At 41.5% G+C, this 124,347-nt stretch overlaps 1 protein-coding gene across 8 annotated transcripts; it reads left to right on the plus strand.

The window, feature by feature from the left end:
* Positions 1-13,766: 13,766 nt before the first annotated feature.
* Positions 13,767-90,367, plus strand: SAP130 (Sin3A associated protein 130). 8 transcript variants are annotated; one of them, XM_055571872.1, is made up of 21 exons: positions 13,767-13,974; positions 15,605-15,722; positions 24,818-25,053; positions 25,767-25,925; positions 27,113-27,224; positions 28,227-28,351; positions 30,024-30,148; positions 38,134-38,293; positions 38,448-38,538; positions 38,743-38,847; positions 43,274-43,415; positions 45,575-45,696; positions 50,718-51,020; positions 51,828-52,005; positions 58,701-58,805; positions 70,819-71,177; positions 77,554-77,802; positions 77,986-78,111; positions 87,907-88,010; positions 89,092-89,205; positions 89,432-90,367. In XM_055571872.1, the coding sequence occupies exons 2-21, from the start codon at positions 15,611-15,613 to the stop codon at positions 89,588-89,590; spliced, it is 3,186 nt and encodes a 1,061-aa protein (XP_055427847.1). In that variant the 5' UTR covers positions 13,767-13,974; positions 15,605-15,610; the 3' UTR covers positions 89,591-90,367. The 8 variants fall into 8 exon arrangements, with proteins under 8 accessions (XP_055427847.1, XP_055427852.1, XP_055427849.1 ...); XM_055571874.1 differs by having other exon boundaries at positions 13,768-13,974; positions 51,831-52,005; XM_055571875.1 differs by having other exon boundaries at positions 13,772-13,974; positions 38,134-38,281.
* The last annotated feature ends 33,980 nt before the right edge of the window (positions 90,368-124,347 follow it).

Raw genomic sequence — 124,347 nt, forward strand, 5'->3', positions numbered from 1 at the left:
TCAGGACAGAGCCAATGCCCTTGAGCTGCAGAGCAGTAAGCAAAGAGGCAGCCTTTGGGAAGATGTCAGGTCAAAGTTAGAATCAAAGAAGTCCTCAGTTAAAAGAAACTAGTCACAATGAGAGTCTGAGTCATAACCAAAAGGATGGAAGTGGAAAGAAACAGGTAAGAAAGGCCTCAGATGAAATGTAGCAAAGGCAGGACCTGAGTCTATTAAAAAGTAGAGATTTTCTTAACCAGTTATCTGCCACAGACCACCTGTGGCAGTCTTATGAAACCTATGGACTCTTCTCAGAAAAATGTTCTTAAACACATAAGATAAAGTACCTAGGGTCTCAGGGGAAACAGATTATATACAAACATGATTATTATCAAAAAAATTTTTTTTATTTCTACCTACTTTATTTTTTTTAATTTATTTATTTTAATTGGAGGCTAATTACTTTACAATATTGTATTGGTTTTGCTATACATCAACATGAATCTGCCACGGGTGTACACGTGTTCCCAATCCTGAACCCCCCTCCCACCTCCCTCCCCATACCATCCCTCTGGGTCATCCCAGTGCACCAGCTCCAAGCATCCTGTATCCTGCATCGAACCTGGACTGGTGATTCATTTTCTTATATGATATTATACATGTTTCAATGCCATTCTCCCATATCATCCAACCCTCTCCCTCTCCCACGGAGTCCAAAAGACTGTTCTATACATCTGTGTCTTTTTTGCTGTCTTGCATACAGTTATCGTTACCATCTTTCTAAATTCCATATATATGCGTTAGTATACTGTATTGGTGTTTTTCTTTCTGGCTTACTTTACTCTGTATAATCGGCTCCAGTTGCATCCACCTTATTAGAACTGATTCAAATGTATTCTTTTTAATGGCTGAGTAATACTCCATTGTGTATATGTACCACAGCTTTCTTATCCATTCGTCTGCTGATGGACATCTAGGTTGCTTCCATGTCCTGGCTATTATAAACAGTGCTGCGATGAACACTGGGGTACACGTGTCTCTTTCAATTCTGGCTTCCTCGGTGTGTATGCCCAGCAGTGGGATTGCTGTGTCATAAGGCAGTTCTATTTCCAGTTTTTAAGGAATCTCCACACTGTTCTCCATAGTGGCTGTACTAGTTTGCATTCCCACCAACAGTGTAAGAGGGTTCCCTTTTCAAAATATATTTTAAAAAACAGATTTGTGCATTATAATACATGAGCTCCTTTATTAATATATTAAATAACAAGCTCTGTCAATAAATTAATAACCAATATACTTTCAGTACAGGAATGATTGCAATTTGTATTTTAAAGTAGAGTTTGTGTAATGTGATATGAAAATATACATAATTTCACTTGGTGACAGAGTTATAAGTACTACCAATGTTACTAAAATTTATCACTTCTTACAGTGAAAGGAAGCAGTTGCTTTCAGGTGCACATCAGTGAGAATAAACATGTACCTTTTCTCTGTCCAAGTTCACAGACCCTGCAAATTCTGTCCCCAGACTCCACTCCAGAACACTGTTCTAGAGTTATTTTCATGAGGAACCCAAAGTCCTAGAACCCAAAGTCCTAGAGGCCGTTTCTTTTCCTTAGAGCCTTCCTAGGAAAAGCGGAGCTAGGATTTCTCTAGATTTGCCTCGTAGAAAGTTTTAGTTCAATTGGCTTATTTCAGAACTGGGATGCAAAATCCTTCATTTCCTTCACCTCAGTGTTTTTCAAACATTTTGGCCTACAGCCCATAATAAGAAATGCATTTTGCAATGAGACCCAATGCACATACACACAACTGCAACTAAAACTTCACAAAACAATACCTGACTATACATAGTATATGTACAGTACACAGTTTGCTAAGGTTGCCATAGAAAAATATGACAGACCATAGAGTTTAAACACAGAAATTTATTTCCTTTCAATTCTGAAGGCTGGAAGTCCAAGATCAAAGTGTCAGCAGATTTCTCCTGAGGGCTCGCTCCTTGGCTTATAGATGGTTACCATCTCACCGTGCAAGCATATCCCTGGTCCTGCTGCTGCTGCTCAGTCGCTGTCAGTTGTGTCCGACTCTGTGTGACCCCATAGACGGCAGCCCATCAGGTCCTAATCTCCTTTTATTGTAAAAACACCAATCAGTTTGAATTGGGAGCTATCCTAATGGCCTCATTTTAACTTAATCTCTTCTTTAAAGGCCCTACTTCCAAATATAGTCACATTCCAAGGTACTGACAGTTTTAGGATTTCAGAGTATGAATTTAGGAAAGGGAAGACACAATTCAGCTCATGACATATAGTAAAAACATACCTATATTTATATTAAATGTTATTTACTAATGATTAAATATAATAGGTAAATTCTCCCCCTAAAAACAAATTAAGAAGATGTGATGTATATCACAGTGGATATGCTTGCTTGCTGGTGAGTTCAGTACGGCCTGAAACTCTTGGGACAGTGTGACATGCACAGCTGATGCACTGTGAAGTCTATCTTCTGATTTTTATCAGGTCAGGGTTGAAAATCGTCATTCATGCTAATAGGTCCCCGAGAACAGTGATTATGGTAATAATATGTTCTTTTGCACTTGATAATTGAATTTTTTTCATCTTAATGTCTTAGCATCATCCTTCGGTGTAAATTAACTCAATTATCAGCAAATGGATAGATTATCTAAATAGTTTACATTAACATTTCAGATTTTTCTTTTGAAAAGTAATGAACAGAAGTTTGAGACATATGATGTGAGATGTAACAATTTCTCTAACTGTTCACACTATCTTCTTTGTAACATTTTCTTACTATTGTAGCTAGGGCAATCACTTTTTTTTTTTTTTTAACTTGTAACAAGTTTTAAAAACTTAGCACCTTAAACATCCTGAATTTGTTGAAATCATGTTTCTCTGTGGTTTCAAATTTAGTTTAAAAGAATGGAAAAATTAAATATTCCAATTTTGTTGCCCAAATATCATCTTTTGAAAAAATTGGCTTGGTTTTTAAATTTTATTTATTTATTTTTGGCTGTGCTGGGTGTTTGTTGCTGTGCAAGGGCTTTCTTTAGTTGCCATGCGCAGGCTTCTCGTTTCAGCGGCTCCTTTTGTTTCAGAGAACAGCCTCTGGGTGCACCGGCTCTTTAGTTTCAGCTCACAGGCTCTAGCGCCTGGACTCGGTAGTTGTGGCACATGGGCTTAGACGCTCTGTGACATGTGGAATATTCCCAGGCCAGGGATTGAACCAATGTCCCCACCATCAGCTGGTGGATTTCTACCCACTGTACAAACAGGGAAGTCCCCAAATATCATCTTTATAATATCTGTCTAAAGAGATTGATTTTCAACTAGAAAATGTGTTTCGCCCTCTAGCACTCATAGCCAATGCTTAGAACTGTTTCTAACAATGACTTGACTAGGATATAATGAGTGGGTCTGATTTGCCCCAGCTTCTGATGAGAATGTGTCTTAAATTTGGCTACTCAGAAACCTTACTTTAATAAAATTAACAATGCCACATCATTAGTCAGTACATCCAGGGATTTGGCAAAATTCCATTGGATACCAGAGTTTTATGATGCGTAATATAGTGATTCCAATCAGCATTGGTATTGGCAGCATCAGTTCAGTTCAGTTCAGTTCAGTCGCTCAGTCGTGTCCAACTCTTTGCGACCCCATGAATCGCAGCACGCCAGGCCTCCCTGTCCATCACCATCTCCCGGAGTTCACTCAAACTCATGCCCATTGAGTCAGTGATGCCATCCAGCTATCTCATCCTCTGTCGTCCCCTTCTCCTCCTGCCCCCAACCCCTCCCAGCATCAGAGTCTTTTCCAATGAGTCAATTCTTCACATGAGGTGGCCAAAGTACTGGAGTTTCAGCTTTAGCATTATTCCTTCCAAAGAACATCCAGGGTTGATCTCCTTTAGAATGGACTGGTTGGATCTCCTTGCAGTCCAAGGGACTTTCAAGAGTCTTCTCCAACACCACAGGTCAAAAGCATAGATATTAGTTATCTACACTTTGTTCTTTCATAACATTTGCCACTCCATAGCTTCTCATTCTTTTCTTAAATCTTTATTTTATATTGGAGTATAGTTGATTAACAAGGTTGTATTAGTTCCAAGTGTACATAACTTCTCATTCTTTTATTACATTTTAAATTTAATGTGTATTATTCAACATTGTACTTTTCCAATTCTATAAATTTCCATTTGTACTTAAGGTTAATTTTCTACCTTTTTACTGTGTTTATTGATTTTATCTTAGGGCAAATATAAGAGATAAAATTCAAGATGCTGTGGTTAGAGCAACAATAAAGATAAAATCATAAAGGAGAATGTTTGGGTTGGCTTTGAAGAAAGGATTAGGCGGCCCATGGGGTGGTTTCTAATATACTCTCTATCATAAGCATCTAGTATTTTTTTATTAAAAAAAAATTTTTTTAATCTTGGAGTATAGTTGATTTACAATGTTGTGAGGGTAACTGTAGATAGTACTAACTAATAAGCACCATAAGAAGAGGGCTGCTTTGTTCACTGCTATATCCCCAGCACTTGGAGTAATGCCTGGCTCACACTAGGCACACAATATGTGATAAATATACAAATAAATACTCCATACAACAGCTTTGCCACACATATCAGATACTAACTTGAAAGAGTTGTACAAATTACGCCCTCATTGTTCTCATAGAGTTGGACTGAAAATTCTATATGTATTCTTTTAAATATTTATCAGTGGCACAGATAAGATAAAATAGTCCATTGTCACTTAAAGATATCTTCAAAGGTATTACATTGTTTATAAAAGGTCAAATGTCTTATATCCATGCATGATGGGAGAGTAGTTCTTTATATTCTCTCTTCTTTGCCACAGAATATGTCTTTAAATGTGACATTTAAAGGGTATTTTCACTAATATTTATATAACAGATAAGAAATTGGGATGGTAATTTTATTTTTTTCTTTCTTTTAACATATTGATATTTAAAGGGCTTATCCATTTGTTCAACAGGAGTTAATTATATATATGCTGTGGTAGAAGTCAAGATTCATTTTTCTTTCCATACAAACATTCAATTGTTCCAGCAATTGTTATTGAAAAGATTATTATTGGGTTGGCCAAAAGGTTCGTTCATTTTTTTTTCTGTAAGATGATTCTAGTACCACTTAGTTGTCTTTGACCTCATTTGACACTATTGTGACAGCTGTCTTATCAGCATGCAATTTTTAAAAAGTTACCAAAATTGGTGAATTGTTGTGTCACCATTTTAATATTGAAAATAGAAGAAATAAGCAACATTTGCAGCATCCTATGCTTTATTATTTCAAGAAAGGTAAAAACACAACTGAAATGTAAAAAATGTTTTTTTGCAGTGCATGGAGAAGGTGCTATGAATAATTGAACACATCAACAGTGGTTTGTGAAGTTTCATGTTGTAGATTTCTCACTGGACAATGCTCCATGGGTGGGATAAGCTAGTTGACGTTGATGGCGATCAAATTGAGACAGTACTCGAAAACAATCAATGTTATACCATGAGGGAGACAGTTGACATACTCAAAATATCGGCATCAAGCATTGGAAATCATTTGTGCCAGCTTGGTTATGTTAATTGCTTTGATGTTTGTATTCCACAGAAGTTAAGTGAAAAAAAACCTTCTTAATTGTATTCCTGCCAATGATTCTCTACTTAAATGTAAAAATTCCACTTTAAAAACAAATTGTGCAGGGTGATTAAAAGTGGATATTGTACAATACTGTGGAATGGAAGAGATTGTGCAGCCAGTGAAATGAACTACCACAATCATACCAAAGGTCAGTCTCTATCCAAAAAAGGTGATGTCATGTATATGGTGGGATTGGAAGAGAGTCCTTTGTTATGAGTTTCTTCCAGAAAAACCAAATAATTTGTTCCAGCACCGCTCCCAATTAGATCAATTGAAGGCAGCACTCTACTACAAGCGTCCAGAATTAGTCAACAAAAAATGCATCATTTTCCATCAGGATCCCGCAAGACCATATGTTTCTTTGATGACCATGCAAAAACTGTTGCAGTGTGGCTGGGAAATTCTGATTCATTCATCATATTCACCAGACATTGCACCTTCAGATGTCCAGTTATTTTTGGTCTTTACAAAATTCTCTACATGGAAAACATTTCAATTCCCTGGAAGACTATAAAAGGCACTTGGAACAGTTCTTTGCTCAAAAGATAAAAAGTTTGGGGAAGAGGGAATTATGAAATTGCCTGCAAAATGGCATAAGATAGTGGAACAAAATGGTAAATATGTAGTTTAAAAAAGTTGTTGGTGAAAATGAAAAATGTGTCTTTTTTTTATTTAAAAAAACCAAGGGAACTTTTTGGCCAACCAAATATATCCCCATTGAATAATCTTTGCACCATTCTGAAATGCAATTAAACATATACTAGAGGGAGTTATTTCTAGACTCTATTCTGTTCCACAAATGGCACATTTAAACTTGCATACTTGATCCATTGATCAGTCACGTCTGACTTTTTGTGACTCCATGGACTGTAGCCTGCCAGTCTCCTCTGTCCATGGAATTTTCCAGGCAATAATTCTGGAGTGGGTTGCCATTTCCTGCTCCAGGGAATCTTCCCAACCCAAGGACTGAACCCTCATCTCCTGTGTCTCCTGCATTGGTAAGCAGATTCTTTATCACTGCACCACCTGGGAAGCCCCCACATCTATCCTTACTGAAATAAAATACCATATGGTACTGATTGGGCTTCCCTGGTGGCTCAGTGATAAAGAATCTGCCAGCAATGCAGGAGACCAGTCTTCGATCCCTGAGTCGGAAAGATCCCCTGGAGAAGGGAATGGCAACCTACTGCAGTATTCTTGCCTAGAGAAATCTCAAGGACAGAAGAGTCTGGCAGGCTACAGTCCATAGGGTTGCACAGAGTCAGGCACAACTGAAGCGCCTAAGCAGCAGCAGCTGCATGGGCCTGGTTATGGTAGCTTTATAGTAAGGTCTTGAAAGGCATGGTATCAGGTAGTACGTGTCCTAGGGATCAAGGACATGGATTCTCCTCTAGATTCTGCAGAAGAGAAAGCTGCCTGACTGGTACCTCCTGAATCATCTGCAGAACAATGAGATAGTAAATGTGGGGTTTTGTTTTAACAGCAGTAGAAAACTAGATGCATACTAGAGAACACACAACCAAAGGAAGAGCTGAAGGCATGGATGGGGCGGGTGGGTGGGGGTGGGAGCAGGAGCCCAGGTGCCCCGGCTTTCTGTGTACCCCTGAGGGGTTGCCATGGGTGACTGGGCTCCATACAAGTCTCCAGTTCATGAGAGACGATTCACTCTTCCAGTGCAGCCCACACTCCTCCTTGTGGTCAGGGCCCAGGGCCAAGTGATGGTCAGAATTACACTCAAGGGTTGTGAAGATGAATAGTTTCTAACAGGAAGGAATATGGATCAGTCTGAAACCCCAGTTGCTCACTGCCACATTCAACCATGCTTCTTAACTGAGATTTCCAAGTCCACACAGGCCTGGGAATAAAAGTATTGTTATAGTAATGGTCATGAAATTATTAGTTCTTATAGTCTGGCTTCACCTCTTTGTAGGGCAGGTTTTTGTACGTATGTAATGGTTCCTAAGGGTGGCAATGGGCCTGTTTTGTTGGGCTCTGCACACCTAGCCTCTGTGGAATCCCTGCTGCTCAGTCTATTGGTACAGTGAGTGGGTGATTCTTCCTGTCTGCTCCATGGGGCATGTGCCATTGTCTTCACCTCTGGCTACTAGGATAATCTTTCTTGTCCCTGCTCATACCACAGGCAATAACCAAGGCTTTGATGTGGGTACACTCGGCTCTGATCTGGCAGCCATTCTTGGGAATGGGGCCCAGGACACTGCTCCAGGACACAATGCTCCCATGTAGTGGTTCCTTGAGATCTCAACTTCCCACAAAGTCAAAGAACTCTCTACCTTTTGTGTTTATTCTATCCTTTGGGTAAGGTCTGGACTTCCCTGGTGCCTCAGACAGTAAAGCATCTGCCTACAATGGAGGAGACCCTGGGTTCAATCCCTGGGTTGGGAAGATCTCCTGGAGAAAGAAATGGCAACTCACCCCAGTATTCTTGCCTGCAAAATCCCATGGACAGAGGAGCCTGATGGGCTACAGTCCATGGGGTTGCAAAGAGTCCAACATGACTGAGCGACTTCACATTCACTTTAGGTAAGGTCTATGCAAATACTACTGGTTGCCTGCTGCTGCTACTGCTGCTAAGTCACTTCAGTCGTGTCCGACTCCGTGTAACCCCATAGATGGCAAACCACCAGGCTCCCCCGTCCCTGGGATTCTCCAGGCAAGAACATTGGAGTGGGTTGCCATTTCCTTCTCCAATGCATGAAAGTGAAAAGTGAAAGTGAAGTCGCTCAGCCGTGTCCGACCCTCAGCAACCCCATGGACTGCAGCCCACCAGGCTCCTCCGTCCATTGGATTTTCCAGGCAAGAGTATTGGAGTGGGGTGCCATTGCCTTCTCCGACTGGTTGCATACTCAATAGCAAATCTTTCCTCCTTTCTCAAAAATAATATCTTCACAAATGAACATATTTACAAAACAGAAGCAGACCCACAGACTTCAAGTATGAATTTATGGTTACCCGGGGCTGGGGGTAGGATCAGGGGAAGGGATTGTTAGGGAGTTCAGAATCAACATGTACACACTGCTATATTTAAAATGGACAACCCATAATGGCCCATTGTATAGCACAGGGAGCTCTGCTCCATGTTATATGGCGGCCTGGATGGGAGGGGAGTCTAGAGGAGAATCGAAACGTGTATACGTATGGCTGAGGCCCTTTGCTGTGCACCAGAGCCTATCACAACATTGTTGATTGGCTATTCTTGCAGGTTCACTTGCTCAGTCATATCTGACTCTTTGCAACCCTATGGACTGTAGCCTGCCAGGCCATTCTGTCCATGGAATTTTCCAGGCAAGCATACTGGAGTGGGTTGCCATTTCTTCCTCCAGGGAATCTTCCTGTCCCAGGGATTAAATCTGCGTCTCCTGCACTGGCAAGCAGATTTTTTACCATGGAGCCATCCAGGAAGCCCCAGTCAGTCCTTACTATTTATCTCCTTTATGTATAGTACCTGGATACCTTTAGAATGAGGGGTAGGGACTTTCAGCTGCCCAGCCTTCAGGGAAGAAACGACAGCTGGAGATTGAGTTCAGTCACATAGCCAATAACTTAATTCATCATGCCTAAAGTGAAATTCCAGTAGAGACTCTATAAGTTCAGAGGAATTTCTGGAATGGTGAAAACACTGATGTGCTGGGAGCACGATACACCCAGTTCTATGAGGAGAAAGCATGGAAGTTCTATGCTCCCTCTCAGACCTCACCCTATGCGTATCCTTTATAATAAAACTGTAATAGTAAGTACAGTGCTTCCCTGAGTTCTGTGAGTCATTCAAGTGAACTATTGGACAAATTCATGGCTGCAGCCAGTGAGCCAGAAGTATAGGTGGCCTGGGGAGCCCCTGAGACTTGTGGCTGACACCTGAAGTGAAGGGAACCCTGTGGAGAACTCTGTTCTCAATCTTTGGGCATTTGCTAACTCTGGGTGGTTAGTATCAGGACTGAACTACAGTCCACTCAGCATTAGACCATTTGGAGTGGAAGCAGAATAGATGGCTGGAGCTGGTGCTGCCGACTTGGGTGATGAGGCAGTAGGTGAGATTTGGCAGAGCAGAAGATAGTAATCCCATTCTGGAGAGAATTGAGAAGGTTGGTTAATTGCATCCTTTCTAGTTTGGACAGAACTTTCCTTCCAGACAGCCTGTAGTAAGAACAGCTGCCCTAGGATCAAATGCCATCCTACTCTGGGTGTATTAGTTAGCTATTGCTGCATAACAAATCACTACAAACTTAGCACTAAGAACAACACACACTGATTATCTCACAGTTTCTGTATGTCAGGAGTCCAGGCATGCTTTAGGTCAGTCCTCTGATCAGGCCTCACACGCTACAATTAAGGTATCATATGGACTAGGTTCTTATCTGGAAGCTCAATGAAGAAAGAATCAGTTTCCAAGTTCACTCAGGTCATTGGCAGAACTCATTTCCTTGATGTGTGGGACTGAGGGTCCAGCTTCTTGCAGGTGTTTGGGTGGAAGCCACCCTCAACCGCTAGAGATTGCTTGCAGTCCTTACAGGCCACCCACAGTTCCTTGCCATGTGAGCTGCACAGCTGCCTCCTCAGGCCAGGTATGAGGACCCCTAGACTGTCTTGCAGCAAGAGAAAGTTTTCTACAATGTAACACGGTCAAGGAAGTGACCTTTGCCATATTCTATTTATTAGAAGAGTCACAGGTCCTGCCACATACAATGGAAAGAGATTACAAAAGGACATGAACACCAACAGTGGGATCATTAGAGATCGTTCTAGAGTCTGTCTGGGTTTCCCTTGTGGCTCAGCTAGTAAAGAATCTACCTGTAGTGCAGGAGACCTGGGTTCCACTCCAGTATTCTGGCCTAGAGAATTCCATGGACTGTATAGTCCATGGGGTCACAAAGAGTCGGACATGACTGAGCAACTTTCACTTCACTTTTAGCATCTGTCCACCATGCTTTGGAGGAGACAGAGTCTGAGTTTGGCCTGGGTAACAAACCAGATGAAGGTAATAAAAACAATGGTTGGGAGTAAGCTCATATCCTTCACGTCCTTTATGTGTGTAGCCTGAAGGGTTACAGTCCATGGGATCGCAGAGAGTTGGATACGACTTAGTGATCAAATAACAAAAAACAACAACGATACTCATTTTTCAGATGAGTTAACTGGACGGAACTATACTTTATTGGCTGGGGGGTTGGACCAAAGAGAGTATCTAGACCTACAGGAACCAAAGAGTCATATCATCAGATCCCACAGGGTGGACTGAGAGCCAGTGGGGTTCAGCAGCAGAGGCCAAAGACAGCTTCACTGGTACCTGCAGACCAGAGGGTGCAGATCACCCAGATCACCCACTGACACTTGACTGACCACTACAGAACATTTGCACTGAGAATCTTCCTTCTTTGTTACCAGAGAACCACCCAGCAGATGTGATGCCTAATGGTGTCTCTGTTCAATCCATCCAAACTACTTTCTTCAAGAACCCAAGATACTAATAAGCCCCTGCAACTGGCAGGGGGTGCTTGAAGACCTGCAAAGTGAGGAAGGTTCAACCTGGATGTGCTACACAGAGGCTGTTTTCAGCACACCAAGTTCACTGAATGGGAATACTAAACCCTAGCAACTCAACCAGGGGTGAAACATCTATTTTCCTTCAAGTATCCATTATGTGAAGGACTAGAGACATAAATGAATAAAGCAGTAACTAATGAAAATCTGGATTTCATTCATGTACTATGGATGTGTTTGGGATTATACTTAGCAAGTATTTATTGAATCCTTCCTGTTGATGGGAGATACAAAGAGGAATAATTTATCTCTCTGCCTAATCCAGGAAGAAGACAGGGTAGATATATTAGTGCTATAATAGTGGTACTGAAGAAATATCTAAGGAAGTATCCCGTAGTCTATGGGAAAGAGAGGAATTCAAGGAAGATTTCTTGGAGAAGATAAATCCTTTTTTTTTCCACTCAGGCACTGTAAAATCGGCAGCACTCTGCTATATGCCGCCTGAAAGGTGGGGCCTGCAGAAGGCAAAGCTTGAGCAAAAGCTTGGAAGCCAAGCTGTGTGGAGAACAGGTGGAAATTATGGTTGAGACAGTACTCAACCATACGTGAGAGGCAGGAGGGACTAAACCCAGCCTTTGAACTGGGTTTAGGGATTTGGAATATTAATAGATTCTGAAGTCACTGGAACATCATGGATAGAAATAACAGATTCAGAAGAATGCTTTAGAAAAAGAACTCTATGGAGGACAGGTTGGGGGTAGGAAGAGATCTAAGTGGAGGCAACACTAGTAAAGTCCAGACAGGAATTAATGAAATGTTGAGCCAAGTCTATGAAAGCAACAGGAAAGGAAGTACAGAAATCCACAGGCTGACTCTGGAAGATGGAAGAGTGGGAACCAACAAGAATAAAAGCAAAGGCAGAAAGGATGGGTGGTGATGCCATTGCCATTAACCAAACCCAGAAATCAGGAGGAGGAGTACAGAGGTGAGGCAAATCAATGAAAGTGTCCAATATGTTAAGTCTCAGGGGTTTGTAAGACATATTTATGTAACTGTAGGTGTACAAATCATGAGAGAGGTCACCAGGCCAATGAAACTGAGTCATTTTTGCAAATGATATTTGAAACTGTGAGGGTGCATTAAACTAGTAAGGAAGATGGCATAGCATTGAGAGAGGGCTGGAGCCTTGGAGAATGCTGTACATGTGAGAAAGACAAGGCATAAAGGGGCTTAACAGAGACAGAAGTAGCATCAGGAAAGAGTGTGTTTCTGGAGACCAAAGGAGTTTGTAGTTGATTTACAATGCTGTCAGATTTTTTTTTTTTTGAAGTATAGTTGATTTACAATGTTGTGTTAGTCTCAGGTGAACAGCAAGATGATTCAATTACACATATACATGTATCTATTCTTCAGGATTCTTTCCCCATAGGGAAGAATATTTTGAGGAACTGCTGTTGGTAAACTGCTGCTAAGTCACTTCAGTCGTGTCCGACTCTGTGCAACCCCATAGACGGCAGCCCACCAGGCTCCCCCGTCCCTGGGATTCTCCAGGCAATAACACTGGAGTGGGTTGCCATAACTAGAAAAGCTGAAAACTAAGCAAGGACTACTGGGTGAGGTGAGAGGGTCACTGGCAACTTAGGGGGAGCAGTTTGAGAAGCAGTGGCAGAAGCAGAATCAACTGCCTAAGGAGAGGAGGCTAAGGTATATCACATCAGTTACTTTTAGAAGAAATTTGAGAAGGGAAGAGAGTGAGAAACGAAAGTGGCTTGAGGAAGGAGAGGGGTATTTTAGGTTCATTCTTGTAGCCACAAACTGCGCTCTTCATAGCAAGAACATAGCTGTGCATGAAAGGAAGAAGGATGTGAGCCTTTTTTATTTAACACAAAACTCCAGACCTAAATTACCATCTGGGAAGGAAGGAGGGAGACATAATCTCTATTTATCAGACTCAGATTTTGCTTCGGCAGTTTTGACTAAGTCTTGCACAGCCGTATAAACGCCATCCCTCCACTCTAAATAAAACAACAAACCACCACCACTCCCTCCGCTTCTACGTAATCTGGAAAAACCAAGCAGGTACAACTTGTCCGAGTCCTTCGCCTCTCCGAGCCGGCTTTAAACCTGAGAGTGCCCAGCTCAGCTCTCTGGTGGGTCCGGCCCGATGAGCAGCTCCTGACGCGGAGTCCAGCGTAAACCCAACAGAGTCGCTCCAGTTTCGTGCATCTGATCCTCCCACGACGCTAAGGCTTCGCGGGCCACGGCCTCCGTGCGAACATCAAGTACAGTTAGAAACCCCCTCGGCCCTGCCTGCAGCTCCTTCGGCCCACTGTAGTCGGCCTCCATTACTCTTTTCCCGAGAGGCACCTCCCTCGAGAAAATGAAACCTGGTGCCATCAGCTGAAGCAAAAGGGTGGGACCTTTTTACTAGGCACACGGAAAAGGCAGAATCGACTTCAGACAGCAAAGGGGTGTGCTGCCCGGCCTGGTCACCAGGACGCCCCGCCCAGGCCCGCCCTCTAGGCATCAGGGACTACATTTCCCAGAGGCCTCAGCGGCCCCGAGGGGCTGGCCGGTCCGCTCTCCGCTCACACTGCGCGGTGACTGGCTTCCTCGGAGGAGGGCGGGGCCTAGTCCAGCCAATGGGTGAGGGGCTCGTTACGGCGGCGGAAGCAGCGGCGCTGGGTTGAGGGGTGGGGGGCAGAGTGCTAGCGCCTCGGCGGTGGCGGCGGGTCCCGGAGCCCGAGGACGTCGGCTCCACAGGCGGAGAGCGCACGGAAGCAAGCTCAAAGTGGCGCGGCGGCCACTTGGCGCAGCACTCAAGTAATGGCGGGACGGGCGCCCAGGAGCCAAGGGGAGGGGAGGAGACGAGGGGGCGGGGCGGCCGAGCCGGGCTGCAGCGTCCGTCCCGCTGCGCGTCCCCGGGGAAGGGCAGCGGTGCCTCGTCTCCTGCGGCGTAGACCTGGGCTCTTTCGCGAGCTGAGCATGGCAGTTGGCCCGGCGGCAAAGGCCCGGTGTCCTGCGGCAAGGAAAGGAGAGGCGTCGGGAGGGCTGGGCTGATCCGGGTGTGGGGGCGTGGCGGGCGTGGGCCTTGGCGGGGAAGCTGAGAGGCCGGGGGAGCGCGGGCGGGCGGGCGGCCCAAGGAGTTTGGCTCCTGGAGCAGTTTAAAGTGACTCTCCACATCCGGGCCCTGCGCCCGCCGCTTTCAGACCCCGACCGAGGCGGGGCCTCCTAGCTCCCCGCCCCTTTCGCCGGCAGCGCTTGTCTTTCTCTGCTATTGGCTCAGCCTCGAGGGCCTTGGGCTGCCCCGGCGAGGCTCGCGCCTGATTGGCTGGCAGTCGGCGGGAGGGTGGGGCGGGATCAGAGCTGGCAGACCGTGGTGGATTGGTCTGGGCACTGGAGTGACGCGCCCGGCGTGGGGCCAATGGGCAGACTAGGGAGGTAGGGGCAGGTTTGGGGGAAGAGGACTGGAGCGGAGCGGTGGCCGGGTGGCCCGGGTGAGCGGAGCCAGAGGAGCTGGACAGCAGCGGGCTCGAGGCGCGCTGCGGCGCGAGCCTTCCCGGCGGCCTCGGACCCCAGCGCTGCCACCGAGATGGGTCCTCCGCGGCCCTCTCAGCCAGGCGAGGTGGAATCGGGAGGGACGGGCGGCGGGCGGCGGCTGCAGGTAAAGAGGCATACTGGTCCTGAGCTCTTCAGAATGCCTAACCCCTCTCCGGAGAAGTCTTAGAGATCCCATGTGTCTGGAGACCCATGTTCTCCGATCTTAGCTGAGGGCTTCTGGGTGGGGGTAGGATTGCGGGTGTATCGAGGATATCGGCAGAGCTTGGCTCCTGAGAGGAAAGTGAGGGTCGATTTTAGGGAAGGTGGTGAAGGTCTCCGTTCCCTTTGGCTCGATGGCCGTCTGTGAAAGGGGTGGGATGAAATCCGTCACTGAAGGCCTGTGCAGAAAAACATGAGAATTCCTTTTGAATCCGGTCTTGATGTAAGGTTTCTGGTCCTTTCTTAGGACAGGGCATCTGCCTCCGATTTCTCCTTTGACACACTGATGACAGTTTTGTACACCTTGGTGTGAGGCTTGGCTTTCAAAGGCACAAGCCATTTGTCATGAAACTTTACAGAGAAATATATGTATTGTGTTAATACATGTCGTGTGGCTGTTGCACACGATGTAGTGTCGACTTTTCCGTTTGGCAATTCACAAGTATTTGGGGGGGAGTCATAATATCCCTCAGTATCATATAAGTGATTTTACCATTAATTGAACCTATGTACATGGAAAACTTAAACAATTTAGACCATTTCTGCACTGTATATTGAACACAAGTATTATTTTCAATCAATGATGCTGCATTTGCTTTCCTAAAAGAAGGTATAGGTACTAAAAATGCTTTAATTTCTCATTATTGGTTCTAATCTCAGAATCCAGTAATAACCATGTGACTATGCACTGCAGGTGGAAATGAGTTCTCAACAGTTTCCTCGGTTAGGAACCCCTTCCACTGGGCTAAGCCAGGCTCCTTCACAGATAGCCAACAGTGGTTCTGCAGGATTGATAAACCCGGCTGCAACAGGTGAGATGTGTGATATTTTTCTGCATTGCTTTCTGCTTTTAAAATATTGCAGGTTTTCCAACTTAAAAATTAGCAAATTCTTGGTGGGGTTTTAGTAAATACTAGGTTATTGAATTTGAAGAAAGAATATATTACAATTCTAATGTACATAAGGCTTTTTTTCCATCCTGTTTTAATCACTTGATTCACATGTGCCAGAGTATAGGTGAAACTTAAAGCATGCTTATAAGATACATTTTTTAAATGTATTAATGTGTTGTTATTTAACTAAGGCCCAGAAGTATAATAATAGTGCCATGAGGGTGGGCAGAGGCATAGGAACTTATAGGAACTTACCTTTTAGAAACTTGCCTTTTAGGAACTTACTGTTTAGGAAAAGAGATTTTTCTAAAATGTGTATGCACACATATATGCAGCTTGGGTTTTAACTGTATGCTCTGAGTGCTGTAGATCAGTGAGTGGCCTCAGCTGGTAATGATTCGGCTGGCCAGGGAATGTTTGGCAATGTCTGGATACAGTTTTAGTTGTCACAGGTAGGGGTGCTTCTGGCATGTGATATTTATTTAGAGTCCCTGGATGATGCTGTTGAATATCCTACATTATGCAGGACAGCCCTCCCCACCCCCAACAAAGTATCCAGTCTAATCAGCAGTGCTGAAGTTGAGTTACTCCTTCAAATAATCTGTATATTATATATATCAAGTAAAAAGTATTATTACTTCTGTGTTGGCAAAGTGAAATAAAGTACTCCCTTTTTCTATTCCTTTCTTTAGTGCCTGATTTCTGTGCTCCTTATCATGGTATTCCTCCTACTTAACAGTAGCTGCTGACATTTTCTGAATAAGCGATAAGTTCCCAATTTTCTTGACCTTGGAACTTTACATAGTCTGGTTTTTGTGCTTTTTGTTTTTTGTGGTTTTTTTTTTTTTTTTTTTTTTTTGGCTACAGTCTTACTTTTTCCTCTCCACACTTACTTATCTGGATATTCTTTGTTCTTTCCTGAGGTTTCATCTCAGATATCACTCTTCTTTGGGAAGTCTTTACTGACTTCATCATCCACAGCAGTTCAGGGTAGGACCTTCTCCTAGAAAAAAAGCCAGGACTTATCTGTCCATATTCCTTTGCATGTGCTATTCTTGCTACAGTGTAGACATCAACAAATTATTATAAAGCTGCCTCAAGTTCTTTACTCTTTAACAAATATTTTGACAGTGTTTTCTCTGGTATAAATTCACAGCGGAATTTTTTTTTTTGCCAAGCTGTGTGGCTTGCGTGATCTTAGTTCCCCAACCAGCAATTTAACCTGGGTCATGGCAGTGAATACACTAAGTCCTAATCACTGGACTGCCAGGGAATTCCCGCACCAGAATAATTTAAAGAAGCATAGTGAAGAGAATAGTTTTGAACATCAATTTGTAAGAATTATACTGCTCGTTAAGAAGGATATCAATTAGCAATAATTGCCTTCAGATTTTCTTGAGAAGGAAATCATTGACTTAGGCCGAAATTGTCTGTAATTTTACTTCTGAAACGTGTATCTTTTTTCCTTCAATTGGTCTAAGAAAGAAAACAAAAGTTTTCCTTATGTGGTTAGATATCTTTCTGTAGTTCCTGTTGCATTTATTGAAAGAAGTAATTTGGGATCCTAAGCATGTCAGGATTTTAAGTACATGTTCACAGTTCAAAAAGTATAGATTACAATCAGTTGTCTTAACTACTGCTTGAAGATTTTTTTTTTCTTTCTGATAAAAATAACTCCAAATGCCTGGAAGGAAACAATAAATGGTTTCAAAAAGAGCTTAATGGAAAATGATCAGTGCATTATAACTTAATGAAAGTGTTAAAAATCAAAGTCTTCCTGGACAAATAGGTTTGGAAGAAAGTTATGAAATTGTCCATTTTCTTTAAAATTTTACTTAGAGGAAAATCTGGGTAGTCAGGAAGGTTAAAAATCAATTGAAAATGGAAAGACAGAAGTAAAGTGGTCTTTATTCACAGTCATCGTATATACAGAAAATACTAAAGAATGTTTTAAAAAGGTGTTAGAACTAATAAGTGAAATTAGTAAAGTTGCAAGATAAAAGTTCAGTGTACAGAAATCGTTATATTTTTAAATACTAGTAATGAACAGTGAAATTTTTAAAATGTCATTTACAGTGGCATTGCTGCTGCTGCTGCTGCTAAGTCGCTTCAGTCGTGTCCGACTCTGTGCGACCCCATAGACAGCAGCCCACCAGGCTCCCCTGTCCCTGGGATTCTCCAGGCAAGAACACTGGAGTGGGTTGCCATTTCCTTCTCCAATGCGTGAAAGTGAAGTCGCTCAGTGGTGACCGACTCCTAGCGACCTCATGGACTGCAGCCTACCAGGCTCCTCCGTCCATGGGATTTGCCAGGCAAGAGTACTGGAGTGGGGTGCCATTGCCTTCTCCGACAGTGGCATTAAAAAAAACCTAAAAAATACTTAGGAATAAATTAACAAAATATGTGTATTACCTGGGGTTAGAAAACTATGTGAAACATTGCTGAGAGAAATTAAAGATCTAGGTAAAGAAAAGATCTGTCACTTTTATAGATTGGAAAACTCAGTATTTTCTTTTACCCAGAGAGACCTGTAGATTCATATAAATCCTAATCAAATTCACATCAGGTACTTTTCCAAAAACTGACAGCTGAATCTAAAATTTATGTAGAAACCAAAGGATCTAGAATAGCCAAAGCAATTTGGACAAAAAAGAAGAAAGTTGCCTTTTCTCTGCTGCCTTACTTTAAGACTTGGTATAAAGCTACACTAATGAAGATATTGTTAAATTGGCATAAATCACTGGATCATTGGAACTAACTAGAGGATCCAGAAATAAACCACAATGGTTTATTAACCACATAATGGTTAATTGATTTTTGATAAAAGTACATACAGAATTCAATAGGGTATTGACAAAATAGTATTAGAACACTAGAATATTCATATGAAAAGAAAATGAACCTTGACCTCTATGTCCACCATGCATATAAATTAACTCAATGTGTAATTGTGAACCTAAATATAAAATTTAAAATTTATAAAAGAAAACATAGAAGAAACTACTTGTTACTTTGGAGTAAGTAAAAATGGCTTAGGACACAAAAAATGCTTATTATAAAGGAGACAACTAGTATGTTGTACTAAAATGACTGCTCTGCAAAAGACATCATTAAGTAAAATAAAAGGGCAAGCCACCAAATGAGAGAGAACATTTGTGATAAACATATCAACAAAGAACTTACATCCCAAATATGTTAAAAACTCTTGTAACACAAAAGCAAAAAGACAAACAGCCGGTTTGGTTTTTTTTTTTTAATGGGCAAAATATTTGAATAGACACTTCATCAAAGATGCTGTATAAAAAGCCAAATAAACACATTAAAAAATTAAACTATTAATCCCAGGGCAATGCAAATTAAAAACAATAGAAACCACTGTACACCCACCAGAATGACTAAAAAAGACTGACAATACCAAGTTTTGACATGTTTGTGGAGCAAGTAGAACCCATATATTGGTGGGAATGCAAAATAATTTAGCCACTTTGGAAAACAGTTTGATACAGTGTCTTAAAAAATTAAACAGGAGCTTACCATACAACCCAGCAATCTCATTTCTAGGTATTTACCCAAGATAAATGAAAATATGTATCACACATACAGTGATTTCCTCAGTGGTTCCTAGAAGCCTTATTCATGATAGCCAAACACTGGAAAGAACCCAAATTTTATCAACTGGTGACTGGATGAGCAAAGTTTGGTTTGATCCATACAGTGGAATTCTACTCAGTAATAAAAAGAAGCAAACTAGCATTACATGTAATAAAATGGAGGAGCGTCAGAAGCATTTTATTGAGAGAAAGAAGCCAGACCCAAAGGACCACTTATTGTGTGGTTCTATTTATGTGAAATTCCAGAAAAGACCAAATAATAGTGATAGAATGCAGATCAGTGGTTTCTAAGGAGTAGGGATGGGCGGGGAGGGAATTAACTGCAGAGGGGCATGAATGAACTTGTTAGAGTAATAGGCATTGTTCTATGTCGCGATTGTGTTGTGATTACAGTACTGAATACGTTTGTGTGCATTTAATTTTATAGAACAAATTAGTAGATTTTATATGTAAATTATACCTCAGTAAGGCCGAATAATTAAAAAAGATCTAGAGATATGAACATATATTTCCCTTTGTGACCTGTGATCATATAAAAAGAACTTCAACATGGAAATGTTCATTAAAACCACAATAAGATACCCAGTACACACCCACTAGAATGTCTGCATATCAAGAATTGGTGAGGATGAGGAGCAACTGGACTACTAATATGCTGCTGGTGGAAACTTCAGATAAGTCAACCACTTTGGAAAGTAATTTGACAGTTTCGTATAAAGTTTACTATTTGACCTAACCAATCTGCTAATTTGTTGGTGAACGCATGCTAAATCGCTTCAGTTGTGTTTGAGTCTTTGCGACCCTATGGACTGTAGCCTGCCAGGCTCCTCTGCCCGTAGGATTCCCCAGGCATGAATACTAGAGTGGGTTGCTATGCCTTTCTCCAGAGGATCTTCTGACCCAGGGATCAAACCCGTTTCTCTTACATCTCCTGCATTGGCGGTTGGGTTCTTTACCACTAGTGCCACCAGATGTTGGTGAGAATGTTAAAAAAAAAAACGCTGAACTCTTAGAATAGCTGTTTTATTGTATGCAAATTATACCCCAATAAAGTGCTTAAAAAAAATTTTTTTAATCAAAATTTTAAAAAATTTTTTTAAATCTAGGAGAAAAATCAATATATAACAAAATATAAAATATACTTTAATCTTTTCTCCCAGCAATTTTGATTCCAGCTTGTGTTTCTTCCAGTCCAGTGTTTCTCATGATGTACTCGGCATATAAGTTAAATAAGCAGGGTGACAATATACAGCCTTGACGTACTCTTTTTCCTATTTGGAACCAGTCTGTTGTTCAATGTCCACTTCTAACTGTTGCTTCCTGACCTGCATACAGGTTTCTCAAGAGGCAGGTCAGGTGGTCTGGTATTCCCATCTCTTTCAGAATTTTCCACAGTTTATTGTGATCCACACAGTCAAAGGCTTTGGCATAGTCAATAAGCAGAAATAGATGTTTTTCTGGAACTCTCTTGCTTTTTCCATGATCCAGTGGATGTTGGCAATTTGATCTCTGGTTCCTCTGCCTTTTCTAAAACCTGCTAGAACATCAGGAAGTCCACGGTTCACGTACTGCTGAAGCCTGGCTTGGAGAATGTTGAGCATTACTTCACTAGCGTGTGAGATGAGTACAATTGTGTGGTAGTTTGAGCATTCTTTGGCATTGCCTTTCTTTGGGATTGGAATGAAAACTGACCTTTTCCAGTTCTGTGGCCACTGCTGAGTTTTCCAGATTTGCTGGCATATTGAGTGCAGCACTTTCACAGCATCATCTTTCAGGATTTGAAATAGCTCCACTGGAATTCCATCACCTCCACTAGCTTTGTTCGTAGTGATGCTTTCTAAGGCCCACTTGACTTCACATTCCAGGATGTCTGGCTCTAAGTGAGTGATCACACCATCATGATTATCTGGGTCATGAAGATCTTTTTTGTACAGTTCTTCTGTGTATTCTTGCTACCTGTTCTTAATATCTTCTGCTTCTGTTAGGTCCATACCATTTCTGTCCTTTATCAAGCCCATCTTTGCATGAAATGTTCCCTTGGTATCTCTAATTTTCTTGAAGAGATCTCTAGTCTTTCCCATTCTGTTGTTTTCCTCTATTTCTTTGCATTGATTGCTGAGGAAGGCTTTCTTATCTCTTCTTGCTATTCTTTGGAACTCTGCATTCAGATGCTTGTATCTTTCCTTTTTCCTTTGCTTTTCACTTCTCTTCTTTTCACAGCTATTTGCAAGGCCTCCCCAGACAGCCATTTTGCTTTTTTGCATTTCTTTTCCATGGCGATGGTCTTGATCCCTGTCTCCTGTACAATGTCATGAACCTCATTCCATAGTTCATCAGGCACTCTTATCTAACAGATCTAGGCCCTTAAATCACAAGCTGGAATCAAGATTGCCGGGAGAAATAACAATAACCTCAGATATGCAGATGATACCACCCTTATGGCAGAAAGTGAAGAGGAACTCAAAAGCTTCTTGATGAAAGTGAAAGTGGAGAGTGAAAAATTTGGCTTAAAGCTCAACATTCAGAAAACGAAGATCATGGCATCCGGTCCCATCACTTCATGGGAAATAGATGGGGAAACAGTGGAAACAGTGTCAGACTATTTTTTGGGGCTCCAAAATCACTGCAGATGGTGACTGCAGCCATGAAATTAAAAGAGCTTACTCCTTGGAAGGAAAGCTACGACCAACCTAGATAGCATATTGAAAAGCAGAGACATTACTTTGCCAACAAAGGTCCATCTCGTCAAGGCTATGGTTTTTCCAGTGGTCATGTATGGGTGTGAGAGTTGAACTGTGAAGAAGGCTGAGCGCCGAAGAATTGATGCTTTTGAACTGTGGTGTTGGAGAAGACTCCTGAGAGTCCCTTGGACTGGAAGGAGATCCAACCAGTCCATTCTGAAGGAGATCAGCCCTGGGATTTCTTTGGAAGGAATGATGCTAAAGCTGAAACTCCAGTACTTTGGCCACCTCATGCGAAGAGTTGACTCATTGGAAAAGACTCTGATGCTGGGATGGATTGGGGGCAGGAGGAGAAGGGGACAACAGAGGATGAGATGGCTGGATGGGATCACTGACTCGATGGACGTGAGTGTGGGTGAACTCCGGGAGTTGGTGATGGACAGGGAGGCCTGGCGTGCTGCGATTCATGGGGTCGCAAAGAGTCAGACACGACTGAGCAACTGAACTGAACTGAATCTTTTCTCCTAGCACATTTTTCCTACAAGAAAAGAATTTCTAATTTTTTCCTGAGCAGGTCATCGAATAAGGACTCAGAGTGCCTGTAGTTATTTATTCCATAGTCACTGATAATAGCAGAAATTTGGAAATAACCTAAAAGCTCATCCATGATATAATGGTTTAAAAAACTATAGTACAACTATGCAGTGGGCATTTAGCCCTTTTAAAATGATACAGTCTATATCTATTACTCAGTGATTTCTCTCTTAGGTATATACATGTATTTAATAGAAATGATATGAATGTTCACCAAAAGACGTACATGAATATTCCTAGCACTCCTATTCATCGATAGTGAAAGAACTGAAAACTAACTGCCTGCTGGCAGTAAAATGGATAATTTGTGATTTATTCAAGAATTGGCATACTGTACTGAGAAAGATCTACAGCTACATGGAGTAACATGGATGAAGTCTCATACCTATAAGTGAAAGAGGCAGGACACAACCATTTAGTATAAGTGTATTTATATAGAGCTCAGAAATAAGATAGCAGTAACCTGTAGTGTTAGAAGTCAGCATAGTAAGTATCATTGGGAGGAGCAGTGACTGGAATCAGGCTGAACAGGGGGTTTCTGGGGAACCAGTAGGATTCTGCTGGTTGATCTAGGTGCTGGTAACTCAAGTGTGTTCAATTTGTGAAAGTTCACTAAGCTATAACATTAGTATTTGTGCACTTGTTTTATGAAGGTTGTAGTTAAATAAGGACTTCCTTGGCAGCACAGTGCCTAAGATCTGTTTTCCACTTCAGGGTTCACGGGTTCAGTTACTGCTTAGGGAACTAATATCCCACATGCAGTGTGGCACACCAAAAATAAATAAAAACTGACCTAAAATTAAAGAGCCGAGGAGTGTCTGAGGTTTTACCAAAATAGTAACTTGGAGCTTTTAGGGGATAGACTTTGGGAGCAGTTTTACTTTCTGTATAGTTTTCCAAATAATTAAAAAAAAATTTTTAAGTGTAATCTTTATATTCAGAAAAATAGCATTATTTTAGAAAAATGTTAGTGCAAATTAATATCTTCACAGTCTCTCCTCTTTCATTTACATTAGTTCCTTGATTTTTTTTTAACTTTTAAATATGTTACAAGTTCTCATGGTCCAAAATTCCAAAAGAAAGAGTATACACTAAAGAGTATCTCTTCTCCCTGTCCCCCACTCACCGGTTGCTTTCCCTTCAGACAGCCAAGGTGATTTGGAGATACATTATCACTGTTCAAATATAAATGTGTTTATGTTTGTGTGTATTTTATTTTTTCTCTGTGCTGTACCTGGCTATTTTCATGTATCTTTTTCATAATAGATATTACACATTTTTTCCATAAGAGTACCTAAAAAGTTTTCCTGCTTTGTTTTTATATTTGCATGCTAGTGTAGTGTGTGAATATGCCATAGTTTACATAACCAGATCACTGTTGATGGACATGTAGGTTTTTTCAATTCCTCCTGGTATAAAAATGTTGAAACAAATAACTTGTACCCGGCAACCCACTCCAGTACTGTTGCCTGGAAAATCCCATGGGCGGAGGAGCCTGGTGGGCTGCAGTCCATGGGGTCGCTAAGAGTTGGACACGACTGTGCACTTCTCACTTTCATGCATTGGATGAAGGAAATGGCATACCACTCAATGTTCTTGCCTGGAGAATCCCAGGGACAGGGGAGCCTGGTGGGCTGCCGTCTATGGGGTTGCACAGAGTCAGACACGACTGAAGCGACTTAGCAGCAGCAGCAGCAACTCATTTTATATATATGTTCTATATCTATAAGATACCTTTGTTTCATGGTATGCACACTCAAAATGATAGCTATGTAAATTAATAAATATGTTAACTAACTTCACTGTAGTAATTATTTCAGAATATACCATATATTAAATATTCATGCCCTCTAGCAAAAAGAAAAAAAAAAAGATACATCCCTACAAGTGGAAATGTTGAATCGCAAAGAGTGCATGCATTATAGTAACAGTAGAGCTTAACTTGTTCACTCTGTAGGGAAATTTGTTTTTAAATATTGTATGTTCTTAGACTTAAGAACTAAAGTAATCTTTTTAATATTAAGTTTTTACAACTTTTTAAATAAATATTTTAAATGAAATTGTCTTACGTCTCCTATTAGAATTTGAGCTTCTTGAGCTCATTCTTTCTCCTTCATGTCTTCACTAGTCAACGATGAATCTAGCCGAGACGCTGAAGTGGCTGCCAGGGAGCACATGGGTTCCAGCAGCTCCTTACAGGCCCGTGAAGAGAAGCAGGAGCCTGTTGTGGTAAGGCCCTACCCGCAGGTGCAGATGCTGTCTACACACCACGCTGTCGCCTCGGGCACGCCTGTCACGGTGGCAGCCCCACCAGCGCACCTGACGCCAGCACTGCCACTCTCATTTTCCGAGGGACTTATGAAGGTAATGGAGAGGCTTCAAATTTCACACTGAGCCGCAGCCAAAGACTGGCTGGTATTTCTGACAATGCTCACCAAGTCTTAGGCTAGAGCCTAGGATTGTAGCTTTTTCTTGTTGACCCATCAGTCCAGCTCCTGCCTGTAACTCAGAGTTTCGCTGTTCTGCAGTGCCTAGTCCCGTGCTGCAGGGCAGTTGGCATCACAGGATCGTTTCTAGTATCCATATTGATATAGATTTTATTCAAAAGTTAATGGGCATACTAGTGTAGCTTTTATCTTGGAGTGGCATTCTTTTCCAAGATTTTATTTGCTAATTTGGGGATATCTGAGAACATCGCCTTGTGTGTATTACCTTGTGGATATGTTTTAGTTACTGGGAGTTTTGTTTATTTCCACCCAGACTTGAGGAGGCAGCACAGTATAGAAGAAAGAATGTGGGCTATGAGCCATACAGATCTGGGCTTCATTCCCATTTCTCGTTTTTACTGTCTGTGTGGCTTTGAGCAAGGAACTTAGCCTTGCTTTGTATGTTTGCACATCTGTAAAATGGAAACAGTAGTACTTCAGTGGAAAGGCTGTGATGCTAAGAGATAAAATATACAAGGCTTCTAGCATGTTTCCTGGCATTCTCCAGGTTTGATTTGTGTGCGTATATAGAATGAAACGCATGACTAGTAAAAAGCTATTGATATGTTTCGTGTGGTTTTCTGTTTGCAGCCGCCCCCGAAGCCCACCATGCCTAGCCGTCCCATTGCTCCTGCTCCACCTTCTGCCTTGTCACTTCCCCCCAAGGTTCCAGGACAGGTTACCGTTACCATGGAGAGTAGCATCCCTCAAGCTTCAGCCATTCCTGTGGCAACAATCAGTGGACAACAGGTTTTCTTCCTTTTAATTTGATGATTTTCAAACTGAGATGCCAGAGTGTTGATCATTATTTATTGAATGCCAGCCGTACATTAGGCACTGGACTAAGTTAAAAAATTAACTAGTCACAGTATTTGCAAGGGGACGAGAGTAGAGTTGACAGAGAGGGATGGCATAGGGAGTAAGACCAACACCACAGTGGTCTTGTCATTTAGCCCATATGTATTGAGTATCTGCTCTGTGCAAGGTTCCATCCACAGTGTGAGAAACAAACCTAGATAAGACAGCCCATGACTTTGAGCTCAGAGTCCAGTTGTGCTTGGTTTACAGGTACAGAACTGTAGTGGGTTAAGAGCAGCCTCACAGTAGCAGTGCTTTTCTAGGTTATTCTCTGGGGAGCGTAATGTGTATCTTTTGGGGAACTGACAGGTTCCCTCAGCAGCCTACCAGTCGTGAACATTTATTTTAAAGTCTCATATTTAGCTTCATTTTTTAAATTATAATCCTCCTCCATAATATGCATTTTATTTCTTTAAATATTTTAAATTACTTACCAATGAAAACTGAATCTCAGAACTTCTCCTTAAAGTTTACAAGAAAAAAATTGGTGTTCCAAAAAGATGCACTGTGGCTTTTTCATTTTGTCATACTGCTGAATAGTCCCAGAAGTGTTGAAACGTCCACCTGAGAAGCGCCGGCATCAGGGTTGGGCGAGTGTGAGGAAGGGACACTGAGGGGTGAGCTGAAGAACTCGCAGGGGAATGCCCATTGGATATTGACTCAATTTACTTAGAAATCCTGGCTGGCATAAAGAATGCGTGAAGTGGCATGCAGAGGAGATAGTGAGAGTAAGAAGAAGTAAGCTATTGGCCAAGATAGAGAAAACAAGGGTGAAAGACTACCGCTGGCAATGCGGCTGTCTGCAGGGATTCGCTCAGATGTGTCATCAGTGACAGGGATGTAACAGCAGCGAGACCCGAGGCAGCCGATGGGTCCCCCGTCACCACGTGCCTGCTGGCCCAGGCCATCGTGCGGTGTGCTGCGTAAAGAAAGCTAACGTCCTGTCCCTCGGGTGCTCACTATCTACAAGGAGCAACCCAGCCCACATTTAGAGGCAGCTGGCTTCCCAGAAGCAATGCCTGAGCACTCATGGCTAAGACCAGACACCTGGAAATAACATCCCATCCTGTTCTTTGAAGGGACACCCCAGTAACCTGCATCACATCATGACCACAAATGTACAGATGTCTATCATCCGCAGCAATGCTCCTGGGCCCCCTCTTCACATTGGAGCTTCTCATTTACCTCGAGGTAAGGCTGCATGTTTTGTTGAAACTCTTGAAAGGCAATGACAGGTATACATTTGTTAAAAGATACGGTAACACAAAGCATATCCAGAATAAGCTTTTTGAAGCTGCAGGACAGGAAAAATAAACTTAGATAAATGTACATTTTTAGCATGGTCTAATAGTTGCTTATTATAGTTGTGATAACAAGTATGTGTCTGTGTGTAAACTTAAAGCAATTCAGATTTTTAGTCTGGTCTAAAAATTGTCCTTTAGTAATGAGGAGCTCCTAAAAGCTATGGTAATCTAAATATGGTCTTAATTTTTAATAAATAACTCACAAATGTTAATACTGAGCATTTTTGAAGTTTAGTGAAAATGGTTACTCAAATCTCTTTGTTCATCTGGCAGTAAGCTGAATTCGTTCTTACAATTACATTCTAATAGTTTGTACAATATTAAGTTTAGTGAGAGTTTTCAACTACTTGGTCAGAAATTGTCACCTCCTATGAGAGAGGATAAAATTATTTTGGCAAAAGCATGCTAGTGGATGCTGTCTCTTAACATACCTTAGTGGTTCTCAGGACGAGGTTCAGATACTGCAGGGGAGGTTGGTGAGGTCAAAACTAATACATGTGCCCTTCTCTCCGTGCTGACGTGGGCACTGATGGTGCGGGGCAGTGGTGGTTCACGCGGACGCAGCTGCCCGGTGCTTTCCCTGCCGGAGCCTCGGCCTGAGCCAGGGCAGCAGCACTGTGCTGTGCTGCACGGCCGAACACCTGTAGTTAGACCAAAAAGCCAGTTTCACTAAAGAACATCCTCGAAGAAGCAATACAGATTGTTAACCTCAACTTCAGCCCTTGAGTGCACATTTTCTTAATTTCTTAATTTCCTATGTGATGAAATGGGAAATACACATAAAACACTCAAGCTAAATACTGACATACTGAGCTTCTGGGGGATATAATTGCAGCTGTTTAATTGTGAGCCCAGAAGCCATACTAATGAAAAACTGCTCTTTCTCCAGGTGCAGCTGCTGCTGCAGTGATGTCCAGTTCTAAAGTGACCACGGTCCTGAGACCCACTTCACAGCTGCCAAACGCTGCTGCAGCTCAGCCAGCAGTTCAGCACATCATCCACCAGCCCATCCAGGCACGCCGGGGCTGCGGGGAGTCAGCCAGCAAGTGTTACGGGCCTGCTCTGAGCTATTCGCTCTGCTGGGCACTGCATGAGTCCTTAAACTTTAAGTGACTTTCAATCTAGTTGCCAGGATGTAGAGCAGGCTGAATTATATACAGTGTCATGTGGTCTGCTGTGAGAATTGAGGAGAGAGGTAGGGAGGCCAGGCTTTCTGTTGGGATGGGTGTGGCAGTGGGGATTCAGAGAAGTGAAGAGGGAGTGAAGGGAGCAGTGTTCTGAACAAGGCAAGAAAGCTGGCGGTTGGTTGTACACAGTGTGGAGTAAACACTAGTTAGAACTAAGTAATTCTAATTTGGATAGGGATATGTGAACCTGTAAACATTTTAAGCACATTTTTATGCACATACGTATCTGTTTTGAAGAAGACAGTCCATGCCTTTCCACTTTTTTCAAGGAAATCTGTGGCCTCAGTACTACTGAAATATACTGTGTGGTACCATGTCTCTAAATTTGAGACTCATAAGAGTATAAACTTGGTTTTTTACACGGTAGAGAGCTACTTCATTTTTTAAATACAGTGATATATGATCAAAGAAATATCTCTGAAAGTTTAATCTGGCTGAACTGTATACAGAACATGGAAGTTCAGTGCCTTTAGGGGCAAGGCTGGCAGCATGTGTGAAACAGCTTTAAGATAGTACAGGAAAAGTGATTAGAAGGCGGGGTACGCGATATCTAGCCTAGAGCTTTCACATTAAAACAAAAGGTCTTGCTGGCTAATGAAAAACATTTGGAGACTAGACTAGGGCCCCAGAAGTATATGTTAGGAAGGATTGGAAAAAGAAGAGAACCAAGGTAAGGCGCTTGCTAGTGAGGAAGACGGTGCAGCAGACCCAGTGTGAGACGACAGACCATAAGAGCAGTGCAGTGGGCGCAGGCCTGCAGGTGAGGAGCAGAGCAGGAGTGAGAAGACAGTGCAGCAGACCCAGTGTGAGACGACAGACCATAAGAGCAGTGCAGTGGGCAGAGGTCTGCAGGTGAGGAGCAGAGCAGGAGTGGACAGAGCCTGCCTGGCTGCCTGCACGTGTCAGGATCAGGAAAGAGGGACTGCTCTAGAGCTCAGCTGATGGAGCTGACAGACAAGCAAGGGCAGTCCAGCGTGGAATTAGTTTGCAGGTGAAGATTTGACACTCGGACGTAGGAGTGAGGGAAGTATATCCGCATGAGAGCATCTGGGACCTGCATCTTCCGCAGGTAAAGAAGGCTGTTTCCAGGTACTCACTTTTAGCGTGCGAGCCAGCAGTTCCAACTAGTTCTGTGAAGGATTGCATAGTCATGAAAAGTGTCTACTCTCGGACCAGCACCAGATCTGTGGTAACCAGAGCTGAAGGGTTAGCTTCCAGTTTGTACTAATAGTAGGACAGAATTTTGAATCTGGTCATATTGGAAAAGGAGGGACTTGTGTACTGTCCAGTCAGAATTGGGTTTTTTGGACAATTCTGACTCTTCGCCTTCTAACAGCCTATCTCTTAAAAAGAGTTCCTTAATGAGAATGATTAGAGTTTACTTTCATTTGCATATAAACACACTTATTAGAGGCCCAGGGTTCACATTATACTTGTAGTGTTTGGCATACTTTATTTCGCTTTTTAAGTGAAGTATTTTTTTTCTCTTCTCTTGGTAGTCTCGTCCACCTGTGACCACCTCTAATACCATCCCTCCTGCTGTGGTAGCAACCGTGTCAGCCACCAGAGCTCAGTCTCCAGTCATTACTACGACAGCAGCCCATGCCACTGATTCCACACTTAGGTATATTTGGGGATCTGAAGATCAGCCATCTTGTCATCTTCCCTTCTTATCTCCTCTTTTCTCTTCCTTCTTTCATTCCTTCATTCTACTCAATATTTATTGAGTGCTTTTTTTTTAATGAGCCATGGTAGTGTTCTCCATACTGAGGTTAAAGCCATGAACAAATAAAAAGAAATTCCTGCCCTTATAGAGTTTCTCTTTTTGAAACTGTGACTGGAGACATGCAATTGAAAAATATGTTTTTTCAGGTGGCAGAGAGTGCTTTGGGGAAAAATTAGGTAAGGCAAATGGGATTTGGAGTGACAGGTAGGCAGTGCAAAGGGGCTTACTATTTCATATAAGGTGATCAGGGAGGGCTTTGTTGATAGGGATACAATTGAACAGAAAATGGAAAGATACGGTAAATGAGCCCTCTGGATGTCTGGGATAAGAGTGTTCTAGGCAGTGGGAACAGTAAAAGCAAAGGCCCTGAGACAGGACAGGGACGCCTTAGCAGAGTTTGGAGCAAAGCATCCCCATAATCTGAATTAGTTGGATCAGCCTGGTTGCTGGAGAGAGTGGGCTGCAAGGAGGCCAAGTTAGAAACATTGTTTAGAAGGGGATGGCAGGAATCCAGAGAGATGATCGTTGGAGGTGAGAAGACATAGTTAGATTCTGAATAGAATTCTGCAGGTAGTCAAGAGGGTTTCTGAGGAATTACGTATGGGGTTATGGGAGAATGAGAACAGTCAGGATTATGGCAGCACTGGTTGGCTCTACAGCTGGGAGAGTGGAGTTGCCTTAACCTGAGATGAAAAGCAATGTGAGGAGCAGGTTTGGGGCAGGAATTCCAGACTTTGATTGGGGCATTTTATGGTTGTGCTGACTTCTGAGCCCCCCAAGTGGAGATGTTGAGAAAAGTTAACATATGAATCTGGGGTCCATGGAAGTGTTCTGGACGATATAATTTAGGAAGAAAGCATGGATAAGGAAGAAGTTTTTGAGAGAGAAAATGGCTTCCAGTTGAGAGGTCTGTTGAGGGAGGCGGTGTTCTCAAGGGAAAACCAAGATTCATTAGGGCAGGAAGATAGTGGATATATTCACAGAAGAGGTTGAGGATATAGGGGATTTCGCTAAAGACCAATTGTGAGTCCAGAGGGTATAGTGGAAAGATTGAATGTTTGAAAAATGAAGACAGTACAATTGATTTACAGACCATACAGGGAAAGAGTCTGGTCAGTGAGGGATGCCCACCAGTGTTTTTTGTGAATGACTCAGTAGGGATAAGACACGATGTTATTTGTCCTCACAGCCTTCACCATTAATATGCTTGGCGGGCCATGGGGGAAGGCAGTGGGGTGAGTCTTCCCGGGAGCATGCAAAATTTTAGTGGTCTGTCTTGATTCTTGCCATTGCTTACGTGGGTGCCAGGGAAGGGGCTTTTGGCCGTGTAAACAAGAAGTGATTCGCTGAGCAAAAGAAGGGTAGTGGACGTGTAGAGCAGAGCTGTCAAGGGCTAGAGGCCATCTGTAAGACTTGCCTATCAGCTGGAAACAGTCTGAGGTGCTTTCTTGCTTTCTTCCTCGTTTGACCAAGTAAATGAAAAGGAGGCAAGGGAAAGAAAGCAGATTTTAGAGAGAAGGTTGAGTTTTGGGATACTGAGTTTATCTGTGAAATGATTAATCAAGTGGCTATGGCAACAGGTTACTGAAGAAATGCCTTTGCCTGAGATACAGGATTTTGACGTCATTAACACAGGCTGTAGTTGAAGCTTTAGGTAACTGAGTCTATCCAGGGGGAATAAATACAATGAGAAGAGGGCCTGGAACAGAACTCTGAAGAAAGTGACACCTAAATGCAGGAAAGTGCCTAGGACTTAACTTTAACCACTAGCTCTGTCATTTGCTACTTGTGTCATTTACTGGTGACTTCTGTGTTGGTCACTTAGTCGTGTCTGACTCTTTGTGACCCCATGGACCGTAGCCCACCAGGCTCCTCTGTCCATGGGATTCTCCAGGCAAGAACACTGGAGCGGATTGCCATTTCCTTCTCCATGTGTAACCTTCAGCAAGTTTTAAAGTTAATCTAATCCTTAGTCTCCTTTTCAATAAAGTGAAGACACTTTACTTTTTGGTAATAGACTATATTGTCTGAGGTACAAAGAGATATAATTGCCCACTATAAAATAGACTATGTGTTATTCATGTTAACTTTATAGCACCTTTAAAAAATTAATACATTCAGATGGTGTGATGAAATTCAGGGTTAGATTTTTTCTTTAAACTATGTTTAATTATCTGTCTTTTCCAGTCTATTGTGTTTTTACTAAAAAAATGGATGTTGAACTTTGTCAGATATATTTTCAGCATATAACACTATCTCTTCACTCATAAAACAAATATGTGTTGTATACCCCCTCTGAGCCAGTCACTACTCTAGGCATTAGAAATGCACTAGGGAGTTAAACAGACATAAACTGTAATGATCAAATGATTTTTTTCTGTTTAAATGATCCATAACTATGATAAATTTCAAATTTATCAGTTCAGTTCAATCACTGAGTCATGTCCGACTCTTTGCGACCCCATGAACTGCAGCATGCCAGGCTTCCCTATCCATCACCAACTCCTGGAGTCCACCCAAACCCGTGTCCATTGAGTCAGTGATGCTATCCAACCATCTCATCCTCTGTCGTCCCCTTCTCCTCCTGCCCTCAATCTTTCCCAGCATCAGGGTCTTTTCTAATGAGTCAGCTCTTTGCATCAGGTGGCCTAAGTATTGGAGTTTCAGCTTCAACATCAGTCCCTCCAATGAACACCCAGGACTTATCTCCTTTAGGATGGACTGGTTGGATCTCCTTGCAATCCAAGGGACTCTAAAGAGTCTTCTCCAACACCACAGTTCAAAAGCATCAGTTCTTTGGCACTCAGCTTTCTTCACAGTCTAACTCTCACATCCATACATGACCACTGGAAAAACCATAGCCTTGGCTAGACGGACCTTTGTTGGCAAAGTAATGTCTCTGCTTTTTCTTATGTCTAGGTTGGTCATCACTTTCCTTCCAAGGAGTAAGCATCTTTTAATTTCATGGCTGCAGTCACCATCTGCAGTGATTTTGGAGCCCCAAAAATAAAGTCTGACACTGTTTCCACTGTTTCCCCATCTATTTGCCGTGAAGTGATGGGACCAGATGCCATGATCTTAGTTTTCTGAATGTTGAGCTTTAAGCCAACTTTCTCACTCTCCTCTTTCACTTTCATCAAGAGGCTTTTGAGTTCCTCTTCACTTTCTGCCATAAGGGTGGTGTCATCTGCATATCTGAGGTTATTGATATTTCTCCTGGCAATCTTGATTCCAGCTTGTGCTTCTTCCAGCCCAGTGTTTTTCATGATGTACTCTGCATATAAGTTAAATAAGCAGGGTGACATATACAGCCTTGACGTACTCCTTTTCCTATTTGGAACCAGTCTGTTGTTCCATGTCCAGTTCTAACTGTTGCTTCCTGACCAGCATACAGATTTCTCAAGAGGCAGGTCAGGTGGTCTGGTATTCCCATCTTTTTCAGAATTTTCCACAGTTTATTGTGATCCATACAGTCCGAGGCTTTGGCATAGTCAATAAAGCAGAAATAGATGTTTTTCTGGAACTCTCTTGCTTTTTCCATGATCCAACGGATATTGGCAATTTGATCTCTGGTTCCTCTGCCTTTTGTAAAACCAATTCGTCTAATTCCCTTTAAATTCTAGAGATAGATGGTGGACTTCCCTGGTGGTCCAGTGTTAAAAAACTCATCTTCCATGCAGGGGATGCATGTTTGAGCCCTGGTCAGGGACCTAGAAGCCTATATGCTTCAGAGCAGCTAAGCCTGCACACCACACCTGTTGAGTCTGTGTGCCATAACTAGGCAATGAAAGATCCACATGATGCAATGAAGGGCCCACGTGCCCCAGCTAAGACCCGACTCAGCCAAATAAACTTAACTTCTAGAGACAGAAAGTTTAAACAGACCGATTTCCATAGAAAAACATAGAAAATTTCAAAGCACTATCTCCCAGAAAATCACCTGGCCCAGATGATTTCATTGAACTCTACCGCACTCTAAAAGATCCAATAAACAGAAGATAATTAAATTAGTTCAAGAACTGGAAAAAGAAAGGAAATTTCCAAAGAAATTTAAGTGGTGTGTCTTCATCTGTTAAATAAATTCAGTCCTGTCTGCCAGTTCTTTTATCATTTTTTTGTTGTTCTTCATCACTTACTGGAACAAAATTTATTCTTTTGCCAAGGGCCGAAAGAATATTGTATCTGTAGATCCAATATTTTGAATTTTCACAGGCTCTAAATTGTTTCCCAGATGAATATCCTTACACTTAAAAAATAGTTTGGCTGATAAAGAACTTTTTTGGTTCCTGTGTTATTTTTTCTTTTAAATTTTATTTATTTGTTTATTCATTTTGGCTGTACTGGGTCTTCATTGTTACACATGGACTTTGTCTAGTTGGGGCTAACAGAGGCTACTCGCTAGTTGGGGTGCGCAGGCTTCCCGTTGCTGTGGGTTTCTTGTTGTAGAGCACAGGCTTTGGAACGTGCTGGCTGCAGTAGTTAGGCTCTTGGGCTCCAGAGTGTGAGCTCAATAGTTGTGGCAGATGCGCTTGGGTGCCCTGCAGCATGTACAGTCTTCCCAAAGCGGAGGTTGAACCTGTTTCTCCTGCCGTGGCAGGCAGATTCTTAACCACTGGACCACCAGGGAAGTCCTGGTTTCCGTATTTTTTTCCATGAGTATTTTCATGAGATATTTTCTCTGCTTTCTAGAGCTGAGTAGTCTATAGCCTGACTTTTTTTTAACCTTGTTTGTCTTTGAATTTCAAGAACATTTTTAGGACGTGTTTCACCATTACCATTATGTATTGGTTTGTTCTGGAATATGATGTGCCTTTTTAATCTGCACCATAACACTGTATTTATGAAAGTTTTTGTGAATTGTATCTTTTTATATTTATTCAATTTTGTTCTATTTTTTGGGGTGGGGAGGAACATCTGATGATGTGCTTGTTGGATCTTTTTGCATGACTTCCTTGTCTAACCCTTTTAAACTATTTTTTTCCTCTCTTGACTCTGCTTACTTTTCTCATGGTTTTTCTGCCCCTTACCAAACCCTCAGCACTGTGTCTCAAGCTCTACTGCTAATTCTGCCTTCATTCCTGACACAGCTGAATGTTTTTTTTTCTGGTTCTGTCTCGAGTGCTCCCCTTTTATTTTGTCTTCTGTTGTCTCATCGTCACTTCCAGTGAGCTCCTAGGTCTCTGCTTTGCATTTTCATTCCATAGAAGCAGGTATGTCATTCAGTTCCTTAATTCATGGCACAGTTTCCGTCTGCCTGGTGAGAACATTTACAGTGGACACCCTCACTTCTGTCCACCTTTTTTCTTGCACCATCTTTAATTAGATACCGTTCTGGTTCTTTTCTGAATCCTAATCTTTGAATGAACTTACTCTGGACCAACCAACCATCTGTAGTTGGTTCTTATAGGCTGAGCTCTGTACTGGGTTAGAAGTTTTCCTGAAGACTCGGGATGCTGTTTTGAGGGGTTTTGGCCATTACTTCTCTCTTGCCAATGAAAATGCACTGCTGAAAATGGCAGTTTCTCTTTCTGAGTTTCACCACACGGTTTCCCTGTGGAGCTTATCTGTATCTGTGCAAGTCCTAGTTCATGCCTTGCCTCTTGGATCTTGAAACTGGTCAGGGTCCAGGTTCTGCTTTAATGTCATCTCCCACTGTTATAGACCATTTTGGTTTACTGGGTCAGAGTATGCTCCTCACTTTGAAGAACTATACTGGATCTTATCTCTTAAATTCAGTTTGTAAACCCATTCACTAATATCCCACCAGGTCTGATTTTAAAGCATTTTGAGAGAGGATCCCTATGGTGAAACCATTGCTTAGTTTGGATACATGAGATCCCAGTCACATCACCTTTACAGCTTAAATTTTCATGTTTTCTTCCTCCTAATTTATATTCACATGGTTCCAAAAGCATAAAAAGGTGTGCAGTAAGGAGTATCACTCCTCCATCCCCCATCTGCTAGGTTTCTGTGATCCTTTCCCTTTGCCTTTTGTAAGGTAACATGTTAATAGCTTTTGGGGTATCCTTCCAGTGTTTCATAACTGCAATTGAACTCAAATGCAGTTCTTAACTTTTATCCTTTTACCCCCAAAATTGTATAATTCATGGATTCCTAAGCTGCTCTGTTACTGCAGCTGGCTGCATGTGAGTCTCATAATTCATATATTCCTCTTTGGGTTGGTTTATATATATATGTTTATGGCAACATATATTGAAAGTTTTCCTTTTCAGTATGTGGAATTTCATTGTTCTTTTAGGACCAATATGATGATCCATTGTATAAAAGGATTTGAGGTTTGTTTCCTGTCCTGTACTATCATAAATAATATTACAGTGAATAACTTTATACTTAGGTCCTAATGCATGTGTGCAAGAAATCTGTAGGATAAATTCCTAAAAGTGATCACAAGGTGAATGTGATTGTAATTTTGATACCTGTGTCTTAATTGCCTTCCTTAGGGTTTGTACCAATTTACACTGCCTGCAGAATATTTAAAATTTCCTGTTCCCTTACAGCTTAAACAACAGAGTACACTGTGAGTTTTGAGGAATTTTGCCAATCTGATAGGTGAATGATGCTATATCAGTGTCTTTTAAATTACATTTCTCTTCCTCTGATTAAGACTTAGAGTCTTTGCACTTTGTTAAGGGGCCATTTTTTTTCTTTTTAGCAAACTGCCTATTCATATCCTTGGCCTCTTTTTTTATTGGACTGTTATTTTTCTCATGGATTTCTAGGAGTTGTTAGTGTATTAAGATTACACTTTCATCTATGAGTCTTTATGATACTTTGCTTGTAGTGAGTTTTAGGAGGTTTGCTTATTTGTTTAGAGTTAAGTTTATTGATCTTTTATAGCTTTTGGATTTTGAGACCAAAAATCTCAAATTTTTGTTAGATTGTTAGAAAGCTCTCCCCCACTCCAAGGCTATAAAAAAAATTCTATCTTTTTTTCATGTGTGTGTTTTTTTTCCACTAAACCTTTCATTATTTTCGTATTTATCCTGGTGTATTGTGTGAAGGTAGGGATTCAGTCTTATTTTTTTCAAATGACTACATAGTCTTCCCAGCATCATTTATTAAATAGCCCACTCTCCCTCTCTCTGATTGGAATTCAGCTTCAATTATCTTACCATTTTTGTAATTTCAGTAGCTTGCTGCCAGTTAATTTGACATGCTGTCTGTGTTGATATCCTTTTCAATTAGGCATTCATAACTGTAACTTTATCATGTGGTAAGGGATGATATAAAACTGGGGGAAGAAAGAAGTGCTTCAGGGATCAAGGTTAAACTTTTAATCAGGGTTTTCTGTAATCTTCCCTCATAACAATTAGAACCTTATCTTCACTTTGTTCACAGAGTGAAGTGTGTTTATTATAATAATACTTGCTCGAGATTGTCAGAGAGTGTTGATTATTAATGTTGAAGATACTCAGATGATTAAGGATTAATTTATTTGGTTCGTGGGCTTCCCAGGCGGCGGTAGTGGTAAAGAACCCACCTGCCAGTGTAGGAGACATAAAAGACATGGGTTTGGTCACTGGGAGGGGGAAGATCCCCTGGAGGGAGGGCATGGTAACTGACTGCAGTATTCTAGCCTGGAGAATCCCATGGACAGAGGAGCCTGGCGGGCTACAGTCTATAGCATTGCAAAAAGTCGGACACGACTGAAGCGACTTAGATCGCACACATCTTGATGCCTTTCCAGATGAAAGGTTATGGCAGTTTAAAGAGAGAAAATCGATGGACAGTTAAGTTTATTGGTTCACCTGTGGACTTCATAGACATGTAAAAAAGTAAAACTCTGACTGATCTTGCACAAGACTGCCTGCATTATGTCTGGAGAAACGTCATAGATTGTCATGTCTTTTCTGTCTTCCCAGTCGGCCAACTCTGTCTCTCCAGCATCCACCGTCTGCAGCAATTAGTATTCAGCGTCCTGCCCAGTCACGGGATGTGACAACAAGAATCACACTGCCATCTCACCCTGCGCTGGGAACACCAAAACAGCAGCTGCATACCATGGCGCAGGTAAAACCAGAGGTGAAGAGCCATCTGTATACTCTGTGGGTTAAAACCAGAATTGTGCAAGTCTGGCTTAAAGCCTGGCAATATTGAAGGGAATGGTTGCTTTTAAAGGAGACTGAGTGGGAGAAGTTCTTGTTTGTAATTGTGTTGTGGGCTGTTCCGCGCACAGAAAACGATCTTCAGTACTGGCACACCAGTGGCTGCAGCAACAGTGGCTCCTATTTTGGCAACCAACACCATTCCTTCTGCAACCACGGCCGGTAAGTCAGCAGCCCTGCTCTTTCTGCCAGGTGAGGAGGAGGCATAAGTTGTGGGTTCCATTTTTACTTCTCAGTTTCAGGCAGAGAATGAGAATTAGGCTAGAAAAATTCTCTTAACTTTTCCCAAAATCTTGGGATTTTGAGAGTATGTAATAAATGCAGAGAGGCCATTGTTGAAGAATTTCCCTTTCTGTCTTGTTCCAGGATCAGTATCACACACACAAGCTCCAACAAGTACAATTGTTACCATGACAATGCCTTCACATTCGTCACATGCTACTGCCGTGACCACCTCAAACATACCAGTTGGTAAGTGTCATGCAACGTGCAGACAGAAGCTTACAAGGAATTTTTCAGCCCATCTGACTGGGTCTTCATATAGATGGTTAGTGTTGACTTTTTTTTGTTGTTGTTAATTTTCAAAGCAACGCTGACTTTTAACTTTGAATATTATTTGACATACAGATTTCGCATTTTGATGGTAGAGCAAGAAAAGGTAACAGTCTTTGAGAGCTCAAACTATTTTAACTCCACTTTGGACTTACTCATCAAACTTTGCCTCTTCTATGTGTACTTTTTAAAAAAATAAATTAACTTCACTGGTAAAAGTTTGAGAGGAAAAATAGGAAAAGCAAGAAAGAAGCAAAAATCAGGAATGGAAGGAACTTGTACACTAATAGGTTGTTTGGGAAAAATCTCTGGGTGATGCAACAGTGGGAAGAATGCTAAACCTCAAGTCACTTCCCCAAGGTTCTTGTCTTGAGTGACACCCAGAGTACTTCATGACCACCCTAAAATTCCTTCCAGGCTTTGTTTACTCCCCCTTTAAATATGTGTATATTTTCATTATTAAAAAATATTTGAGGGATTTCCCTAGTGGTCTCGTAGTTAGGACTCAGCACTTTCACTGTCAGGGCTTGGGTTGGATCCCTGGTCAGGAAATAAAGATCCTGTAAGCCATTTAGTGTGGCCAGGAAAAACATCTGTTAAGGTTTTGGCAGCCAGACTTGAGTGATGGAGAGAAGAGATTGGCAGGCTTTTTCCATAGGGCCAGATCATAAATGCCTCAGGTTCTGCAGGCCTCATAGGTGTATACAGCCACTTAGGTATGGACAAGTGAAAGTGAAGTCGCTCAGTCGTATCCGATTCTTTGCCACCCCATGGACTGTAGCCTATCAGGCTCCTCTGTCCATGGGGTTTTCCAGGCAAGAGTGCTGGAGTGGATTGCCATTTCCTTCTCCAGGGGATCTTCCTGACCCAGGAATCAAACCCGCGTCTCCCACATTGCAGGCAGATGCTTTACCGTCTGAGCCACCTATGTAAACAAAAGAGTGTGGTTGTGTTTCAGTAAGACGTTTAATGGGCATGGAAATTTGAATATCATATCATTTTCACATGTCACAAAATATTTTTCTGTTTAATTTTCCCCCAACCGTTTAAAAATGTAGACCCATTGTTCGCTCATGGGCCAAAACAGGCATCAGCAAGGTTTGGCCCGCGAGTTGCCAACACCGGTCCTCAGAGCTGGTAGCTCACTTCAGAGCTTCCAAAGCAGAAACTGTGGTGTGTGCGGCAGAACACGCCCCTCTTTAACCCACAAGTCACAGGTTTCAGGTTGGTAGTGTTGACTGTGCCCTGGTTCTGTAACAGTGAGTGTGCCGTCTTACTTTCCTTCACTCCTAAAGATACGAGACAGCTGCTGTATTTATAACATGCTGTGCTTTTCAAAGTAGAGACCTGGTGACCAGACACACAAGTGTGACTCCCTAGCCTGCTGCGTCCCAGCTCTGAGGTGGGCCCTCCCTCCCCACATCCTTCCTTTGTGCATGTGACAGACTAGAGCTTCCACAGCCCTCGTAGCAAACTTTGAGGGCACATTTCCAGAATATCGGTAGGACCCAGGAAACTTGCTCCGTTTTCAGAGAAGCCCGAGTGCCAGCCTCTAAACTGGTGCTCAGCCCCACAGCACGCTCTTAGCGAGAGGATACTGTGGTCTTGCTCACGCTCCTGCTCACTGTTGCTTGGCATTAGAGAGCCCAAACTTCTTTCCCACCCCTCTGAATTTAACATCACTTCTGTGAAGTTTGGGGTTGGCGTATCTAGCATTAAAACACTTATGTTGAAGAAGATCGCTGACTGCTCCGTGTTGCCATTTCAGATTATTTTCTGGCTGTACCTAACAGTGTCATCAGTCATCCTCAGCACTGTATAAAGTCAGAGCCAAGCCCTTTCTTTTCATTTTATAGTCGAGAGTCTCACTAGGGAATGTGTAGCTATGAAGAAAATCAGACCAGTAAAGAGGAGCTGTGTACCCCAGAGGGGCTCTCTGGTTGTGTCTTGAACCCTCTCTGTGAAGAATCATTTAGAGATCAGTTTTTATTAATGTCACTCTATCTTCCTAAGAGTAATACTGTGGAAGTAAACTCACCAAAAGTACTAGGAGACAAATAATGTTCATTCATTTGGCTGAACCTACCAATTCTGCCTCTCCTGAGTATTTGCAGTTACATTCTCTAACTGTAGTCTGTGGTTATATTCTCTAGCTCATTTATCTTCGATGTTTTACCATTTACTAAATTCTAGATATGAAAATCATTCGACAGATGTGTCCAAACAGATTTAAACATCTGCCACTTAATGTGATTTTGTCTAAGTTCCATCAGGATTTTTGCTCTAGTTTTGTTTTCCTCTTGTGTAATAATCCAAATATTTGTTACATCATAATAGGATCCCTGTATAGAAGTGCCTCGATTCAGAAGGGATACCTGATAAGAACCCTCGGAGTATTGATTTTCAAGTTAGGGGCATAAGAGGTGTATTGAAGCCACCTGAGTGGCTTTTTGTGTCACTTGCTTTCTCCAGGTGAGATTAAGTATTGGATTCAGCCATTGTTATTACTAGGAAAGTATTGGGTCAGGGGAAAAAGTCTGATTAACTGTAAGCATAGGGTTCCTTCCTGCCATAAATGCCTGTTTCCAGGAGAATGACATCCTTATTTTTCTCCACACATGATAGTGGTCTCAGATTAGGTGATCATGGTGTTCAGAAAACAGGAATCATCTTTGAAAATAGCCCCAGTTTATGATTTCTGCATTGTGATTTTCCTGAAGGGTTTTTCTTTTCTTTTTTTTTTTTTTAAATAATTGAAGACATTTTTAATTAGGAAAAAGTAAAAATATTTTTCATGTATGTGTTTGTGGTAACCAACCTCTGCTTAGCTACTCTACCAAATGACAGGTACTTCCCTATTGGAAGCATTATTTTTTCTCCTCCCTTTTATGGGCATACTGACAAAACAAGGCTTAGTTGCTTTTTACTCAGCACAGTCTCTACTTACTACTGATGAAAAGCGCATCGTGCTGACTTCTGTCTGCATTAGACATCGGGGCCATCCTCAGTGGTGAACTTGGGCATCCCACCATCTTCCTACAGAGACTCCCCAGCTGCCTTCCTCGGAAGCTAGTTGGGCATGGGGGTGGGGGCGGGGAGCTGGTGCTCAGTGTGCCGTTCTTTGGGTGATGTGCTGACGCCAGCCCAGTCTCTGCTGTTTATGTGCCTGTCGTTGCTGTGGTTGGGTCTTTATACAGGTGGAATTAAATTTGAAAACTATTATTTTTATTTTTGCCATAAAATATGCAGAATCTCAGGACACTCAAGAGACTTTAAAAATAAAGTAGTCATCTAAAGAAGACTTCCTCATAGATGAGAAAACTGAGCTTGAAATGATCTCATTACTAATTAGCTACATTTATTACTAATTGGTTAAGGGCCCTGGAGAAGAATCAAAAGTATTTGCCATTTCTGTATTCACTTTTTGTTTTTTTAAGTCTTCTCCTTTAAAAAAAAAAAGTCTCCAGGAAGCCAAGTCAGGGGGAAAGGGCCCACTTGCTGATGTTTGTAATAAAGTATTAATATTTCTGGGCTCCAAAATCACTACAGATGGTGACTGCAGCCATGAAATTAAAAGACGCTTACTCCTTGGAAGGAAAGTTATGACCAACCAGATAGCATATTCAAAAGCAGAGACATTACTTTGCCAACAAAGGTCCGTCTGGTCAAGGCTATGGTTTTTCCTGTGGTCATGTATGGATGTGAGAGTTGGACTGTGAAGAAGGCTGAGTGCCAAAGAATTGATGCTTTTGAACTGTGGTGTTGGAGAAGAGTCTTGAGAGTCCCTTGGACTGCAAGGAGATCCAACCAGTCCATTCTGAAGATCAACCCTGGGATTTCTTTGGAAGGAATGATGCTAAAGCTGAAACTCCAGTACTTTGGCCACCTCATGTGAAGAGTTGACTCATTGGAAAAGACTCTGATGCTGGGAGGGATTGGGGGCAGGAGGAGAAGGGAACTACAGAGGATGAGATGGCTGGATGGCATCAGTGACTCGATGGACATGAGTCTGAGTGAACTTCGGGAGTTGGTGATGGACAGGGAGGCCTGGCATGCTGTGATTCATGGGGTCGCAAAGAGTCGGACACGACTGAGCAACTGATCTGATCTGATTAATATTGAACCCTGCTTTGACAAGTAACAGTTGTGAATGTATCAGTGTATTGTCAGATTGAAATAATTCAGTTGAACCCATAGGTACTCATGTTTTCATTTTTTATTTTGATTAAATATCTAGGCTTCTTATTAACATTTGCATTCTTAAGATTGTTCCTGACCGAGAATGTTTCAGCATGCCAGTAGAAGCATTTGAGCAGTAATGTAATTGGATGATACTTTTTTGTAGCTAAGGTGGTGCCTCAGCAAATCACACACACGTCGCCTCGGATCCAGCCTGACTACCCTGCAGAGAGGAGTAGCCTGATTCCCATTTCAGGACATCGAGCCTCTCCAAATCCTGTGGCCATGGAAACCCGCAGTGATAATAGGTAGGAGGAATGTACCCCATCATGTCACCAATTGTTTTGATTTTTCAGTAAAACAAATTATCCCACAAATATGGCATATATTTCCTTATTTTCAAATTTACCCCTGAAAATCCAATACATTGTATGATTTCTTTAATTTTATGAATGAAGCTGTGCTGTATTTACTCATTCTCCTTCTGATGAATGTTCTAGTATCGTTTTTTTTTTTTTTGCCTTGTGTATTTCTTGGTTTAATTTATTTTGAGCCATTTTGAATGTAAGGGTGACAGCATCATGACCCTTTTATACCTAAGTGTAATTTCCCATTTTCCTCCAGAGAACAAAACTGTTCTCATTTAACCACAGTATGGGCATCGGAAATGATCCTTTAGCATTCCACTCTCTTTCATACATTGACATTTTAGAAGAGTATGGATTGGCTAGTTGTTTTTGCAGAACATTCTTCAGTTTGCGCTTGTTGGATTGTTCCGCATAGTTAGATTCAGCCTGTGCGTTTGGGGGCTGAATGCCGTTAGGGGATAAGCTCTTCTCGTTGCTGTATACCACAGAGCTCATGCTCTCCTGTTCTCCCGTTATTGGTTGTGTCAACATTGCTTCATGAAGTTGATGTTTGTCAGATTTTCTACTGTAAAGCTATATCTTTCTTCTTTGTAAATAACTAATCTGTGTGGAAATACCTTGAGACTATAGATATCCTACTCCCCAATAAACTTTTACTCAGTAGTCTTTGCTTCTGTTGATTATTGGCTGGATGTGTTGATGCTTGCAATATGATGGTTGCAAGATAGTGATTTTTTTTTTCTCTCATTTCCTTTATGTTTATCGATTGGCATCCTCACGTAGAGAAATTTTATCAATCCTCATTTATTTCTTTTGTTGTGTATTTTATTTTTTAAAAATCCACATGGGCTCATGGACTTGGTTTTGTTTATTCATAATTGTAATCCATTACTGTCACCTGTTTTAATGCTCACATTGTCTCCAGGTTGGTCCTTGGGAGCCCCTTCGGACTAGTTCCTGTGGGTTTTACTGTCCTGGTCATTCTAGCCCTTCCTTACTTCTCACCACAACAAAATACTTGAAGCTCCTCTTGAACTTGATCTCTCTGAGCCCTGGTTCCTTTTCATCATTTAGAACCAAGATCTAGGCATTAGATCTGTTTATCTTGACTGTACTGTCATTTCTTCTAGGCCCTTTAGCAGGAGAGGTAGGAAGTAGATAGCATTTTTAACACAAGTGCATCCGGGTGCCTCTGGTTCAAGCCCACTGCCTCCCACGTTCTGTATTTGTGGTTCACGTCTCCTGCCTCACAGTGAAAACCAGGAAGAGTGTGTATGCAGTGATTTCATGATTGGATCCTTTTTAAATACTCGTGTTTGATTATTACGGTGTATAGAAATGCTTATTTTTTTATAATTAAATTTTTGTATTTTTAGTTGAAGGATAATTGCTTTACAATATTGTGTTGGTTTCCAGCAAACATCAGCATGTATCAGCCATAGGCATACATATGTCCCCTCCCTCTTGAACCTCCCTCCCACCTCCCTCCCCATCCCACCCCTAGAAACGCTCATCAGCTTGGGGATATTTTGTTTGTTTTTATCAAGGTATGGTTGATTTACGGTGTTGTGTTAGTTTCTGGTATATAGCAAAGTGATTCAGCTATATGTGTATGTATACATTTTTTCCCATATTTTCCATTATGGTTTATTATAGAATACTGAATATGTTTCCCTACACTACATAGTAGGGCCATGTTGTTTATTTTGTATATAGTAGTTGGTATCTGCTAATGCCAAACTCCCAGTTTACATCTCCTCACCCCTTGCCCCTTTTGTAACCACAGGTTTGTTTTCTGCCTCTGTGAGCCTGTTTCTGTTTTGCTCCTTTGGATCATATTTTAGATCCCAAATATCGATGATATATGACAGTGGTCTTCTCTGACTTGCTTCACTTAATATTGATAATCTTTAGGTCCATCAAGGTTAAAATACTACTTTCTCTAGGTCTGTGTCCTTTGATATAATTGTTTGGGACACAACTTGAGAAATGTTGGTAAGGCAGTTAAAAGTATGAAGAGTTTGTAGGCGATAGGACCATTTGAAGGGAAAGAAGGAAATAGACCATTTTGGTTCATATTATCTGTGTTCCATCTGTAGACCATCTGTTCCTGTTCAGTTCCAGTACTTTCTCCCAACGTACCCACCTTCTGCATACCCACTGGCTGCTCACACCTACACCCCAATCACCAGCTCTGTGTCCACCATTCGACAGTATCCAGGTATGAACCCCACTGTTACGGTGACTTAACATTTTAGTTTTTGCAAGCAATGAGATAGAAATTGATCAGTGGGTATTACTACTATGAATTTAATGATTCTAGCTTCAATTTTCAGAATCAGATAAGGCTGAAATCTAAAGCTTTACGGTTGTAAATCACCATTTCTATGACTGTAAAAGGTTGTTACTTATTAGTGATATTAGCATGATTTTATCCCACCCTGAGGATAATTACGATAAGTTTTGTTATCCCTTAAAATGGTAGTGCAGTTAAAAATGAATAAAGCTGTACTCTTATGGGGCGTCTGTTTCATGGGTTATTTGTTGTGTTTTTAATGTTAGCCCAGTTATGCTCAACATTCACCATCCAGTCTTGTTAATAGTGTTCTTTTTGCCAATCCAAAGTAAACAATACTTAAACTGCAAGGTTTGTATAATCTTTTGCCGTGAGACCCTCCATTCACTTCAGGCCTGAGAAAGCCAGGTTATCAGACTGTGGCCGTTGTCCTTCTCATGTGCCTCCGGGGCTGCAGCCAGGGCCGCCTGTGGCCACTGGGCATTTGAAGCCAACCTGGCACAAACGAAGAACTGAATTTTTTGTTTTAAATTAAAATGAGAGAAATTTCAAATATGTTTGGAACAACTTAGCAGTATGAAACTACTTTTTGCAAAATTGTTGATTTTATGAAATCAAAATAGAAATCAAGTATTTCTGATAAAAATTCAGTCTCTGAATTGAAATGTGATTTGAGAGTAAAATATGCCCTGAATTTTGAAGACATAATATGGAAAAGAGAATTTACAACATGTTACTAATAACTCTTATTATTATTTTAAAATTATCATTTTTTGGATATATTGAGTTAAACGAGATGTGTCATAAAAATTAATTTGGCCTGTATTTTATTAACATGGCTACTGGAAAATCTAAAATTGCATGTATTACTTATATTTTTGTTGGACAGCGCTAATCTAAAGCTTTCAAACACTGGGATGTTTAAACAGCTTTGAAAACAGGTTCCTCCACCTCTACATTTTTTGTGTGTGTGCTTTGATGTTTTTTTTTTTTTTTGCTGAGGGTCAGGGAAGAAATGTTTGTTTTTAAAAACTTTCTTTTTAAAAGGAATTCATAACTGTTCTTTATTAGCAATCTTATAAAGTAAAATCTTGTTTAATTGATTGTTGCCACAAGTGGGATGCTAAAAGTATTGTAGAAGCATGTCTGTGTGTTACACTGATTGCTGAAAACTTTGAGTCTCTTAATCAGTAATAGCACTTGCCTTCAGGTTCCTTCCTTCATCCACTAGCTCAGCCCATTGATACTTCCCTAACAGTGCAGTTGTTTTGCCTTTCTGGAGAAGGCATCAATCATTCATGACCACTATGTATTTCTCTGAACGCTAAGCAACTGAAAAGAGCATGCAGACTCTCTTGAGCTAGAGCTGACTATGCAGACACTATCACTTATGTATAAACTTTTATTGTAAAAATCCTTCATAAGAACACTGTCTGAAGTATTGGGGAACGTGCCAGTCACCTGTGTCTACATTATTCTTTTTTCACCTCTGCAGTAGCCCTGATGGACACTAACACAGAAAAATAAATAGCAAAATCAGTACTTTATTTCTTCCAGTATCAAACCGTCCTTGTTGGTGCAGATGTGAGGTAGTGTAGTATTTGTCTGCACATGGATGGACACAGATGAATAAGTCATTTAGAAACCAGCTAACAGTATCCTGTTTTCAAGTATCATGAATTTATTAGCTTGTTTTAAAACAGATATTTTTAAGTCAAGAACAGAACAGGAAAATTTGTATATAATAGGCTCTGATCTTGCCAAATATGGATCACTTTACTATATAGTTTATGGTAATTAGAACAGTTGTTTATGGTCTTGGTTGCTTTTACAGATGAGATCTTTTTGGTCTATTATAAGTTAGGTGGAGAGATGAATATATAAGTCTAGATATATAACTATAGGGCTTCCCCAGTGGCTCAGTGGTGAAGAATCTGCCTGCAATGCCAGAGATTCAGGTTCAGTCCCTGGGCTGGGAAGATCCCCTGGAGGAGGGTATGGCAACCCACCCAGTATTTCTACCTGGAGAATCCCATGGATTGAGGAGCCTGGAGGGCTACAGTGCATAGGGTTGCAAAGATTAGGACATGATTGAAGTGACGGCACATATATGTAACTGTATATATATGTGTGTGACTATAGGTATATAATCTATATATTTTGCAAGGAATTGATGCCTCTCATATTGTTACTGAAAATTCACTTGTTGCGGAGGTGTTTTCCGTTTCATTCATTGGTTTATTCATTCATTCATTTATTAATTCCACAAATATTTATTGAAATTCTATGTAAGATCCTATGCTAGCTCTGTTTTAAAATTGACTTATAAACAGATGTTACTTTCAACAAGTTGAGAGTCTAGTAAGGAGATGAGATGTGAAAAGATACTGTAATATGCTCAAGCTCACAAGAGAGACTTGAGCAAAGCCACGCTGTTTCTGAGGTAAGAGGTTACTTCTACTTGAGAAGGTCGGGTTGGAGGTCAGGAATGATTTCCTAAAAGAAATGACATTTGGGAAGCATCTTTCAGAATGGATGGGGCAGAGCCATGGTAGGACTGGAGAAAAGCACATTTCTGTCTGTGAATAAAGTATTAACTAAAATATGTGCTTGAAAAACCAGAGTGGTTTTGTTTTGGTGGAAGCATAGTGTGAGTAAGAATGCAAAGTGTGGAATAAGATTAAATCTTGCTCAGTACTGAAGAACCTTAATGCCCATGCAGGAGACACAGGATCAATCCCTGAGTTGGGAAGATCCCCTGGAGGAGGAAAAATGGCAGCCCACTCCAGTATTCTTTTCCTGGAGAAACCCATGATTAGAGGAGCCTGACAGGCTATAGCCCATAGGGTCACAGAGAGTCGAACATGACTGAGCACGCACACACACATGGTGTGGGTGAGAATATAAAGTGTGAAATAAGATTGGGTCTTAAAAAGGCTTGTAGTAGTAACTAGACTACAGGTTCTACAGCAGGCAAATGACCAAAAAACTGTTGTGTAACAGAAATAACATGGGTACACTTCTCAGGAAGAAACTGTAATGCTCTGGAAATTGTGTATGTGTGTATTCTACAAAGGAAGAATTGTACTATAACAGTGACTTTTAAGTTTCCATGTTCTATCACTTCATTATTCTTAATGCATAATAATAATTTACCTTTTTGTTTGTCATTTATAAAACATTTTTAATTATATTATTAAAATTGGAGTATTTGTTTTTCAGTCACTAAATCGTGTCTGACACTTGGCCACCCCATGGACTGCCATGCCGTGCTTCCCTGGCCTTCACTGTTGCCCAGAATTTGCTCAAATTCATGTCCATTGAGCCATCCAGCCATCTCATCCTCTATCATCCCCTTCTCTGCCTTCCCTCAATCTTTCCTAATATCAGGGTCTTTTCCAGTGAGTCAGCTCTTCACATCAGGAGGCCAGAGTATTAGAACTTCAGCATCAGTCCTTCCAGTGAATATTCAGGATTGATTTCCATTAGGATGGACTGGTTTGATCTCCTTGCTGTCAAAGGGACTCTCAAGAGTCTTTTCCAACACCAGTTTCAAAGCATCCATTCTTCAGAACTCAGCCTTCTTTATGGTCCAACTCTCACATCTGTACATGTCTACTGGAAAAATCACAGCTTTGACTAGATGGACCTTTGTCAGCAAAGTGTTGTTTCTGCTTTCTAATATGCTGTCTAGATTTGTCGTAGCTTTTCTGCCAAGAAATTCTAAAATTCCAAAAATGAGATATAATTGACATACCTTAGTTTCACATGTACAGCATAATGATTCATTATTTACCTATATTGCAGAATAATCACCACAGGTCTAGCTGGCATCTGTCACTATACAGTTCCAGATTGGTTTTTTCTTGTGATGAGAACTTTTTAAGATCTACTCTTAGGAACTTCCAGATTTACAATACTGTATATTTAACTATAACCATTATGCTGTGCATAATGTCCCCATAACTTAATGTCTTTAACTGGAAATTCGTTCCTTCTCACTACTTTAGCCTGTCTCACCCGCCCTCTGCCCTTGCCTCTGGCACCACTGGTCTGTTTTCCCTATCCAGGGGCTCAGTTTGTGATTTTCTGCATTTTAGATTCCATATGTATGTGAGATCAGATGATGTTTGTCATTCTCTGTGTGACTGACTTCACTAAGCATAATACCCTTGCGATTCATTCATATTGTCACAAATGGCAGTGTTTCAGATTTTTTTCCTTTTTAATAGCTGATAATATTCTTTGGTGTGTGTATATACCATATCTTCTTGATCTACTCATCCACTAGTGGACATGGCTTGTTTCCATATCTTGGCTATTGTGAGTAACGCTGCAGGGAACATGGAAGATACATATATCTTTTTCCAGATTTGTTTTCTGAGAAGAAAAGTCTTTTGTTTGTTTTCTTTCCACAAATAGTGAGAAATCTCTTCTTTTTTTGTTTCTTCCTGGGAATGTTTGTGTTTTCAGTTTTGTTGTTGAGTCAGTTTTTAATGTACACAGTAGATGATTGAAAAAGGACAGGTTGATTGTTCTCTTAAGTGCATATTTTAGAATTTAAAATTAATAACTACTGTATTTCAGAAATTCCTCTGATAGTGGTTCTTCTATCAATTAAAGCAAAGATTCTTGACTGGGAGGCATGGATAGATCGCAAAAGTTTGTATTAATTATTTACATAGTTGCCTGGCTCACATTTGGCTTTTAATAAATGATTGCTTTTTTCTCATTTTAATGCTGTTTCTACAGAAAGATCATCTCAAATTAATAGAAAGTAAGGTGGAGAAAACGTCAATGTTTAGAGATTTATATAGCACTTTTTTTTTAATTGAGAGTTTAGATCTTGAACGTGGAAAAATTGTTTTGATTTGAGTGTTTTCCTCTTTAGGTCGACTATATCTAATCAGAGCTAACATTCTTGTCACTTTCTGCATCATTTGTAGTTTCAGCTCAGGCTCCAAACTCTGCTATCACAGCTCAGACTGGAGTAGGGGTGGCATCCACAGTCCACCTGAACCCCATGCAGTTGATGACAGTGGATGCATCTCACGCTCGACATATCCAAGGGATCCAGCCAGCCCCCATCAGTACACAGGGGATCCAGCCAGCCCCCATTGGCACCCCGGGGATCCAGCCAGCCCCCATCGGGACACAGGGAATTCACTCAGCAACCCCCATCAGCACCCAAGGACTTCAGCCTGCACCAATAGGGACCCAGCAGCCTCAGCCGGAAGGAAAGACTTCAGGTAATTTTAATTTTTTACATGGAATTTGGTATGGAGAGAAAAGATACATAGGGTTTATATCATGGTTCTGCCACTTGCTGGCTTTGTGGTCTCAAGTAACCTCACGAAATCTTAGTGTCCTCTTTGGAACGTGAGTTGCTTAAAACTTACCTGTCAGGATCATTGTGAGCATTAGAAACTACATATGTAAGTAGCTTAATACGCATTTGCATAGGGGGAGAAGCGCTCCTAGTTGAGAGGGTACATTCACCCTTACAAAGGTAGTATTTACGTTCCATTTTAGGATTTTCTTTTTCATTTTAATTTTTTTGGGTCACTGTGTAGCTTGTGGGATCTAGTTCTTCAACCAGGGATTGAATTCAGGCCCTAGCATTAGAAGCACAGAGTCCTAACCGCTAGACAGCCACGGAATTTCCTAAGATTGTTTTTGGAGTTGTTTGTAAAGCATAAAGCTAAGATAGACTGGAATGCTAGTACCATTAAGGAATTGAGAAGCGGTGATATTTTACAAAAAATCTATAGGAGAACATTTCTTGAAGTATGGTATGTACTTTATGTATCTTATTTATTAGTAATTATGATTGTAGAGCAACGAAAAGTGGTTTTTGATCAGTAGGCTTTATCACTTGTCCCATTTTGCCATCTGCTTTTGTTCTTATCCCTCTGCTTGAAATTGAGAAGTCCTAACATGGGTCCTCTTCAGTGTGGTAGTCTAATCATTGTTCTTTGTCTTGTGTGACATTTTAGTCATGTTACTCCTGTTTCCTTCTTCTCCTGGTTCTGTCCTGCCCCCTCCGTGTCCTCCAGCAGTGGTGCTGGCGGATGGAGCCACAATTGTAGCCAACCCAATCAGCAGCCCATTCAGTGCTGCTCCAGCAGCGACAACCGTGGTGCAGACTCACAGCCAGAGCGTGAGCACCAACGCTCCAGCCCAGGGCTCATCCCCACGGCCAAGCATACTCCGCAAGAAGCCTGCCACGGATGGGTGAGTAGACTCGGAAGTGTCCGACGGCACCTCTGGTTCTCGGCATCACTGGTGTAAACAGAAGGCGCCAATCCAGTGCTGTAGCAAGTGCAGTTTCTGCCCAAATAACTTGCCGGCCAGGTTGTTCAGTAGAGCCTTGCTGAGTTCAGACTGTAAGATGGTAAGAATCCAGGGTTCAGTTGGGTGTCAATTTGTAAACATCTGTTGCATATTAATTACTTTGAGGGTTCTCTGTGGTTCTGAGAGTTTAATGCTGGAACCCCTAGCTTGTACTGAATTTTTTGGGCTTATCTAGATAGGCACAGTAATGTGTGCTGTCTGTTTTTTCCTCGTTATCCTAAATGAATTGTTGCTTCAGGCAAGCAGTGTTCCAAGTAAGTGTATTAAGGATCAGATTTAGTAGCAGATAGTGTTCCGTGCTGTAATAGAAGCTTCTGAGTTGGTGGGTCATCGGCGAGAAGATAACGTGCTCTGCTGTGAAACAGAGATCCAAGTCTCTGTCTTTTAATAAATACTAAGTCTGTTCATGATAAAGTAACCTTATCAAGGAAAATGCAAGGCAGAGCCTGTAATGAAGATGGCAGATTGAACATGCTCTTCTTAATTTCTCCTCCTGTCAAAACCCCACAGAACTTTTAGTAAAGAGGCTTTTTTAAAAGATCATAAATATATAGGGATGGGGAGAATAGGAGAAGACTCAACAGCAACAAGACTTGGAGGCTAGAAAGCAGATAGGCAAGCACTCACTCATTCCCTTAGCAGTGAGAATGCTGGATGTTAAGTCTGCAGAGAACAATTGAGAACCATCCTCATTTAGATTGTAAACCTTCAGAAGAACCAGAAACAGGAAGAACTGAGGGTGAAAGGAAGCTCGGCTGAAATCTTCTGAAAAGTGGTTAGGGCCCTGCCTTGTCTGTCCACACTGCGGATCTGTGCTGCACCTCCTCCCCAGCCTCGGGGAACTCTGCAAGTGGCCCACTAGGATCAGCCAGCGCAGCAGAGGACAGGGCACTGTACCAGAAGCAGACTAGATGACCTGGACAGCATGGCGTGTTGAGACTGCCTGTCCACTTCTCTCATTTGGCTGCCACAACCCTGGCAATTAAAGAGAAATTGAGATGAGGACTCTACTCTCCTAGGGCCCATCAGCCAGATGGGAAGGATCTAAAAATACCTACACTAGGGGTTTAAGGACCCTTCAGATAGGGATCAGGTCACCCTTAAGGTAGACAAACCCTGCCACAAGCTCAGAGCATCCCATCAGCTTTTTAGTCCTCCTTCATCATGAGCATGCAGCCCAGCATATCAGGTGCCTGCCGGGGATTCTAACAATACAAGATAGAAACCACTGAAAAAGGCAGTTTGAAAGATGCAAAGGCCAGGCAAAGAGAATAAAACTAAAAACAAAGCCTAAGAAAGCATGAACAGAGACAGACCCGTCAGTGCCATCTTCAAAGGACAAAAAAAAACTGCATCCATCAGACGGGAAGGCCATGATTCTCAAAGGGAACAGTCAGAGAACAAGAGTGTGTCCTGAACTTAGAAGTGTGAGAGCAGAAATTGAAAACTCAGTAGAGGAGTTGAAATGTAAAACTGAGGAGATCTCTCAGTAGAACAAAAAGACAAAAGGGGAGAAAATACCAAAAAATTAAAGCACCAGTTGAGGAGAATCCTGCCTTGGAAGAGGAGGGATCATAGTAAATTACCAGAACTGAAGAGTAAGCGTTTCCTGATTTAACAAACCACAAAACGCTTGGCGCAGTATGTGCAGTGGACACACAACTGGCTCCAGGATAAAATATTTAGAAACTTCACAACACGGGACGCAGCGAGACCTGCCTTTCTCCCACGCTTTGTCGTGTACAAAGGCCCTTCTGCTGCACCTTCCGTGATGACCTGTTACCATCCAAGCCCCCTGGGGCCTGGCTTCTCTGAGCGTGGCTTTTTGCTCTAACTGGGTCCTGGCTCTTCTCTGGGGTCTCAGTGGCCTTTTCCTCGACTCTCCCCAGAGTGGTGGCTGTCTCTTCCTCCCCCTCCCTCCCTGTCACTTGCTGTGCCTGGAGATGGGGTGACAGTCCTCTTGGCGCCTCGTCGCCACTCTCAGTCCACTCCTCCTCAACAGCAGATATGCTTCCTGGTCTGTATTTAAATTTCATAAAATTTGCTATTGAAAAAGTAGTTTCACATAACCAGGTTCATCTAGACACACTGAAAAGTTTTCCAATAACTGGATCAAATACCAGTTTTAATTTTTTATGTTTTTTTAAATGTTTCTTTTATTGTGGTAAAAGTCACATAATATAAAACATACTATTTTAACCATATTTAACATACATTTCAGTGGCATCAAATACATTCACATTGTTGGGCAGCTCTCGCCATCATCCACCTCCCAGATTTTCACCTTCTTAAACTGAAGCTCTGTCTCCACTAAATACTAACTCCCCATCCCCCCTGTCCCTTCACCCTTACAGTGCCTTCACCTCCTGGCCCCTGGCATTACCAGTGTACTTCCTAACTCTGTGAATCTGACTGTTCTAGTCAAATACCAGCTTTTAAATTCAAATTAACTTCAGTGAAACATTCTTTACCGTCTTAGCCGCCAGGAAGCCCCTAATGAAACTTTCTTAAAGGTCCTGCTGGTCACTTGCATTTACTGCCTTTCGAGTGCTTAGTGGCCCCATGTGACTGGCAGCCACCTTGTTGGGACAGAGTCAGGTTTGATTTAGAGACTGTGTGTGTCCTTCAGAAGGTACCTACTGGCTGGCTGTCATACTGTCTTTAACATAAAGAGAAATTTGACATTTCCCAGCTCTGTGGCCTCTCAGTTGCTTGAATGTGTCCCTTGCATCCACCCTTCCGTAGCAGAGCACCCCCAGGAGTGCAAGCATTCCACGGCTCAGAAGTTTAGCAGCATTTTCTGTACCCCAGTGGCCCACAGCCTGCCTCCTTCCATGCCCCTGGCAGCAGAACTGTGACTCAACAAGACCCAGCTGGAAGCCTGCAGCCTCTTGGTGCTTAACCACCTTTTCACTCTTCTAACTGCCTTTCCTGACATCTTTGTCCGCTCTCCCTGGTTCAGAGTCTGTGGTCCGTTGCAGTCATTCGCTTTCATCCATCCTCAGGTTCCTTACCCTCCTCTTCGCTTTGTCAAAACCAGAGTTGAGTCCTGATTTGCGTCACGCTGCCTGCATGCGTGCAGCAGTGTGTTAGGGAGCACCACACTGCCTGGCCCTGCCTAATCTCATACACCTCTGCTGGGGTCTCATGGTGGACCAGCGCTGTCTGCTTTCTTCACCGCCCTTCCAGACAACCAGGTATCTCTGTTCTTTTCCAGGCTTCCACAGCTTCTTCCCACATTCACTAGTAGCTAATGAAAGTGCCACCTACTTTCTTGAGAAAATGGCAACAAGCGCAAGAGAACTTCACAAACTCGCTGTCACATCCTACCTGCCAGCCTCTTCTCCCCGCTCCACCTGCATTTCCCAGTACAGGTGGGCCCCAGGGGTGTCTCTTCAGAGCTCCCGTCACAACCTTTGTCACCTATTCCAGCTCTTCTCTCTCTCTCCTCCTTCATCAGTTTTTTCTTGCACATCCTACCTACCAGCCTCTTTTCCCCGCTCCACCTCCATTTCCCAGTACAGGTGAGTTCCAGGGGTGCCTCTTCAGAGCTCTGATCACAACCTTTCTTACCTACTCCAGCTCCAGTTCTTCTCTCTCTCTCTTCCTTCATCAGTTTTTTATTGCAAGTGGGTTATTCACATAAAAAGTATAATCTTGCTGTCTGTTCTTCCATCTTAAAAAAAATTTCTTCTATTAAGCCACTTTCCTCCATTCTCTACCCCATTTTATTTCTCCTGTTTGCAATGAAAATAAAGGAGTTGTCTCTGTTTGCCAGCACTGCTTCTTCCAGTCTGTCTTTCTCTTTCAGCATTTTCAGTGATGTATAGAAAACTGTGCAGATAATGTATGTACAGTGTAATGAGTTAGCACAAAGGGAACCCAATGTACATCTGTGTGATTACCACTACTTCCTCCCACAGGTTACTAAGCAGTTTCTCTTCTTACCCTCTTTTGCCTCTTTCTGAGTTCCCATAGAATCATATATATATTTTTGTGACTCTGTCATCTTTCACTTGGTTTTGGACAATTCATCCATGTTACTACATGTGATTGTAACTTTTCATTGTTGTTTAAAATACCCTTATATAAGAAGAGCATCATTTATCCATGGATCTTTGGGTTTTTTCCAGTTTGGGGCTGTAATGTTATCCCAACATCTTTGTACATCACCTTTGATGTGTCCATAAATGTGGTACCCGAGAAGGGATTTGCTGGGATGTAGAAGGCAGTGGCACCCCACTCCAGTACTCTTGACTGGAAAATCTCATGGGTGGAGGAGCCTGGAAGGCTGCAGTCCGTGGGGTCGCTGAGGGTCGGACACAACTGAGCGACTTCACTTTCACTTTTTACTTGCATGTATTGGAGAAGGAAATGGCAACCCACTCCAGTGTTCTTGCCTGGAGAATCCCAGGGACAAGGGAGCCTGGTAGGTTGCCGTCTATGGGGTCGCACAGAGTCGGGCACAACTGGAGTGACTTAGCAGCAGTAGCAGCAGCAGTCTGTGCTCATGTTCAGATCTAACAGGTGACGCCAGCAGCTTGTTGAGGTTTTATACCCATTTGCACTCTCACTAGCAGTGGAATCATTGCCTTTGTCATCACCAACACTTGTTATTTGGCACTCTTTGTAAGTTTGGTCATTCTGTACATTTATAGTATATCTCTTTATGGGTTTGGTGGGGGGTTGTTTGTTTTCTGGGGTGAGTGGAGTTGGTCTTGCTTTTTTATTTTTATGTGGAAAGTTTAAACAGAATACAAATTTGAACATAAGAATTTATTCCCATAATCCAACTTCAGTTATTAACTTAGTCCATGTTTCATCTGTATGCCTATCCACTCCCTTTTTTTACCGGCTCTTTTGCCCCATGGAGTTTTCCCTTTCCCCCGCCATCTCTTTCCCTGAATTTGTCAGTTGTATCCCCATTGTATTAGTTTCCTTAGGGCTGTTATAACAAATTATCACAAGTTTGGTGGTTTGAAACAACGCAAGTTTATTCTCACAGCACGATGCCTAGAAATCTTCTCAGGGAAATCCACTCTGCCTCTTCCCAGTGTCTGGTGGCGGTTGGCAGGCCTTTGCATTGCTTTGCATGTGGATGCACCACTCCAGTCTCTGTTTCCATATTCACATGCCCTTGCCTCTGTCTGTCTCAGATCTCCATCTCCTTTCTGTTACATCAGTCATTGGATTTAGGACCTGCCCTATAACTTTTTTGTTGTTCAGTCGCCAAGGTGTGTCCTACTGTTTGTGACCCTGTGGACTGCAGCATGCAAGACTCCTCTGTCGTCCACTGTCTCCCAGAGTTTGCTCAGATTCATGTCCATTGAGTAGGTGATGCCATCTAACCATCCCATCCTCTGTTCCCCCTTCTCCTTTGACCTACAGTCTTACCCAGCATCAGGGTCTTTTCTAAAAGACTCTAAGTCTAGAATGATCTTATGTCAAGATCCCTAACTTAGTTACATTTGCAAAGACCCTATGTTTTTATATTCACAAGCACCAGGAATTAGGACTCCAGTGGCTCATTTTAGGGAACACAGTCCATGCCCCCCTCTCCCATTGCTAGTTTCACTTATTCTCCTCCGCATTTTCCAGGTTGTTACTTTAATCTAAAGGCTTGGTTTTTTTCCCCCCTTTTAGCAAAATTCCTTCATAAGTTGGCAGTTTAGTGTTTTGTTGTTTAGTTGCTAAGTCACATCCAACTATTTTTGTAACCCAATGGACTGTTGCCCACCAGGCTCCTCTGTCCATGGATTTTCCTAGGCAAAAATACTGGAATAGGTTGCCATTTCCTTCTCCAGAGGATCTTCCCGACCCAGGAATGAAACCCACATATCCTGTGTGCAGGTGGATCTTTATCCCTGGCCACCTGGGAAGCCTGGTGTTAGTATTATACCAGGATAAACATGCTGTCTGCTGTTCACTCTTTTTTGAGATATTAACAGCCTTGATGATCAGTATCTGAATTCATGCATTGCAGAATGGTATGTTCTCATTCTAGACGTGTTCTCTCAAACCAGTTCTCTTCTAGCATTTGCTTCTACCACTCTGCCAGAATTACACATCACGATCATTGATGATTTCCACAGCACTAAGCTCTGGTCTCAGCCTCATGTGGCCTCTCTACTACATGACGCATTTGATCACTAGCTATCTTAATCGACTTTTTTCACTCAGCTTCCATTAACTTACTTAGGTCAATATGAATACGTAGGTGTAATAATGATTGTGAATACTAAACGAATTTAAATTTTAAGTACAAAGGAAATGTGTAGGTAGAAAGTAGAAGCAGCAGGTAAGAGTCAAAATAGTTGCTTCCTAAAGAGAGACAGGCAGGAAGTGATGAAGGATGGGAAAGAGATCGGCTGTGTTTTGTTAAAAGCTCTTTAGTATTATTTGACTTTTTAAATAATGTGCCTTTATTACATTGACAAAACTTTTCAATCCATTAAAAAGTACTTGACAACATAGTGCTTTAATTTTACCGTAGATCCGTGTGGCAGATGTGTCATTCTTATCCTTCGAATGCCCGCAGACTCTTGTATTCCGGGTTTGTCTCTTGTCTCTTCTAGAATGGCAGTGCGGAAAACCCTCATTCCCCCTCAGCCTCCTGACGTGGCCAGCCCTCGCGTGGAGAGCTCTATGCGGAGTACGTCTGGGTCGCCCAGGCCTGCAGGGTGAGCACATAATTGAGGACAGGAAAGTCTAGTAACATGTGACAAACTTCACATAATTTGTCTCTGTGCATCTGAAAAACCCATTTTCTAAGCTGTGTGATCTGGACACATTTCTCAACCTCTCTGGTCCTTGATTTCCTTATTTATGAAATGGGCATACTTATAACATCTTCCTCATAGGATTCCTGTGTATTCACAGCACTTAGAATAGAGCCTGCCTCATAGTAAGCACCCAGTTCCTGTTGCTGTCAAAAATGGCATTATGATGACAGTTAATACATGCTATTTTATTTATCTTCTTAATTCTAAAAGTAGTATTTTGGAAAAGAAAATGAGACAATATAAAAATTAAGTATAAAGTAAAAATCTTTGTCCCATTCTCCACTCACCTCTCTAGTCCCACTCCCTAGAGTAATTTGTTACTGTTTTAGCCTCTGAACCTTTGCAACCCCATGGACTATATAGCCTGCCAGGCTCCTCTGTCCATGGGATTTTCCAGGCAGGAATAGTGGAGTGGGTTGCCATTTCCTTCTCCAGGGGATCTTCCCATCCCAGGGATTGAACCTGCATCTCCTGCATTGGCAGGCAGATTCTTTAACACTGAGCCACCTGGAAAGCACCCCCAGAATAATATTAATTGGTTAAAGTTTTGTTAAGTATCTTTGCACATCTTTTTCCACATATGTGTGTAGATAGGCTGATAAGTTCTTAAAAATAAGATTTTATTGATTGTTTATTATATGGCATTTTTTACTTACATCAGTAATAGCTTACTGTGTTAATATATTTAGATCTACTTCTTCATAAAACTCATTCAGAAAATTATGAATGCCATGTGTGTACTAAGTATCATTTCAGAATCCAGGGAAATAAAAGTGACTGAAACAAAGGGTCCATTCCTTAAGCTTGCTGTCTAGTGAATGTAGAGAAATAATAAATATGTGAAGAAAAAGAAACCAGTGTAAAAGGAATATAAGTGATGGGAGAAGGGGTGATGACTTACAGGAAGGCTTCTCTGAGCATAGGTTTTAAGAGCCACGTGTTCCCTGATGTAAGACTGTGTTGGGCAGAGGAAAGAGCAGAGACCTGGTCTTTGATGTAGGAGTACTTGCAGTCACCATTTTGTACATTAGTGCAAAAATGTACAAATAACCATGTAATCAGAAACTGTACATGGTTACTTACAATTTTTTTGTGACCTTAAAAACATTTGTGAAAATATAAAAAACACTCTTCCTATTTCTCTAGGGAATCTCTCTGGCCTAGGGATCAAACCTGGGTCTCTTGTGTTGCAGGCAGCTTCTCTACCATCTGAGCCACCAGTTCAGTTCAGTTCAGTCGCTCAGTCGTGTCCAACTCTTTGCGACCCCGTGAATCGCAGCACACCAGGCCTCCCTGTCCATCACCAAGTCCCAGAGTTCACTCAGACTCACGTACATCGAGTCAGTGATGCCATCCAGAGAAGCCCATAATATATAGGGAAATAGAAAAAAATAATAATAAAACTAAAATTTACCTACTACACTGTAATTTGAACATCAGAAGCACTGAGACATTAAAACATTAAAATGTTTTATTTCTTTGTAAAAACTCATTAAGAGTTCACCCTCTGTATCCGAGGGTATAAACACATGCTGAGCATCCACAAGTTTGGTATCTGGATTTTCATATCCCCTGGGGGATGAGTACCAAGGGACTTAATTGGAACTCAACTTAATTGGAACAGTGCTTGTCTTATTCACATTATATAATTTGTGCAAGAGTCCTTCTATGCTTTAGTGAATTGTCATATTGCTTTCTAAATTTGGATCTGCCCTGACATTTTATCTTTTGTATTTCAATATTGTAAATTTTCTCCAAGAGTTCCTATAATGTGAGGTTTTTGCCAGTATCACTTACAGGGACAGCTTATCTACCTTAACTAATCCTTGGAATCTGTGTGCACATTTCATAGTAGCATCTTTATCCTTGCTAGTGCAGATAAAGATTTCTCTTTGGAGAAATGTGTATTTAGGCTGTTAGGTGTTTTGAGCTGTTAGTAAATTTTGCAATTTATCAGTCGCATCGTTTGCAAATATTTTCTCCCAGTCTGAGGGTTGTCTTTTCATTTTGTTTGTTGTTTCCTTTGCTGTGCAGAAACTTTTGGGTTTAAGTAGGTCCCATTTGTATATTTTTGTTTTTATTTCCATTACTGTGGGAGACAGATCAAATAAGATAATGCTGTGATTTATGTCAGAGAGTGTTCTGCCTAAGTTTTCCTCTAGGAGTTACATAGTGTCCAGTTTCACATTTAGGTCTTTAATCTATTTTGAGCTTATTTTTGTGTATGAAGTTAAGGAATGATCTAATTTCATTTTTTTAAACATGTATGTCGCTGTCCAGTTTTCCCAGCACCATTTGTTGAAGAGACTGTCTTTCCAACGTTGTGCACTCTTGCCTCCTTTGTCATAGATTAATTGACCACAGGTGCATGATCTTATTTTTGGGTTTCTGTCCTGATCCATTGATCTGTAATTCTGTTTTTGTGCCAGGACCTTACTGTTTGGATGACTAGTTTTGTAGTATAATCTGAAGTCAGGAGTTTGATTCCTCCAGCTCCATTTTCTTTCTCAAGATTGCTTTGGCTATTCGGGGTCTTTTGTGTCTGCAAATAAATTTTGAGATTTTTGTTCTAGTTCTGTGAAAAATGCCATTGGTAATTTGATAGGGATTGCATTGAATCTGTAAATTGCCTAGAGTAGTTCAGTCATTTTGACGATATTGATTCTTCCAATCCATGATCATGGTATATCTTTCCATCTGTTTATGTATTCTTCAGTTTCTTTCATCAACATCTTATACTTTTCCAAGTACTTATACTTTTGTTTGCTTAGGTAGGTTTATTCATAGGTATTTCATTCTTTATGAGGTGGTGGTAAATGGAATTGTTTCCTGAACTTTCTCTTTCTAATCTTTTGTTGTTAGTGTATAGAAATGGAGCAGATTGCTGCGTGTTAATTTTGTAACCTGCAACTTTACCAGATTCATTGATGAGTTCTAGTAGTTTTTTGTCAACAGTGACAGTTTAACAACAACTTTTCCAATTTGGATTCCCTTTACTTTGTTTTCTTTCCTGATTACTGTAGCTAAGACTTCCAAAATTATGTTGAATAAAAGAGATGAGAGTAGAATCTTTGTCTTATTCCTGGTTTTAGAGGGAATGCTTTCAGCTTTTCACCACTGAATATGATGCTAGCTGTAGGTTTGTCGTATATGGCCTTTATTATGTTAAGATATCGGAGAAGGCAATGGCACCCCACTCCAGTACTCTTGCCTGGAAAATCCCATGGGCGGAGGAGCCTGGTAGGCTGCAGTCCATGGGGTCGCTAAGAGTCGGACACGACTGAGCGGCTTCACTTTCACTTTTCACTTTCATGCATTGGAGAAGGAAATGGCAACCCACTCCAGTGTTCTTGCCTGGAGAATCCCAGGGACGGGGGAGCCTGGTGGGCTGCCGTCTATGGGGTCGCACAGAGTTGGACACAACTGAAGCGACTTAGCAGCAGCAGCATGTTAAGATATGTACCCTCTTTGCCCACTTTCTGGTTTTGGTATTAGGGTGTGATGGTGACCTCAAAAATGAGTTTGGAAGTGTTCCTTCCTCTGCAGTTTTTGGAAACAGTTTCAGAAGGATAGATGTTAACTTTTCTCTAAATGTTTGATTAAATTTGCCTGTGAAGCAATGAGGTCCTGAACTTTCATTTATTGGGGGGTTTTTAATCACAATTTCAATTTCATTGCTTTTGATTGGTTTGTCCTTTTCTTCCAGGTTGTCCGTTTTATTGGCATACTGTTGCTCATAGTAGTCTCATGATTCTCGGTATTTCTGTGGAGTCAGTTGTAATGTCTCCTTTTTCATTTCTAATTTTATTAATGTAAGTCCTCTCCCTTTTTTTCTTCATGAGTCCGACTAAAAGTTTATCGATTTTATCTTTTCAAAGAACAAACTTTTAATTTCATTGATGTTTGCGATTGTTTTTGTCTCTATTTCATTTATTTCTGCTATGATCTTTATGATTTCTTTCCTTCTGCTAACTTTAGATTTTGTTTGTTCTTTCTCTAGGGGTTTTAGGTGTAAGGTTATGTAGTTTATTTGAGATTATTCTTTTTTCGTGAGGTAACATTATACTGCTATAAACTTCCCTCTTAGAGCTCCTTTTGCTGCATCCCATAAGTTTTGTGCTTTAGTTTTCATTTGTCTCTAAGTATTATTTTATTTTCTCTAAATTTCCTCAGTGATCCCATTGCTTGTTTAGTAGCATGTTGTTTAGCTGCCATGTGTTTGTGTTTTTTATAGTTCTTTTCTTGTACTTTATTTCTGATTTCATAGCAGTTGTGATCAGGAAAGATGTTTGATATGATTTCAGTTTTCATAAATTTACCAAGGCTCACCTTGTGATCCAACAAGTGGTCAGTCCTGGAGAATGTTCCATGTGCACTTGAGAAGAATGTGTATCTGCTGCTTTTGGTTGGAATGCTTTATGAATATTAATTAAGTCCATCTGATCTAACGTGTCATTTAAAGCCTGAGTTTCTTTATTAATTTTCTACGAGATAATCTGTCCGTTGTTGAAAGTGGGGTTTTAAACTACCCCACTATTGTTGTGTTACTGTCGATTTATCCCTTTATAGTTGCTGGTATTTGCCTTACATACTGAGGTGTTCGTATGTTGAGTGCATATGTATTTATAGTTGTTATATTGTCTTCTTGGACTGAACCCTTGAGCATTATGCAGTGTCCTTCTTTTTCTCTTATAACAATATTTGTTTTAAAGTTTGTCTGATACAAATATTGTTACTCCACCTTTCTTATGATTCCCATTTGCATGGAATACTTTCTGCCATCTCCTTAATTTTAGTCTGTAAGTGTCCCTAGGTCTCACATGGGTCTTGTTTTTATTTTCATCCAACCAGTGTTTGCTTTTGGTTGGTGCATTTAATCCATTTACTCTAAGGCAATTATCAATATATATGATTCTATTGTTGGTTCAGTAGCTAAGTCTTGTCTGACTTCTTGAAACACCATGGAATGCAACATTCCAGGCCTCCCTGTCCATCACCAACTCCCAGAGTTTACTCAAATTCATGTCCATTGAGTCGGTGATGCCATCCAACCATCTCATCCTCTGTCATCCCCTTCTCCTCCCACCTTCAGTCTTTCCCAGCATTAGGGTCTTTTCAAATGAGTCAGTTCTTTGCATCAGGTGGCCAAAGCATTGGAGCTTCAGCTTCAGCACCAGTCCCTCCAGTGAATATTCAGGGTTGATTTCCTTCAGGAGTCACTGGTTTGATCTCCTTGCAGTCCAAGGAACTCTCAGGAATCTTCTCCAGCACCATAGTTTGAAGGCATCGGTTCTTCAGTGTCAGCCTTCTGTATGGTCCAACTCTTACATCCATACATAACTACTGGAAAAACCATAGCTTTGCCTATGCTGACGTTTGTCGGCAAAGTGATGCCTTTGCTTTTTAATGTACTGTCTAGGTTTGTCACAGCTGTCCTTCTAAGAACAAGTGTCTTTAAATTTCGTGGCTGCAGTCACTGTCCTCAGTGATTTTGGAGCCCAGGAAAATAAACTGTGCCACTGTTTTCCACTCTCTCCCCCTCTGTTTGTCATGAAGTGATGGGACCTGATGCCATGATCTTAATATTTTGAATGTTGAGTTTTAAGCCAGCTCTTTCATTCTCTTCTTTCACCTCCATCAAGAGGGTCTTGAGTTCTTCTTCACTTTCTGCCACTGGAGTGATATTATCTGCATACGTGAGGTATTTCTCCCAGCAGTCTTGATTCCAGCTTGGTATTCATCCAGCCCAGCATTTTGCACGATGTTCTCTGCCTATAAGTTAAATAGCAGGGTGACATTATACATCCTTTATGTACTCATTTCCCAAATTTGAACCAGTCTGTTGTTCCATGTCCATTTCTAAGTGTTGCTTCTTGACCTGCAAATAGGTTTCTCAGGAGACAGGTGAAGTGGTCTGGTATTCTTTAAGAATTTTCCAGAGTTTGTTGTGATCCACACAGACAAAGGCTTTAGCATTGTCAGTGAAGCAGAAGTACTTTTTTTTGGAATTCCCTTGCATTTTCTGTGATCCAGCATATGTTGCCAATTTGATCTCTGGTTCCTCTGTCTTTTCTAAATCTAGCTTGTAGATCTGGAAAGTCTTGATTTATGTGGTGTTGATGCCTAGCTTGAAGGATTTTGAGTATTACTTTGCTAGCATGTGAAATGAGTGCAATTGTATGGTGGTTTGAACATTTTTGGCATTTTCTTTCTTTGGGATTAGAATGAAAACTGATCTTTTCCAGTCCTGTGACCACTGCTGAGTTTTCCAAATCTGCTGGTATATTGAGTGCAACACTTTTTAACAGCATGATATTTTAGGATTTAAAATAGCTTAGCTGAAATTTCATCACCTGAACTAGCTTTGTTCATAGTAATGCTTCCTAAGACTCACTTGACTTCACACTTTAGGATGCCTAGATCTAGGTGAGTGATCACACCATCATGGTTATCCAGGTCATTAAAGACCTTTTTTGTATAGTTCTTCTGTGTATTTGTGCCACCTCTTCTTAATCTCTTCGCTTCTGTTAGGTCCTTGCCTTTCTGTCCTTTATTGTGCCCATCTTTATATGAAATGTTCCCTTGCTATCTCTAATTTTCTTGAAGAGATCTCTAGTCTTTACCATTCTATTGTTTTCCTCTGTTTCTTTGCATTGTTCACTTAAGGCTTTCTTATCTCTCCTTGCTATTCTCCGGAACTCTGCATTCAGTTGGGTGTATCTTTCACTTTCCCCTTTACCTTTCACTTCTCTTCTATTTTCAGCTATTTATAAGACCTCAACCAGTTTGCCTTCTTGCACTTCTTTTTCTTTGGTCGCCACCTCTTGTACCTTGTTACAAACCTCCATCAATAGTTCTTCAGGCAGTCTGTCTGTCAAGTCTAATCCCTTGAATCTCTTTGTCACCTCCATTGTATAATCCTAAGGGATTTGATTTAGGTCATACGCCAAAGAATTGATGCTTTTGAACTGTGGTGTTGGAGAAGACTCTTGAGAGTCCCTTGGACTGCAAGGAGATCCAACCAGTCCATTGTAAAAGGAGATCAGCCCTGGGATTTCTTTGGAAGGAATGATGCTAAAGCTGAAACTCCACTACTTTGGCCACCTCATGTGAAGAGTTGACTCATTGGAAAAGACTCTGATGCTGGGAGGGATTGGGGGCAGGAGGAGAAGTGGATGACAGAGGATGAGATGGCTGGATGGCATCATTGACTCGATGGATGTGAGTCTCAGTGAACTCCGGGAGTTGGTGATGGATAGGGAGGCCTGGCGTGCTGTGATTCATGGGGTCGCAAGGAGTTGGACACGACTGAGCAACTGAACTGAAACTGAACTGAACTGAATGGTTTAGTGGTTTTTCCCTACTTTCTTAAATTTAAACCTGAATTGTTCAATAAGGAGCTCATGATTGGAACCACAGACAGCTCCATGTCTTGTTTTTGCTGAGTGTATAGCGTTTCTCCATCTTTGACTGCAAAGAATATTATCAGTCTGATTTCAGTATTGACCATCTGGTGATGTCCGTGTGTAGTCACCTCTTGTGTTGACGGAAGAGGGTGTTTGTTATGACCAGTGTTTTTTCTTGGCAAAACTGTTAGGCTTTGCCCTGCTTCATTTTATACTCCAGGGTCAAACTTTCCTGTTATTCCAGGTATCTCTTGGCTTCCTCCTTTTGCATTCAAATCCCCTACAATGAAAAGACTTTTGGGGGGGGGGGGGTGTTAGTTCTAAAAGGTCTTGTAGATCTTTGTAGAACTGTACAGCTTCACTTCTTCAGCATTAGTATTTGGGGCATAGACTTGGATTACTGTGATGTTGAGTGGTTTATTGCCGGGGTCCAGCCCCGGTGGATCCAGAGGTTTCGAAGGGGAGATGGCTTCGGCGATCAGGAAACAACAGCTTACTTAAACGTTAATTAAAGATATAAAGAGTGGTTAAATAAGGATAGCTCAGTGAGGAAATACAGTGGAGAACAGAGGCTGAATAATTCAGCCAGAAGGTGAGAGAAAGAACGACATGGGGAGACCAAGTTTCGGTGAACAAGGCCCGCACTTTATTTTCCAAAGTAGTTTTTATACCTTAAGTTATGCATAGAGGATAATGGGGGAAGGGGTAGAGTCATGCAGTATGCCAGGCTTTCTTCCTGCAAACTTATCATATGCAAAAGTTTAGATGATTTGCATCATCTTCTGGCCCAGAGGCCTGTTAACATTTTAAGACCCTTTCTTCAGAAAACTTATTTTTCTCTAAAGGTGATTAGTCAAGCGCCACCCTCCAAAAGCATTAGATAAAGTTGCATTCTTACAGGGCAAAGATGTGGTGGGCTATAACAAGAAAAAGAATTAACTCAAGGGTCCAAGGTCACAAACATTAAAGCTACTACTTACACCAAAATCAGTACACTGCCAGGGACACAGCAGGTAAGGGATATGGAAACTTAGCAGCAAACATTGGCCCAACAAGTGAAAAACCCTTCACCAATACAATTTCTAATCAATCTTTTAACTGCTCAAAGGAATCTGTATTTAGACAGTTTAGAACATCTCATGCCTCTCACAGTTGGGAGGCTCCGAACAATCACATGTGGCCAGAAAAACCTATTCATGCAGGCTAGAGGACTTCCAAAGGAGTTTGTAGGTTGAAACACTATCACACCCAGGAACTTTATTAACTGGAGCTGTAAGTTAACTCTTTTTTTCAGAGAGAGGTAGTGGGGGACAGCCCCCCATAAAGTCAGAGGTGTAGGTGAGAGCACAAAGCAGAAATTAGGCAGACTCTGGTTTGGGGGGTAGATGCTCGAGAATTTCCAGGGGGACTCCTGAGGCTCGATCCTGCCTTTGCGTATGCCGAGCCTCATTCCTCATGACCATTGCCACGAGTGGAGCTCCTCACCTCCGACTCCCGGCATTTCCCCCTTTTTTATTTTTTAAAACAGCCAGATGCAGCTCAGTCGTGAGCTTCTGAATGTTCTGCCGAAGAATCCTGACAATACAAGGAAGAATGATTATGAGAAGCAAAATTAAAGCACCAGCAGTGATATAACCAAGGATATTAGACAAGATCATTCTGTCATTTTTGAGATTGCACCCAAGGACTGAATTTCAGACTCTTATTGACTATGATGGCTACTTCATTTCTTCTAACGGATTCTTTCCCACAGTAATAGATATCATGGTCATCTGAATTAAATTTGCCCATTCTGGTCCATCTCCTGCTTGACATGTCCAGTTTACCTTGATTTATGACCCTGACATTCCAGGTTCCTATGCAATATAGTTCTTTACAGCATCAGACTTTACTTTCACCACCAAACACATCCACAACTGAGTGCCATTTCTGTTTTGGCCGAGCCTCTTCATTCTTTCTGGAGCTGTTTCTCTGCTCTTCCACAGTAGCATATTGGACACCTACCAACCTGGGGTGTATATATATACACATACATATATATATATATATATATATATATATATATATATATACACACACACACACACACACACATCTTCCTGTGTCATATCTTTTTGCCTTTACATACTGTTCATTGGGTTCTCGAAGCAAGAATACTGAAGTAGTTTGCTGTTGCCTTCTCCAGTGGACTATGTTTTGTCAGAACTCTCCACCATGACCTGTCCACCTTGGTTGGCCCTGCATGGATGTCATGGCTCATCGCTTCATTGGGTTAGACAAGGCTGTGATCTTTGTGATCATTTTTGTTAGCTTTTTGTGATGTGGTTTTTGTTCTGAAAAGTGTGGTATTGTGGCACTTGATTCTTCTGTCTACCCTCTGATGGATAAGGATAAGAGGCTTCCTGAAAACTAGGTCTTACTCTGATGGGCAAGACAATGCTCATTAAATCTTTAATCCAATGTCTGCTAGCGGGTGGGGCTGTGCTCCCTTCCTATTAGTTGTTTGGCCTGAGGCGGGCCAGTCCTGGAGTCAGACAGGCTCTATGGTAAGGCTAAAGGCTACCTTCCAAAGGATCTGCCCCAACATATACCTCCCAGGACTGCTGCTGCCAGTGCCCCGTCCCTGTGGCAGGCCAATGCCAATGCATGGCTCTGCAGGAGACCCTCAGATACTCACAGGCAGGTCTGACTCAAGTCTTCTATGGGGTCACTGTTCCTTTCCCCTGGGTCCTGGTGTGCAACATTGTTTTGTTTGTGCCCTACAAGCATCTCCGTTTTCACCAGTCCTGTGGAAGTTGTGTAATCAAATCCCACTTTCCTTCAAAGTCGGATTCCCTGGGGATTCCCATCCCTTTGCCAAATTCCCGGGTTGGGAAGTCTGATGTGGGGCCTAGATCCTTTGCAGTGGGAGAACTTCTTTGGTATTGTGGGTCTCCAGTCTGTGGGTCACCCACCCAGCAGGTATGGGATTTGATTTTATCATGATTGCGCCCCTCCTATCATCTCACTGCAGCTTCTCCTTTGTCCTTGGACATGGGGTATCGTTTTTTTGATTCAAACATCCTCTTGTCAGTGGTTGTTCAGCAGCTAGTTGTGATTTTGGTGTTCCCCCAGGAGATAAGTGCACATTTGGAAATCACCATTCTGCTTTCTTTTACAATGAATTTGACTACTCTAGGTACCTCATATAAATGGAGTCCCACAGTACAATCACCCCTTGATATCCCTGGGGCATTGTTTCCATAACCCACACCACTGCAGATACCAAAATCCATAGAAGCTCAAGCCTCTTATATAAAATGGCACAGTATTTACATGTAACCTATGCATCTTTGGATTACTTAAATACATACAGTGTCATTGCTGCGTAAGTCATAGCGAGTATGCAGCAAGTTCAAGTTTTGCTTTCTGGAATTTTTTTTTCCCTGAATATTTTCCATTTCCTGCTGGTTGAATCCGCAGATGTGGAGCCTGCCAGGTATATAGAGTGCCAACTGTCTTTGTCTTTGTGATTGGCTTATTTTACTTAGTGCAGTGTCCTGAAATGCACCCCTCAGATGGTTTTTTGGTATTTTTTTTTTCAATCTGTGCCTAGTTTTCTCAACCTTTTGTAATGGTCTTTAGCATAGCAGACTTTTTGAATTTTGATGATGCCCAATTTATCTGTTTTTTTTTTTCTTCTATGAATTATGCTTTTAGTATCATGTCTAAGAACTCTGATCATGAAAGTTTCATGGTTTTACATTTTTGCATTTAGATTTCTGATTCCTGTTTAGTTCATTTTTTGAGGTCTCAGTCAGTATTGAATTTTTTGCCTATACAAGTCCAATTGTTTTTGGCCTTGAGCTTGAGTGTATTATCTTGTGTTGCTTTTGATACTTTCGCATTTTCAGTAGTAGTAATATAAATAGGCAAACTTTTACAGCTGTTAAATGAAATATTTGACTTAAAAAAATGTTTGAGAAGAATTTGTAAGCACATTAATTTTGTCGTATAAAGCTGACAAAAATCAATACATTTTTGAACAGTATATTTGTAGATGTCTGAAGTATCTCTGATGAAACATATACTGGAAAGTTGTAAGAGTGGTGCCTGTGGGTAGAGGGCTGGGTATGCAAAGTAGAGGGAAGTTATTCTCAATTTGTATTGTTTTGCATCTACTCAATTTTTAAAGCTCCCAAGGCAACATACACAGTAACAAATTCTTGGAGGGAAAAATACACTAGCTTGATGAAAACTGATTGCCTTTCAGTGAAGTGACTTTCAGTAATTTGTTTAAACTGCTCTTTGTTTTCTATGTTAATTTTATTACTGCCTATAAAAACTTGATGGCAGTGGTTCTAAAACTTGAATTCCCTGTAAAAGTTACCTTAAAGTTCAACTTCTAAAATCAAGGAATAGAGTTTTAGTTGTACTGTGTGTTGGACAAATATTCACGTCTGAGATGATCCAAGTTAAGTAAATTTTCTGTTGTTTGCTACATCATCTTTGCTTTTGTTTTTCAGTGCCAAACCCAAGTCAGAAATCCACGTATCAATGGCCACTCCAGTCACTGTGTCTATGGAGACCATGTCCAGTCAAAATAGTGATCAGCCCACCATTGCAGTCCCACCCACCACTCAGCAGCCTCCACCAGCCATTCCAACTATGATTGCAGCAGCTAGTCCCCCATCACAACCAGCGGTCGCCCTTCCAACCATTCCTGGAGCAGTTCCCATCACTCCACCCATCACTACCATTGCCGCTGCCCCTCCACCGTCAGCAGCCGTGGGTGGCAGTCTATCTTCTGTTTTGGGCCCTCCTGTACCAGAGATAAAAGTTAAAGAAGAAGTGGAACCAATGGACATCATGAGGCCAGTTTCTGGTAAGTTCATTTGTAGGATACTCTTTGCTGGCAATTGCTTCTTCCCCTTTTCTTACTCTCCTCAAGAGTTCAAACTCTTGTATGACCCTCAGTCTGGAAGCCTGACTCCTAGATTCCCATTTGAAATTTCCATTTCATTAGTTTTTAATAAATAGAAGAAAGCATCCTTTTCAAAACTTAAAACCATATTGCTGCCATTTTTGTAACTAATTTTATTCCTCACCCAAATCAATGAAAAGATTGTTTCCCCAAGAGTATTTTTAAACATAGCTTCTTATATTCATTAAGGAAGTATTACCATATAAAGAGTATCACAATACCGTCAACTTAAAAAATAGTCATAATCTAAAAATTGAGAGTTACGTTCTATTCAGTGGAAATTTTTAGGACTTTAAGCCTGGGAGACAGCATCTCAAGTGACCCTTAAAGAACTGCTCTGAGGAGGCAGGGGGAGGAGTCGGGTTATACAGAAGTTTGCAACACGGGACAGGTGGTCTGAACTGTGAAAATATTTTTGTGAATTGAAGAAAACCAGATATCTCAAGTTAAGGAATTTAGCACTTTTCTATGTGTAGGAAGATGAGAGAGTCTGGGCTCACTGAAATCGTTCCTTTCATACGTATCTCAGCTCTCTCTGGCCAGGATCCTTCATTTTTCCTCAGTGCTCACCACAGGGAGTGGCTGCAGCCTGATGGCTGCCAAACCACAGATACAGTTCTCCTTCCTGGTTATCTTGGAGAGCTAGGTGAGTGTGACATCCTTGTTGATTGATAAGGCAGGTGATACTCCATTTCTCAGTGTGATTATCGCTAAGTGCTGATTAATTTATGATTGACCACCTCCCAGTATGCTTTGCCTTTGTTTATGCAATAAAGTAAGATTTGCATTGTTAAAATTAGTCTCTTGATAAACATATTTATGATTAGTAAAATCTCAAAAGTACCACTATCCCTTTTTCTTTTCTTCTCAACTCTAAACTTCCAGCTTGTAAAAAGGCAGGTCACTTCAGAGGCTTTCTTTCTGTTTGCTTGGTTTTCCGGCATTTGTTTGTTTGTTGGGTTCTTTGTTGTTTTGGGGCGGGTTTTTGGCTGTCACCCTTGGTTAGGCACATGAGATCTCTGTTGTGGCGCTCAGGGTCTTCATTGTTGCCTGCCAGGTCTTTCATTGCAGCACATGGCCTAGTTCCCCGCAACATGTGGGGTCTTAGTTCCCTGCCAAGGGAACCAAACCCATGTCCCCTGCATTGGAAGGCAGGTTCTTAACCATTGGACCACCAGGGAAGTCCCTGTTTTCTGTTTTTTTCATAATTTATTGTGGACTCTTATTTTTCCTGACTATAAAAGTAACATTCAGTGTATGAAATTTATGTAATACAGACAAAGCCAAAGTGAAAAGCAAGTCACTTTGTGCTGTAGTTACCTAGTAGTACCCTCTACCATTTCGGCATGAAGGCCCCCACCTCCCATAACATTCGTTCAGTTAAGAGGCGTAGTCATGCTGTGCCTACAGTTTGTAAATCTGCTGTGTATTTATTTGCTTATTTATTTTCATTTATAATGCCATGAAACATCCTGTGGTAACACCCTATGATACCTCAGCACTTCTGTTGAAAGATGGCTATGGGTCACCCCGGAGGGGAAATGAAATGCTGTTCATCTGCTCTGTCACCCTTCTAGATAGTTCCTCTTACCTTTCCATACTAGGAATCTGACCCTAGTTCTTCCTCAAATTGTAGGGCTCAGCACCAGCCTTGGTTCTGTCAGGCTTTTCACCAAGCACTTTGTACAGATCATGCACATCTCCCATCTTCTTGAAGATTACATTCTAGCAAGAATTCAGTTCAGTCACTCAGTCATGTCCAACTCTTGGCGACCCCATGGACTGCAGCAAACCAGGCGTCCCTGTCCATCACCAACTCCTGGAGTTTACTCAAACTCCTGTCCATTGAGTCAGTGATGCCATCCAGCATCTCATTCTCTGTCGTCCCCTTTTCCTTCTGCCCTCAGTCTTTCCCAGATCAGGGTCTTTTCAAATGAATCAGCTCTCCGCATCAGGTGGCCTCAGCTTCAATATCAGTCCCTCCAATGAACACCCAGGACTGATCTCCTTTAGTGTGAACTGGTTGGATCTCCTTGCAGTCCAAGGGACTCTCAAGAGTCTTCTCCAACACCACAGTTCAAAAGCATCAATTCTTCTGCTCTCAGCTTTCTTTACAGTCCAACTCTCACATCGATACATGACCACTGGAAAAACCATAGCCTTGACTGGACAGACCTTTGTTGGCAAAGTAATGTCTTTGCTTTTGAATATGCTATCTAGGTTGGTCATAACTTTCCTTCCAAGGAGCAAGCGTCTTTTAATTTCATGGCTGCAATCACTATCCGAAGTGATTTTGGAGCCCTGAAAAATAAAGTCAGCCACTGTTTCCACTGTTTTCCCATCTATCTGCCATGAAGTGATGGGACCAGATACCATGTTCTTCGTTTTCTGAATGTTGAGCTTTAAGCCAACTTTTTCACTCTCCACTTTCACTTTCATCAAGAGGCTCTTTAGTTCTTCTTCACTTTCTGCCATAAGGGTGGTGTCATCTGCATATCTGAGGTTATTGATATTTCTCCTGGCAATCTTGATTCCAGCTTGTGCTTCTTCCAGCCCAGCATTTCTCATGATGTACTCTGCGTATAAGTTAAATAAGCAGGGTGACAATATACAGCCTTGACGTACTCCTTTTCCTATTTGGAACCAGTCTGTTGTTCCATGTCCAGTTCTAACTATTGCTTCCTGATCTGTATACAGGTTTCTCAAGAGGCAGATCAGGTGGTCTGGTATTCTCATCTCTTTCAGAATTTTCCACAGTTTATTGTGGTTAAAAAGTAAAATAAAGAACAAAATGTAAGGGAAAGTTAGGGCCGGAGGTGTGATTTTTTTTTTCTTTTTTTAAGAGTTTTAAAGGGAAAGCTTTACTGAAGAAATGATCTTTGAGTAGAGACATTAAAGAGATGAAGTGCTGGCCATGAGAGTATCTGGAAAAAAAGCATTTCAGACTAAGAGAGCAGTAAATGTAAAAGCCTAAGATAGGAATGTGCCTCTTGTGCTCAACACATAGCACAGAGGCATTGACAGATGGAGCTGAGTAAGCGAGGGCAGTGGGAGAGAGAAGGCCAGAGATACGGGTCAGGACTGTGAGAGCTTAGGAGCCTCTGGAAGGACTTTGACTTTGCTGAGGGAGCTGGGAGCTATGAGAGGGTTCTGAGGAGAGGAGGAACTTGAGCTCACTTCTGTTTTTAATAGACCACTCTGGTTACTCTGTAGAAAAAAAGACTGGGAACAAGATTAGAATTAGGGAGATGTGTTTAGAGGCTACTGCTTTAACAGCAGGGACCAGTGAAGGTTTCAGCCAAGGAAGTAGCAATACCAGTGGTGTGATGTGGTGAGAGTATAGATATTTTATTGAGGAACTGAGAGGATTTCTTTAAAGAGGGATATTGTGCATGAGGAACAGCATCAGAGGAAACTAAAGGTTTGATCTTAGTAACTGGAAGCATAGGACTTCCCAGGTGGCCCAGTGGTGAAGAGTCCACATGCCACTGCGGGAGGCGCAAGAGACACAGGTTCCATCCCTGGGTCAGGAAGATCCCCTGGAGTAGGAAATGGCACCCCACTCCAGTATTCTTGTGTAGAAAATTCCATGGTCAAAGGAGCCTGGCAGTCTACAGTCCATGGAGTCTCAAAAGAGTCAGACATGACTGAGCGACCGAGTACAAACACAAAACTGGAAACCCTCATCTTCAGTACAGCAGGGGAACTCCATTGTGTAGGGAAAGATTAGGACTTAGTTTTTGCTCTGGTGAGTTTGAGTTAGACTTTCAAGTGGACATCAAGTAGTCTGATCTGTAAGCCTAGCTTTTAGAAGAAAATTAAGTTGCCGGTGTAAATTGGGGAGTTGCCATTATATGTATGAATTATGTTTAAAGCCATGAGCCTGGCTGGGTAATGGATAGGATCGTCTGAGGAATGAGTGCTGATAAGAAACAGAAGTAGTTGTAAATTGAGCCCTGGGGCACTGCACCATTTTCAGAAGGGAGAGGAGTCCGAAACCAGCAAAGAAGACTAAATGGACAGGCTGGAGTGATAGGAATAAAACGTGGAGTGTGTGATGTCCTGGAAAGCCAGGACAAGGGTTACAGCTGCTCATAGATAGAGTAAGGTAAGCACTGAGCAGCGACCATTGGGTATAACAACATGAAGGTCATGCAGATCTTGAGAAGAGCAGTTCCCATGTAATCATATTGGGCCACAGCATGGTGGGGTGTGGGTTCAAGAGAAAGCTGGGAGATAACTGTGAGAGACATTGAGTATAAACAACACTTGAGGGACTTGTTATAAAGCACCAGAAAAAGGAAGGCCAATACCTGAAGGGAAATGATGCCAAGTTTTCTTTTTGGCCACACTGGGTCTTCGTTGCTGCACATGGGCTTTCTCTGGTTGCTGTTCTTCATTATGGTGCACAGACTTCTCATTGTGGTGGTTTCTCTTGTGGAGTATGGGCTCTAAGCATGTATGCTTCAGTAGTTGTGGCAGGTGGGATTTTCCCAGACCAGGGATCGAATTCATGTCCCCTGCATTGGCAGGTGGATTCTTAACCACTGGGCCACCAGGGAAGTCCCAAAGTTATTTTTAAGACAGGACAAATGAGTTTTATATGTTAATGGGAATGAGCCAATAAAGAGGAAAGAACTGATGATGCAGGAAAAAGATGAATTCTTGCGGCGATGTCTGAGGAGATGAGAGTAGGTGGGACCTACCTTGAATGTGAAGGAATCTGCCTTTCCTGAAAACACAGAGAGAAAGGAAGTGCCTGGTCACTATGCAAGTGAGTGGGTATATGTGGTGGGAATTTATGGACGTTTCCTTCTGATGATTTCTGTGTTTTTCTTTCAAATAGAAAGCATAGGCGTTAGCTGAGGGAAAGGGCAGTATGGGAAGTGTGGAGGGCAAATGGACTTGGCAGATGTGGGAGATCTTCCAGCAGCAGTGCTGGCCTGCTTGAGGTTAGCAAGCATGCTGTCAGGAGGCCTGTTTGCATTGCTGTGTGTTTTCCTCTGGCTGCCCTCAGCTGCATAGGTGTAGACTTAGTTGAAGAGTTGAGTTTAACCTGCTGTGCTTTTTGTTCAGTGAGTGCAGTATAGCATGAGAAGGGACAGTAAGTGAATAAATAAAATTGATAGGAGAGCTAAAACCCAATGATAGGAAAGAGAAGATATTAGAGGGATGAATGACAGCAAAAAAACTACTATGATTAATGGAAAATAGTTCTTAATGGTGTATAAGAATTGTTGGAGGTGAGTTGCTAAGAGAAGTGACCTGGAAAGAGAGTTGCTTTTGACTGGAAAGTCAGATGTTAGAGACTGAGATTTGATGACGGAGTTGAGGCTGTGACTGTTGGGAATGGATGGCTGAGGAATGGTAGAAGGAAAGGACGGACCAAGGATACAGTAGAAGAAAGAGTTGAGGTGAGCTTTTATCATGAATTGCAAGTCACCAGATATATGACCCATACAAGCCTAAACAAACGCTGTTGACTTTGTGCTTAGCATGCTCTTTGTCTGGAGGCACTGGACTGGCTGTGCTCTGAAGCCAGACCGCCTCTCTCAGCACCCAGCCCTCCATCGCTCTCTGTGCGGTGTGTGCCACATTTCCCATCGTTAAGTGGAGGGGCAATACTATCCGCTTACCCAGATTATTATTGAAGCCTATATGAGGTGATGGGTTATCTCCTAGAAATTACTGTTGAAAGACTTGAAAAATAGTGGCTTCAACATGTAAGTTTTTATTGTTTCTCTTGAAGTGAATCATGAGGCAGACAGTCCAGCCATGTTATGTGGATTCCATAAAATCTTTAGGGATCCAAGCTTCTACCACCCCTAGCATTTGACCCTAATGCTCTTGATTCAAGATAGCTGCTGGAACTCCAGCTATCCCATCTGAGTTCCAGGGTCACAGGAAGAAGACACAGAGTGGGTAAGGCCTTCTTTCTTTTAAGGAAAGTTCTTAAAATTTCTGCAAAGCACTAGAATTTTCATTTCAAATAGCCATACCATACTGTAAGGGAAACTAGTAAATATGGTCTTTCAGCTGAGTGGCAGTGTACCCATTTCAGAGTGAGGAGTACCTAGTACTAAGGGAGATGAAGGTATCAGGTGTCAGAGAGCAGTGGGCAACCTCCGCCGCAGTTAGCGTGCTTTAGCAGCATCCTGGGCACGTGTAGATGTTGGCTGTCTTTTTTGTCTTTGTAACGCTCGCTCTGATGGAAGCCAGCTGACACTCTCCACCATGTCTGGGTTCTCATGCACATGCACCCTGTTTCCCATGACAGCAGTTCCTCCTCTGGCTACCAACACCGTGTCTCCGTCTCTGGCATTGCTGGCTAACAACCTGTCCATGCCTACAAGTGACTTACCCCCTGGTGCTTCGCCAAGGAAAAAGCCTCGGAAGCAGCAGCATGTGATTTCAACAGAAGAAGGGGATATGATGGAGACAAACAGCACTGATGACGAGAAGTCCACTGCCAAGAGTCTTCTGGTGAAGGCGGAGAAGCGCAAGTCTCCTCCCAAGGAGTATATTGGTAATGCTCACTTGAGTTAACTTTGGTCATGGAAACCTTCCCACTTAAGCTAGGCGTTTATCCCTGAGGCTGTTTACAGTAACTATTTCACTTACAGCTCATCTGCAGAAATTGTACCAGGAAATATTGTTGCAAATATATAGTAAGCTGTATAATGTTTTCTTTTTCTTCTTGTTTAAATAGATGAAGAAGGTGTAAGGTATGTCCCAGTCCGTCCAAGACCTCCCATTACTTTGCTCCGTCACTATCGGAACCCCTGGAAAGCTGCTTACCACCACTTTCAGCGGTACAGTGATGTCCGGGTCAAAGGTCAGTTTTGCCAGAAATGGTTAGTGTTGACTCATGCCGTTGGTTTTTCATTCAGCTGTGTTAAAGTCACAGTAGAATGAAAAGACAGAATCACAGTTTTCCAGCTTCAAAAAGAACCCCGTCAGTTTTGTTATAAATTTATTATTTACTCCTAAGCATAATATACAGTTGAGCATAAAATTTGGAGAATTATCCTTTGCCTTAGAAAGCTACATGTACTTTACTGGGAATACAGTCTAATGAATAATACTACTGTGTTGCCAGCTCCCCAAGTAGTGACAGATGACCTCCTTAGCCCCTAAAGTAGTTGAGGAGGAGCTATACTAGATTGTTACGGGACATAGACCACAGTAGTCCCAGGATGCTCAGATGTACATTCAGCATAAGCCCTAGAAAGTGTATTTTCCAAAAGGCCTTTTGTTTAACATATGTGAAACAAAAGATCTTTTGTTCAACATTTGTTCAAACATATGTGGGATGATCTAGCGTGAGCACACAGTAAATGTTTTTGTGGTTGTTGAACTTGAGAATAACATTCTAATAAACACACTTACAGTGAAAATGGATGATAGCAGTTTGCTTGAATCTGAAAATATTTCTATGGATAGACTTTAAGTGTTATTAATCTCAAATATAATCATTGCATAGAGAAGTGTGAGGTTTCAGAGAATTGGCCATATTTCCTATTCCCTGAAATAAATTATATTTGGAACCTTCTCTGAGGGTTCCCTTGAAGCCTCAAGATGAGTCCAAGTTAGATGATGTAGACTAAAGCCCATGAGCAGGAGTGAAGACCCCGACAGCTCAGTCTCTGAATGGGAGCACCGAGGTGGCTGCACTGCCCTGCTTTTCCTCCTCATGAGTGCGCCCTGAGTTTAGGAAAGAGGGGGAGACTTCCACAGAGAAATCAGAGGATGTGCGCCTTTGGTGAAAGTAGGATATGAGCCACCAAACATTTGTTCACACCACAGAATTCCATATTGTAGCAGGAAAATATTTACAGTTTCCCTAGTAACATTTTAAGCCTTATAAGAAAATACTTATCACTTATTGGAATTCACTCTTCATAAGCTATCTCAAGGTAATTTGACAGCTGAAAATATTGATGAGTCCTAAATCTTCTGTTCAAATATGTATGTATTAATCACTTTGTGTCAAGTCTCTTGACTATTAAACTTTAATTGAACTGTTTTGCCTAAGCTGTAAAGGCATATTCATATAAACAAGTAAAGACAGAATACTGAAAACAGGTAATTCACTTGAAGAAAAGGAAAAAAAGAAATGGCAAGAAGCACAGGAAGCAAACTGAAAACAAATAATAACCTGGCAGACTTAGCCTTACATATCAGTAATTATCTTAAGTGTAAATAATCTAACATATCAATTAACACACAGATTGGCAGAGAGAATGAAAAAAAGATGCAACCGTATTCTGTCCATAAGAAGCTTCAGATACAGTGTATCATAGAGTGAGAGTAAAAGGATGGAAGACCAAACGTTGCAGACGTTGATTTTAAAAGAGTGGTTATATTAATATCAAATAAAATAGACTTCGGAGGAAAGAAAATTACCAGAAATGAAGAAAGGCATTACATACTGATTTAAAAAATAGTCAGCAAAACCCAAGAGCTTCAGAAATATGAAGCAAAAACAGCTGAAAGAAATCATAGGCAAATATGTAGTTATAGTTAGAACATCAACATACTCATCTCAGCAATTGATAGAAGCACTTGATAGAGAATCAGCAAGAATATGCAAGAAGTGAATACCACAAACCAACATTTAGTAGACATTTACAGGACACTTGAACTGCAGCAGAATACATATTCTCTCAAGACGCACATAGACCTTATTTAGGATCATAAACCTCAACAATTTGGAGAGAATTGAAATCATGTAGCGCATCTTCGGAGAAGGCAATGGCACCCCACTCCAGTACTCTTGCCTGGAAAATCCCATGGACGGAGGAGCCTGGTAGGCTGCAGTCCTTGGGGTCGCTAAGAGTCGGACACGACTGAGCGACTTCACTTTCACTTTTCACTTTCATGCACTGGAGAAGGAAATGGCAACCCACTCCAGTGTTCTTGCCTGGAGAATCCCAGGGACGGCGGAGCCTGGTGGGCTGCCGTCTATGGGGTTGCACAGAGTCGGACACGACTGAAGCGACTTAGGAGGAGGAGGAGGAGGAAGAGAAGAACTAAAGAACAAAGATGAACAACACAGTAACTAAAATGAAAACTACACTAGAAGGAATCAGTAGCAGAATAACTGAAGCAGGAAAACCTATGAGTGATCTAAAAGACAGAACGGTGGGAATCACTGCCATAAAACAGGAGAAAGAAAACAGAGTGAAGAGAAATTAAAACTTTAATCTGAGAGACCTCGAGACAACATTAAATGTACCAACACTCACATTAAAGGGGTCCCAGAAGAGAGAGGGAAAGGACCTGAGAAGATACTTGAAGACATAATAGCTGAGAACTGCTCTAACATGGGAAGGGAAATAGTCACCCAACTCCAGAAAGCAGAGTCCCAGGCAAGAAAAACCCAAGGAGGAACACACCAAGACAGTAATTTTTGTCAAAAAGACAAAAATAAAACATTAAAAGCAACAAGGGGAAAGCAACAGGTAACATACATGGGAATTCCCATAAAGTTATCAGTTGATTTCTCAGCAGAAACTTTGCAGGCCAGAAGGGAATGGTGCAATATATTTAAAGTGATGGGAGGAAAGAACCTACAACCAAGAATACTCTACCCAGCAAGGCTTTCATTCAGATTCAATGGAGAAATCAAAAGCTTTACAGACAAGTAAAGGCTGAGAAAATTAAGCACCACCAGACCAGCTTTGCAACGAATTCTAAAGGAACTTCTCTAAGTGGAAAAGACCACAACTAAAAACAAGAAAATTGCAAATGGAAAAGTTCACTGGCAAAAGCAAATGTACAATAAAGGTAGGAAATCACATCCACACAATTATATCACAACCAGCAGTTGTGAGGAGACCACAAATATAGGATATGGGAAATGCATTTGAAATTTAAAAACCAGCAGCTTATTAACAAACTTGTCTATATATAGACTGCTGTATCAAAACCTCAGGATAACCACAAAGTCGACAGTAGGTACACGCTTAGAAGAGGGATCCAAACACAAAGCTAAAGTCAGTCACTAAATGACAAGAGAACAAAGAAGACCTGTGAAGAAAAAAGACTAGGAAAACAATCCAAAACAACAAAAGGGCAGGAAGAACATGCATATCAATGATTACCTTAAATGTAAACGGGTTAAATGCTTCAACCAAAAGACATAGACTGGTGAACGGATACAAAAACAAGGCCCCTGAGTTTGCTGTCTGTAAGAGAACCACTTCAGATCTAGGGACACATACAGACTGAAAGTGAAAGAATGGAAAAAGGTATTCTGTGCAAATGGAAATCAAAAGAAAGCTGGAGTACCAGTACTCATGCCAGGCAAAATTAGACTTACAGAAAACAAAGGACACTACATAATGATCAAAGGATCAATCCAAGAAGGTGTAACAATTGTAAATAATATATGCACCCGACATAGGAACACCTCAATATATAAGGCAAATACTAACAGCCATAAAGGGAGAAATTGACAGTAACACAATAATAGTGGGAGACTTTAACACTCATCTTTCATCAGTGGACAGATCATCCAGACAAAATCAATAAGGAAATACAGTATTAGAAATACTAATAATGCCACATGCTGCTGAGGATGTAGAGAAACTAAATTTCTTATACATTCCTTTGAGCATTTTGATTGTTACCCCACTGCCTTCTAGACTCCACTGATTCTCCTGAGAAGTCAGCTGTTGATTTTAATGGGATTATATTGTAAGTGATGCATCATGTTTTATTTTACTTCTTTGAAGATATTTTTAGCTTTGACTTTCAACATTTTTACTTTGATACATCTGTATGCGTTTATCTTCTTTGGAGTTAGCCTTGAGCTTCCTGATATATACATTACTGTTTTTCAGTAAATGTGAGAAATCTTAAGTCATTTTTTCTTTGAATATTTCTTCTCCTTTATCTCTTTTCCTTTTGGTACCCCATTATACATGCATTGGTGCTCTTCAGTTCAGTTCAGTTCAGTCGCTCAGTCGTGTCCGACTCTTTGCAACCCCATGAATCACAGCATGCTAGGCCTCCCTGTCCATCACCAACTCCCGGAGTTCACTCAGACTCACGTCCATCCAGTCAGTGATGCCATCCAGCCATCTCATCCTCTGTCGTCCCCTTCTGCTCTTGCCCCCAATCCCTCCCAGCATCAGAGTCTTTTCCAATGAGTCAAGTCTTCGCATGAGGTGAGGTGGCCAAAGTAGTGGAGTTTCAGCTTCAGCATCATTCCCTCCAAAGAAATCCCAGGGCTGATCTCCTTCAGAATGGACTGGTTGGATCTCCTTGCAGTCCAAGGGACTCTCAAGAGTCTTCTCCAACACCACAGTTCAAAAGCATCAATTCTTCGGCGCTCAGCCTTCTTCACAGTCTAACTCTCACATCCATACATGACCGCAGGAAAAACCATAGCCTTGACTAGATGGACCTTTGTTGGCAACGTAATGTCTCTGCTTTTCAATATGCTATCTAGATTGGTCGTAGCTTTCCTTCCAAGGAGTAAGCGTCTTTTAATTTCATGGCTGCAGTCACCATCTGCAGTGATTTTGGAGCCCAAAAAAATGAAGTCTGACACTGCTTCCACTGTTTCCCCATCTATTTCCCATGAAGTGATGGGACCGGATGCCATGATCTTCGTTTTCTGAATGTTGAGCTTTAAGCCAACTTTTTCACTCTCCACTTTCACTTTCATCAAGAGGCTTTTTAGTTCCTCTTCACTTTCTGCTATAAGGGTGGTGTCATCTTCATATCTAAGGTTATTGATATTTCTCCTGGGAATCTTGATTCCAGCTTGTGCTTCTTCCAGCCCAGCGTTTCTCATGATGTACTCTGCATAGAAGTTAAATAAGCAGGGTGACAATATACAGCCTTGACGTACTCCTTTTCCTATTTGGAACCAGTCTGTTGGTGCTCTTAATGGTGTACAATTTCTGTCTCTATGTTGATACTCTGTTTAATGTGACATGATTATCATCCCTTCTTTTACTTCTTCACTCATACTTTCTTTTCATTTTGTGAATTTATTCATAATGGCTACTTTGAAATCTTTTAAATCTGACATCTGGTCACTCTTGTCGAGCATTTTCTGATGCCTATTTCTTTTTCCCCATGTATGGGTCATACTTCCCTGTTTGTTTGAATGCCTCATAATTTTTTTTGGAAACTGGACATTTTAGATAATGTAGCGACTCCAGGTACTGGTCTCGCTGCCTCCTCAAAGACCCACTATAGTTATTTGCATTTTTAGCTGTTTAGTGACTGGCTGGATTCTTTTAGTGAAGTCTGATCAGCTCCACCCCACCAGCACCACCAAGTGGTAAGCCTCTGATGTTACTCCTTGGGGAGACAGAGCTTTGAGTGTACACACCGTGGGAGGACAGTGGCATGGGCAGGCTTCTTTCCTCCTGTTCCCCTGACCACGTCCAACTGATAAACCCCACTTATTGCTTGCCATTTGATCTATTAAGAACACAGTGCTGGAATTTGCCCTTAAACACAAATTCCTCTGCAAACTAATCCAGTCGTAGTATAGCTCCTTGCCAGAATGGTTTCTGAGGTCAGTGTTTGATAATCATTCTGCTCCCAAGGAGAGCTCCTGCCAGCTCTCTCGCTCTTTGTTCTCTCCTGCAAATGGGTCAGCCCACAGTCCAGGCTGTGTCTTCACTGTGTCTGCACATTTCCTCCCACTTGCCTTATCTACACCCTCCACAGCTCTTGGGAGCACCTTTAGGTTTGAACTTCACACTCTGTTGAAATTGGAGCCAACTCCTTTGGGAAGAGATTAGAAGCTTCCTGTTTTATGGCCTGTTTGTTTCTCCTGGCAGAATCTCTGAGCCTGGGGTTCTGGAGGTGGGGGTGGGCCAATGGCAACTTAGCAGGTGAGTGCTCTTTGGAGGGGAGGTGGGGAGCAGCCTGTCTTCCACTTGGCCTGCCTCTCCTAGGGTGATGCACCACTTCACAAAAAGGGCTCCTGGGCCCCAGTGTTCTCAGCTCACCTTGCCTAAGGTACAGTCTCCCTTCTACAAGTGGGGATTAAGCAAAAGAAGGGAGCCCCCACATGTCGACTAGACTCAGGACCTGAGACTTAGCCTCAGCAACAGGGAGCAGGATGGGAAATGCCCTGTTCCTTCTGGGAACTGGAGAAGAGGGAACCCTGTGCTTGGGGCTACAGGATTCTGGAACAGAGTCTCCACCTTCCAAGCTAGAGGGAGAAGGAGATAGGGATCAGTCTTGGTTCAAATGCCACAGACCTACTGGTCTTTCACCTTTTAGTAGATTTGTTTGAATAGATATTTCTGCCTTGCTTTTTGCCCTTAGGACCTTTTTCCAGAGGTTTAAAAGGTTTTTTTTTAATTTCTCCAGTTCCACTGGGGAAGCTGCTTAGCAGAACATTGTCATATTACAATTCAGCTGTCTTTTACATATTACTGAGCTACCCTGGAAAACAGTTTGGCTGTTTCATAAAAACTAAACATATACTTACCATATAACCCAACAGTTGCCCTCCTGGGCATTTATCCCAGAAAAATGAAAACCCTCTGTCCACACAGAAATCTGGATAGAGGTGTTCATAGCAGCGTCTCTGGTAATAGCCAAGAGCTGGAAACAACACAGATGGTATCAAACGGTTAAACAAACGAGCCGTTGACTCTTGTCAGCAGTGGACAGGAAAGAACTATTGATTATGCAGCAGCTTAGGCATTGTGCTTAGGCTTACGGGGAAATCAGTTTTCAAAACATGCACCCCCTCCCCTTCCCTGGAAAAAAGACACATACCGTGCGATTCTGTTTATATAATCTCAGAGTGACAAAGTTATACACATAGAGAAGAAGTGAGTGGATCAAGGGTTAATCGTGAGCAAGGGGTGGTGTGACCATAAAGGTGTGGCACAGGAGGTCTCTCATGGTGATGAGTAGCTCTAAACCTCGATTGACATAGCAGTCACATAAATTTACACGTGATATAATGACATATACTCACTTTACATCAGTGGCGATTTCCTGGGTGTGATAACTGTGCTGCAGTTACTAAGATGTAAACAGTGAGGGAAAACTGGGTCAAGGGGAATACTGGACCTCTCGTTACTATCTTTTTTCCCCAACAAAAGCTTTAGTGAGCTATAATTCATGTAGCATGCAATTAACCTATTAAACTGTACAATTCAGTGATTCTTAGTGTATTCACAAAGTTGCATGTTTATCTCTACATTTAATTTTAAAACATTTTCATTAGCCCAACAAGTACAGCCCTTAGCTATTAGTACAACCCTTAGCTGTCATCACCAGTCCTGCCGTCTTCACTCCTCCCTACGCCCAACCCTAGCAACCTCTTTTATCTACTTGCCATCTCTTTAAATTTCCCGTTGCTAGACATTTCCTATGAACAGAATCATACCATGCAGTCTTCTGTGACAGGTTTATTTCACTTAATTTAATGTTTTCAAGAGTCATCCGTATGGTATGTATCAGGACTTCGGTCAATTTTCCTGCCAAATAATACTCGATTTTATGGATGTATACCACATATTATTTATATATTCATCACTCAATGGGCATTTGGTTGTTTCCACTTTTTGATCATGAATAATGTTCCTATGATCATTTGTGTCTGCATTTTTGTGGGAACGTTTGTTTTCATTTCTCTTGTACATACACCTAAGAATGGAATTTCTGGGCTGTTTGGTAACTATGTTTAACATTCTAGGAACTCTGAGAGTATTTTCCAAAGCAAATACATTTTACTTTCCCACCAGGAATGCATACGACTTCTGATTTTTCCACATCCTCACCAACACTTACTCTTTTTTTATTATTATTAGGGCATCTTAAGGGGTTTGAAATGGTACTTACTGCAGTTTTTATTTGCATTTCCCTAACGCCTAATGATGGAGAAGGTGATGGCACCCCACTCCAGTACTCTTACTGGAAAATCCCATGGACGGAGGAGCCTGGTGGGCTGCAGTCCATGGGGTCGCTAGGAGTTGGACATGACTGAGCGACTTTACTTTCACTTTTCACTTTCATGCATTGGGGAGGGAAATGGCAACCCACTCCAGTGTTCTTGCCTGGAGAATCCCATGGACTGGGAAGCCTGGTGGGCTGCCGTTGAGTCGGACACGACTGAAGCGACTTAGCACCAGCAGCAGCAATGCCTAATGATGTTGAATATCTTCATGTTTGTTGGCAATTTGTATATGTTTTTTGGAAAAATGTGTGTTTAGATACTTTGCCCTTTTTAATTCATTTGTCTTTATTGTTGAGTGGTAAGAATTCTTCCTATGTTCTAAATACAGGTCTCTTACCAGATATATCTCTGTACTATCTTTGCAGCTTCTGTGAACCTGTAATTATTTTGAGCTGAAAAGTTTTTTTATAATGCTCATAACAACAGACACAAGACCATGTAAAACTGATGAAAGCTGAAGAGAGTCAGTGGACTTTGTCAGTAGCATGGTTGTGATGTTACACTGCGGTTTTGCCAGATACTACCACTGAGGGAAACCAGATAAAGAATACATAGGACCTCTCTGTATTATTTCTTACAATTACATATGAATCAATAATTATCTCAAAAAGTTTAAGATTTTTAAATTACTTTCTTGCTAATATTTGCCTACCAGATAAGTTTGGGGGTTTTGTGTTGTTGTTAATTATTCTAGGAAGTAAAGTTGATCAGTTTTAGGTTCACAGCAGAATTGAACAGGAGGTAAAGAGATTTCCTGTGTCTGCCCCCCATCCCCTGTTCCCACACACGCACAGCCTCCCTCACTCTCAGCGTCCCTCACCGCAGTGGCACATTTGGTGAGCCTACACTGAAATAATCATCACCCAGAGTTTATCGTTTACATTAAGGTTCAGTCTTGGTCTTATGCATTTAACAAATATATAGATAGGATTTTTTCAAGATTAATTTTTTAGGGACTTCGCTGGTGGACCAGCGGTCAAGAATCTACCTTCCGGTGCGGGGGATGAGGGTTCAGTCCCTACTGGGGAACTAAGATCCCACGTAGCACAACAGCCGAGCCCACGCATTCTAGAGCCCATGCTCTGCGACTAGAGAAATTCTGAGTGCCACAGCAAAGATCCAGTGCAGCCAAAATTTTAAACAGAAAAAATATTAATTTTTTCAATAAGATAATTTTTTTTAAATAGTTTGTGATTATCCATGTAATGTGTAAATCCATTTTAAGTCCTGGTGAGCAGTAATGTTAAAACTTCACAGATACATCTAAACTCACCTCTGACAGGTGCCCCTCAGTCCTAGTTTGTCTTTCCCCCAATCTAAATGATAAAGTTCATATTTATTTTACTACAGTGCTGATTCATGGACTTTTCCACCTGAATTTAAATGTTACTTAAGTTGGAGCCCTATGATTTCTTCCAAGATCTAGATAACACCACAGAGCTTCTAAGCTTAATGCCCAGACTCTCCACATGCTTGGAGACATCACACATGAGCAAGGCTACAACCCACTAAAGACCGTTTCTCTCACTTAAAACTTTAGAGTATTAGCTTACTCTCTTTTGAACTCATTAGATTAGCAAAGTAAGTCTGATTTTGCTGGAGTGAACCAAAAGAGCTTGTATTCGTATTGTGACTTACACTCTCAGTGACTTTTATTTATTTATTTTTTTATGGTTCCAGAGGAGAAGAAAGCTATGCTGCAGGAAATAGCTAATCAGAAAGGAGTATCGTGTCGTGCCCAAGGCTGGAAGGTTCACCTCTGTGCAGCGCAGTTGCTACAGCTGGTAGGTGGCACTCTAGCAGTTGTTACGTCCTGCTGAGGACATCTGAGTTCATAGAGCATTTTCTTTAGGGTGATTCTGAAGCGTTCCCAGTTAACTTGGGTCATGGTGAAGTTTTTATGTGTGCAAGACCTACAGTTAAGGTTCATATTATGTGTTGCTGTGACATCTGAAACAGAGGGGGCCTGTCAACTCGTTCTCACTGCTCCTCACTGTGGGAGTAAGGAATAGTTCGCACTTCTCCCTGAGCAGTGGGCTTCAGTTCTCCGCCAGCTTGAGATACTCAGATAAGCCAGTGATGTCCTCCTGGGGCCACCAGGGGGCGCTACGCCCTCTTGCACTACGGAACCTGCCTCCTGCAGCCCCTACCTGTTCCCTCTTGCTCTCTCTGTCATGGACGGCACCCCCCTGTGGTTCGGCGCGACATGCAGTGTCCTCCTCCCCTGGGCCGCAAGCATACTGACGAGTAAACTGCTGTTGATCTCATCTGTCCAGTGCACTCTGTGTTCAGCCCTTTCCATAACCCCTGGGCAAGACTCCTTCCTTCAGCAAGGTAGAGAGGAACCAAGCAAAATAATCTCACAAAGTCTTTCTGTCTTTGGAGTAGCCATGATCTGAAGAACATGGTCTTTTTTTTTTTAAGTAGTGCCATGGCTAGGTTTAAATTTAGCATAAAAGCATATTTTTATGGAACTTATAGACATGTTTTTCAGAGAAATTGGGAATTTAGGGGAGAATTTAAAAGCTATCCTTGGACTTCCGTGGTGGTGCAGTGGTTAAGACTCTGAGCTTCCACTGCAAGGAGGTCAGGTTGGATATCTTAGGGGACTAAGATCCCACATGCTGCATGGTGCAGCCAAAAAAAGAGTTATCCTAGAAGATACTCTGAATTATGGCCAATTGTGATGTAAATTGTTGATTAACTCTCCTTTCTGTACTGTGTCTTAGTCATTGGGAGAAATGATTTTATCACCCAAACAGACCTGATAGCAGTTTACACACGTGATTCAAGGTGGGTTTTTGCCTGAGTTTGATGAAGAAAGTATTTCTGAGGTCATGATTCCCTCCTCCTTGTTTGTTGCAGACAAATCTAGAACATGATGTTTACGAAAGACTCACCAACCTGCAGGAAGGGATTATCCCAAAGAAAAAAGCAGCAACTGATGATGATTTACACCGAATAAATGAACTAATACAGGTTTGAAGGAGCCCTTTCCCTCCCCTTATTTCTCCCTTCCCCTCTCTCCACTAATATCTTTGGTAAAAACCGATTATTTTCTTCAGCCTGCATTATCCAGAAACAGTAAAGTGTTTTTTTTCCTATGTGAAAGCCTCAAAATGGCTCAGTTCAAAGGTGAGAAGCTCTTTAAAAGCCACACTGTCTTGAAGATTGCTGATGGATGATGTCATGTCTTTTGTTTCAGGGAAATATGCAGAGGTGTAAACTTGTGATGGATCAAATCAGTGAGGCCAGAGACTCCATGCTTAAAGTTTTAGATCATAAAGATCGTGTCCTGAAGCTTCTAAACAAGAATGGGACTGTCAAGAAGGTGTCAAAATTGAAGCGAAAGGAAAAAGTCTAGACCCCGAATCAGGACTTTGGAAAAAGAATTTATGGAGAATGATGTTGGGGGTGGGGGAAGGGTTGGTTATTTTCAAAGTGGAACATTGAGATGAAGGAACGCGTTCCTTAGTTCACACGTGAAAGCAGAGGGACCCAGAACATCCAGTGACGTGGAAGGGTCAGAGCTGATCCGACAGTGGACTCCAGTCTTCTTTCAGGCGTCTCCCTCTTACGCTTACTGCGTCGTGCCTGACTCCTGTTGCAACAGGGTCTCCCGGTTGGAATCAGTGACACAGGTGACAGGCTGGTGTTTTCAGCCTTCCAGTTGATAAACTATTTATCTGATGGATTCCTGCAGGACCCATATTGAGCCTGAACTGAAAGTATTCACTTGGACCATCTGTTCTCTCTCTCCACTGAAAATCAAACCTCTTCCCCTCGCCCTAGTCGGTTCTTACTCTGTCTGACCTTCAGATGCCCACGCTGGCCTTCTAAAGCAGTGCCATGGCACTTGAGAGACCTGCCACATCTCACTCTAAAGGGTTTGAACTGCCAATTCTTGTCATTTTCTAAAGAACCATTTCAAAGTGAAATTGTTATATTGTCTGTCCTGCGTGTGTCAGAGTTGGCTTTTTGTGGAGGTGCAGAGCAGGCAACACCGTAAGTTGCTCTGAGATCCTTGTTCCGAAGTACATTCTTGGTTATCTGTACTTCTGTAGCTGGTGTGATGCTGTTAATTATACGTATGGCACATCCCCAAATGTTAATAAAGGACTCAAAGAGGTTTTGTACATAAGCAGTTTGCGTCATTTTGTGAAGCTCTTGTGCTGCGCTGCACATCACCTGAGTGTTTGCCCTTCTGGCCTTTCTCTTACGTTGTTGAGTCTACTCTGACAGTTTGCTTGCTCCACACAGAGTTCCCCTTACCTTGGTATCTTGAAGATGTCGCAGATGGTGAAGCCTGTGGGCTTTTGATTATCTTAAATATGAGACTACATTGTACCTCATTGCAAATATACATTGGTCATTTTATAGTACAAAAAATAAGGCTGTGGTAATGGGGGAAGGACTTCCAGGAGAGTGGGTTTTCTTTACGAGGTTACCTTCTGTGAACTCGCTGGAGTGGGAAGGTAGCCTAGGCTTGCTTGCTTCTTTTTTTGGCTGAGTCAGGTCTTGGTTGTAGCATGGGGGATCTTCACTGAGATGCACGATCTCTAGAACCCTGGCAGGGGAACTCAGATCCCGCCTGTCACAGGGCAGCTAAGCCCGTGCACCACAACTGGAGTCTGGCTCTCCTGAAATAACCTTGCCTTGAACTGGAGTGGTAAACTCTCATCTGGTATAGGACTGGGGAAGAGAAACGAAGCAGGCTTTCTGCCTTCTTCCGGTGTGGCCGCATGGTCTGCATAGTCTAGGCTAACGAGGTCCTCAGAACAGTCAAGGCTGCTTCACTCAAGTGTTCTGACCTGAAGCCATTGCTGACTGTGCGCTAGACTCCAGTATAGTGTTCTATGTGATCCAGTGACGATGTTAGAACAGGGCTTCTTTGCCTCTGTTTCTCATTGTATATGTTGCCTAGCGATGCATGGTGCGCTGGCTTGTGAAGGACAGGACCCGGGTATTTGGGATCCTACATCAGAGATCTGGTCTCTCTACAAGTATTGTGTGTGTGCTCAATCACTCAGTTGTGTCTGATTCTTTGCCACCCCAAGGACTTGTTCATTTCAGTTCAGTTCAGTTGCTCAGTCGTGTCCGACTCTTTGCGACCCCATGAGTTGCAGCATGCCAGGCCTCCCTCTCCATCACCAACTCCCAGAGTTCACCCAAACTCATGTGCATCGAGTCAGTGATGCCATCCAGCCATCTCATCCTCTGTCCCCTTCTCCTGCCCCCAGTCCCTCCCAGCATCAGGGTCTTTTCCAATGAGTCAGCTCTTCACATGAGGTGGCCAAAGTATTGGAGTTTCAGCCTCAGCATTAGTCCTTCCAATGAACACCCAGGACTGATCTCCTTTAGGATGGACTTGTATCTCCTTGCAGTCCAAGGAACTCTCAAGAGTCTTCTCCAACACCACAGTTCAAAAGCATCAATTCTTCGGCGCTCAGCCTTCTTCACAGTCCAACTCTCACATCCATACATGACCACAGGAAAAACCATAGCCTTGACTAGACGGACCTTTGTTGGCAAAGTAATGTCTCTGCTTTTTAATATGCTATCTAGATTGGTCGTAACTTTCCTTCTAAGGAATAAGCGTCTTTTAATTTCATGGCTGCAATGTTACTTCTGTTTAAACAAAACTTCAATAATTCGATAACCCTGGTCAAAGGAAGCTTGTCAGTGCAAGCTTTGATGTCAGGGCAGGTGAGAACATTGGTGTTTTCTGTCTTCCCTCACCTGATGAGGACAATATGATCAGAAGGTGGGAGGGGATGGAGGAGGGAGTGAATCATCTGTGTATACGCTTATTTAAAAACAGCTTTATGGAGCACCAATTGACATACTAAGCACCTTAAAGTATACAATTTGATAAGATTTAGTCTATGTAAATACCTATGAAACATTCACCACAATCAAGAGAGGGAAGAAATCAGACCCAAAAGTTTTCTTGTGCCTCTGTGACATCTTGCCTCTCACCCCTACCTGCCCTCCACCCCTCTCCAGGCAAACATTAGTCTGCTTTCTGCCACTCTAGTTTGCATTTTCTGTGATTTTATATGAGTGAAATCATACATTATATTATTTTTTGAGGGAGGGAGTCTGGCTTCTTTTACTCAGTATGGTGGAAATTTATGCTGAAATTTACTCCTATGGCTTATTTCAATAGTTCGTTGCTTTTTATTGCTAAAGGGTAAGCATTTTGTCATCTGAATATGTATATTCCTTCCACAAGTTGCTTCTCTGTCCACCTGTAGAAAAGACATTCAGGTTGTTAGATTTTCGTTATTACAGATGTATGAACAAATGTTGGTATACAACTTAACTGGTGATTTTATCTTAGTTGTATTTTCCAGGGATTTATGACCAAGAGATGGTGCTGATAAGTCCAGACACCCAGTGGCTCGTGGTCCAGAAAACTATTACTCACAAGTTTATCATATTATTTTTTAAAACCTGGGTATTACAAAAGATCATTAACTAGAAAATACCTTATTTTTTTAATCATAGTAATTAAAAGTCACAGTTTGAGAGTTTAAAGTTATTTTAGAGGTTATATAGTCCAACCTAACCTGTGATGAAAGGGACAGCTTTGAAAGGATGTACTTTTTTATTATAAAATTCTCCCTGTTGGCTGACGGTGAAATGTCTGCCTACAATGCAGGAGACATGGGTTCGATCCCTGGGTCAGGAAGATTCCCTGGAGGAGGAAATGGCAATGCACTCCAGTATTCTTGCCTAGAAAATCCCATGGATGGAGGAGCATGGTAGGCTGCAGTCCATGGTGTCGCAAAGAGTCGGACACGACTGAGCGACTTCATTTTCACTTTGACAGCATAGATAAAAGTCCAGGAAACAAATATATAGCCTTGTAAGATCAACAACTTTGAAATGATCCCCCAGGGTAAGAAATATAACTTTGCTAGTCACAAACTGCTGTATCCCAATAACAGCCCTCTTCTTCCCTCTAAAATAACCATCTTAACTTTTACTCCAAAATAATCAACTTTATTGTGGTATAATTACAGAGAGTTAAATACCCGCATCTTAAATTTACAGTTTTGTGTATTTTGACACATACATACAACCATGGCTAGGATCCAGATACAGAGCCATGGCGTTGCTGTATAACTGTAGAAAGAGTGCTCCTTTGTAGTCCATGCACTTCTGCACCCACCCTCAACCCCCAAGGTAAACACTGATCTGCTGCCCCTTGTCATAGATTGCTTTTGTCTGTTCTTGAACTTCATGTAAATGGAATCGTACAGCATGTACTTATTTGTATCTGGCTATTTTGATCAACATAATTTGAGGTTCTTCCATCTGCTAAGTGTATCCTGAGTTGTTTTGCTGTGTGACTAGGCCACAGTCTGTTTAGCTGTTATCCCACTGAAGGACGTCTTGGTGCTTCAAGCTCTTGACTATTATGAGTAAAGCTGCTGTGAGCATTCAAATTCAGGTTCTCATGTGGAAATAAGTGTTCAGATCAGTTGGGTAAAAACCTAGAAATGTGATTGCTGGGTCATAAAGTAAAACTCTGTTTAGTTTTATAAGAAACTGCCAAACTATCTTCCAAAGCAGCCATACCACTTTACATCCCCAGCAGCAGAATAAGAGTTACTGTTGTTTCACATCCTCACCAACGTTTAGTGTTGTCAGTGTGTGCATTTTAGCCATTCGAACAGGTGTGTAGTGATCTCTCGTGACATGAAGTTGAGCATTTTTTTCAAATGCTCATTTTCCACCTTTATATCATTTTTGATGAAGTATTTGTTCACATCTTTACCTGTGTTTTAACTAGCTTCTTTGTTTTCTGATGGAATTTTAAGGGGTTTTTTTGTGTGTATTTTTGGATACCAGTCCTCTTTCAGGTAAGTGTTTTGCAAGTATTTTCTCCCTGTCTGTGGCTTATGTTGCCATTTACTTAACAGTACCTTTTGAAGAGCAGTTTTTAATGTTAATGCTGTACAACATCAGTTTTTTCTTTTATGAATTGTGCTTTTCGGTTATATCTAGACTCATCGCCAAACCCACAGTCACCTAGATTTTCTCCTGTGTTTTGATATAGTAGTTTTATAGTTTTGTGTTTTACATTTAGGCTATCATGATCCATTTTGAGATAATTTTTGTGAAACTTGTAAGATCTGTGTGGAGTTTTTTGGTTTGGGTATGGGGGGGTGCACATGGATGTCCAATCGTTCCATAACCATTTCTTGAAAAGACTGTTCTTAATTAAATTGCCCCTGTTCCTTTGCAGAGGTCAGTTGACTGTAACTGTGGAGGTTTTTCCTGGCTTCTGTATTCGGCCCCATTGGCCTACTTGTCTGTTCCTTTGCCAGTGCCACTCTGTTTTGATTACTGTAGCTTTACAGTTAGTTTTAAAGTGGGAACTATCAGTTCTCCAACTTTGTTCTTCAGTATCGCCTTGGCTATTCTAGGTCTTTTGTCTTTTCGTATAAACCTTAGAATCTGTTAATACCTACAAAAAGCTTGCTGAAATTGTGACTAGTATTACATGACTCTATAGATCAAGTTGGGAAGGAATTGCCATCTTAATAATGTTGAATGTTCTGGTCCGTGAACTTGGACTATCTCATTTATTTAGATCTTTGATTTCTTTAATCACTTTTGTAGTTTTCTTCATGTACAGCCTGTACATATTTCATTAGATTTATACCTAAGTATTTCATTTGTGTGTGTGCTTTTGTAAATGCTGCTGTATTTTTTATTTCACTTCTTTTTGGGGGGGGCTATGCCACACTTGTGGGATGTCAGTGGGATGGCTTATGGGATGTTAGTTCCCCAGCTTAGGATTGAACCCAGGCCCTTGGCAGTAAAAGCACAGAGTCCTAAACATTTGGCCTCCAGGGAATTCTCTATTTCAGATTTTAATTGTTCTCTGGTGGTATATGCGAGAGCGGTCCACATTTATCTACTATTAACCTTGTGTGCCGGAGAAGGCAATGGCACCTCACTCCAGTACTCTTGCCTGGAAAATCCCATGGATGGAGGAGCCTGGAAGGCTGCAGTCCATGGGATTGCTAAGAGTCAGACACAATTGAGGGACTTCACTTTCACTTTTCACTTTCATGCATTAGAGAAGGAAATGGCAACCCACTCCAGTGTTATTGGCTGGAGAATCCCAGGGACGGGGGAGCCTGGTGGGCTGTCGTCTATGGGGTTGCACAGAGTCGGACACGACTGAAGTGACTTAGCAGCAGCAGCAACCTTGTGTGCTGTGATGTTGCTATATTCACAGATTTCTTTTGTTGATTCTTCAGAACTTTCTACATAAACAGTGATTCTGTCTCTGAACAAATACAGCTTTATTTCTTCTTTCTCAGTTTGTATAGTTTTTATTTCCTTATACTCTGCTGTGCTGTGCTAGTTCGCTTCAGTCATGTCCAACTCTGTGACCCTATGAACCTTCCAGGCTCCTCTGTTCATGGGGATTCTCTAGACAAGAATACTGGATGGGTTGCCATGCCCTCCTTCCAGGAGGTCTTCCAGTGAGGTCTTGAGTAAGAGTGGTAAAACGGGATATGCTTGCCTTGTTCTCAGTCATAGGGTAAAGGTCCAGTTTCTCACCACTAACTATAAGATTAGCTGTAGGGTTTTTTAGTAGATGTTCTTTATCAGGTTGAAGTTATTCCCTGTTCCTAGTTTGCTGAAAGTTTTCACTTATAAAATGAATGTTGGATTTTGTCATTCTTTTCTGCATCACTAATATGATCATATGAGTTATCTTCTTTATCATGTTGGAATCTTAGATTACATTAATTAATTTTTTACTATTGAACCAGCCAAACTGGCATACTTGAAATAAATCCCACTTGGTTATGGTGTATAATTCTTTTTACACATAGTTAGATTCAATTTGCCAACAATTCATTGCATCTGTGTTCACGAGAAGGACTGGTTTGTGCTTCTTTTTTGTACGTCTTAGTCTTATATCAATGTCTTGGTAATAGAATGAGTTAGGGAATGTTCTCTCTCTTCTGTTTTCAGGAGAGGATTGCAGAGAATTGATACAATTTCTTCCTCAAATGTTTGGTCAAACTCAGCAGTGAAAGCATCTGGCCCTGGTATACTCTCTTTTGGGGGAATTTGTTAATTATTGATCCAATTTTTAAAATAGACATAGGCCTATTCAGATCATCTCTCCTTGTGTGAGCTTTGGTAGTTTCTATCTTTCCAGGAATTGGAGCATTGCATCTAAGTTATTAAATTTGTGGACATAGAGGTGTTCCTGGTATTCCTTAATTATTCTTTCCTTGTCTATGGGAACAGTAGTGATAATCTTTGGTTTCATTTTTAAAAATGTGTATTAAGATAAAATTCACATAACATACAATTCACCTACTTGAAGTGTGAAATACAGTGACTTTTACTATATTCACAGAGTTGTGCAAGCATCACCATAATCAGTTTTAGAATATTTTCATTGCCCCCCAAACAAGCCCTGCAGCCTGTAACCATTACTCCTATTGAGGTGTTTAATCTATTTGGAGTTAATTTTTATGTATGATATGAAGTAGGGGGTCCAGCTTCATTCCTTTTTTAAAATTGAAGTATAGTTGATTTATAGTGTTATGTTAATTAATGTTACAATGTTATGTTAATTTCTTCTGTATAGGAAAGTGATCCATTTATAAATACTCTTTTTCATATTCCTGTCACAGAATATTGAATACAGTTCCCTGTGTTATACTGTAGGACTTGTTTATCCAAGTATACTGTATATTATACTGTATATAATAATTTGCATCTGCTAATCCCCAAACTCCCAATTCATTTTTCCTCCAACCCCCTCCCCCTTATCAACCACAATTCTGTTCTCTATGACTGTTAATCTGTTTCTCTTTTCATAGATAAGTTCATTTGTGTCATATTTTACATTCCACAATAAGTGATGTCACATGGTATTTGGCTTTCTCTTTCTGACTTAGTATGATAATGTCTAGGTCTATCCATGTTGCTGCAAATGACATTATTTCATTCTTTTTGAGGGCCGAGGAATATTCCACTGGATGAGTGAAAATTGCTTGGTTGTGATCAACACTTTGCGACTCCATGAACTGTAACCACCAGGCTCGTCTTTCCATGGAATTCTCCTGGCGAGAATACTGGAGTGTGTTGCTATTCCCTTCTGCAGGGGATCTTCCTGACCCAAGTATTGAACCCAGGTCTCCTGTACTGCAGGCAGACTCTTTACCATCTGAGCCACCAGAGAAGTCTGTTCCATTGTATATGTATACCGTATCATTTTTATCCATTCATCTGTCAGTGGACATCTAGGTCATTTCCATGTCTCAGATTTTGTAAACAGTGCTGCTGTGAACATTGGACTGTATATATCTTTTTGAATTATAGTTTCCTCCAGATGTATGCCCAGGAGTGGGATTTCAGGATCATATGGTGCCTCTACTTTTTTCAGGACCTCCATACTATTTCCCATAGTGGCTATACCAATTTACATTCTCTCCCAACAGTGTACACACCCACACCCTCCCACATCCTTTCCAGTACTTGTTATTTGTAAACTTTGTAATGACGGCCATTCTGAGCAGTGTGAGGTGGTACCTCATTGCAGTTTTGATTTTAATTTCTCTAATAATTAGTGGGGCTTCCCAGGTGGCACTAGTGGTAAACAACTCGCCTGCCAATACAGGAGACATAAGACACATGGGTTTGATCTCCAGGTCAGGCAGATCCCCTGGAGGAGGGCACGGCAACCCACTCCAGTATTCTTGCCTGGAGAATCACACCGACAGAGGAACCTGGCGGTCTACAGTTCATAAAGGTTGCCAAGAGTCAGACACGACTGAAGTGACTTGGCACGCACACAATAATTAGTGATGTTGATCATTTTTTATGCGCCTAATGGCCATCTGTATGTCTGCTTTGGAGAAATGCCTATTTAGGTCTTTTGCCCATTTTTTGATGGAGTTTTTTTGTTTTGTTTTGTTTTTTACTGAGTTGTATGAGCTCTTTGTATATTTTGGAAATTAAGTCCTTGTCAGTGGCTTCATTCACAAATATTTTCTCCTAGTCCATAGGTTGTCTTTTCATTTTGTTTATGGTTTCTTTTTCTGTACAAAAGCTTGTAAGTTTGATTAGATCTTATTGGTTTATTTTTGCTTTTATTTCTGTTGCCTTCGAAGACTGACCTAAGAAGACACTGGTACCATTTATGTTGAAAAGTGTTTTGCCTCTGTTCTCTTCTAGGGATTTTATCGAACTTTATTCTTTTGCACGTACCCAGCCAGTTGTCCCACTGCTATTTGTTGAAAAGACTATTCTTTTCCTTTTTTTAGGTTAATTTATGGAGGATTGATTTGTCATATTTTAACTTTTTATTGGAGTATAATTGATTTGTAATGTTGTATTATTTTCTGCTGTACACTAAATTGAATCAGTTCTCTATATACCTATATCCACTCTTTTTTTGTTTGTTTGTTTGTTTGTTTTGGTCACACCAAATGGCATGTGGGACCTTAGTTCTCCAACCAGGGTTCAAACTTGTGCCCCCAGCAGTGGAAGTGCAGAATCTTAACCACTGAACCATCAGGAAAATCCTTTCCCTCTTTCTTAGATTCCTTTCCTTATTTCCCTGTCCATAGAGGTCATTACAGAGAATTGAGAAGAATTCCCTATGCTATACCATAGGTCCTAATTAGTTGCCTATTTTATATATTAGTATGCATATGTCAATCCCAATCTCCCTATTTATCCCTCCCCCACCCTCCATAAAGACTATTCATTCACCATTAGAGAGTTCTGACAAAACATGGTCCACTGGAGAAGGGAATAACAGACCACCTCAGTATTCTTGCCTTGAGAACCCCATGAACAGTATGAAAAGGCAAAAAGATACGACACTGAAAGATGAACTCCACAGGTCGGTAGGTGCCCAATATGTTACTGGAGAAGAGTGGAGAAATAACTCCAGAAAGAATGAAGAGACAGAGCCAAAGTGAAAACAACACCCAGTTGTGGATGTGACTGGTGATGCAAGTGAAGTCAGATGCTGTAAAGAACAATATTACATGGGAACCTGGAACGCAACGTCCATGAATCAAGGTAAATTGGAAGTGGTCAAACAGGAGATGTCAAGAGTGAACATCACCATTTTAGGAATCAGCGAACTAAAATGGACTGGAATGGGAGAATTTAATTCCAATGACATTTTATCTACTACTGCAGGCAAGAATCCCTTAGAAGAAATGGATTGGCCCTCACAGTCAAAAGAGTCCAAAATGCAGTACTTGAGTGCAATCTCCAAAACAACAGAATGATCTCTGTTTGTTTCCAAGGCAAACCATTCAATATCACAGTAATGCAAGTCTATGCCCCAACCACAATGTGGAAGAAGCTGAAGTTGAATGGCTCTATGAAAACCTACAAGACCTTCTAGAACTAACACCAAAGAAAGATGTCCTTTTCATTATAGGGGACTGGAATGCAAAAGTAGGAAGTCAAGAGATAACCTGGAGTAACAAGCAAGTTTGCCTTGGAGTACAAAATGAAGCAGGACAAAGGCTAACAGAGTTTTAACACTGGTCATAGCAAACACCCTCTTCCAACAACATAAGAGAAGACTCTACACGTGGACATCACCAGATGGTCAGTACCAAAATCAGATTGATTATATTCTTTGCAGCTGAAGATGGAGAAGACTCTATACAATCAGCAAAAACAAGACTGGAAGCTGACTGTGGCTCAGATCATGAACTCCTTATGCCAAATTCAGACTTAAATTGAAGAAAGTAGGGAAAACCACTAGACCATTCAGGTATGACCTAAGTCAAATCCCTTATGATTATACAGTGGAAGTGACACATAGATTCAAGGGATTAGATCTGATAGAGTGCCTAAAGAACTATGGACAAGGGTTTGTAACATTGTACAGGAGATGATAATCAAAACCATCCCCAAGAAAAAGAAATGCAAAAAGGCAAAATGATTCTCTGAGGAGGGCTTACAAATAGCTGAGAAAAGAAGTGAAAGGCAAAGGAGAAAAGGAAAGGAATACCCATTTAAATGCAGAGTTCCAAAGAACAAAAAGAGACAAGAAAGCCTTCCTTTGTGATCAATGCAGAGAAATAGAGGAAAACAATAGGATGGGAAAGACTAGAGATCTCTTCAAGAAATTTAGAGATACCAAGGGAACATTTCACACAAAGATGGGCTCCTAAAGGACAGAAATGGTATGGATTTAACAGAAGCAGAAGATATTAAGAAAAGGTGGCAAGAATACACAGAAGGACTAGACAAAAAAGATCTTCATGACCCAGATAACCATGAGGCTGTGATCACTGACCTAGAGTCAGACATCCTGGAATGCAAAGTCAAGTGATCCTTAGGAAGCATCACTGTGAACAAAGCTAGTAGAGGTGATAGAAAGGTGAGCTCTTTCAAATCCTAAAAGATGATGCTGTAAAAGTGCTGCACTCAGTATGCCAGCACATTTGGAAAACTCAGCAGTGGCCACAGGACTGAAACAGTTCAGTTTTCATTCCAATCCCAAAGAAAGGCAATGCCAAAGAATGTTGAAACTACTGCACAATTGCATTCATCTCACACGCTAGCAAAGTAATGCTCAAAATTCTCCAAGCCAGGCTTCAGCAGTACGTGAACCGAGAACTTCCAAATGTTCACATAGCTGGATTTAAAAAAGGCAGAGGAACCAGAAATCAAATTGCCAACATCTGTTAGATCATTGAAAAAGCAAGAGAGTTCCAGAAAAACATCTACTTCTGCTTTATTGACTTTGCCAAAGCCTTTAACTGTGATCACACTGTGGAAAATCCTTAGAGGTGAGAATACCAGACCACCTTACTTGCCTCCTGAGAAGTCTGTATGCAGGTCAAGAAGCAACAGTTAGAACTGACATGGAACAACAGACTGGTTCATAATTAGGAAAGGAGTACATATATTTTACTCCTTTATATATCAAGGACATATATTGTCACCCTGGTTATTTAACTTATATGCAGAGTACATCATGAGAAACACTGGGCTGGATGAAGCACAAGCTGGAATCAAGATTACCGGGAGAAATATCAATAACCTCAGATACGCAGATGACACCACCCTTATGGCAGAAAGTGAACAAGAGCTAAAGAGCCTCTTGATGAAAGTGAAAGAGGAGAGTGAAAAAGCTGGTTTCAAACTCAACATCAAAAAAAATAAGATCATGGCATCTGGTCCCATCACTTCATGGCAGATAGATGGGAAACAAAGGAAAAAGTGACAGACTTTATTTTCTTGGGCAAAATCACTGCAGATGGTGACTGCAACCATGAAATTAAAAGACACTTGCTCCTTGGAAGAAAATCTATGACAAACCTAGATAGCATGACAAAAAACAAAGACATTACTTTGCTGACAAAGGTTCATATCAAAGCTATGGTTTTTCCAGTAGTCATGTATGGATGTGAGAGTTGGACCATACAGAAAGCTGAGCACTGAAGAATTGATGCTTTTGAACTGTGGTGTTGGAGAAGACTCTTGAGAGTCCCTTGGACTGCAAGATCAAACCAGTCAATCCTAAAGGAAATCAGTCCTGAATATTCATTGGAAGGACAGATACTGAAGCTGAAGCTCCAATATTTTGGTCACCTGATGAGAATAACTGACTCACTGGAAATGACCCTGATGCTGGGAAAGATTGAAGGCAGGAGGAAAAGGGGATGACAGAGGATGAGATGGTTGGATGGCATCACCGTCTCAATGGACAGGAGTTTGAGCAAGCTCTGAAAGGTGGTGATGGACTGGGAAGCTTCGCATGCTGTAGTCCGTGCGGTCACAGAGAGATAGACACAACTGAGTGGCTGAACTGAACTGAACTTCTTTGAATTGTCCTGGAAATATGTCAAAGGTAAGTGAGTTGTATTTGTAAAGGCTTATTTCTTGATACTTGAGTCTATCCCATTGATCTAGCCTTAGGCCACTACCACATGTGTCTTATTTACTAAAACTTTACAATAAGTTTTGAAACTGGAAAGTGTGAGTTCTACATTTAGTAATTATTTTTTAAGATTGTCCTGACTGTCCTGAGTCCCTTGAATTTCCAGGTGAATTTAGAAACAGACTGTCAATTTCTACAAGGAAATCATCTAGGATTTTGATAGATATTGTGTTGAACCTATAGATAAATTTGGAAAAATTTCCCCCTTCATATTAAGCCTTTCAATCTATGAACATGGACTGTTTTTCCATTTATTTAGTTCTAATTTAATTTCTTTCAGTTCTATAACATTCAGAGTAAAAGTTTTTCAGTTGTCAAACCCATTCCTAACATTATTTTCATGCTACTATAAATGGAATAGCTTTTTTTTTAACGTTAACTATTATACAACTCAACACATTCAGATGGAATTATAGTCTAAGATACAATCCTTTTCATAGGAGACTTAATATCATTGCAGCTTCCTGCCATTGACATATAATTGCTGACATCAGTAAGTATAGGAAAAATGTGATCTGTTCCATATAGCAAAAATATTTGTGGCAGTCCCCTTCAATTAGCTTTATTTTTTTTATTTTATGACTTAAAGATGGTGGAGTAGAAAAGGCAGAGGAACCAGAGATCAAATTGCCAACTTCCTTTGGATCATAGAAAAAGCAAGAGAATTCCAGTAAAACCTCTACTTCTGCTTCATTGACTATACTAAAGCCTTTGACTGTGTGGATCACAACAAACTGTGGAAAATTTTTAAGAGATGAGAATACCAGAACACCTTACTTGCCTCCTGAGAAATCTGTATGCAGGTCAAGAAGTAACAGTTAGACATGGAAAAAAGGACTGGTTCCAAAATGGGAAAGGAGTACATCAAGACTATATAATGTCACCCTGCTCGTTTAACTTATATGCAGAGTACATCATGAGAAACGCCAGGTGGATGAAACACGAGCTGGAATCAAGATTGCTGTGAGTAATATCAATAACCTCAGATATGCAGATGACACCACCCTTATGGCAGAAAGTGAAGAGGAACTAAAGAGCCTCTTGATGAAGGTGAAAGAGGAGAGTGAAAAAGCTGGTTTAAAACTCAACATTAAAATGAAGAAGATCACGGCATCCGGTCCCATCACTTCATGGCAAATAGATGGGGAAACAATAAAAACAGTGACAGACTTTATTTTCTTGGGCTCCAAAATCACCACAGATGATGACTGCAGCCATGAAGTTAAAAGACTTGTTCTTTGGAAGAAAAGCTGTGACAAACCTAGACAGCATATTAAAAAGCAGAGATGTTACTTTTACGACAAAAGTCCATGGAGTCAAAGCTATGGTTTTTCCAGTAGTCATGTATGGATGTAAGAGTTGGACCATAAAGAAGGCTGAGTTCTGAAGAATTGATGCTTTTGAACTGTGGTGTTGGAGAAGACTCTTGAGAGTCCCTTGGACCACAAGGAAATCCAACCAGTCAATCCTAAAGGAAATCAGTCCTGAATATTCATCGGAAGGACTGATGCTGAAGCTGAAGCTCCAGTACTTTGGGCACCTGATGCAAAGAACTGACTCATTTGAAAAGACCCTGATGCTGGGAAAGATTGAAGGCAGGAGGTGAAGGGGATTACAGAGGATGAGATGGTTGGATGGCATCACCGACTCAGTCAACATGAGTTTGAGCGAGGTCCCGGAGATGGTGAAGGACAGGGAAGCCTGGCTTGCTACAGTCCACTGGGTCACAAAAAGTTGGACACAACTGAGTGACTGAACAGCAACAACAACAACATTTTTTTATTTTATCATTTTTATTTAAGTATAGTTGACTTACAATATTATGTTTTAGCTATACTGCATTATGATTCACAATTTTAGAAGTTATTCTTAATTTATAGTTATAAAACATTTGCTATATCCCCTGTGTTGTACAATATATCCTGGCAACTTATTTATTTTATAAATAATAGTTTCTGTTTCCTAACCCCCCACTTCTATCTTGCCTCTTCTTCCCTCTCCCCAGTGGTAAGCACTAGTTTGTTCTCTATTATCTGTGAGTGTGTCTCTTTTGTTGTTGTGTTTACTGGTTTTAATTTTTAGGTTCCACATGTAAGTTGTATCATACGGTTTTTATCTTTCTCTGTCTTGCATATTTCACTACACATGATACCCTCCAAGTCCATCCATGTTGTTGCAAATGGGAGTAGTTAGAACCGCTTTCTTAATTTCATTTTTTGATTGCTCATTGCTGCTATACAAATATAATTGATTTTTAGATATTGTACTTATTTATTTAGTTTGGAACAGCTTGACAAATATAATTCACATACCATACAATTTACTCAGTGTATAATTCATTGTTTATATATTATTAATTTTTAAATTGTAGTAAGAAATATATAGCATAAAGCTTGCCATTTTAAGATACAATTCAGTGGCATTAATTACATACACAATGTTATGCAAACTTCACCCCTATTTCCAAAATATTTTCTTTACCCTTTTGTCAGCCTTAAGTGATAACTCTTCAGTCCCCCTTCCCCAGCCCCTGGTAATCCCTAAAGTATTTTCTGTCTTTGTGGTTTTGCCTGTTTTAAGTGTGTGCTTGCATGCTCAGTCGTATCCAACTCTTTGCAACCCCATGGAGTCCTCCAGGCTTGTCTGTCCTTGAGATTTTCCAGACAAGAATACTGGGGTGGGTTGCCATTTCCTCCCCCACATGATCTTCCTGACCCAGGGATTGAGCCCACATCTCCTGTCTCCTGTACTGGCAGGCAGATTCTTTATCCCTAAACCACTGGGGAAGCCGTCATATAAATGGAACTGTAAAATATTTGTTTTTTTGTGTCTGCATTATTTTGCTTAACATGAGTTTTTCAAAGGTCATCAAGGTTGTAGCAGGCATCAGAAGTTCATTCCTTTTTATGTCTGAATAATATTCTGTTAAATATACATAACACATTTTATGTCTATTGGTGAACACTTGAATCATTTACAAGTTTTGCCTATTATAAATAATGCTGTAGTGAAAATTGATGTATAAGTCTCTGTTCAATGCCTGGTTGCAGTTCCTCTGGATATTTATTTAGGAGAGGAATTTATGAATTGTATGATGATTCTGGCATTAGCTTTCTGAGGAACCACTAAACTAGTTTCCACAGTGGCTGTATCATTTTACATTATTAACTAAGTATTTTATTCTTTTTGAAGCTATTGTAAATTGAATTGCTTTTACAATTTACTTTTGACTTGTTCGTTGCAAGTATATAAAAATAAAACTGATTTTTGTGTGTTGGTTTTGTATCCTGCAGATTTGCTTAATTTATTAGTATTAGCTCTAAGAGATTTTTGTGAAATCATTAGGTTTTTCAATATGTCAGATCATGTCATTTGCTTACAGAGAGAACTGTACTTCATCCTTTCCATACCTTTTATTTGTTTTTCTGACTAATTGTTCTGGTTTGAACTTCCAGAACTGTGTTGAATCCAAGTGGTGAAACTCGGCACTGTTGCTTTGTTCCTGATCTTGGAGGGAAAGCTCTCAGTCTTTCACAGTTGAGTATGATGTTATCTGTGAGTTTTCCACATATGGCTTTTATCATGTTGAGGAATTTCTCTACTATTCCTCATTTATTGTTTTTACATTAAGTTTTATTAAATGCTATTTCTGCAACAACCAGGATGATCATGTGGGTTTGTTCCTTCTTTCTAATAATGTGATTTACTGTATTGGTTAATTTTAATATATCAAACCATACTTTCATTTCAGAAATAAATTCCACTTGATCCTGGGATGATCCTTTTCAAATGCTGCGGAATTTGGCTTGCTAGTATTTTGTTGGATATTTACATCTGTATTCATAAAGATTTTCATCTGTTGTTTCCTGTAGTGCCTCTGTATAGTTTTAGTATCAAAGTAATGCTTCATAGAGTGAGTTTCAGAAATGTTTCTTCTTGAAAATGTCTTCTTTAATTTGTTTGAAGAATTTGTGAATAATCGATATTGAGTCTTCTTTAAACATTTGGTATAATTTTCCAGTAAAGTCATCTGTTTCTGGGATTTTCTTTGTTGTGAGATTTTTCATTACTAATTCAATCTCCTCACCACTTACATGCTATCTTAATTTGGGCTGCTGTAACAGATACCCTAAACTGGATGGCTTAAACAACAAACTTTTATTTCTCATAGTTCCGAAGGCTGAGTCCAAGATCAGGGTGCCAGCATGCCTAATGTCTTGGTGAGACCACTCTTCCTGGCTTGCTGATGACTTCTTGTTCTATCCTCACATGGGGGAAAGCAGAGAAAGAGGAAGCAAGCTCTCTCATCGTGATAAGGACACTAATCCCATTCATGAGGACTCCACTTTATGACCTAATTACCTCTGAAAGGCCCTACCTCCTAATACCATCACATTGCTTGCTTGCTTGCTAAGTTGCTTCAGTCGTGTCTGACTCTGTGCGACCCCATAGATGGCAGCCCACCAGGCTCCCCCGTCCCTGGGATTCTCCCAGCAAGAACACTGGAGTGGGTTGCCATTTCCTTCTCCATCACATTAGAGGGTAGAATTTCAACATACAAGTTTGGGGAGGACACAAACATCCAATCTAAAGCTCTTACATTTAATATGCTGCTAAGTCGCTTCAGTCGTGTCCAACTCTGTGCGACCCCATAGACAGCAGCCCACCAGGCTCCCCCGTCCCTGGGATTCTCCAGGCAAGAACACTGGAGTGGGTTGCCATTGCCTTCTCCAATGCATGAAAGTGAAGAGTGAAAGTGAAGTCGCTCAGTAGTGTCTGACTCTTAGCGACCCCATGGACTGCAGCCCACCAGGCTCCTCCGTCCATGGGATTTTCCAGGCAAGAGTACTGGAGTGGGGTGCCATTGCCTTCTCCAATGACTACTGATATAAAGGGTTTACTATTTTCTGTGTTTCTTCTATGTTTTTTGTTCCTCATTTCCTCCATTACTGCCTTTTTTGTAGTAAGTTAATTTTTTTTCAGTGTACGATTTTGATTCCCTTCTTTCTTTTTCTGCATATTGTTAAAGTTATTTTCTTAGGAATTGCCATGGGGATTACAATTAACAACCTGAAATTATAATATGTTTTGAATAATAGTTCTATTATAATAGTATACACTCTGCTCCTTTACATCTCCTCTCCTCCCTCTCTATGTTGCTATGTTGCTATTGTCACAGATTACATCTTTATATATTATATACCCATTATCATGTATTTATAATTATTTTATGCATGTTTCTTTTAAATCACATGAAAATGGAGACACTGTAAATATAAACTAAACCGAAAGTACAGTAACTCTGGCTTGCTTTCTTTACCTATGAAGTTTTACCTTCACTAGTGTTTTTTAATATTTTCTTATGTCTTTGAGTTACTCTCTAGTGTTCTTGGAGAAGGCAATGGCAACCCACTCCAGTGTTCTTGCCTGGAGAATCCCAGGGACGGGGGAGCCTGGTGGGCTGCCGTCTATGGGGTCGCACAGAGTCAGACACAACTGAAGCAACTTAGCAGCAGCTAGTGTTCTTTCATTTCAGTCTGAATAATTCATTTTAGAATTTCTTGTAGGGCAAATTACTGGTAATGAACATCCTCAGCTTTTTTTTTAATCTGATAATGCCTTATTTTCTCCTCCATTCTTGAAGGATAGTTTCGCCAGATATAGAATTCTTAGGTGACAGGTTTTTATTTCAGCACTTAAAGAATGTCTTCTCATTGCCTTTTGATCTTTATGGCTTCAGGTGAGAAATCTGCTGTTAACCTTATTGAAGATCCTTTGTACATGAGGAGTCACTTCTGTCTTGCTGCTTTCAAGATTCTCTCTTTGTTTTTGAGTTTTAGCAATTTGACTATAATGTATCCCTTACAAAGACACGGGTCTCATTAAATTTACCCTGTTTGGGGTTTGTTGAGCTTCTTGGATGTATGTATTCATGTCTTTCATCAGATTTAGGAAGTTTTGGCCATTATTTCTTCAAATATTTCTTCTGCCCATTTGTATCTTCTCTTTCTGGAATTCCTATAATGTATATATTGTTCTGTTGCTAGTATCCACAGGTCCCTTAGACTATGTTCACTTTTCTTCATTCCTTTTTTTCTTTCTTCTTGGATTAGGTAATTTCTTAATGTCTTACCTTGAAATTCATTGATTCTTTCTTTTACTTGCTCAGATCTACTGTTGAATCCCTCTGTGAGTTTTTCACTTATTGTACTTTTCAGCTCCAGAATTTCTTTTTGACTACCCTTTATAGTTTCCATCTCTTTTATTGATACTCTCATTTTGTTCAGATATCACCTTACTAATTTCCTTTGGTTCTTTGTTCATGGTTTCCTGTAGCTGATTAACATTTAAGACAGTCACTGTAACATCTTTGACTAATAGTTCTAATATCTGGACTTCCCCAGGAATAGTTTCTGTCAAGCTCTTTATTTCCCAAGACTGGAACATACTGATCTATTTCTTAAGCTTAAGAGAATGAGTAATAGTAGCCACCATGTCATTAAAGCTGAAATTGACAAAAACTACCAGCCTCTTCATCCAGCTCTCTCTTGGATGCTGCAAGTGCTCTACTTGCAGCAACTCTATAAGGGAGTTGCTTCAGACAGTTCCTAGCAATTTGATGGTTGGGTCAGTGGAGGGATAGATTCCTAGAACTTCCTACTCTGCCATCTTCCTGAATATCACCCACAACACAATTTGTATTTATCTATATACAGTTTGTATATTGATCTTGTGTCCTGCGAACTTGCTAAGCTTGTTTATTTGTCTTAACAGTTTTCATTGGTTTCCTTGCTGCTGCTAAGTCGCTTCAGTCGTGTCCAACTCTTCGCGACCCCATGGACTGCAGCCTACCAGGCTTCTACGTCCATGGGATTCTCCAGGCAAGAACACTGGAGTGGGTTGCCATTTCCTTCTCAATGCATGAAAGTGGAAAGTGAAAGTGAAGTCGCTCAGTCGTGTCCGACACTTAGCAACCCCATGGACTGCAGCCTACCAGGCTCCTCCATCCATGGGATTTTCCAGGCAAGAGTACTGGAGTGGGGTGCCATTGCCTTCTCCTTGGTTTCCTTAGGATTTTATATATACAAGATCATGTCATATCCAAAGAAAGATCATTTTCCTTCTTCCTTTTCCAATGGACACCTTTCTTTCTTTTTTTCTTTTTTATTTTTTTGTCTAATTGTCCTAGCTATAACTTTCAGTAACTATTGAATAAATGTGGTGAAAGAGAACATCCTTGTCTTGTTCCTGATCTTAGGGGTAAAGCGTTTAGTCTTTCACCATTACGTATGGTTTTGATGTGGGTTTTTCATAGATGCCATTTAAAAGATTAAGTTCCCTTCTAAGTTTGTTGAGTTTTGTTTTTTTTTTTAATCATGAAAGGGCATTACATTTTGTCAGATTCTCTTTCTACATCTATTGAGATGGTCATGATGTGATTTATTAATTTTTTAAGGTTTTTATTATATATTCATTAAAGATACTGTTCTGTACTTTTTTTGTGTTTGTCTATTTTGGTATCAGGGAAATAGAGGCCTCAGAATGAGTTGGGAAGTGTTCCCTGCTCTCCTTCCTTTTGGAAGAATTTGTAAAGGACTTCTATTTATTCTTCCTTAACATTTTTTAAAATAAGCCAGTGAAGTCATCTGGTCCTGTGATTTTCTTTGAGGAAAGTTCTTTGATTGTTAATTCAAATTTTATTTCTTACATATCTATTCTTAAACAATTTTTGGTTTTGTTGGTTTTTTTCTGTTGATTTCTTGTTTCAATTTCATTGATTTCTGTTGTGATTTTTATAATTTGTACTGCTTAATTTAGGTTTAAATAGCTTTTCTTTCTCTGGTTCCCTAAAGTGGAAACTTAGATTATTGATCTTCAATCTTTCTTTTCATTTTTTACTACATGTATTCAGAGCCATATATTTCCTTCTAAACACCATTTTCATTTAATCTTGCAAATTTTGAAAATTTGTATTTCATTTTCATTTAGTTCAAAAATATTTAACTACTCTTGAAATTTCTTTGACCCATGTGTTGTTTAGAAGTACATTGTTTAATTTCAAAATATTTTGGAATTTTCAGTATTCTTGGGCTTCCCTGGTGGCTCAGCTGGTAAAGAATCCTGCAATGTGGGAGACCTGGGTTTGATCCCTGGGTTGGGAAGATCCCCTGGAGAAGGGGAAGGCTACCCACTCCAGTATTCTGGCCTAGAGAATTCCATGGACTGTACAGTCCATGGAGTCACAGAGTCAGACATGACTGAGTGACTTTCATTTCTGTTATTGATTTCTATTTTAATTTTACTGTAGTCTGAAAATGTTCTTTATATGATTTCTGTTCTATTACATTTGCTAACATGTGTTTTATGGCCCAGAATGTGATTTATCTTAGTAAATCAACTCTGCTATTAATGGACTCCTCTATCTTGACATTTATACTAATCACAGTTTTGCATTTGTTTATGGTTTTAATAACAAATTTTACCTATCTAAACATTACAGTTTATCTTGCCTATATTCTTATTGTCTTTGATATGCCTTTTAAATCTTTAATCTATAGATGGCCTTTCTGTTCTTTTTTTCTTACAATTTGTTTAAGGGACTCAATTCTTTAATTTTTAGTTTTCCATAGTCTAATTTTTGCCAGTTGTACTTAATAGTATAGTAGGACATGATTCTCTATTTTCTGGATCCAGAATCTTGGTCACTTCATATTTGATTTTTTATTTTGGTAGGACTATGTGAAGTGTTGTATTCTCTCCATAGGAGTTACTTACTGCCTAATTTTATCTCTTTTTATAATGTTAGCAGGCAGTAGGAGTATCTTCAGGTTTTCTCCTAACTCTTTTGTTATCATTTTGCTCACTGGTATGGCAAAATATTCCCAACACATCTTGTATATTTCCTGCTTCTCAAACTGATCATTTCTCTGAGTCCCTGGTTTCAGTTTCTGGAAAGTGGTGCTTAAACATCACAATCTAGGCAGTGGGGTGATTATTGCTATTGAGTATGTTATTGTCTTTAGGACTTTTTAAGTAGGCAGGTATACAAACATATGTTTTATGTGTAGTGTGTAATTGTAAAGTTAGCCCCACCTCCTTTTCATTAGCCACTTTTTGGAAACAAGTCCCTAAGTATAGCCCACGTTCAAGGGATGAGGGACTAAGCTCCAGCTCCTTGAGGGGTCTCCCCTCATTTTTTAAATAGCTGTGCTCTTCCTGCCTTGTCAGAGCACATCAACAGCAGGGGGCATACTACACTCTCCCTGTAAACTTCAATCAGTATTAGTTCAGTAACTATGCATTTAGTGCTTACCTCCAGTCCTTATGTCGTCTTTTTCCATTTTGTTGTCTGAAACTTGTTCTCTAATGAGTTCCTCAGAAAGGACTCAAGGTACAATATTCCTTCAGTTTTGTGTATATCAGTAATTTTGTCCACACCTTTTGTGATTGACTGTCAGTCTGACTGATCTTAATAAAATTCTTGATTCACATACAGCTTGCCTTTTCGTTTTACAAAGGGGAAGTGGAAACTTTACAAGGAAAGTGTATATAATCTTTTCATTCAAACTAGCATAAAAGTGTTTTAAAAGGCTTACTTATCAGTTCACTTCTACCATTTTAATAGCATGTGATTGGTGCTTTTAAAGCGCTCTCAGGGATGTGTGGCTATCAGGGTGCTACAGTTATTGCTTTCAGGATGTGAATCATCCCTGCTTTTTCTTCTCATTACGTTTGTGCACATTTTCATAGTTTTTCATGGCGCATGATAAATTGCCACAAACATTTAAAAGCAGTATTATTTCAGTGTCCATGTTCAGGGACCCAGAAGAGTATATAGCTGCAACCCTAGTTAGGGCCTCATGAGGCTGCAGTTATGGTATCCACCAGGGGTAGGATATCATCTGAATCCTCCTTCAGTCTCATGTGGCTTTTTCGTATAATTTGTTTTCTACTGAACTCACGATGGCTTGCCCCAAAGGTGGGCTTTTCTGGCCTCATAACTCCAGAAGCCAGCTAGGCATAGTTACCGCAGTAGACAGCAGAGACAAAGCAACAATCTTTATAGTTTAACTCACTCTGGTGCACAAATCTGTGGCATTTGCTTGTTAATCATGGGGTTACTAAACATTGAAATAGGTAACAAACCTACTAAATTCTTGATTGATCTGTATAAGCAGAAAAGTTCTGGACTTCCCTGGTGGTCCAGTGGTTAGAAATATACCTGCCAATACAGGGGATGCAGTTCAATCCCAGGTGCAGGAAGATCCCACGTGTTCCTGAGCAACAAAGCTGAGTGCTATAAGTACTGAGCCCACGTTCTAGAGCCTTCAGGCTGCAACCACTGAGCCTGTGTGCTGCTTGAAACCCTAGTGCCCTCGAGCCCACGCTCAGCAACAAGAGAAACCACCGTAATGAGAAGCCCATTCACTGCAACTAGAGAAAGCCTGCGTACAGCAACAAAGACCTGCTGCTGCTGCTGCTGCTAAGTCGCTTCAGTCGTGTCCAACTCTGTGCGACCCCATAGACGGCAGCCCACCAGGCTCCTCCATCCCTGGGATTCTCCAGGCAAGAACACTGGAGTGGGTTGCCATTTCCTTCTCCAGTGCATGAAAGTGAAAAGTGAAAGTGAAGTCGCTCAATCGTGTCCAACTCTTCACGACCCCATGGACTGCAGCCTACCAGGCTCCTCCGTCCATGGATTTTCCAGGCAAGAGTACTGGAGTGGGGTGCCATTGCCTTCTCCAAACAAAGACCTAGCACAGCCAAAAATAAATAATAAAATTTTTAATTAAAAAGAAAAGTTCTAGGTCAAGTGAACGGTCTAGCTCAAGTCATAAAGTAGAGTGACACCCACTTAATCAATTCCCAAACTTGAGCCAGTTGACAGACCCAGGATCTTTTGAATGAAGGTGAAGCAAGACCCCTTGAGAAAGAACCCCAGTACACCACCAAAAACATATACTGTTAATCTTATTCCCAGCAATATCTACAGCCTTTTACCAGATCATCTATGCATTGACAAAAAGGAAATAATCAGACCTTTCAGGGACACTGGCTATGAATAGGCATTGGTTTCAAGAAACCCAAAATGTCATGTGCCCTCCAGCCAAATTAGAAGCTTATGGGGTTCTGGACATCAATGGAGTTTTAACTCAGGTCCATCTCACAGTGGGCCCGGTAAGTCCTTAAGCCCATCCTGTGGTTACTTACTCAGCTCCAGAATGCAGAATTGGAATAGACATACTTAGCAGCTGGCAGAACCCCCACTTTGGTTCCCTGACCTTCAGAGTGAGGGCTATTATAGTGGGAAAGGCCAAATTAGAACTACCTCATCCTAGGAAGCTTCCCTTGCAGCTCAGCTGCTAAAGAATCCGCCTGTAATGTGGGAGACCTGGGTTTGATCCCTGGGTTGGGAAGATTTCCTAGAGAAGGGAAAGGCTACCCACTCCAGTATTCTGGCCTGGAGAATCCCATGGACTGGACTGTACAGTCCATGGGGTGGCAAAGAGTCGGACATGACTAAGCAACTTTCACTTTCACCCTAAGAAAATAGTAAATTAAAACAATGCCACATCCGAGCAGGGATTGCAGAGATCTGTACCATGACTAAGGACTTGAAAGTTGAAGGGGTGATGACTCCCACTATATCCCCATTCAATTCTCCCATGTGGCCTGTGCTGAAGACAGATGCATCTTGGAGAATGAAAGAGGATTATCACAAGCTTAACTAAGTGATGACTCAACCTGAAGCTGCATAGTGGATGTGGTCACATTGCTTGAGCAAATTAACACGTCCCTTGGTACCTGATATGCAGCTTGTGGCCTGGCAGATGCCTTTTTCTCTCCCTCTGTCCATAACGCTTGTCAGAGCAGCTTGCTTTCAGCCTCCACTGTCCTACCACAGGGGTATGTCAATTCTTTGCCCTGTGTCACAGTTTAGTCCAAGGAATCTTGATCACCTTTCCCTTCCACAGGATATCACACTGGGCCATCACATTGACAACACTGTGCTGATTAGACCTAGTAAGTAGGAAGTAGGCACTATTCAGACTTCTCAGGTGGCTCGGTGGTAAAGAATCCTCCTGTAACACATAAGACGCTGGTTCAGTCCTTGGGTTGGGAAGATTCCCTGGAGGAAGAAGTGGCAACCCACTCCAATATTTTTGCCTGGAGACTCCCCTGGACAGAGGAGCCTGGCAGGCTACAGTCCATGGGGTTGCAAAGAGTTGGACACAACTGAGAACACATGCACAGGTGTAGGCACTACTCTAGACGTATTGGTGAGACATGTGTCAGAGGATAAATATAGCCAATTAAAATCCAGGATCCCTCTACCTCAGTGACATTGTTAGGAGTCCAGTTGCATGCAGAATATCAAGATACCCTTTCTACATTAAAGAATAAAGCCTCTGCTATAACCAAGAAAGAGGCAATGACCAGTTAGCCTCCGGAGGCAACATAGTTCTCATTTTGATGACTAGTCACTAAGTCATGTCTGACTCTTTGTGACCCCATGAACTGTAGCATGCCAGAATCCTCTGTCCTCCATCATCTCCCAAAGTTTGCTCAAATTCATGTCCATTGAGTTGATGATAATATCTAACCATCTCTTCCTCTGTTGCCCTCTTCTCCTTTTGCCTTCAACCTTTCCCAGCATCAGGGTCTTTTCCTCTAACCCATTTACTGAGTGACCCCAAAGCTGCTGGCTTTGAGTGGGGCCCAGAACAAGAGAAAGTTCTACAACAGGTCCAGGCTGCTAAGCTACTCTGCCACTTGGCCTATGATCCATCACAACCAGTGATGCTCGAATGTCAAAAGTGGACAGGGATGCTGTCTGGAGCCTTTGGCAGGCACTAGTATGTGAAATACATCATAGGCCTTTAGGATTTTGGAGCAAGACCCTCCCATCCTCCATGGATAAAAACACTCCTTTTGAGAAATAGCTCTTGGCCTGCCTGGTGGGCCTTAGTAGAAACTGAATGCTTGACCAAATTACTATATGACCTGAGCTACACCTCATGAACTGAGTGTTATCTGACACACCAAACCATAAAGGTGGGTGTGCACACAGCACTCCATCATCAAATGCAAGTGCTGTATCTATGTGATTGGGCCTGGGCAGACCCTGAAGGCAAAAATAAGTTGCATGAAAAAGTCGCCCAAATGCCAATGGTCCCCACCCCTCTTACATTGCCTTCCCTTTCACAGCCACCTCTCTCTTGGCCTCATGAACTGTTTCCTACAATCAGTTGACAGGAAAAAGTCTCAGGCCCGAGCTAAAGATGGTTCTATATGACTTGCAGGCACCACCTGAAAGTGGACAGATGTATGATAGTCCCTTTCTGGAACATCTCTGGAGGACAGTGGGGATGGTAAATCCTCCCAGAACTTCAGATAGTGCACCTGGCTGCTCACTTTGCCTGGGAGGAGAAATGGCCAGATGTGTGATTACATGCCCATTTATGGCTGTGGCCAATGATTCGGTTGGATATCAGAGACTTGGAAGGCATATGATTAGAAAATTGGTGACTAAGAAGTTTGGGGAGGATGTATGTAAATAGACTTCTATAGATCTGTTTTCGGAGAAGGCAATGGCATCCCACTCCAGTACTCTGGCCTGGAAAATCCATGGACGGAGGAGCCTGGTAGGCTGTAGTCCATGGGGTCGCGAAGAGTTGGACATGACTGAGCGACTTTACTTTCACTTTTCACTTTCATGCATTGGAGAAGGAAATGGCAACCCACTCCAGTGTTCTTGCCTGGAGAATCCCAGGGACAGGGAAGCCTGGTGGGCTGCCGTCTATGAGGTCGCACAGAGTCAGACATGACTGAAGTGACTTAGCAGCAGCAGCAGCAGATCTGTTTTATGGATACCAGTCAGTCTCTCTCCCCAGTCACCCCTATTGTCTCCCAACGAGCTCATGAACAAAGTGGCCATGATGGCAGGGATGAACTTTGTGCATGGGCTTCCACTCATCAAGGCTGACCTCGCTCTGCTCCTAGCATCAGGAATCAACATTGAGCCCCCATGTGGCATCATCCCCTGGGATGACCGGCCAGCCACGTGGTGACAGGTTGATTACATTAGACCGTACGGTGGAAGGAGTAGCATTTTGTTCTTACTGTAGTAGATATTCTGGATACGGATTTGCCTTTCCTGTATGCAATGCTTCTGCCAAAACTTCCATCCGTGGGCTTACAGAATGCCTTGTACACTGTTACCATGTTCTATACAGCATTGCTTCAGACCAAGTAATTCACTTTATGGCAAAGTAAGTGTGGCAATGGGCCCACGCTCCCAGAAGTCACCAGTCTTACCAAATCTTCCACCAACCTGAAGCAGCTAGCTTGATAGAATGGTGGAATGCCCTTTTATTGATTTTTTTTTAATTGAAGCATAGTTGATTTGCCATGTGTTAATTTCTGCCACCTAACAAAGTGATTCAGTTATATATATATATACACACACATTCTTTTTTAATATCCTTTTCCATTATGGTTTATGATAGGATATTGAATATAATTTCCTGTGCTATACAGTAGGACCTGTTGTTTATCCATTCTATATGTAATAGCCTACACCTGCTAACCCCAATCTCCCAATCCATCCCTTCCCCAACTCCCTCCCCCTTGGCAACCAGAAGTCTGTTCTCTATGCCTGTGAGTCTGTCTGTGTTTTGTAAATAGATTTATTTGTGTCATATTTTAGATCCCACACATAAGTGATATCATACGGGATGTGTCTTTCTCTTTCTGACGGACTTCACTTAGTGTGATCATCTCTAGCTGCATTTGCAATGGCCATTTGAAGACTCAGTTACGGCACTGGCTATGGCAATACCTTTCAGGGCTACGTCCAAGTTCTTCAAAGACTGTGTCCATCTTCCCTGATTAGCGTCCAGTATATGATGCTATCTCTCTGACAGCTCAGACTCACAGGCCTAGGGGTCAAGGGGTAGAAATGGAAGTGGCCCCGCTCACTGCTACCCTTAGTGACCTGCTAGTAACGCTCTTGCTTCCAACTCCTGTGACTCTGACCTGCTGGTTAGAGGCCTTGGTTCCAGCAGGAGGAAGCTTACGTCAGGAGAGACAGCAGTGACTCCACTGAACTGAACGTGAGGACTGCCACCTGGCCTCTGCATTCCTCCTTACTCTGAATCCACCGGCGAGGCAGGAAGCTACTGTACTGATTGATCCTAACCGCCCAGAGGAAATCAGACTACTACTCCATGACGGCGGTAAGGAATTATATATCTGGAATACAGGAGTCCTCTTAGGACATCTCAGTATTTCCATGCCTTGTGATTAAGGTCAATGGAAAACTATAACTCAATCCAGGCATGACTGCTTATGGCCCAGACCCTTCAGGAATGAAGGTTTGAGTCACCTCAACAGGTAAAGAACCAGGACCAGCTGAGGTTCTCACTGAAGGCAAAGTGAATACAGAATGGATCATAGAAGAAGGCAGCTATAAATACCTTCTACAACCACACACATACAAGTACTGATACATACAGTTTCCATGATTGAGGAGCTCAGGACGCATAACTGGGACCCTGATCAGGGTCTCAAAGGCAACAATCATGCTATCATCCAGGGCTGGGATCTCCTCTGAGTCCTCTGCCAGGCTCCCTTTTTTTGGCAGAATTCATCCCTGCTGAACTCCCGGTGACTTATCTCTTCGAGGCCCAACGGCATGTCCTGAGCTTCCTAAAGCACGGGTCTCCAGCCTTTCGGCACCAGGGACTGAACTCCTGGTGACTTGTTCCTTTGAGGCCCAAAGGCATGTCCTGAGCCCCTCCTAAAGCGCTGGTCTCCAGCTGTTCCGGCACCAGGGACTGACCTCCCGGTGACTTGTCTCTTCGAGGCCCAAAGCTGTCTCCTGAGCCCCTCCTAAAGTGCTGGTCTCCAGCCATTCTGGCACCAGGGACTGAACTCCTGGCGACTTGTCTCTTTGAGGCCCAAAGGCGTGTCCTGAGCCCCTCCTAAAGTGCTGGTTTCCAGCCGTTCCGGCACCAGGGACTGACCTCCCGGTGACTTGTTCCTTTGAGGCCCAAAAGCATGTCCTGAGCCCCTCCTAAAGCGCTGGTCTCCAGCCATTCCGGCACCAGGGACTGAACTCCCGGTGACTTGTTCCTTCAAGGCCCAAAGCCGTGTCCTGAGCCCCTCCTAAAGTGCTGTTCTCCAGCCGTTTCGGCACCAGGGGATGGTTTCGTGGAAGACAGTTTTCCCACAGACAAAAGGTGGGGGGTGGTTTCAGGATGATGCAAGCACAGTAGGGTTCTCGCTCCTATGAGAATCCGATGCTGCCACTGATCTGACAGGAGGCAGAGCTCAGGCAGTAATGCAAGCAATAGGGAGTGGCTGTAAATACATACGAAGCTTCACTCACTCACCCACCGCTCACCTATTGCTGTGGAGGCCAGTTCCTAACAGGCCACAGACTGGTACTTTTTGGTGACCCAGGGGTTGCAGACTCTTGTCTTAAAGGGCTCCCTGATTAGGTTAGGACCACCCAGGATGATCCCCCTTTTAATTAACCAAAAGTTGATTGACTAAGGACCTTAATCAATCAAGAGAAGCGAAAAGCAAAGGAGAAAAGGAAAGATATAAACATCTGAATGCAGAGTTCCAAAGAATAGCAAGAAGAGATAAGAAAGCTTTCCTCAGCAATCAATGCAAAGAAACAGAGGAAAACAACAGAATAGGAAAAACTAGAGATCTCTTCAAGAAAATTAGAGATACCAAGGGAACATTTCATGCAAAGATGGGCTTGATAAAGGACAGAAATGGTATGGCCCTAACAGAAGCAGAAGATATTAAGAAGAGGTGGCAAGAATACACAGAAGAACTGTACAAAAAAGATCTTCATGACCCAGATAATCACGATGGTGTGCTCACTCACCTAGAGCCAGACATCCTGGAATGCAAAGCCAAGTGGGCCTTAGAAAGCATCACTACGAACAAAACTAGTGGAGGTGATGGAATTCCAGTGGAGTTATTTCAAATCCTGAAAGATGATGCTGTGAAAGTGCTGCACGCAATATGCCAGCACATTTGGAAAACTCAGCAGTGGCCACAGGACTGGAAAAGGTCAGTTTTCATTCCAATCCCAAAGAAAGGCAATGCCAGAGAAGGCTCAAACTACTGCACAATTGCACTCATCTCACATGCTAGTAAAGTAATGCTGAAAATTCTGCAAGCCAGGCTTCAGCAATATGTGAACCGTGAACTTCCAGATGTTCAAGCTGGTTTTAGAAAAGGCAGAGGAACCAGAGACCAAATTGTCAACATCTGATGGATCATCGAAAAAACAAGAGTGTTCCAGAAAAACATCTATTTCTGCTTTATTGACTATGCCAAAGCCTTTGACTGTGTGGATCACAATAAACTGTGGACAATTCTGAAAGAGATGGGAATACCAGGCCACCTGACCTGCCTCTTGAGAAACCTATATGCAGGTCAGGAAGCAACAGTTAGAACTGGACATGGAACAACAGACTGGTTCCAAATAGGAAAAGGAGCATGTCAAGTCTGTATATTGTCATCCTGCTTATTTAACTTATATGCGGAGTACATCATGAGAAACGCTGGGCTGGAAGAAGCACAAGCTGGAATCAAGATTGCCGGGAGAAATATCAATAACCTCAGATATGCAGATGACACCACCCTTATGGCAGAAAGTGAAGAGGAACTAAAGAGCCTCTTGATGAAGGTGAAAGAGGAGAGTGAAAAAGTTGGCTTAAAGCTCAACATTCAGAAAACGAAGATCATGGCATCTGGTCCCATCACTTCATGGGAAATAGATGGGGAAACAGAAGAAACAGTGTCAGACTTTATTTTTTTGGGCTCCAAAATCACTGCAGATGGTGATAGCAGCCATGAAATTAAAAGACGCTTACTCCTTGGAAGGAAAGTTATGACCAACCTAGATAGCATATTGAAAAGCAGAGACATTACTTTGCCAACAAAGGTCCGTCTAGTCAAGGCTATGGTTTTTCCAGTGGTCATGTATGGATGTGAGAGTTGGACTGTGAAGAAAGCTGAGCGCCAAAGAATTGATGCTTTTGAACTGTGGTGTTGGAGAAGACTCTTGAGAGTCCCTTGGACTGCAAGGAGATCCAACCAGTCCATCCTAAAGGAGATCAGTCCTGGGTGTTCTTTGGAAGGAATGATGCTAAAGCTGAAACTCCAGTACTTTGGCCATCTCATGCGAAGAGTTGACTCATTGGAAAAGACTCTGATGTGGAAGGGATTGGGGGCAGGAGGAGAAGGGAACTACAGAGGATGAGATGGCTGGATAGCATCACCGACTCAATGGACGTGAGTCTGAGTGAACTCCGGGAGTTGGACAGGGAGGCCTGGCGTACTGTGATTCATGAGGTCGCAAAGAGTCAAGACACGACTGAGTTACTGAACTGAACTGAACTGAATCACATTGCAAAGCCCTTCACGTTTGCCATATGATGAAATCAAATTATGAATGTAAAAAAAAAAATCATGAACGTGAAATCCCATCATATACACAAATCACAGCCACACTTACAGGGAGAAGATTATAAGGGGCATACACACCAAGGGGAAGGAAACTTGGGGGCCATCCTAGACTTCTGCCTAACACAAGTTGATTTTTTTAATTAATTAATTAATTTGTGCTGAGTCTTAGTTGAGGCATGTGGTATCTAGTTCCCTGACCAGGGATCAAACCCAGGCCCCCTTCATTGGTAGTTGGGAATCTTAGCTGCTGGATTACTAGGGAAGTCCCACAGGTTGACTTTAAAAAAAAAATTTAAGTATATAACCAAACTGCATTTTGGAAAATATGTTGCTTTCTTTGGTCTTGAGTTTCTAATGTGAACAAGGTCTAGGACTAAGTCTGAGGACAGATAGAGCAAAGTGTGTTTATATTTTCTGGCTGTTTTATTGCAGACTGTGTACATCAAAAAGAAAAGCAGCAACAGACAGCAGCATATGCGAAGCAGTAGATCAGGTGTATAAAATAAAAGTGCTTTCAGGGTTTAGAGAAGGAAGTTAACACAGGATAGAAGTGACAGAATGAGGTTAACACTTGAACTAGATCTTGAAATTGAATTGAACAAATATTTATTAAGCCCTGAGTGACTCTATGAGGGTAGAAAGATGAATCAGACAGTCTCTGCCTTCCAGGAATATGTAGCCTGGAGGGAGAGACAAATATTGAACCAAATGAGAGTGGGCAGGTTAAAAATTGGTAGACTAGAGGTAGAATACGTAGGGGAGAAACCCCATAAGTTGTCAAGGATAGTCTGCAGAAAAGGGGAGAAACAAGAAATGGCAAAGCTGAAGGGTCAGGGTGCAAGGAGAAGGAGTGATGAGAGAGAAGACCAAGCCTCGGGGTCTTGTACACCTTGCTACTTAATTTTCACTTATCCATAAGAGTCATGGGAATTCTTTAAGGGGCTTGGAGAGGGAAGTAGAGAGCAATAAAGGCACAAAGCATGATTTTGTTTCCTGCATTTTTCTTCAGTTACCCCTGGGAAGGCTGATTAATGTCTCTAAGCCTCAGTTGTCACATCTGTTTAGCTGGGATAATAGTAGTTTCTATTTCTGAGGTGTTGATGAGACAATTAATGGCATATTCTGTGCAAAGCCTTGATAGTTCCAAAAGGCCAATATTCTGACAGCGATGAGTATTTAGCTACTTTGGTCATAGATGAAGAATCTTTAGGTCAAAAATTAGTGAAGTGTTGGGAGAGGGGAAATTGGGTGAAGAGGGTTAAAAGGTATAAACATCTGTTAAGTCCTGGGACTTCCCTGGTAGTCTAGTGGTTAAGAATTCGCCTGCCAGTGTAGGGGACACAGGTTGGATCATGGGGGAAGATCCCGCATGACATGGGACAGTTAAGCCTGCTCACTACAATTACTGAGCCCATGCTCTAGAGCCCGTGAGCCACAACTGCTGAAGGCCGCATGCCCGAGAGCCTGTGCTTTGCAGCAAAGACCCACTGCAGTCAAGAATTAAAAAAAAAAATAGGTCCTGGGGATGTAAGTTTACAGCATGGTGACTATAGTTAACAATACTGTTTAATATATTTGAAAGTTGCTAAGAAAGTAGATTTTAAAAATTCTCATCACAAGGGAAAAAATGTAACTGCCTATGGTGATGGATGTTTACTAGACCTTTTGTAGTGTTCATTTTGTAATATTTACATATATCTAATCATTATGCTGTACACCTGAAACTCATGCAATGTTACATGTCAATTACATTTCAACAAAGCTGGAGGAAAAAAATAGTAAAGTGTAACATTGCAGTGATGTTTTTGCAGGGAGGGAGACCCCTTCCAGGGCCTGAGGATAGATTCTTGTCTAACATTCGGAAATGAGTTGTCAGGGGAGACACACGTGCTGACAAAGCAGGAGACTGCACTGGGAAGGGGTGACTGGGCAGAGAGAAGCAGGTAAGGGAACCCAGAAGGACTGCTCTGCCCTGCGGCTTGCAGTCTCAGGTTTTACGGCGATGGGGTTAGTTTCTGAGTCGTCTCTGGCCAGTGACCTTGCTTGACCCATAGTCTGACCCAAAGTCCTTCCTGGCTCATCTCTCCGTCAAGATGGACTCCAGCGTGGAGGGTTCTGGAAGTTGGTCATCTCCTCCGTCTTTTGGCCCCTCCCGAATTCTCCTAGTTAGTTTTTGGCAACAGCACCACGTTCCCTAGTGGGACCTCCTGTTGTAAGACAACTCAGGCACCAGGGTCTGGCCGAGGCAGGTGGTTTTGGTCAACAGTTCTCAAACGATATTAAGGAATGAAGTCACTTTTAAACGTGTTTAAAAGTATTTGAAAAACTGAAGGTGAAAACTTTTTAAAGCCATAATGAATTTAATATAAAATTATATATTCTCATTATTTAAAAAATATTCAAACTCAAAGACATACAAAGAAGAAATTAGTGACTCTCCTGAAATTCTACCACTTAGAAAAAAAATCAATGTTAACTTATGGTGATCATAGGTCTGGACAGTACTCCATTACAAGGGGGCTGTGACTTGGTGACAAAACCACCAGCCACCATGTGACCCAGCAATTCCAATTCTAGGTGCATACTCTGAAAAAATGAAATACATGTCCACACAAAACCTTGCATGTGAATGTTCATAGCAGCATATTCATAATAACCTGAAAGTTGAAACAACCCACATATCCATCAACTGACGAATGGATGAACAAAATGTGATACAGCCGTTTATACAGTGAAATATTATTTGACCTTAAAGTGGGACTGACTCATGCCATACATGGATGAACCTTCAAAAGATTATGCAACATGAAGGAAAGCAGAGACAAAAGCCCACACGTTGAATGAGTCCACATATTGATACATATGAAGTGTCCAGAATAGACAAATCCACCTTAGATGAACAGTTGCCACAGGACCTAGGGAAGAAGGAAATGAGTGACTGCAAATGGATGGGAGGTTTCTCTTTGGAGCAGTAAAAATGTTCTGAAAGCAGATTACGGTAATGGTTGCAAAACTCTGTAAATATTAAAATCCATTAAATTGTACCCTTTAAACAGGTGAATTTTATGGCATGTAAACTATATCTCAATAAAGCAGGTTTTGTTTTTTTTCCCCCAAGAAAAAGAAAAAAAAAAGCAAGTTTCAGGACTTTCCTGGTAGTCTAGTGCTTTGAGTGCAGGGGGCACAGGTTCAAACCCTGCTGGGGAATTAAGATCTCACAAGCCAAATGGCCAAAAAATAAAACAAAGAGTTCTCCATGCCAAATTTGATAACAGAAAACTATATGGCAATGTTTACAAAAGTCTAAGAGAAAGATTGACGTGTGAATAGTATACACAGCTAAGATACCTCTTCAAATACAAAAGCAACAGAAAGGCTGCTGGAAAAGCTACCCAAAATGAAATCTAGCCAAATAAGAAAAATTCAAGTGAAAGAATTCAACAACAGAGAAGTCAAGGTAAAAAGATTGGAGGTGAAAATGGAATCAAGTTAAATATAGAACCAAGGACTGGCATGGGGAATGGGGGCAGGAGGGAGGCTCAAGAAGGAAAGGATATATATATTGCATGCATACATGCTCAGTTGCTTCAGTCCTGTACAACTCTTTGTGACTCTCTGGACTGTAGCCCACCAGTCTCCTCTGTCCATGG

This window comes from Bubalus kerabau, chromosome 3 (assembly GCF_029407905.1).
Source record: "Bubalus kerabau isolate K-KA32 ecotype Philippines breed swamp buffalo chromosome 3, PCC_UOA_SB_1v2, whole genome shotgun sequence".
Taxonomy (NCBI): domain Eukaryota; kingdom Metazoa; phylum Chordata; class Mammalia; order Artiodactyla; family Bovidae; genus Bubalus; species Bubalus kerabau.

Coding starts and splice junctions, on each gene's coding strand:
- SAP130 (XM_055571872.1), top strand. CDS start 15,611: ATGAGTTCTCAACAGTTTCCTCGGTTAGGAACCCCTTCCACTGGGCTA. Junction 38,848..43,273: donor CACCTCAAACATACCAGTTG/GTAAGTGTCATG, acceptor ACTTTTTTGTAG/CTAAGGTGGTGCCTCAGCAA. Junction 71,178..77,553: donor CATCATGAGGCCAGTTTCTG/GTAAGTTCATTT, acceptor TTCCCATGACAG/CAGTTCCTCCTCTGGCTACC.